At 35.0% G+C, this 144,179-nt stretch overlaps 2 protein-coding genes across 11 annotated transcripts in view; one reads left to right on the forward strand and one right to left on the reverse strand.

Annotated features, from left to right (window-relative positions):
* Positions 1-12,386: 12,386 nt before the first annotated feature.
* Positions 12,387-79,737, forward strand: LOC126810687 (FMRFamide receptor). Of its 10 annotated transcripts, none has more exons than XM_056098962.1 (3): positions 12,387-12,405; positions 56,555-56,653; positions 77,592-79,737. In XM_056098962.1, the coding sequence occupies exon 3, from the start codon at positions 77,653-77,655 to the stop codon at positions 78,784-78,786; it is 1,134 nt and encodes a 377-aa protein (XP_055954937.1). In that variant the 5' UTR covers positions 12,387-12,405; positions 56,555-56,653; positions 77,592-77,652; the 3' UTR covers positions 78,787-79,737. The 10 variants fall into 10 exon arrangements, with proteins under 10 accessions (XP_055954937.1, XP_050391822.1, XP_050391825.1 ...); XM_050535865.2 differs by lacking the exon at positions 12,387-12,405 and adding an exon at positions 12,879-13,238; XM_050535868.2 differs by lacking the exon at positions 12,387-12,405 and adding an exon at positions 40,492-40,515.
* A 49,626-nt stretch (positions 79,738-129,363) lies between these two features.
* Positions 129,364-144,179, reverse strand: part of LOC126812611 (E3 ubiquitin-protein ligase MGRN1) — an 18,587-nt gene continuing 3,771 nt past the window's right edge. The window contains exons 7-14 of the mRNA XM_050539078.2: positions 143,410-143,570; positions 141,355-141,570; positions 140,251-140,365; positions 139,994-140,066; positions 139,316-139,522; positions 136,481-136,577; positions 135,135-135,339; positions 129,364-131,536 (exon numbers count right to left, since the gene is read on the reverse strand). Coding sequence (XP_050395035.1) covers positions 131,337-131,536; positions 135,135-135,339; positions 136,481-136,577; positions 139,316-139,522; positions 139,994-140,066; positions 140,251-140,365; positions 141,355-141,570; positions 143,410-143,570 — 1,274 coding nt within the window. The 3' untranslated portion in view covers positions 129,364-131,336. The remainder of the gene's footprint in view (positions 131,537-135,134; positions 135,340-136,480; positions 136,578-139,315; positions 139,523-139,993; positions 140,067-140,250; positions 140,366-141,354; positions 141,571-143,409; positions 143,571-144,179) is intronic.

The raw sequence follows: 144,179 nt of genomic DNA on the forward strand, positions 1-144,179 counted from the left end.
CAACAAAATTAATTATTGTATTGGAAATGTTATTAAAGGAATATGCTTCGTTACATAATTTTATGGTAATATCGACATAATGTTTGATAGAGATACTAACGTGTAGTGTAGTGTAGTGTAGTGTGACAATACGTGACAATACCACGAAACAAATTATCAAGAATGTTTTGTGATTATAAATAGTCAAACAAAATTTTTGATTGGCTTCGCTCAGTACTGGCAACCCCTATTATTGCGATATCTGACAATAATAATATGTCACTTCGTCAACTGGCAAATAGTATTCGAATTATCTGTATGCGGTTTGATTTATAGAAGTTTCCGTTAACCCTTGTTGACTTGAGGCTGAACTTGTATTACTATCTGTATTGAACATAAGCCCCTTTTCTGATTTTGATACCGATTCAAACATTAATGAAATATAGAACAATAACGGATTATTAGCAAAACAGTTTTTATACTTTTGCCGAGTCCTTTCATAATATTATTTATCGTTATGTAGTTTTATACAATTTATCTGTATTTGATTTTTCTTAATTATCCAGGGCCCTGTTTCACAAAAACTTAAACTAAAATCACTAAAATATATTTTAACTAAAATCAAAATGAAATGCCTGTGCTAAGTTAAAATTGATTTTAGTTAAAATTGTCCCCAAAATCGTTTTGTGAAACGCCACTATTTTAAAGTTGCAATTTCATATTTTTAAGTTATATTTTTGAAAAATCATTAAAATAAAGCCTTAAAATAGATGGTATCTATAAACAGTCATACTTTGTTAAAGAATAATCCTGTTAATCCTATAATTCACTATTGTCAGTTGAGAAATTGGCAAAAATATCATTTTCAACTTCAAATTCAAACGTTTTAAGATAGCTATTCCATGATGGGAATAGAAAAACAAGGGAGGTAATTGTGTTATTATTTCCGGGGTCAAAGTGGAAGAATAATACCTATGATCGTATAATAGTGAGTTGACAACCTACTGAGCAAAAGACATAGAAATAATTATGTTTTGACCTTCTTAGAAAATATGAAATTATCGCTTTAAGTTAAGATAAAATTTTAACTTTATTATTTTAGTGGATTTTATCTAAAATGCTGAAAATGGTTTTGTGAAACGCATCTGTCTTAAGCGAATATGTTGAAAATTTCAGTCAAATTACTTCACTCTGAGCCGAGAAATCCTCATTTTAATAACACTGTAGCCTCGATTGTCATTGTTACCGTTGTTACGATAATAAAAAAAATCTCGATTATCCATTTTTACAGTTAATCATCAACCGTCGTTGAACCGTAGATCAGATTTAAATCAGTTTAAAATCGAACACATCAGGTGGCATCGAGGGTTGATTATGGAAGATTATATTAAAGGACTGGCAGTTTTCACTATAATAGTTATAACATACAAGGAATATGCTAAAATTTTCTGTCAAATTACTTCATTCTTGGCCTAGAAATCCCCATTTTAATAACACTGTAGCACCAATTGTCATTGTTACCGTTGTTACGATAATAAACAAAATTTAGATTATCTATTTTTACGGTTAATCATCAAGAGCCGCTGAACCGCAGATTGTATTCAAATCTGTTTAAAATCTGACCAATCAGGTGGCATCGATAGTTGATTATGGTCTTGTCGTGTTAATAAATGTCTTAATTAACAGTTTTTATAACATTTAACAGGCATACAAAGGTATACAGGCTTTTAAACAACATCAAGAACACTGTTAACCTTCTAGGAACAATACACCAAACCATTTTAGATTCATCTGTTTACTGAAGAGTTGGGTTCAAATTGTTTTTATATGAATGTGCATAGACATATAAAATAACATAGATTTAAATTAATTATGGATGTCGTCTTTGTATATATGTCAATCAAATTATCAGTTGATAAGTGTGTCTTTCCTTCCTCTTCAAAGCTATTGTATATTTTCTATTGTTATGTTAAAATGGGCCATGTTTCAAGCTGTAGGCCTATCAATAGTATAATGTAGAGTAAAGATCTTATATAGCCCAGTTGAAATATGGGTAATTAGTCATTCTCAACAAGTCAACTCATCTATATTGCATTTAGCTTTGACCTGAGGCGAACATCGTTTATTATTGCAATGAAAGTTGATTAAACAAAACCTATAGCTTCGGGATCTACAATATCTAATGTTACCAATGTAAATTTATTGAAAAATGAATCAAGAAGCCTTTTTTTAGACCTATGAAGAATGACACAATATTAGTCTACAATATATTTTGTCAGTTGCTTGTTTAAGCCATTACCAATTTCAAGGAATGTCAGACATGGTCATTCCTGTCTGTTGTTCAAGTATAAACTATAATCTTACTCGTATGACGTCTATTGTTGTAAATATAAATACAAGAAATGTTTAATACAAAAAAAAACCCATTCTATTTGAAAGAATACATATGGGTTTCCGCGATATATATCGTCAAAATATTACGATATGGGCCTTTTTTATATCATTTTAAATTTGAAGCTTTCTATCAAGACCTATTTGTGAGCTCAGAAGGGGCACATTATCGTGGGTGTTGATTTTGGGAACTCGCATGCTATTATCTTCCTTTGTTGTTATATGAAAGCTAGTAAAGTTAAGATATGGTTTGTTAAATAAAATCTTGCGGCACATGTTTTGCACTGGAAGAATTGTGCATTTTAGCAGGGTGCTCACTGATATATGCCAAATAATAGTTTGATTCACATACCTATCAAGTAGCTAAGTCTCTAACTCAGTATCATCCAAAGTCTTCGACATTGAAAACACGAATTATTTGTCAATTTAAATCAACAGTGATGTTGTGATCTTACCGTATTTAAGACAAAATACCATTTTATGACTGGTACACGAATCGTGTACCATAATGCGTTTCAGCGCCATTTGTAACAAGGGAGTCGAAAAACGAGGCTAGACATATTCCACAAGTCATGTCAAACGGTGACGTCATATTCTTATCTAGAGAACATGCGCAATAAATACTATCGGTGTAGACTGGAATAACCAGACGCTAGAGATTGCCATTCGACTGAGATTTCTGGCGTATTTCACTGAATATAACTGATTAGAATTTACAGTAAAAACAGAAACGATTGAATGTAAATCAGTTTATATACATTCATATTACGCGTTGCGACCCTTTTGTGTCAATTTCTAGGTCCCAAATATTAGCGATTTAGCTCCTTTAAACATAAGGGGGGGGGGGGTGGCCGAATGGTTAGCACGCGCGTGCTGTATCATACGGTCTGTCATTGAGTCAACTGGCAGGGTTTCGATTCCCCGGTTGTACGTGACAAGGAGTAGGATCGCCTGTCCAACCTCGTGGGTTTTCTCCGGGTCCTCCGGTTTCCTCCCACTGCTAAAGACCCCTACGCGCAAGCGAATTATTGAAATAAAATTAAACCATATGTTAGTCCCGAAATGACCTAGTTTGTGTCGAGTGGACGTTAAACCCCATTTCTCCCTCTCTCTCTCAGAAGTTCCTGATCAAGCTTATCACTGTATTTTTTGTGTAAACAATATTTTATTTCAAATGGATGAAGCAGGATCGGGGAACAGGCAAAGCTTATATCACCCCTGGTCACTGTGATATAATAATATTGTAGTCGTTCAATTATTCTATCCGACACACAACTCGTGCAGGTTTTGAATAAATCTAACCAGTTAAGTGATATCTAGTGTTAACAGTTAGCTGTCATCAACAGTCATTTGCAATTACTGAAAACAACTTATCTGGTTCCATATTCTTCTCTCTCTTGTTTACAAGTATTTCAACTTTGTGACCTCATCAGAGAAATCCTATTTTGATAATCGTGTATTGTCAAGTTTCGGTAGCAATCTGATTATGTCGTGTTGACAGTCATAGAGATCTTTCTGAAACCCAACTTGTGTATGTTTTCTGACTGTTATGTATTGTGAGATGTGTGGCAAATAGTTAGATATTTATTCATTGGCGTAGATAGTCAAAATATTGCCAAGTGGTGGTGCTCGGGATTGTTTGACGATGGCAGAAATAGAGCACCGAATATTAGAGTAATGTTTGAAGTAAATCAAGTATGTACCTTTTTAGAAATACCGGTGCCGAGTGGGGTGGGGCCGGGTCGGGGGTGTTATTGCCATCAATCATTATTCAAGATATTCAAATCAAATCAAAACAGAAACCTTTACACAAGTGACTATTTCTAGAATGAACTAATAGTAACATAAAGCATGTGATTGAAATGCGGTTATTTTGACATACACGTATCTCTTGGATACCCCGACTTCCAATAAGAACAAAATGGCCATATACTGCATGTATTGTACGAAGTCAACGACATAGAATTATTTTAATCAAATTAAATGCAGTCAAGCTGGAATGGCTCAGCAAATAAAGGCAAATATAGAAAACTACAAAAGTAAACTATGGATCGTCATTGATGATAAAAATAATATTAATGTTTGAATACATCAACAAAATTAATTATTGTATTGGAAATGTTATTAAAGGAATATGCTTCGTTACATAATTTTATGGTAATATCGACATAATGTTTGATAGAGATACTAACGTGTAGTGTAGTGTAGTGTGACAATACGTGACAATACCACGAAACAAATTATCAAGAATGTTTTGTGATTATAAATAGTCAAACAAAATTTTTGATTGGCTTCGCTCAGTACTGGCAACCCCTATTATTGCGAAATCTGACAATAATAATATGTCACTTCGTCAACTGGCAAATAGTATTCGAATTATCTGTATGCGGTTTGATTTATAGAAGTTTCCGTTAACCCTTGTTGACTTGAGGCTGAACTTGTATTACTATCTGTATTGAACATAAGCCCCTTTTCTGATTTTGATACCGATTCAAACATTAATGAAATATAGAACAATAACGGATTATTAGCAAAACAGTTTTTATACTTTTGCCGAGTCCTTTCATAATATTATTTATCGTTATGTAGTTTTATACAATTTATCTGTATTTGATTTTTCTTAATTACCCAGGGCCCTGTTTCACAAAAACTTAAACTAAAATCACTAAAATATATTTTAACTAAAATCAAAATGAAATGCCTGTGCTAAGTTAAAATTGATTTTAGTTAAAATTGTCCCCAAAATCGTTTTGTGAAACGCCACTATTTTAAAGTTGCAATTTCATATTTTTAAGTTATATTTTTGAAAAATCATTAAAATAAAGCCTTAAAATAGATGGTATCTATAAACAGTCATACTTTGTTAAAGAATAATCCTGTTAATCCTATAATTCACTATTGTCAGTTGAGAAATTGGCAAAAATATCATTTTCAACTTCAAATTCAAACGTTTTAAGATAGCTATTCCATGATGGGAATAGAAAAACAAGGGAGGTAATTGTGTTATTATTTCCGGGGTCAAAGTGGAAGAATAATACCTATGATCGTATAATAGTGAGTTGACAACCTATTGAGCAAAAGACATAGAAATAATTATGTTTTGACCTTCTTAGAAAATATGAAATTATCGCTTTAAGTTAAGATAAAATTTTAACTTTAATATTTTAGTGGATTTTATCTAAAATGCTGAAAATGGTTTTGTGAAACGCATCTGTCTTAAGCGAATATGTTGAAAATTTCAGTCAAATTACTTCACTCTGAGCCGAGAAATCCTCATTTTAATAACACTGTAGCCTCGATTGTCATTGTTACCGTTGTTACGATAATAAACAAAATCTCGATTATCCATTTTTACAATTAATCATCAACCGTCGTTGAACCGTAGATCAGATTTAAATCAGTTTAAAATCGAACACATCAGGTGGCATCGAGGGTTGATTATGGAAGACTATATTAAAGGACTGGCAGTTTTCACTATAATAGTTATAACATACAAGGAATATGCTAAAATTTTCAGTCAAATTACTTCATTCTTGGCCTAGAAATCCCCATTTTAATAACACTGTAGCACCAATTGTCATTGTTACCGTTGTTACGATAATAAACAAAATTTAGATTATCCATTTTTACGGTTAATCATCAAGAGCCGCTGAACCGCAGATTGTATTCAAATCTGTTTAAAATCTGACCAATCAGGTGGCATCGATAGTTGATTATGGTCTTGTCGTGTTAATAAATGTCTTAATTAACAGTTTTTATAACATTTAACAGGCATACAAAGGTATACAGGCTTTTAAACAACATCAAGAACACTGTTAACCTTCTAGGAACAATACACCAAACCATTTTAGATTCATCTGTTTACTGAAGAGTTGGGTTCAAATTGTTTTTATATGAATGTGCATAGACATATAAAATAACATAGATTTAAATTAATTATGGATGTCGTCTTTGTATATATGTCAATCAAATTATCAGTTGATAAGTGTGTCTTTCCTTCCTCTTCAAAGCTATTGTATATTTTCTATTGTTATATTAAAATGGGCCATGTTTCAAGCTGTAGGCCTATCAATAGTATAATGTAGAGTAAAGATCTTATATAGCCCAGTTGAAATATGGGTAATTAGTCATTCTCAACAAGTCAACTCATCTATATTGCATTTAGCTTTGACCTGAGGCGAACATCGTTTATTATTGCAATGAAAGTTGATTAAACAAAACCTATAGCTTCGGGATCTACAATATCTAATGTTACCAATGTAAATTTATTGAAAAATGAATCAAGAAGCCTTTTTTTAGACCTATGAAGAATGACACAATATTAGTCTACAATATATATTTGTCAGTTGCTTGTTTAAGCCATTACCAATTTCAAGGAATGTCAGACATGGTCATTCCTGTCTGTTGTTCAAGTATAAACTATAATCTTACTCGTATGACGTCTATTGTTGTAAATATAAATACAAGAAATGTTTAATACAAAAAAAACCCCATTCTATTTGAAAGAATACATATGGGTTTCCGCGATATATATCGTCAAAATATTACGATATGGGCCTTTTTTATATCATTTTAAATTTGAAGCTTTCTATCAAGACCTATTTGTGAGCTCAGAAGGGGCACATTATCGTGGGTGTTGATTTTGGGAACTCGCATGCTATTATCTTCCTTTGTTGTTATATGAAAGCTAGTAAAGTTAAGATATGGTTTGTTAAATAAAATCTTGCGGCACATGTTTTGCACTGGAAGAATTGTGCATTTTAGCAGGGTGCTCACTGATATATGCCAAATAATAGTTTGATTCACATACCTATCAAGTAGCTAAGTCTCTAACTCAGTATCATCCAAAGTCTTCGACATTGAAAACACGAATTATTTGTCAATTTAAATCAACAGTGATGTTGTGATCTTACCGTATTTAAGACAAAATACCATTTTATGACTGGTACACGAATCGTGTACCATAATGCGTTTCAGCGCCATTTGTAACAAGGGAGTCGAAAAACGAGGCTAGACATATTCCACAAGTCATGTCAAACGGTGACGTCATATTCTTATCTAGAGAACATGCGCAATAAATACTATCGGTGTAGACTGGAATAACCAGACGCTAGAGATTGCCATTCGACTGAGATTTCTGGCGTATTTCACTGAATATAACTGATTAGAATTTACAGTAAAAACGGAAACGATTGAATGTAAATCAGTTTATATACATTCATATTACGCGTTGCGACCCTTTTGTGTCAATTTCTAGGTCCCAAATATTAGCGATTTAGCTCCTTTAAACATAAGGGGGGGGGGGGGTGGCCGAATGGTTAGCACGCGCGTGCTGTATCATACGGTCTGTCATTGAGTCAACTGGCAGGGTTTCGATTCCCCGGTTGTACGTGACAAGGAGTAGGATCGCCTGTCCAACCTCGTGGGTTTTCTCCGGGTCCTCCGGTTTCCTCCCACTGCTAAAGACCCCTACGCGCAAGCGAATTATTGAAATAAAAAACTTAAACCATATGTTAGTCCCGAAATGACCTAGTTTGTGTCGAGTGGACGTTAAACCCTATTTCTCTCTCTCTCTCTCCCTTTAAACATAACTAGGCTAGACATATTCCACAAGTCATGTCAAACGGTAACGCCATATTCTTATCTGAAAAGCATGCGCAATAAATACTATCGGTGTAGACTGGAATAACCAGACGCTAGAGATTGTCATTCGATTGAGACTTCTGGCGTATTTCGCCGAATATAACCGATTAGAATTTACAGTAAAAACAGAAACGATTGAATGTAAATCAGTTTATATACATTCATATTACATTATTATATGCGTTGCGACCCATTTGTGTCAATTTCTAGGTCCCAAGTATTAGCGATTTAGCTCCTTTAAACATAAATGTTCCGGAAATCTACATTTTGTAATCTCTATCATAAAGACAGACTATAATGAACAACGCTGCGCCAGGGACGAGGCCAACCAAAAAAACCGGCACCGCTCTTGGCGAACCATCAAAACCGTTCTCATACTTTACTAATTACGAAGTTGAAGTACTCATCAAGTACTACGACCGTGTGCTAATATGAGCCGCTTCATTTGAGAGAAGCAGGGGTGTTGACCAATTTTATTCTCCTCCAAGCAGTTTGCATCAAAACCTGGAAGTGTTCTGAGGCATATAGCCAAGCAACGGTATGAGATCGGTAAATGTTCAAACTATTCAAATTGCAGTTCTTATGACGGACTACAAGGTCTTATTATTATGTCTAACATAAGTAGCAGGAGAAAACACGGGATTTTTCAATTCAAATTCATCATTATTTTTACCGAGGGAACAAAACTTTCTGTAGCTCCACGGTGTCAGCTATGACACTGATAACACTTTCGTGAGTCAGTCTCCACATCAGTTCAGCCTGGCATGCCAGAATCATTTATGGTGCGATAGATTCTCCGAAGCAAATCTGCCGACCAGTCAGTCCTTTATCATTTTTAGCCACGAGCTTTTGGGAAGATGAAGATCAGCCTTCGTACCGAAGTTGAATTGTAACGTGTAGAGGTTAATACTGAGGCAGAAAGAATGAAACATTTTCCTGGTCAAACACCCGCCGCGCCAATGAAAAAAATGTTAAATCCGAAAATGTCTTCTTGTCATTCTTTTAAAACACACAAAGGTAACCTGGTCATGATAGTCGTGTACTTTATAATGTCAGATTATTTAACTTAGGGTTATCATCCAGGAATTAACAGTAGATATTCTTATGTTCATTTCGGCAGTTTTTAATTTGCATGTTTGGTTAAAAGAAAGCTCTTTATAGAGTCTATTTAAATGTAGAAATGATATGAATACGATTTCAAAAACACAGTTCAACATCATTAAAGGATCTAACCGGAATCCCCAATGTCCGCTTCGTCTCTGCATAGATTCCGTTATGGGTTATCAGGCACACGAATCAAATTTTCTAGTTCGTGCGTTGTTCTTATATATATACATATATACTTATGTCTATAAATTATCCATTACATCCTATTTTACTTGTCCAGAGGGTTCGAAAATATTTTTAAATCGAAGTTTCATTTGAAAAGGTTTACGTTAGACGTTTCAAACCATTATGTTGAATTTTTCAAAATTTTTAAATAAGGTGTGTTAAGATGAAATTTGTATCATCAATTAATTGAAATATTCTAAAATAGTACAATTTGTTGACCAGAATAAAGATTAGGACATATTATTCAGTTACGACAAGAGTGGTATTGAGCCTTTAAGACTAACTCAATAACTTAATTGATATAACATATTTCTACGCGGGAATTTCTGTAAAATGCCCAGCAGCTCTATTGTCCTAAAATTAATTCTTACTCGAAATACTATGAGTGAAACGATTTTGTTGGTAGTATATTTTTAATCAACGCCTATTCGTGTTCTTATAGGGTGGCCGTTCTCAAGAAGACCATTGGTTTGGTGAAGATTCTACGAAACGCATAATATTGTCGCATCTTCGCTGTGACTGTCGATTTGTTTTAACAAAAGCGAAGATGTAAAGACGTTTCTAAATTAAAACGAAGATATTAAAATCGTAAGGCGAAGATTAGAAGGTTAACCTCTCATCCTCATTAGTGTAATAATTTTATAAAATAATTTTGCTTGAAAATCATTTTCCAACGACCAGCTGTGATGTTAAATTTCTGAAGAAATTCCTTAATTTCAGTAAATTTTAACATGAGTTGAATTTTATAATTATGATCACGCAATCGGTCCATGCGATCTTTTTCCATGACATTATGATGTTAGTTTGATGCCAAAATGATTATAGACAATGTAGATTGCACACCTGTCAATAATGACTTTGTCCTACATAACACTTGGTTTGATATCTACACTATCAAACATCAAAATCGTTTTTTACATAATACAAAACACCAAACACAGGTAAGTATTTTCAAATTTGAACACAATAACACTTTAAGACTGAAGCTGATCTTCCAAAACTACATGTAAACAGATAGCGGAATCATTAGGGTATCCGAGCTATAGGTTCTTTTAGTATGTTAATTCAAGGCCTATGGACAATAAACTCGTATGGAACTACGAAGAAGATCAAAATACGTTAATAAGTCCTTAGTACTTGTAAATAACAAATTTGAACAAATTTGGTCGAAGCTTTTATTTTATTATTCTGATGTCATATAACTTTGTCCTTAATAAAAGGCAGTATTCACCTCGTTTAAAGCACTATAGAGTATACTTTTTAAAAACGGGACTTGAAAAGCGGCCTGGTTTTGGGACTATTTTCTGGGTTATTTGAACTAAAAATAAAGATTTCATTTAGTAATTATATAATTACTGATAGTGACACAGATATCCTCGTGTACAATGAATAATAGTCTGAACTACGTTCAGTATTTATGTCGTAACGAGTTGTTCGCACATCATAGTTCGCGCAATGAACAATGCATTCTGCAAATACAAGGCGAAGGCCTATTTTTGTTCTCAATCAACCATAAAACATACGAGACTCTCCATACGACTTTTGACAGTATACAAATTTAGCGCCTTTTTGTCAAGATTATATCTGTTGTAGTCAAAGTGAGGACAATATAGATTGGAACGAATTGTGCATATATATCTCCCATTATCGGTATTTCATGTACAGCGAACAAGGTCTGGAGTTTAGAGTTAGATGCAGTATGCAGATGTTTTAGAACACATAAACAGACGAATTCTGAAATCATTTCAATTGTTGAACCATTATATAATCGGAAAAAGGGCGGGAATGATTCTGGTAATGTACTAGTTACTTTAGTAACGTAAATTGTATCAGCTTTGCTCTCTACTACGTTACTGTCAGCTCCTAATGACAACTATATAGTATGAAAATAAGGCTTTTCCCCTATCTCGGTTCTAAGGCAATTTTGGAATCCTTACCGTCTATTTTTCACCGCGATTCTTCTTTGGTCGCTAAAAGGAACCATTTTTTGCCACATCCGACACAAATTTATAAAAATCCAACTTTATTTTAATGTAGAATTGTGCGATACGGTTTAGATTATTGGCTGAGCGTTAGTTTGAACATGGCGGCCCAATTCTAATGAAAGTTGTTTATGTTTTTGTATCACGTAATTCTACATCAAAATAGTGTTGGATTTTTATAAATTCGTGTTGGATGTGACAAGAAATGATTCCTTTTGGCGACCAAAGAAGAATCACAGTGAAAAATAGACGGTGTAAGGGTTCCAAAATAGTCTTAGAACCGAGATGGGGAAAAGGCTTATTTTCATATTAGTTGTCATTAGGAGCTGATAGTGATAGTAACGTAGTAGAGAGCAGATCCGATACATTTTACGTTACTAAAGTAACTAGTGATGTACATGATTCTCTGACTAGGAATGTTCTCAAAGTCGCTCTGTTTTTAAATGTCAACTGGTTTCCGAAGATGATCATTCTTATTCTACCGTAACAACCTATATGTACTGAATGCTGAGCATCAATTCATCTTCATTAAACAAAATACAAGTGACTAATTTTATATTCCATGTTAATAGTCGTTATAATTAGCAATTACCACAAATTATATTCGTCATTATGCAATACAGGGCAATTACATGATATTTAAATATGCAAATCTATGGTATGTTTTTAACTTACGAAATGTTACTCTTTTAGGTAATGGTTATAATAATAATTAAGTGCCCCCCCCCCTCCAACTCTCAAAATATTGAATAATCAATGGGGAACAAAAGGTGATTAACAAGTTTTAATAGCATATACCTAATTTATCTAAACGCATAAATATGATATATATAATATTATATTCTGCGATGAAGGGTGCTAAATTTAACAATTAGAAAACGCCATGAGTAATTTCACCCATTTTGTTTATAAGCTATTTGTTATGAAATATAATTATAATACATTGCTTAACTTAATCGTCGGTAGATGGAATATAAAACTATGGGAATTAATTCCAAACAAAACTTTATCTAAATATCGCATTATATCAAAGATATGCCCAGTCATAATATTATATAAAGGGAGCCATTGTGACTTGGTAAGTATGGCGTTGGCTCACTAACCAGGAGGTCCCTGATTCGATCCCGGTGTTGACCGAAAAAATTCCTCGGGATTTTCCAGTCTGGCAGGCCCTTATCAGCGGTTCATGCCTGGGTAGGGGGGCTGGCAAGGAAAGTGTCTAGTTGCTCGGATGGTACGAAGGACCGGGGAAATGGAAATAAGAGTAGCGCGTAGAAAAGTCCGCCTCCTATAGCCAGGTCTTTGCAGAAAAGCAAGACGTTATAAAACCCCCATTTAATTTCTGATATATATGTCAGTTAGTTAAAATCCGTAATGGAGCTGGGTATACGTTTTTCTATCGACGAACTTATAATGTAAACTGGAGAGAAGGGAAGGGGACAATATTCGTTACAGATGTTAAATCGTTATAGCATGGCCGTTTATGGTTGACATGACCGAATAATGTGCTCAGCTATTGGTTTATCATTTACTTACATCCCTACAAGTGGTGACACGGTCGATGAAACGCTTTGCTATAAATTTTAAGTTAACTAGAGATATACTATAGTAAAGTTTCATGTATCGTATTAGTTAGTTTTGTAGGGTTCACTATCATCACGTATCATCATATATGCTGACTCGGGATACATCGATACGTTAACAGACCGTTATTTAGACCGGTATTTGGATTCGTTCACTTTATGAAGTTTAACATCTACAGCCAGCAAGCAGATCACTGAAGTATAACCGCTGTAATATTTAACTTGCATGTCAAGCTCTGATTAGACTTCGCAACTTAAACTGGGTCATTCTAGATCAGTGTTTAAACGTAATCGTTTAATTAGCAAATTAATTGGACTTATACAAAAGGTAAGCTTTATTTGAATTTTATCAAACTTTTTACTAAACTCTTTGTATGTGTATAAACTATGAATATGTTTTCGACGATAGGCTTATATCACAGTTATTTTTGCTTTGTTCCGATAATACTAATCATGATCACGAATGTTAATTTCCAGATGCAGTACTCACGCTGTGTGTTTTTTGGCGAATGATTTAATTCATACAATTCTAGTGTGAAAATAGACTAATTTAACGAAAATTCTTTATATTAAAGACTCAATATTTCAGACTATGTGGAAAATATAGACTTACTGTCAAATGAGTTCATGAGTTCATGACGTCCTGATTTTTTTTCTTGGAATGTCAGTCAACTGTTAAGGAATTACTAACCTATCGATCTCAAAATCACATCGTTTTGAATATTTTATCGTATAGGTTACTATTTATAAAAACAGCCTTTATTTTTGTTAAATTTAAATATTTAAAATAACTATTTAATATAGAAGCTGAAGTAAAAAAAAATCAAAATATTAAGTTTTAAAAACATTTCCGCTTGATTAAAAATCATGATGGGATGTAGCAAACTACAAGTTATACATTAGATAATATGTGCTTAAATGAGATAACATATCAAACAAAAGACCATTTTGAACCCAAACCATTTTATATGTTGAAGATAACATTTGCATTTATAGAAATACGTGCACTTTTCAATTGTGTGTTATGTCGGACATGAAATTGTTACAGTGCTGCCGCCATGGTACCACATCACTGTAATGATTACAATGGACACGGATTGTGTTTTTATTTCTATGTTTTAACACATAAACGTACATATAATTTTGAGTCAGTTGTATGGTGTACAAAATAAATTGATGTAATGCCACAGCCTGGTTAAACCCCCGATCAAGTTAATGCTATCAGATTAATGCTTTTATACATCACGTATCGAAATGAAGGCGTGTATTCATTCGTCCGAGGCCAAAAATAAATAGATGACTAAAAATTGTTTAAATATGAATTATAGTTACGTTGTATCTCAGACAAAATGGTAGATTAACCCCAGGACAGAAATTTTATATCTGTGGTATATTTCTTTTTAAAAAAAAATTATCCTCTACACAAGTGTTTATATGACAACAAATTTCATTTTTGCATCGTAAATAATTTGTAACAATGGGCTATGAATTATTACAAGCATATCAAATTTTATTAGATATATGCAAATTTTATATCTCGTAAACACGCCATTGAAAACAAACTAAGTGCAGCAATATAAATTCAACAACAAAACCTATTAAACGTGAATTCCATTTCATATTAAAGTGCAACAAATCAGTTTCACGTACTGTACTGGCGTAATGTTGCATGTATCAAATGTATCAAAGCTGATATTCTGTAAGCATCTATTAATAGATATGCAATGCAAATTATGAAAACTATAAAACACTGACTCCATTTCACATTAAAACGTGATATATTACAATGTTCATATACGATAAAACAGTTTCCATGGCTTGGTTCGCTTTATCGCTTTTGCAGTTTTTAGAATAATCATACATTCTGTAAATACTTTAAATCTACCGGTACGTAATTAAAGATCTGATAAGTACTAAAAACTGGGTACGTGCTTCTAAAGTAACTTACGAATAATGTGGGAGTCAGGTGAGCTGTGTGTTTTTGAATTGTTGTGGACACGTGTTTTCTTTTATCGCCACACTTTCAAACCGAAGCCTCTCTTGAATCAGTTCTTATGGTAATGTAAATAAGATGTGACAGGCCAAGAGAAGATTACATGATATATAGGATCAGTAAAGTGAACCATTCAAATAAAGTATATGATCATAAGATAAACATTCGTTTAAGAGCCATTCTATTGAATTCGTACAGTTCAACAATAATGCAGGGGTACGAAATGAACACTCTAATACTTAAAGCATGATGCCTGGGAAACACTTGGAAATAGGTCACAATATCTGCTCTGTGTAGCCTTGACCGAACAATTTAAGTTTTTCAACAAATATCTCCAATTTCTTGAAACCATAAAAGCAGTAACCAATCGTGTCTGTTGAAAATCGTCAAAGAGAGATTACATATCAACCAATACTGAAGACTTTATTACCACCATGATTTAACATTATTTCTATATTCAGTTTACGTTGACTTCTATTGATTTCACTCTACCATCTTTGGTAATAAAGTAATCATAAGTCTGTTATCTTTTAGTACAATCCGGACAATTCTTCATAAAGGTTTTTTAACACCCACATGACCTTAATTTCAATACTAATAATGAAATACATGCAAACTATTTTGTAACCAATAATATTATAAAGAAGAATTCTTGAAATAAATTATGTATTGGTAACCTTTCCTTTATGTTATACACAATGTTCCCAGAAAAAGATGTAACATGGAAGCTAGCTATTATCATGCTTAAATCCGTGGGTTTACTGTCCCTTTAAAAAGATAATTATCATATAACACCTCACTTGATTAATGAATAATATATCATTACTTGAACATTTAAAAAATAAATGATTTTATTAAACGACCGAACTCTTAATGTCTTCATTACTGGTCATTAAACGTAAGTCTGTAGCTTCCTGTCTGATCTTGTCATAGATGTGGCCGGACTATGAACTACCGTGTTGATAATCAGTAATAGATCTGTAGTGTATATCCTCTACTTATCCTTCACTGATAAAGGTATCGGTCATTGTCAGATTATATAGTACTTTACTTACAGTTTATCTATTGTTATTAATAGTATATTATTGAGAGAGTGAGTTTGGAGAAATTATTACAGATATTATTGTAGACATTATAACGCTGGTTATCGTTACAGCGAGGAACTTGCTTATAATGAATTTAATATCATTTTTCGGAGTAAAGGTTAATGTTCTGACAAAAAGATTACTCCAATTGAATATTTAAGTCGTTACCTGGTCTGTTCATAGCATAATGAGATTTTGCCTTGAGAGTAGACAATGTATTTTTTGCCATGTTTTATCTTTACTCTAGGTTAACTTTCCTTGTTAACCCGTAATTACCATTGATAAGTGCAAAAATGGTTCAACTGATGTCAAATTTAGGAATCACCATGCTGAATAAGACAAATAAATGCCGAGAGAAGAAATAGCATTGGCCAATTTAGCAGTATAGCAATGACAATTCTAATTCATGGGAGCGTATAGACTACATTTGTGATTAAAAGTTTATAGTTCCCAAAGGCCAACTTTCCTGAAATATAGGATTGGAAACTACGGGTTTAGGTAGTTGCGATCGTAAAATCTATTTATAGCGTTACTTTATCTGGAATTGAATACCTTCAGCATCCCAAAAGCAAATATAATATCATTTTCAATTTAATAATAATAAAACAGAAACCCTTCAATTTGTGGACAGAAGAAAACGAAATCTTATAATATTTTAACCAAAGCTGCTGATCGTCAATTGAGCGATTTTGAATCCCTTGTAAACTGCTATATTGTGAGTCTCTAAAGGGATTGTCAGTCCAAATGTGATTCAGTTCCATGCAATATTTACCGCGAGGTTGGACAGGCAACCCTAGTCCTTCTCACGAACAAGCGGGAAATCGAAGTGACACCACTTGACTTAATGACAGATCTTCTGATCTAACGCGCTCGCCACATGTATTAACCATTTGACCACCCAATCCCTTCCAGGTTAATGAAGACGGTTATACGCTATGAGGGATATTTTGCCCGGCTACTTTTCGTCAAATTCCAACTGCCAATGGTTCTTTTACATGCGGGCAATCATGAACACTCGGCCTGTTTCCTTCGTCCCATCCGAACCACTAAACACTGTTCCTAGCCAGGCCATCCGTTCTTGACCACTGCTAAGGGGAAACTACACGGAAAAATCCAGGGAAGCTGTTTGGGCTAGACCGTGATCGAACCCCGAGTCCTCCTATTTAGTGAACTTCGTGACTAAGCCACCTACCAATGTTCAATGAAATCTTTTTATCTGACAATCCATTATTTGATATTTCGGTTTCCTTTTTCTTATATGTTAAATTTAATTAATTTGAGTTTAGCGTGTAAAATTCTCGATCGCTATTGCCGACTTGAAGATATAAATTCCAATGACATTACGACACATAAAGGAAGTTGAGACATCATAAAAGTCATTTTCATTGACAAATAAACACGCCTGTCACCCCATCCATCACTTACACTTTTAGTGTCAAATTTGTCCTAATCTCAAGAAATTTTTCCGTGTGTGAAGCAAATTTGGGGTGTAGTTTCGTTTGAAGTCAGGAATTAGACTATCATTTACGCAAAGTCAATCAAATGGAAACTGGTTTTGGTTTAATGATAAGCGCCCTGAAGGGTCTAACGGTCCTCGTAAAGATTATATGAGTAAAAGAATCTAACTTTACCACATTGCGACCATAATGTTTTCAATTTATCTTGGATTATTACACATCGATGGTTTATAGAATATAGTCATTTAAGTCATGATGTGAAAAATTCAACTCAGATTATAAATATTAGGTAAAAAACATAGCCCCACTTCCTAGTTTGCAAGCTACTCAGATGTTCATGAACAAAACGGTAAGTCCGATAATTTTGCTACAGTTCTCGCCTTATTCCATTGACTTTTGAAAAATATTTTTCTTAACTGGTTAATATCAATTGGCTTTAGTTTTGTCTGAATCGTAATTATATTCCTGATTCCGATCTGTATTTTAGTCTCATTTTCTGCTAAAAAGGTGGGGCTAGGTGACTGAGGGTCTAACGTGCACTTTATATCATAAGGTCTGTCAGTGAGTCAAGTGGCTTAGTTTCGACGCATGTACGTGACAAGGGATAGGGTCGTCTGCCTAACCCCATGGGTTCTCTCCGGGTACTCCGGTTTCCTCCCACTGCTGAAGACTTCATATTATTTGAAACCCGAAATAACCAAAAGTATGTTGAGTGGACGTTAAAGCCCGTGTCCTCTGGTTTCTGTCCAATGATCATGCCCCCTACGACCTCTCTCTCTCTCTCTCTCTCTTCCACGTATATACCAATCGTGTATCTGGATGATATTACAGATTAATAATTTAACAACTCGATGAGCTGATTGATATCTTCTATCCAATACTAAACCAAAGCGAATCTGGTCTAAAAATAGCCATTCGTTAACACTGGATTGCAAACTGGTTAATCTAACACAATAAATCGGAGTACTTAATGCAAGACAGTGGAAGAATAACTTTGTCTGAACAGACAAGAATCTGTCTTTGTTCTTCTTTATTTGTGTCTTTGTTCTTCGTATTTGACTTACAAACAATTTATACTCAAAAATCAAATTTATGATTAACATTCAATAATGGTCTCATTTGAGAGTATTGATTTTTTGACGACTTTTTGTGAGAAAATAAATATACTTTATCGCTATATCAACATGCATATTATCTCGTTTAGTGTTAAATTAGATAAAAATAATGATATATTAAAATATAAGAGCAGTGTCGAGTGTTTTGCCTGAAAGCATGATATCCGCATGTTTAAAATTATTTGTACATGTGCATATTAATATGTTTATGTAGTTGATATTATGTAGTTAATACTGTTTACTGCAGTATTAATGAGATAGTTGGTGGGGTGATGTCTCCGCCGGTTGGTAAAAAATCATTTTGGCTATGACTTTATATTTCCATCATTGATATTCAGTTATATATATTTAAAGTACATTTATACGTCGTCCACATTTTTATAGTAATTTTCAAGTCGTTTAACGAACGTTCGTGAAAAATGCTTTATAAATAAATAGGTGTCTCGAAGGTTATTTCATGTACGATATTCATAATTAATATGATTTTATTTTTCTTGGTGAGACCCATAATGTCTCTTTTATAACATTTGAATGAGTTTTATTTTTTTGACAGGGTTAACAATAGTCTTTATCAATTACTCAAACTAATTGTGAAACACAAAGCTAAAATTTTATTCAAGTTTCGTACCTTTCTTGTGTGTCACTCGCCAACTTTCTATTATTTCGGTGTACCCCTTTAAAACACCTCGAATTTTAGTTATGTTACTGCAGAACCCCATTTCATTTCAATTAATTTGAAGAAACGATTAAACATTAATATAGATATCACCACCATGCTATATATTTATAAACAAGGGATCCATTATTGTTATTCATTTGTGTGTAATTTATAAGTAAGTATATATAAATCTGTTTTTGGCGAGTAAGATTATATCGGGCTTAAAGAATAAACTATATACAGGGCGATTTGTTTGTCCGTGTAGGAAGACTTAATCCTCAATACTTTATCTCATGGATATAATATCATCAGTTAATATATGTTTATCAAAGATCATTTGTAATAGCCAATTTCAAAAGTTAGAAAATGACATTAACTTAATTTGACCATGTGAACTTAACTCATCCGATACCACAATCATCAAATGTTCATCTGTGTTTTTCCAAAGTTCTTTAATTTAAAAGCAAGGAACAAACTATGCCACCACTCTTGCTTGGATTGTTTGCAATGCACATTGCGTAACAAAAGAAGGGACTTGAAATAGCGTTACCTAATTGGGAATGAGAGTTTATACTACTATTGCTAATATATATGTTCAAATTGAGTCTTAGATTTGTGTACAGACTAAAACGCTTTAGTTTGCTTGCGGTAAATGTTAGGGTAGTGCGCTAGATTCACTTGAATCCTGGAGTTATTTTCAATATCAGTTCCCAAAAGGAATAACGCGATCGCGGCTTTCGTTATTCAAGAATGAAGAATACCCTGTTTCTTTAATTTGCTTCCGGTAATTGTTAGCTTAGGGCGATAGATTTACTTGAATCCTGGAGGTATTTTCAAAATCTGTTCTCACTTCCCCGAAATAACGCCTTTGCGGCTGAAGATTTGTGTACAGACTAAAACAAAATATAATAGGTGTTACTGATACAATGAACCAGTAAGTAACTAAATTATGATAAATGATCAATATATCTAAAAAATTGTTTAGGCATTTTTGTCATATTCTTCCATGACATCGAATTAATTAGGCAGGAAAAGATTAGTTAGATTGTGATTTAAATTATTGTCGACTGGGCTTTGTCAGTTCCTTTAGTTTGCTTGCGGTAAATGTTAGGGTAGTGCGCTAGATTCACTTGAATCCTGGAGGTATTTTCAATATCAGTTCCCAAAAAGAATAACGCGATCGCGGCTTTCGTTATTCAAGAATGAAGAATACCCTGTTTCTTTAATTTGCTTCCGGTAATTGTTAGCTTAGGGCGATAGATTTACTTGAATAATGGAGGTATTTTCAAAATCTGTTCTCACTTCCCCGAAATAACGCCTTTGCGGCTGAAGATAGTATATTTTCTTAATGAAGAATACCCGGTTTCTCTTTAAAGATCTACCGGCAACTGAAATACGACGAGATAGGAAGAAAGAGGAATTTGTCTCTATCCAATAGATATAGCTGAACAGATAAGAGTGTTCAGATCCAGGAATATTTTGTTCAAATTCTCTACCGTCTGCAGTTTATTGAGAAAGACTACAGAGAACTCGTAAAATACTTTTATAGCTTTTAGTTCCATGTTTTATTAGTTTAGATGTCATTTTGTGTAGAATGATCCAATTGATGTACTTAAAAGTGTTTTTTTAGCAATTGGCCCATTCGGAACAAGAACAAACATATCTGTTTAATTAACTGGCGATTGAACCATTTACACTATTAGGGTAAATGATATTGCGTATATAATATAAGGATGTTAAAGAACGTGTCGTCACAATCATAATCGTCATCGTCACCATTGATCTATTCAATAGCAAAGAGAAAGATGATGGCTTCAAGCATGGATGCGTCTTGAAAGGTTTGAACCCCGGGCATGTTTGGCTACACCGTACTAATTATCACATTTATACAGTGACTTGCAAATATTAGACTAACTCTAATTACAGTAATTAACTACTATACGTCATGGTTTATAATACTGACATTATTATCAATATTATTGAAGCTTGCGTTGACACCTACATCAACATCTTAATGTCATGCGTGATTTCTCGCAATAGTAGAATGGCGGAAGGCAGCCAGTAGTGTCACAAACGCAAGGTCTTTGAATACAGAATTACGAGGGTTGGTGGAAAACGCCCTTTGGCTTGTTAATTGCGAGTCAAAGATGCGGGCCAATGAAGTTTTAGGGTTAGAGTTGGCGGGCCAGAGGCGTTTGAGAAGAATGGTGGAAGGCAGCTATAATGGTATTACAAACGCAAGGCCTTTGGATATACAATCCCCTTTCTAATAATTGCGAGTCAAAGCTGCGGACCAGTGAAGTTTAAGGGTTAGGGTAGGTGGACCCTTTATGTTTCTGGTTAGAAAAGGTTAACTAATAAAGTATCAGTGGTGGGGAGGGGGCAATAACGTTTTAGGGTTAGGGTATAGGCGGACCAATAATAAAGTTTCAGGGTTAGGGGGCCATATGATCATTATCAAGTCTCAGGTGGACAGATGACTTTTAGAGAGCATCAGTTTTAATTAAAACATTTTACATGTAACTTTCAAAACAAGAAATGTACATACAATGCATGAATGGAATAGATTTCGTATCGAATATTGCAGATATAGGTCAAAATAGAACGCATAAAGTGTGTTTACCAACCAATTCGACAGGCTAACCTATTGTCAAGATTGATAAAGTTTAAACACGCTTAACAATTGAAATCTAATATCCAATCTCAAAGTATTTATTTTTTTTACAGCCAGCCTTTTTTTTCTTTTTTTAACAACTAAATGATTCTGGGTACTGTGCATTTTAACTGTATAGATTATTTATTTTGCACTTCCAAAGTTCATTGTATTTTAAAGTTCAAGGCGTACACATTCCACGGTCATTCTTCCATGAATTAAAACTAAATTGAAATTCCAGATTTAGAACCCCAAAAAGTGTATTGTATTTAAACGGACATGGCATAGAATGATACAGTGGGGGTGGGGGTAAATTGATCATTACAAGTATATTGATTGAATACCATTATTTTCCGACATGGCTTATCTTTGAACTTTAATAATTTACTTCACATGATTGGAAAATAAACATCAAAGAGAGTACAGATGTCACCAAAGAGAGAATAGGTTTAGGATGAAATGGTTATCACGTTCTGTTATCTTGGTTTAAACTATTTAAATGGGGATAAAAGAAGCACCTTAAGATAACCTGGTTCGGTTTTATGTGTTTAGAAATATGTAGCTTTATAAATTTATTGTCATGACTGACCTAATTTAACAATGATTTACACGGGTCAATAGATGTAGAATATCCATGCCACCAATATAGCTCTCTACTAGATACTATTTTTGAATGAATTGATGAAATATTTAAAAGGGTTTCAATCATGACCGTTCTGTGCTATTATCCCAGTTAGGCCATTTTCCTGGGGGATATATCGTTTGTCTTAAGCCCATTGGGACAAACAGCCCAAAGAGTCTTATTTCCGTCGCTCCTTCGCCTGTCCGTTAACTTTTAACCATTTCTTTTTTTTTTCATTTGAACTTGTTAGGTGTGCTGCTTATTCAGAAAAATTACAATGAAGTTTATTGGCTGGGTTACCTAAAAGAGAATAATTTGGGACATTTCCTCTTCCCCTGAACAGGGACTTTTTGGGGTCGAGTGGGCTGAGAATATTAGTGAACGGTTGGGCTATTAGGTTTTGGGGTTTATTTGCTTACTTTTGTTTGCTGATGTTTTTATTATTTAGATTTGAAATATATCTTAATTTCGATTCACTACCAGATAAAGTTTTATTACTCTAAAATCTTCCAAGAGAAAACAAAGACATTGCTGTTGAATGGTTAAACGAATAATTCAGACACATTATCAATCATTTTAATGTATTCCGGCATGTAGAGTAGAACTTGCGTTTAGATAGCTGTATCTTCGAATATATTTACTTTCTGATTGATCATGATTTTCTTTTAAAAATATTTGAAATAACTTGCACGCCTAACATCTGTCATTGATATAGTAATGCTTCAGAAAGTCTCACATTTAACAAAAACAGTCATTTGAATAAACTGAAATCAGAAGAACGTGTTGGACCTTTGGGGCTTAAACAATTAACTGGCTATGATCTGATAATTGATGTAGTTGAATTCGTTTTATATGCTCTTCCAAAAAGTAAGGGATATTCAGAAACAATACAAAACTGCGGAAATGCACTGCTGTTTTTATTAGAGTTAACCAGTGTATGTTAATAACAGGCCAATTGCCTACACATGAACATAAACATTTCATATGAGCGGCTTAACTGACGGCCCCATTTCACTCGCAAAGAGATACACTGTCAAAAGTGAAAATGGACGTTTTTGGTTTTTGTCTTAATAATGAGTAATTGCTCCACCAATACTCAGACATTCAGCAATTCGTCGTAGCATGCTCCTAATCAACCGTCCAATCACGATTTGGGGCAATCTGACCCACTCCTCTAGCAGTGCCACGGCCAATTCTTGCAGTGTTAACGTTGACGTCGACGAACACGTCTCCCGATCATGTCCCAGACATGCTCTAAAGGGGGAAGCTCAGGACGGGCATTATCATCTTGAAAGATGAAACGTCGACCTGCACGTTGAGCAAAGGGCAGAACTACCAGTGCCAGGATGTCGTCACGGTAGTACACACCAGTGACCCCTCCTTGAACAATATGCAAGTCCGTTCTGCCAGTCATGGTGATTCCTCCCCACACATTAACAGACCCACGCCCGAATCTGTCATGCTGTCTGACGTTAACGTTAGCATGACGCTCATTTACACGCCTCTAAACGCGAGCATACCTATCGGTGAAATCCAGAGTAAATCTGGACTCATCTGAGAACATTACAAGCGCCCATCGACAATTAACCAAATTTCCACGCTGCCTACACCATTGACGCCTGTTTGCCATATGCTGGCGAGTTAATAGAGGCACAACACGCGGTCGTCGCGCATGCAAATGGGCTGCATGTAGCCGATTTCATATCGTTTGGGGTGTACCTCGAATTCCTGTAACTTGGTACAAGTTTACAGAAAGCTGATTGATCCTTTGTCCTCGATTTCGCATGACCTGTGTACGAATGTATCGCTCCTGGGCTTGTGTAGTGGCTCTAGGACGACCTGAACGAGGTCTATCATCAACATTGTGTCTTTGTTGGTACCGGTTCCACAGTCTGTTGATCACGGACTGTGACACATTAAGTATGTTGGCTACTGCTCGCTGTGTAGAACGCATTTGAAGCATGTCAATAGCATGTAGACGTCCATTATGTTGAAGACGTCTCATTGCAAATTAAACGTAACACACTAAAGCAAAGATACGCTAAACAGTAAATCTTATGCAAGAACCGATAGGAAAGCAAACATGGATAGGGTAAACCAGCACGCGGCAGTTTTTATCAACCCTTCCTTGAAGTGTCAAATTTGACCATGAACCCCTCCCACGTGTATGGCGCTATTGCGTGTCACACGTACAGCTCAGTGGTTCTGTTGGGTCTTCATCTGTGAACATACTCTCAAAGCATGTCAAGTGTCCATGACTAGTTATCATATCACAGCCTGGATAGGTATATAAGAGTATATAATCCATACAGCAAAAACTAATGGTTGTCTGTTTTTATACTTTCCAAGAAATATGATTAGGTATGGGCTGTAAAAGAAAGAGTTGGTAATTGATGATGAAAGTAAATAAACACTGAGCGCTATATTTTGCTTCATGTAAATGGTAATTTGGACAATGCTCGTTTGCATCAACTGAATGTTACGGCGGGTTAATTGGGAGTCTCGTGTCAAATGGCCCCCAGAAGCTTCACTTGAGAAGCAGTAAATATTTGGTTGTATTATATTACATACAGGCGCAAATGGCACCCCTCCCCATTATAAATTCTGTAACACATTCTGGCAGATATTTGGTATGGAACAGATTCTAACGGCTAATCAAAGACAAAAGAGTCCATTAAACGAAAGCTAATTTTGAGTATAGAAACTATTAAAATGGCACCCGATAGTGACGTATTATCAATATCAGGTGTCCAAAGAAGAACCCATCCTCGTTTGCCCAGTCGGGGCAGAACATTTGGACGTCAAGTCTCATTTTATTCCATTTTCATTTCCAATGAAGAACAATCACACTCTAATCCGCGAAGATGAATTATACAGAATAATAATTAAGAGGATGCATTTTAGGATTACATAAAGGAAGTAAGGCCATTCACCTTAATCTGACGCTTGTGAGTTATACATGTGTACAAAAATAGAGTTATGTACATCACCCTTTATAGTTTCTCAACACACCATGAAATTGTATTCACTTTCCATAAATCTACATTCAAATGAAGTTATGCGGGATAGAAAGTCCTATAGTAAAAGGCAGTTTTAACTAATAAAAAAACTCATTTGATTTTTATAAATAGAGGTTGGATAGCACTGACTATATTGTCTTCATTCTCTTACTTGGAAAATATAAATCGGATTAAAACTATAAACATCGAGAAAATTTACTGCCGATTTTTATGAATTATGATAACGCATTGACCTATAGAAGGCGCTGTGATCTTTTAAAGCCAATTCTCTCTATATTTTCATCTTTTGTGATTTTTATTTTTATTTTTGCCGAAATGGATATAAATATAAAATACTTTCCCTTTTGATGATTTCAAAAGGTCAGAATGACGGAAATATCATTAGTTTACAATTCTAAGATAACCTATTAAATTCTTTTTTTTACACATTACTAATATAATAATACACGTAAACCTATCATAAATCCGATAAAGCAATTATTTCACATGAACACGAGCGTATTAAACCCAGCAGGGTAATTCAGCTAACAAACTTTCAATTAGTTAAAGATTATATTTGACATTATACGTTTATATGGCCTGTGCTTGTGGATGTGTTCCATGTTTGGTCGTTTGTAGTTTCCAAAGCCTTGAAATAAATACTTTTGCTTATAACGCTGGTTTACTCTATCAACATAATATCAGAATAATATGGGATTCATATGGCCCGTGTTACTGCTAGTGGATGTGTTCCATGTTTGGTCGTTTATACTTTCCAAACCCTTGAAATAAATACTTTGGCGTAGGAGCTTAGGACGTTGGTTTACAATATCAACATAATATGAGAAGGCTCCACCATAATATATACTATAAGTTTATATGGTCCGCGGTAGGGAGTAGGGTGTTCGATGATTTATCGTCAATGTTGCCAAACCCCAAAAGTAATATTTTGACCCAGAACGCTAATGCTTTGTTTTACTTTTATCAACATAAAATGAAAATATGCCCTACCATAATATGCACACGTTAAATGGGTAAACGGTGATATATTGCTGCAGGTAAATGCATGCCAATGTAATTTCAACACAAATATGAAGAAATCATTAAGAAAAGCAACACAAACATTGTCCAAACAGTATTATAATAAATGAAAGATTAAAGATAATTTGAAGTCAGCATGCTTATAACACAAGAATCTACTTTATATGCATGAGTAAATACACCTGTTGTTGTCTCATCTTATCTAGATAATAGATATCGAGGACAAGGCTTGTTTATATCTAGTCATTACTTGAAGAGATTGTCATATGTCAGGTGAGTGGTTCAAATCTCAGTTTTATTTTTAATTATTTTTTAACGGTTTAACTCGGCCTATATTATCATTTTGTTCTGATCTGCATTACCTAAATTGTTCCGAATAGTTGCAGTGGCAAAATGTTTTTGCCCTATGACAAAGTTATGTTTGAGGCGAAACCATTGTCTTTCCAACTGTTTCTAAACACTGCATCTAAGCCGATGGTTTATATTTTATTATAGCCCTTATAGACTGTAGAGCTTTCTCTAATGTCCCTTGGAAGTCGATTCCAAAAATAATAATAATAATAATGTCTTGCACTTTATTAAAGAAATAAAATAGGTTGAGGATGGAATATTAGGTATGGTATTTCCCGCGTTAAGGAAATAGTGGATGTGTAAACATTAGACCTAGGTTTATATTCCATAGACAAAATAAAAATCTTCTGGGGTTTTTTATAGATAAAACAAAAAAAACTGGAACAAATTCGTATGCAATAATATTTATTGCAAATTGCGTTATCGTGTGATTCTGACGACGACGTAAGAACTACATTATAAAGTTGAGTGGCTTTAAACATACGTATATATGTATTCACCTATTAAAATCCCATTTAGCGATTGAGTTTATTCACCTTCTACAATCTCATAAATTATGCTATTCACCTGCATATTATCACAGTAAATTATAATATTTATTACGTACATCGCATATTCGAATGGTTTCAATGGCCTTAACCTTTAAAATTGTATTTTCTAGTTTGCTATAAATGCCATTAGACTTTACTTAAAGGGTGTATGGCTCTATTCTTTGGAATCTTAAAATAAAAGAAAATGGGTCTAAAAGCACAATCAATTAAATATGAATGTATATAAAGTGATTAATATTCGATTTTTAAAAACAGTTATAGTAATTTCTAATGAAATATTTGAACAGTAAACATTGAACGAAGTCATTCTTCACGTTTTATTATTATTGTTTTGTCGTTTGTGAATCAGCCATTACTATTACTTCCGCATTGTCTTCTAGGATATGTGTTTCTTGGCGCCCAAAGCCAAGATTATAAAATGTTAATTGTGGCTAGCACTTATTTTAGTTAAACGTTCTTGTACTAACATATTGAACTTTGGGAAATTATTTATGTTTATTAATGTTCTAAGATAATCATCTGTTAGTTTAGGATAACTTTGGACACAAGCTTAATATTCGAGATAGGGATCAGCCCGCAATATTACATATCAAACGAAGCCTGCGTAGCATAAAAATCCCTGTAGCATATTTTTGTTGGCTGTAATTGGTTTGAATTGCAACTGGTCGCAACTAGAAAGTGAGGAGTATAACACGAGCATATGTAGCGTCAGCACGTGGAAATTTACTTCAAAGAGTTACTAAAAAATTCATTTCAGGAAGGGGGAGACTGATTTTGTGAGCAAACCCCCCACCCCCTTCCTTATCAATTCCAGGTTACAACACTAAACCACAACTAAACAGCAAAACTAGTTCATAATGTTAACCTTGACCCACGACATGGTACGATGTCTAATGTCATCTTAACCGGAAATGGACTTCTTTAATTTCACGCCATAGTTCATTTGTCTGAAGTGTCAGTCACTTTGTCCCCCAAATTATACCTCCATAAAACAACATGATTAATATGCCTTTCTAATTATTACATATTTTGTCATGTAATACGTCTCGTTATACACATAAAATGATAATTACTAGACATGCCTGACACTGAAATGCCAGTTTATTAAGAATTTCCCTTAATAACCAACCCCAAAAAGTATCTAATTTCGATGTCGATATATCAAAACCATTCCTACGTGCCATACTGTCATAGCGTTATGGATTGACGTTGGTGCTTCAATATCATACATTAGATTAGCTAAAAAAAAAATGGTTTGGTGGATCTATAATATTACAAAAGTGTATTAGCCATGTGAACTTCTCAAATGGGAAGGGGTCTTTGGTGTTTTAGAAAGAGTAAACATACGGTGTCTTGAGCATGACATCCATCAGAACTCATAGCTAACAGGAGCAATGGTTGGGTTTGGATTTCAGAAGCCTAAGGCTACTGAATAGAAAGTAATTTTAGGGCAATGACCAACAGCAGAATCAACTGTCATATTGTTTAAACAAAAGGTATTCTTCCCCATGTATGACAGGCCAATTCAACTAGGCCTATTAATATGTAACAAGACAGACGGCGGCTTGAAAACAGTAAACTGTAAAAACTAAAGTATTGTAGTATGATTAAATAGGTGTAAGATATTTAATATTGTTACACAGTAGCTTCCTCATATCTATAAGGATCGAATGATATACAATTTATCTGAAAATACAATATCGATATAGTAGTCAGATTTATAATTAGCCATATTTGTGGGAAACAATATCAGAATCAACGTAATGTTAAAGATAATAAAGGCATTTGAAGTTTACATGGGAGCCCCTGTGGCTCAATGGGTAAGACACTAGTTGGCTAGCCAACCGGCCTTAGGTTCTTTCCCCGTGTTGGCCGCGAAAATTCCTCGGGTTTTCCGGTGTGGTTCTGCCTTGTCAGCAGGGCAGTATGAGGTGCCAGGCAAGGAATTGTTGGAATTTGAAAATTTCGCTCATCAGCCCGGACGGGGAATAAAAGTAGGACGTTAAACCCCATTTCAATTTTGAATTTAATATTGAAGTCAGTGGGTAAATAAACTGTGATACGACTTCTTCGTGGACTTACAAGAGATGAGATTACCGCCTATAACAAGTAGCCGCGGCTTCTAAAATCCAAGTCGAAATTATTACTCCATTAAGATATAGGTTGTCTAGGAAGTCGTGTAATAAAATTCCGCATCTTATCCACGTAACACATAAAAACCTAGTTACTGAACTCTACGCGATGAAAAAAAAAACCTGTTGAAAATAGTTTTAAATAAACTTAGCATATAAATCGTATAATAACACACACAAGCTCGCAATAAAACATTCTGTCAATTTACCGTTATTTATTTTCACTATAAATTGTTATTATTATCAATATAGCACGACATTTCAATTATATTAAACATGATTTATCAATGGGTTAGAGTGCAAAATCATTATCAAAATATAAATGGATGATTGTTTAAACATAAATGTCACATGTGATGTGCTGAGAGAAATGGCAGTTAATTGCGTCCGTGCACCCTTCATCTATACAGGATCAAGAATAATTTAAATACGCTAGAATGAGGATGGTATCAGGTGTTCTTGAAAGAGTAAGCTTGATCTTTGCACCAGATGTAGAATAGGTGGTTGATAAGTTGATATTTAGGAATTATTTTTTTAATTAGAATCTGGATAAATTAAAATATGTTCTCGGTCACCTTGTCAACGAGCACATCAGGAAATTGTCTTTGTTACAATAAGTGAGTAAATTTGTTGACCAACTTAAACATTACGCGACCCAGTGCACCCAACTATTAATTGCGAGACATGTTGACAGACGATGAGTTGGACAGGTTTTGCAGTTTGTGTCACTTTCTTTTACTGCCGTCTCGTATTTTGACAGAACATGACAAAACGTTAGTTAAGTATGTTAGCAAGGTTTACTAAAACAAACTTTTCATTCATCTTTTGTAATGGATATAACTAGCACACGCGTATATCAGTTCGGACACCCGTGAAATGTATACACATATGGGTTCTAGTACCATGATCAGCAGGGGTGGACTGGGACCGGAGGCTGCTGACCTTAACCCATGAGGGTCTCCCACTTTAAGGGGGTGGATTGTAAATGGTACTTTCTAGAGTACATCCTGATTACCAAACCTCCACAGACTGCAAACCATCAACTAGATAATAGATCAAATCTTACCAATGGATCAAACACGATAAGACTAATTAGGGAGCCCTGAGCCTACCATATTCGCAGCCTGTTCTCGGTCCATCCCCCAGTTTAACATAAGTTCTCACGAGGGCTACTAAGGGTTATATTTTCAATCTACTTCACATTCATTCATTTGTGGATTAGAACATTGAACTCTGGTCATGGCACTACAACCCAGGTGTGTATTAATAGACATGTCGACATTGTTAAAACTATTTATGCCGTGTCTACTGATGCTTAATATGATTACAGTTCCTGAAAATAGCGCTTCCATCGATCTTTCATAATTCATTAATTAGACAATGACGTGTTACTAGGAGTTGTGTGCATTTAATATGTTTTTATAGGAAACTCGGTGACTCCACATGACACCTCAATTATGGTCTGTTAAACTCCAATTTTTAGACTAGTTATTTATTTCCGTTCTATACACACGTTATTTATTATATATTATTACGTTTTTACTATTAAATATCTATTAATCTTTTTAATTATCGCTGAATGATTTCCCGCTCTCTGTCAGTCCACTGTGAGGATTTTTAAAGCTAGATTTGTCTTTCTTACTATGAATGAATAAAATATGTCATCTACATAGTGGTATCGTCGTAGGCGGAGGTGTCCATTACTCAACTAATAGCTGGTAACGTTTTAGACATTGCTACGCGAACTGGAAGTTTAATTCAATGTTTCGCGATTTCCCAACCGCTCATTACATGCGAAATGTAGCCGATGTGTTGGTAGTGCTCTATTTCCGTAGACTATGATCGATGCATATGTGATTGAATTAGTTTATATTTTTGCTTTCCAGTCTACTACACGGTTTTGCTACGCGTTTGTCTTTTTTTTTTATGAAAACAGACAAATTTACAAAGAAAGTCTACTAATGTAATATGGAAGAAGTTGGTCTGTAGCTTATTTCTGTTACCCAATCTTATCCCACAAAACGTCTGCTGAAAAAAATTCAATTCTTTCGCATCAAGTCTTTAATTTGTCAACGAAAGTTAAGAAATGGATAATGAATGAACGAATCTTAACTGCTTTTAAAACTATTTTATCTACATTGAGCGAAGTCTCGTGCGAGTAACCATTAACGATGCTTGAGTATTTTGGGAATAAAGAGCTATTTCCGTCGACAGTTTGCCGGAATCGTTCATTTGTACGACACTGATTTTTTTATCTATTGAATTACAATGTATTAACACAGAGAACCCACCAACGCCAATTAAGTGCAGTTTATGATAAGTCGAGCCAGTTCTATAACATTCTGGAACTGGTCTGGCGTATTTGAAGATCTGACAGACATCAATATGGTCAATCAGCCAAAAGATCTAGGGATAGCACCATTAGTTCAATTTGATTAGTCGGAGGGGAATCGATAGCATGCCGACGCTGGACTAATAAACCAACACCATAATATTAATATGAACTCCCTTGCTTCTCTAGTTGTGCATGTAGATAAAACATAACTGTATCAAAGGTGTAATATATCAATAACAAGACTATATGAACAGTTCCAGACGATGATAAATATAGATATGACAACAGGACAAGGGGTGTTAAAAATTATAGGAATTGAAAGATTCACAAGCACCCAATACCTTTTTATGTGCATAAAAAAGCAAAAAATAAGTAACTAATAGAGGGGTGCTAATATTTCAACATCCGAATTGTTTATGTAGATTTTTGGGGGAAATTTTCGACATTTTTTCTTCAACATTCACTTCAAAAGAATTTGCTCAAGCTTACAAGGGCAGGTCAAAATTCGAAATTGGCTTATTACCACTTGAATAAATTTATGTTGGAAAGCTGACTTTAAGCCGCAGAACTGTTAAATTAATATATCAAAAGACAGACCCAGCATGCTGGATTAAGCAGTTTACGTGATATCTTGTACTATGTGCGATCGTCTGAACAATTACATGTCATTACATGTTATTTAACACTTTCCTGATCTTGTCGGTATAATAAACAATCATTCCCCCGAATTCTTGCATCTAAAAGGTTGATATGGTAACTCTATAAATCGACAAACGGTAGAAAATAGGCCTTAAAAATAGTTCGTTGCAAAATCGTAATAATTTTAACAGTTAATAATAATGTGATGTCACCTTTTCACTCTTTGAAGGTCGTCAGGATCAAAATTACACCAATATTTCAAAAGCAGATTCGTTATTTTTTGTTACAGCAGTCAGCAGGCTCTGTTATGGCTTGTTATTGAAAACACTGTCATAATTTAATGACACATTTCGATTAGTTTACGCCACTATAGAGAGCACTTATATCTCCAAGTTCCCAATTGTGCTGTTTGTTAAAACTACAATTCGCTTCCAGATCCCTTGGAATTTATAAAGACATGTTTATTAGCTCTAATCTTCCATGCTGGAGTTTCACAATTCATGATCGTTGATATGATCGAGTAATATTGTCAAGTTTTACTAGTCCGTCGGTCTCTGGCGTAAACACACTCATTCAAATGTCGTATTCTCAGACATAATTTCTTGTAGAAAGGCTAATTGCATATTTTATCAACATGGCTATTGACCCGGGAAATCCACCCCTTTTACCAATTTCAGTATTTTTTACCCCCAATTTAACAGATAACATACCCTCAAACTGTACAGACAATATTTCCCAATTTGTTTTGCAAGTCAATAATTAAAGTTTGCTCATAACAGGATATTCAGTTTCTTATCGTTATTTTTTAAGTGAGACATATACTGGCTTCAGTGGTACTCGAGCTGTTAAATAACAATAAATTTAAACATTCCATAAAATAACTTGTTTGATTTTATGTTTGTTTTTCTAAAATATATTCATATTATCTTGTATATCATGAGGTTAATTGTTATTCCGATTTATTATCTCAGATTGCATAGGTTATCCGTGGGTTTAATTATGCCAGCTAATCACAAAAATCTACAAATATAGCCCTAATGCCTTTTCAGAAAGTTTGTTTAACGGGACTACTTAACCCTTTAAAGCAATTTCATTGTATTACAAATGTGTGACGGACTTGATAGTCGCTGAGATAGCTTAACAATTAAATGACGGCAAATATATGGATATGATTATCAAGATACGATAAAGCATGTAATATTTGAGCTTAAAGTTTTACACACCTTAACTAGGATAAACATTAGAATAGTCATTCACACAGTTTGTATTATTCACTGAAATATATACCTGAGACTGCCCCTTCAAGGTGTTGACATACATAAATTGTTTTGATATATGTATATATTCATTAAATCAATACCTGGACTAAGTTTGATGATGAGTAAGTTCTGATTAGGCGATAAGCGATTTGATTGGTCAAAGCTTCGGATCACTTTAATAATTGAGATATAATGTTCAACCTTTGGGTACCGGTAGGTGAATTTCTTGACGGAGTTCGATGATTAACATTTTCCGCTAAATCTAAGCATAGATAAGCAGTTTGGTTGGTCGGTCCTTTGTGATACGATGACTATAATTCTAACAGTGGGAGAGGTATGAAACTTGGTGTATAGTTTCATTACATCAAAGCATTGACTAAGTTCGATCGTGACCACTTCCTGCGTAATTACTAAATATAGATACGCAGTTTGATAGTTCACTGTTGTGTAAAAAGATAGATGCGGAAATATTTAATGGGTCATCTATTTATTTTGGAATGGCTCGCTAACCTAGAGGTCACGTGTTCTACCCCTGTGTTGACCGAGAAAGTTCATCAGTATTTCCGATGGAGTTGTTCTTGTTCGGATGGGACGAACGAAAAAATGTGGTTCCGTGTACACATTAGCGTGCGCGTAAAAGAACCCTTGACAGTTGGAATTCGACATAAGAGTAGGCCGTGGTGCCGCTGCCCGGGCCAAATTTTCCTTATAGCACACAGTATGGAGTATACACGTCTTCATTAGCGCAGTCGAATTAGAACAGCAAGACGTTAAACCCCACCCATTTCATTTCATTTTATTACTGTGTTATGGTTGAGTTGACATGAATCTAGTATAGTATAAGAAGTTGGCGTTTATGGTTGTGATTAAACGTAAAATGAATTCAGGTATAAGGCTATAATTTATAATAGTATTTAAACTAAGTCAAGATGAAAGCAGAATTTGGCTAACTCCCTCGATAAGTCAATCATATATTATGAAAGATCAATAATAATCTGCGTTTATAAATGACTTTTTAATGACACCTCATTGAAAACTATGAATATCTGGGTTAAAAGAGACATGATAATCTAGACGACTACTTCATGTCTAAGACGTAAACAATATTTAATATAATCGATAATTATAGCCCAGGTTAATTTGTATACTGACATCATCAAGGCCAGAAACTATCGTGGTGTCAAAATGTCAGATTGTTATCTTTTCTGTCGACAAAATATCAGCTGTGTATTCTGAATAGACAATGCATAGAGAACTGTATTACAAGTGATAGACAAAACAAATAATACAATAGAATGGTACAAGCAATAATATATTCAAAGAGAAGATGTGCAATATATAAAATTTGACTCAGAGCTTTCGATTTCATCAATACGGTTACCTTCGACCGCTGCGTCGTATATTGTGCTTTATGGGAGTCCAATAAAATGCTGAACCCGACCAATTATCATAAGAATATAGCCTGTTTTGGCAGATGTGGCAACCGTACAACACGCACTAATCCGGGTCCCTTTCCCTGGTTATTCTTGAGGGGATAAGTTTTTAGCTTTTTTAACAGTTTTGATAATTATGTTTTTAATTATTTGGGTTGTTAGTCTCATCAGCAGTTTCAGTCAAATCGGTGGTGCGTTTTCATTGCATCTTCGTATTTATTTGGAATTATTTGGAAATTTACATATAACGAGCACAGAAAAGGTCAGCCAAGGCTTACTCGTTTTAAACGTCCTGTAACTGTTCAACATTTACTAATTATCATAAACAATTATGGTAAACTAAAGCTCGTTATAATTAGTGACTAATAACTATTATATTATTAATACGACAGACGTACTACATGCAGGTGGTACACTTATGCAATGTCCGTAACACTATTGCAATGTGCAGGGACATTTTTAATGGCTAATCAGTTACTTTTACAATTATCAAATTTATAAAGTGTATAGGATGAGGTCGCATTAAATTTTTGAAAAACGTTCAGGATGTTGTAACTCCCGGAAAACTATTAATAAAAAGAGAGACACACCCCTTCAGGATTACTGATGCAATTAACGTTCATAAATATATTGATAAACACACCTTAATCGCTGCGTTGGACACCGACATTAAAAATCAACCAAATGAAATAAAATCCGGGTATTTTGGATAACTATTAGGCCGTATTCTCGGGGTGAAAATCTTGTCACCTTCGCTCCCGCTAAACCGGTCTACAAATCGGACTATCAATAATCGTGCAATCAATATGTCAACAAAGTTCTCCAATAAAATTTGCCAATTTAATAGTTCAAGCTCGAAATAGGCTATAAATCGATGACTTATTTCTTTATAGTGCGGAGCCATATTTGCGTAGATGTGAGTTGGATCCTGCGCATCTATTTAAAATTTGGCCAATCAGCGGTCTCGCTTGCGTGGTTGCGGTCAAAAATTCTGGGGTCAAGTGCCAGGTCATAGCATTTGTAAACAAAGCCATGCGAACGATTTACCATGCAAATCGCTCGCGGTTGGGACGAACAGAGATCAAATGAACCCCAAAAACGCCCCATCCGTGTAGAGAAGTGGTGTATGAGAGCCACAAAAGGATTTTGATCACACTGACATAAAATGTGGCAGTCAGTCAGGTTTTTTCGACACTGATTAAGGATATTGGACCGGTCTATTTCACTAGAAAAATGCCTTAATATCAAGGGAGATTACAGAGAATGCAACAAGGTCACTGCTTCTATAAGTGTAATTCTAATAAAATCCTTCATTTTACATAACAAAATACTTAAAACCTGTCTACCCTGCTGTCTTGATAATGGTCATGGATAGGCTAGTGTATAGCTAAGATTAAGAATGAAAAAACATATTTTGAAATAAAGGTTGAAAACTTAAAAAGTTGCAGAAATATTAAGAAGAAATGCTTAAATAATTTGAACTAGCTCAGAATTGTCAGGGAAAAGCCCATATGGACAAAATAAAATTTTGGATTTACAATGTATAAGCTTACAATAGATATATGAATTCAAAATGGGTTTTGTCTGCAATTGCGAATGAACCAGATGCCCCACTTTTAGTTTTTAAATTTGTTGAAGTACTAGGCCTAGTAGTAGGGGTTATGGACATAAAGGCCCTAAACCAAAATGGCTCAAGTATTTGGTGATAACGGTCAAACATTTTGGTCAAAACATTAGGGTCATAATGGCCAAAAAGAACATTTGAATTTTGATATATTATGTATCAAATGATATTTATTAATATAAATATTGCATAATATAAATACCAATATTTCTTAATAGATAATATTTTCATATACATTTCTTTTATACATAAATTTAAAAACACTGTAGACATTTAATACTTAATACACTGTATAACTATAACATACATAATTTACAAAGACATCTATTTAATATAGAGGGTGGGTGGCGAATGGTTTAACATGTACACATGAAATCATAAGGTCTGTCATTGCGTCAATGACTTAGTTTCAATTATCTGCTTGTACGTGACAACGACTAGGGTCATTTGTTCAACCTTGTGAGTTTTCTCCGAGTCCCCCAGTTTCCTCCCTCTGCTACAGACCCTTACATGCAAGCAAATTATTTAAATAAAAAGGAACCGTGTCGACTGGACATTAATGTTCAGCTCATGTTACTTTATCAGTGGGGTGTGAAAGACTTAATTAGGGATTATCAAAAACTTTGATTAATTAGTATTCCCCTCTTTCCTTTGAATCACAGCATGCAATGTTCTGGGTTGACTTGGATGGTTATATTCAATTCTTTCATTCACAAATTTTTCTGGACTTATGGTCTGTAGCCTATACATGATGCACCTTTATTTATTACATTTATTTATTACTTCTACTAGTTGAAATAGAAGTGGTCATATCTTGTTGAAGGTTTGGTGAAACCGTGTTTAAAATATTATGTTATGAGTGAATTGCTATTTTTGTCGAATGATTAATATTCTAATAGTAAGTTGTTAAATAATGTTTGGTAAAATATATTATGACCACATCACAGTAATACTAATACTAATAGTCTGTATGTCGTGACAGTTTAGTTTCGGTTGGACTGAATGTAGACTGCCTTATCACTGAGTCACTCTCTTTCTTTCTCGCATCATTTAACTGTTTTGTTCTTAAAACATCTATAAAACGTTGGATGAAATCCAAAACCACTGCCGACTGTATCTTCAATATAATATCCTTCGTAATAAAATATCCATTTGTATCGAAAAATGCTGCAATGGATTGGTCATTTCCATCCAATTGAAACCAGTCTATAGCTACCTCACGACATTTATCTCACCTTGTGTTTGTAAAGGGTTCTGCACTTCCCTTATTAACACTGTCTAAGTGAACGATACAAGTTAATTGAGCCTTTGTCGCCATTTCGTGTAGCTTCTACATGTATAACAGAAATAACTGCAATGTGTTCCTCGTGAAGCACGCCATTTTGTGTTTACCAACAACACACGCGATTGTAGACAATAACGTGATTGGTCGATTGTGGAAAAAACGATCACGTGACGCGGCGAACAACGCTGAATTCTGTCCAGTGACCTCGCGAACTATGAATTTTACAATCAATAAATAGTCCGGATTTCAACGAAGAATATCACCGAAGAACTATGGAATTTTTTGGAGAACATTACAACAAACGAATATCTCTATATGAACTATACACTGACAAAATTTCTTCTAGACCGGATTTGTAGGAACGAAAATATTTTTGCAACGACAATTTGTGCCCATGGAATGCGGCCTATATATGGTTACCAAACATATGGTCGTTTACGAAACTAACTATTGCATATAAAGGTAGAATAATAATTGTTAGCAGTATGGGCTTTACAGATCAATGTACAAAATGTGTTATATGTTTAGTAATCATAATTATATACTTAACCAACAATTAGCCAACAGTTAAGGTGTGTTTATGAATATGCCAAAACACAAGGTTACGGTTCGATCCAGATTACCATTTGTGTCAAGCTCTCAAAAATGCAAACCGGTTAAATTATTAAAGATGCATTTTACATTAGAGCTAAATATGCCTAGTATGGGTCTTATTTCTGACTTAAAATAGAAATCTTTTTTAGACAGTTATTCACATGACAAGCCCATTATCAACTCTCTAGTCCTCGGGTGACTGAGATATTAAGTGGATTAGACAATGTCTGCCATATCTTCATGAAACAGGAAAATCATCGCGACTTAGTTTATTATCGTAGCAATGGTACTTAATTTGACAATAATTGTGACTATTTACGCTAATTTTTGGCAAAACTTCAAATAATATTAATATCGCTCAGAATAATATAATTTGTACTGAAATTTTATTATCTATTTTAAAACTATTATAGCAAGAACGATCAGTCCTTTATCTAAACCTTACATAATGCATCTTCATTCAATCTGTTCATCATACAGTGCGAAATTGTTACCCAAGAGCCTCCTCTAATTCATTATGAATGTGGGTTTTTTATGTAAATTATAAAATAATGCCCCCTTCAGTCTCTCATTACTTTATGTGAATTTAAATATGCAGTCAAATTGCCCGGCAAAATATAGAGAAAATATAAGCGAGACACGTTTGCCTTTAATATAATGATGTTATGATTATTTTAAAGTCATTGCTTGGAAATCTGAATGTGAAATAATGTTGTCACTGCTCACGGAGAGCCCCGAGTTGGTGGACGAAATCTTGCGATCGATAACTGTAGAGGCAACTCCCTGAAAGAACAGTTGACAACTCTCGCAAAGAAATCTTTTGTTCTTTTTTTAACTAGATGTTGTAGAACATTTTCTGGTACATAATCAACGAACCGGGGGTAGGTAACGCCTTTTAATTGAAATCTCACAACTGGTAAAATTCTCAGATTTTTACAACTGGTTTTTGATAACTTACACAGATATTGCCTTTGTTTAGTCCCAGTACAGTAGTGGGAAGAAATCTTAGACACATAAATTTTCTTTATGATTTATTCAAAAAAAATATCTAAATCAGCCATGCATCGCACTGTCATTAGGTTATGTGTCATAAACATAGTAGTCTTCTATTCGTAATACATGTGTCATGAAATCATATTTTGCAGCTATTCGTTGCCATCGATCTGGTTTGATACAATAAGTTTTGAGCATCCCATGGGTTATGATATATGGGTATATTTATTGACTATATATGTATTAAGTTTGTTCGTTAAATCGTCACACTGATTTGGTTGGACTCCAGAACTCGTATAATACAGCTGTTTCGTTTTTCGCTGGTTTTTGTTAACTTACACAGATATTGCCTTTGTTTAGTCCCAGTACAGTAGTGGGAAGAAATCTTAGACACATAAATTTTCTTTATGAGGGATTCAAAAAAAATATCTAAATCAGCCATGCATCGCACTGTCATTAGGTTATGTGTCATATACATAGTAGTCTTCTATTCGTAATACATGTGTCATGAAATCATATTTTGCAGCTATTCGTTGCCATCGATCTGGTTTGATACAATAAGTTTTGAGCATCCCATGGGTTATGATATATGGGTATATTTATTGACTATATATGTATTAAGTTTGTTCGTTAAATCGTCACACTGATTTGGTTGGACTCTAGAACTCGTATAATACAGCTGTTTCGTTTTTCGCTGTATCACCATAGTTCATATATTGATTAGTGGATGTAATTCAGTAAATATGGGATAGCACACACAGATTTCAGAGATCAAAGACACGAAAGGTAATAAACTACATTTTTAATCAATCAAATTATCATTAATTAATTAAAATATAAATATGTCAGCTTTGTATATTCAATAACTTGAGATGCCTTTGTGTCGTATATATTACCGGTCCGTCGGAACCAGTTTGCAAATCTTTGTTCCTCAGTTTAAAATGTCCCCATTTTGATTCGCTACGCTGGCATGTCACGGACACTTGGTACTCTTCTTTGTTGTTGTTTTTTTATCAGTACAAAAACCAGACTTTTTAATTAAAGGATCGACACATTAACTGTATTCTTCATTGTAATATTTTACAGAAGTTTTAAAGATACATTCCCGGGTACAAACTGGGTGATTTGATGATATATTTGGACTAAAAACATATTCAAACTAATTAATTTATCATAATTTTACTTCAAATCCTTCTCAAAACATTGCAATTGTCGGGGAATACCCTGGCTGAAAAAAATCGACCAGAAGAGGTCATGTTTGTATCACTTGACTTACCTCTCTCAGTACCTAGCAACGCAAGTGAAGTCGGGGGAGAATTCATTGCATACACAAGACGATGTTGTCTTTAATCGCTGACTATTTATTACAAATTTTCGGATTATCCACTGCCCCCGTCTTTTTCCGTGATTTTTATCTCAGAAAGTGTTGTACGTCTAATTCTTCATAAAGTTTATCAAAATGTACATCAAGCGCTCAATCTCCGCGTGCAACCTTCGACGTCACACGTACAGACACTCCTAATCGTCGGGCTGTCGATTAGGGAAACCCTTACATTTTTGTCCTGTATGCGCCCCATGAGTGCTTTTTCAGGGAATCCAGTATTTTCTAGTAAGACTGGATATTTCTACTTTCCATATATACCAAAATTGCCATACTTTTATTGGAAATAACCACCCGATATATACTTTTCTGGGAACGCAGCTTTAAAGAAGCTAGAAATTGTCACAAATTGGTGGCGGCGCATATAATAATGTAATATGAATGTAGTATATAAACTGATTTGCATTCAATCGTTTCTGTTTTTACTTTAATTTTAAATCAGTTATGTTTGGCGAAATACACCAGAAGTCTCAATCGAATGGCAATCTCTAGCGTCTGGTTATTCCAGTCTACACCGTGGATATTTATTGCACATGCTCTCCAGATAAGAATATGCCGTCACCGTTTGACATGACTTGTGGAATATGTCTAGCCTCGTTCTTCCAGTCCCTTGTTACAAATAGCGCTGAAACGCATTATGGTACACAATCGTCTACCAATGGTAAAATGTATATTTTGTCTTAAATATTGGATATCAGAAGCCCATCTTTTCCCGGTAAGATCACAACATCAATGTGGATTTAAATTGACAAATAATTCGTGTTTTCAATGTCGAAGACTTTAGACGATATTGAGTTAGACACTTCAAAGCTTAGAAAAGTCTAAGCTTGAACAATCATATGTTTGGTTCGAGATCTTGAATGAGGGAGAAGCATTTGACGATTTTCGGCGACAATATACCATTTATTACATACCTAGGTGCCAGTACTTATATAGCTTTACTACAATAATAAAATCAGTGTATTTGGACTATATAATAATAATTGCAGGGCTTAATGTATAATTATTGAACCCAGGGAACTAGATTGTAGACCGCTGATTGAAGCATGTATTAATAACGATTATGATCATACTAAAAACCAAATATGACTATGTATAGTCATGAAAGGAAAACATCATTATTATAGATAAAAGCATGGATTGTGTATAAAACTGATTGCTGTCAGCTCTAGATATAATATTATATATTGTTGTTTTGATTAACCGTTATTTCAAGATAGCGTGTCCACTGTTTGACCAGTATTGGTCATTTCTTTCCAAGGTCACTAATTAATAGTTTTGAAACAGGAAAGGCTGATTATTAGGAACTCTAGTCAGAACATCGTCTTTCTTAATTACACTTACTCTCGTGTCACATTTCGCACGCATTTCACAGATGTGGAACTGCTAAATGGTAGTCAAATGGATAATTTGTTTAGAATGATGGTTACCTATTGTGGGTATCGCTGGTTGTTTAGAGTTACAGGTTGATTATTTGACATACTCGAGTTTCCTGCCGATTTGTATGAAAGTGGTTGTAACAAAATAAAACGGTGTTGCCTTGGGCATTACCACTGGGAAAGGTAAATAAATTAATATTTATAACATCATTTTGTATTCTCAGATCTATAGAAAAGTAATACGCATTTATTCACGGGTAAGTGATACACGATGGGAGTATAATCGGACGTGCACGTAAAAATTACTTGACAATCGGAATTCGAAATGCCCGTCGTTTTTATTGCCCCGTTGTAGTAGAAAATAGGAACGTTCAACCTCAATATATTATGGTGAACTGTCGGTTTACAATATGTAGTTAACATTCTCACAAAGAAAAAAAACTTTGTTATTAAGTTTAATGTAATATTTAAATAACCTATTTAATCCAAGCACAAGGAATAGTGTATTTTTCACGAGCGCCCATTAAACTCTCTGAAAACGTTTCTACAAGATCGTAAAAAGAAAGATTAAACATCTATATCTTAGCGTTGGCTTGGTAGATCTGTATTTTAACTTTATTTGGTACTATATATATAACCGACGAAGTCCACCAAAGCGCCTTTAATTCACCTTTAGCCATTGGAGATAATTTTTACATAAAATAAAGCGGTTGTATTAAATTAATTCACATCGTGCTTGATTATACTAGTATTATCTAGTATTATATTCAATATTACTTTAGAAAGTATAATCAACTTTCTCTAAATCAAATTTATTAACCATAAAATTTATAAATATGCTTCACGGTTTAATGTTCTGGTAATCTCTTTTTTATGGCTCTCGATGTATAGATATGCTTTATCATGTCAATTAACCTGGTAATTACTTGTCTTTCTCTGTAAAAAAAAGGGGGTGATACACGTATCTTGAAATTTGGGAATACAGTTGGACACCAAAAATTGTTGGTTAGGTCAACATCCTAAATGTATGCGACAATGCATGGTATTCTAACAAAGAACACATGCCTTTCTGCACACCCCCGCATACCATACAGATCTGCACGTTTAAAAGCACTATAGCAAACGCCATGAGAAGCAGAAACCGATAGCCATTACCTTAGCGGCTAAAGTTGTCAGCCGATTGAATTGATAATTGTCCTTATCATAATTATCATGTTACGTAGGCGCCTATTCATTTATTGCCCTTGATCACCAACAGACATTGTCCACATTTTGTTTCAATATTTATCAGTTATTTTTATAACGTTGTCATGCGTTTGTTACTCGCATGTTATATTTGCAAAAGAATGTTGAAATGACTTCTGTCAGATATTACAGCTGTGTGTGAAATTAAGGCTGAACCGATTACTTAAGCAATATTTATTAATTCTTTTGACAATAACTTTTGAAATATTTAATATTTCATTTTGAAATCATATTTACCGAGCAATGCTACGTACTCGTGATGATTATTATCGTTGTAAGGTAGAATTTGAATTCGGGAGTTCCCCTTTAAACTTTAATCCTCTAAGTTTTAAAGAGTAGTCCAGAACATCACTGGTAAAGTTTTCCATAATAACGTACAGATTAATTTTATCACGTTTACCATTATTACCACAAAGCCAAATATTATCACATGAGATTAAAATCCCCACTGAAGGGATAAATACTAAATAAAATATCAAATCTCGTCACCATTTTAGTTTTCCCTTATTTTCTTTCTAAACTAGCAAAAAAAAGTTTTTAGAAATAAAAAAACACCAATTACTCTATTTGAGAAAAGCTGAGAAATTTAATCTATTACCTCGAGGAAATTGTGCATGGGCAGGTTATGGGGTCATATGGCTGCACTACTATGAGAATAAAAACAAGGAAATTAAAGAACTGTAGCGTAATTGCCTCTGAGATTCTTCAAGGCACACAGAACAGTTCTAATTTGTAATATCAACTCAGTTTTTCTGTAAAAAAATTTCATAATAAAAATGATGTTGATTTTTTTCTTATTCATTGCTTTTTCCTTATTCATTGCGGCAGTTGTCTGGAGGCACGAGATGCAGTTCAGCTAATGACTGGCCCGAGGATGTACAATGCTTGAGATTATATTTCTTCCTGGCTCCAGTCTTCATGATTATATTCATACTCAGATATTGTGGACATTGATTAACTTGAAGATGATGAATTTATGATAGTTTTTTAGGGCAGTAATTCTAAACAGTTGCATGACAGGTTATTTAAACTCATGCATCATTTGGCAAATCTTGTCCCAAAATAGTCCGGCTACTCGTTTATTTCTACTTTCGAATTGATCAAATGTTAAATACATAATAATGTTGCATTGCACATTATCTGGCTGCTCTTTGAACACGATTCCAAGGCGATAAGGCTGACCAGCTTATATTGTTAATGTTAGTTCTCAGATAACAGTCTTTCGCGAAATGCCCATTTTCATGATACTGAGGGGTCGTGGATTTTTTTATCTTTTCTGGAAGTTCCACTAATGTACATTCGCATTTCGTAATATAAGTGTATTTTTGTTATCAAAAAAGTTATTAGTTATGGAATGTTTACCACTGTGTTAATGGTATATACTTATAGTACGTGCATTCCAATACTCAAAACTCGTCATTAACCTTTTTAACTAACCAAACGTGTATGCTATAACCGTAAAGGCGTGGGAAAACTTTTGCTGGACTGCATTTTGAAAGGAATTATGAATTAAACAAGTAACCTCGTGTTACAATATAAGGTACACGAACAATATTCCGTATAAATACTTCCATAGAGAGCATTTCATGTTGATGAACATTGACATACATTGCCCCAAGCTAACTTGCTTCATTAAGAAATCTCTCTTTGTTGGTAAATTGACAGTTATTGGTTTCTGTGGTTTACTTGAGGGCTTTCACCATCAATATGTAAAGCTATAATTCAATAAGTAGTAACATTATTAAATAACTATTAACATCTGAATACAACAATTACAACCCTCCTCTAAATACTGTTAGCTTTATGTCATTCCACTTCCTGGTTAATCTCTTTCCAATTTACAGTCCTATGACGAATAACCGTCGACTGCAAATGTAGCACTGTCAAATATACCGTTAATCACGGCAAATCATCGGAGATCAAATGAATTCCCCAATGACGTTTTGACTAGGCTTCTCTAATCTTTATTAATTGGCCTACTTAAGTAAGTACGTTTCAAAACACTCATTTTAGAACTTAGATGGTTTGTTCAGACATATTACGTTTGCTACAAAAGAAACGGGGTAGGTCTTTAGATCAGTGAATTTAAACAGTACTTAATCGATCCATGCCGTGTACACGCCCATCGATATTTAGGATGCGAAATATAAATTATGTATACTTTCAAAGATCTGAAAACTGGTTTGCTTTCGTTTCTTTATCGATGAATTGTTGACGAGGAGATATCGGTTTGGTATGTGTTGCGTGGCAGATTAATACAAATCCGAACGAATAATCGTTTTGTGATGTTAACACTTGATTGATAAAAATATCGAATTAATCATTTAATAAATATGCAATGCCAGTTGATATGCATAGCGCATATTTATTTACTTGATTGATAGAAATCGGTTTGCACCTGATGCATCCAGACAATTAGTTTTCACACTTCCGCTTCAAAAATATATACAGATAGCTTGATGCCACATGTGACAAACGCAAACCGGTCATATCTGCAGAACTGCCACGAGACGCCATTTTCTGGCAATAAAGATAAGTAATGGGGCTTTTATTGTCCCCTCTGGTCAAATAGATATTACTCTATGACGTCAATTCTGTTTTTTTAATTCAATTTGACAGACTTTTTAAGCCCATGTTTTTTTAACTCAAATTTCTTATGATTGACAATAGGAAATGGCCTGAAGGACGATATGAATGACATGGGGTTCTGAAATACATTGTAGAATTTTCCAAATGAATTCCCTGTGACGTAATGACATCCAAATATAGTGTCGCCTAGCGTGATATTCGTTTAATTGGCTGTGCATGACTTCTAATAAATTTATTTCCCTCAAGATACTTTTCAAAAAACTTTGATTTCGACCTTCATTGTACGCGGTATTACAAAGCATATATGAGTGCAGCTTTCATAAATTAAATATGTATTTAGTACCAATGAAATGCATGATTGCTGTTCGAATGCATTTTAACTTAGACCCCCCCTAAAAGTCAAAATAGTCTTAAATATTGCAATAAAAGTAAACTTGTTTTTAAATATGCATTATGCAAGAGATAAATCTGTCTATTGCAGGTCTTTTTCTTGTTTCAAATGTTGTATAAATTACTATTTATACATCTATTCACATGCCAAGCCAGTAATCAAATCTCTAGTGCATCGCATGGCTGAGATATTGTTTATTACCGTAGCAATGATACTTGACAATCGAGACTATCTAAGCTAAATCTTGTGAACCACTCATAACGCTCATAATAAAATAATTTGACTGATATTTTCAATATATTCATTTATAATGATCTGTTTTTAAATTATTATATCAAGACCGTTTAGCTCTTTATCTAAATCTTACATAATGCATCTTTAAAAGACATAAGTTATCATAAGATCGATTTTGGACAACCCAACTGCTAAGGATGTCAATACGTTTGATTCAGATAGGCGTGGGTTAATGGACTGACGTCAGTTAGAGTGACGTGTAATAAGATTCTGCAGGCTAGTGTAACATCGACATATCTCCTAAAAAAGGCTCCGAATATCTACTATTGTACTAACTTCCCATGTTACATAAATATCAACTAGTCAAACAACGCTTAAATTTTATTAGTTTGGGTTTTCTCCGGTTTCCTAGGCGCAAGCGAATTATTGGAATAAAATTGTACCATATATTACTTCAGAAATGACCTAGTTTGTGTCGAGTGGTTTTAAACCCCATTTCTCTCTTTCTCTTTACGAGAAAAAGAATGCAGTTATTTAACTCATTATAATTAAATTGTTTCAATGGCATTTAGTAATTGAACAGGAATATACAGGTCATTATCAAACAATGATAAAATATAAAATATAACGTGACAATATATACATGTAAAAAAAACAACACCTGGTTAATGCTGACCAACCAGAGACACAATTCTAATTACCTTAAAGGAAACCCAACTTAATTAAAGTAATGTAATTATGAAAGTAATTAATAGACGGGACATCATGACTAGGCCGTATTCTCGGGGTGAAAATCTTGTCACCTTCGCTCCCGCTAAACCGGTCTACAAATCGGACTATCAATAATCGTGCAATTAATATGTCAACAAAGTTCTCCAATAAAATCTGCCAATTTAATAGTTCAAGCTCGAAATAGGCTATAAATCGATGACTTATTTTTTTATAGTGCGGAGCCATATTTGCGTAGATGTGAGTTGGATCCTGCGCATCTATTTAAAATTTGGCCAATCAGCTGTCTCGCTTGCGGGGTTGCGGTCAAAAATTCTGGGGTCAAGTGCCAGGTCATAGCATTTGTAAACAAAGCCATGCGAACGATTTACCTTGCAAGTCGCTCGCGGTTGGGACGAACAGAGATCAAATGAACCCCCAAAACGTCTCATCCGTGTAGAGAAGTGGTGTATGAGAGCCACAAAAGATATTTTGATCACACTGACATAAAATGTGGCAGTCAGTCAGGTTTTTTCGACACTGATTAAGGATATTGGACCGGTCTATTTCACTAGAAAAATGCCTTAATATCAAGGGAGATTACAGAGAATGCAACAAGGTCACTGCTTCTATAAGTGTAATTCTAATAAAATCATTCATTTAACATAACAAAATACTTAAAACCTGTCTAGCCTGCTGTCTTGATAATGATCATGGATAGGCTAGTGTATAGCTAAGATTAAGAATGAAAAAACATATTTTGAAATAAAGGTTGAAAACTTAAAAAGTTGCAGAAATATTAAGAAGAATTGCTTAAATAATTTGAACTAGCTCAGAATTGTCAGGGAAAAGCCCATATGGACAAAATAAAATTTTGCATTTACAATGTATAAGCTTACAATAGATATATGAATTCAAAATGGGTTTTATCTGCAATTGCGAATGAACCAGATGCCCCCCCCCCCCCATCAATATGGGGCTCACCTACGACATAGTTTACATGTAATCATCGATAAAAGTGCCAAACACACTTTCAATGTTGGAATCTTGCTTCTGATTAATAAATATTCTGATTTTTTTAAACAATTATAACAGATACTGTACATGTAGTCGATCAAATCCAAAACTAATTACCTTTGATTTGAAAAATATTTTTGATCACCTAAGATAAATAAAATACAATTTAATGGAGGATTTACACTAAGAGTAAGACACTAACTCATTTAGTAGTTAGAATAAGGCTACCGGTATTTGTTTCACTGGACTTATCAAAACAGCAAAAGTGTTATTGGTGCTTTAAATAAAATAATAAAAATGCTGTTTTTATTTCGCACTGGACTAAATTGTCCCTCTTTTGTATGGCCCCCGCTCGAACATACTTGGATTTTTTCTTGCAAATTATAGAGCTCTCTGATAAAACTGACTTCTTTAACTCTGATGAAGTAGTAACAAGTACTGCACCATGATGTGATTCCTTTGGTGATATTAATGAAGGAGTAGGGGTGAATGAGACACACTTTTAGTTTTTAAATTTGTTGAAGTACTAGGCCTAGTAGTAGGGGTTATGGACATAAAGGCCCTAAACCAAAATGGCTCACGTATTTGGTCATAACGGTCAAACATTTTGGTCAAAACTACATAACGGTCAAAACATTAGGGTCATAATGGCCAAAAAGAACATTTGAATTTTGATATATTATGTATCAAATGATATTTATTAATATAAATATTGCATAATATAAATACCAATATTTCTTAATAGATAATATTTTCATATACATTTCTTTAATACATAAATTTAAAAACACCGTAGACATTTAATACTTAATACACTGTATAACTATAACATACATAATTTACAAAGACATCTATTTAATATGGAGGGTGGGTGGCGAATGGTTTAACATGTACACATGGAATCATAAGGTCTGTCATTGCGTCAATGACTTAATTTCAATTCTCTGCTTGTACGTGACAAGGACTAGGGTCACTTGTTCAACCTTGTGAGTTTTCTCCGAGTCCCCCAGTTTCCTTCCTCTGCTACAGACCCTTACATGCAAGCAAATTATTTAAATAAAAAGGAACCGTGTCGACTGGACATTAATGTTCAGCTCATGTTACTTTATCAGTGGGGTGTGAAAGACTTAATTAGGGATCACAGCATGCAATGTTCTGGGTTGACTTGGATGGTTATATTCAATTCTTTCATTCACAAATTTTTCTGGACTTATGGTCTGTAGCCTATATATGATGCACCTTTATTTATTACATTTATTTATTACTTCTACTAGTTGGAATAGAAGTGGTCATATCTTGTTGAAGGTTTGGTGAAACCGTGTTTAAAATATTATGTTATGAGTGAATTGCTATTTTTGTCGAATGATTAATATACTAATAGTAAGTTGTTAAATAATGTTTGGTAAAATATATTATGACCACATCACAGTAATACTAATACTAATAGTCTGTATGTATGTCGTGACAGTTTAGTTTCGGTTGGACTGAATGTAGACGCTGCCTTATCACTGAGTCACTCTCTTTCTTTCTCGCATCATTTAACTGTTTTGTTCTTAAAACATCTATAAAACGTTGGATGAAATCCAAAACCACTGCCGACTGTATCTTCAATATAATATCCTTCGTAATAAAATATCCATTTGTATCGAAAAATGCTGCAATGGATTGGTCATTTCCATCCAATTGAAACCAGTCTATAGCTACCTCACGACATTTATCTCACCTTGTGTTTGTAAAGGGTTCTGCACTTCCCTTATTAACACTGTCTAAGTGAACAATACAAGTTAATTGAGCCTTTGTCGCCATTTAGTGTAGCTTCTACATGTATAATTGCAATGTGTTCCTCGTGAAGCACGCCATTTTGTGTTTACCAACAACACACGCGAATGTAGACAATAACGTGATTGGTCGATTGTGGAAAAAACGATCACGTGACGCGGCGAACAACGCTGAATTCTGTCCAGTGACCTCGCGCACTATGAATTTTACTATCAATAAATAGTCCGGATTTCAACGAAGAATATCACCGAAGAACTATGGAATTTTTTGGGGAACATTACAACAAACGAATATCTCTATATGAACTATACACTGACAAAATTTCTTCTAGACCGGATTTGTAGGAACGAAAATATTTTTGCAACGACAATTTGTGCCCATGGAATGCGGCCTAGACAGTAAAAGATCTGTGTGGATGTTTATACCAAAAGCAAGAATTTTAAAGCAATACTATTACTAAGTAAAAGATGTCGACTTTTTCTAAGTAAACCATTTGTTACATATTTAACGATAAAAACCAATTAGGTACTAACCACCTTGTTCAAATGATTTAAGGGTAGATTGTCGCCTAACATTCCAATAGGATTAATAGACAACCAATTCTCTTAATTCTAGATGATTATTCGCTGACCCAAGCGTGATAACACTAGTCCAGTATCCTCAAACCCACGAAAATATTCTATTAAGAGAGTAATATGGTTTAGTCCTTGCATATCATGGCTACAATTACTAGTAATTAAGATAAGCGTCTTGAAATGACCAAGTGCCTTAGCATGCAATGATGCCTCTTTCTATTTAAATGTCATCAATCAAGTATAGTTAAAGATTTTTGAGAGTAGATGAGCCTATTAAACTGACAGCCGACCGGCGCCGTATGAATGTCGTTTGTTTTTAATTTACGTATATTTTTAACTCTACCTAGCCTGAAATAGCCTCCGATTCCGACCAGTCTACTTTATATCCGATTATTTAATTTCCAATTTCTTGCAATCTGGCAAGACGATGAATGTAGATGGCAGCAATCCTATCTTTGGTAAAATTACCAAATTTATACGTGGCTCACTTAATCTATAATGTATACAGTACATCAACCTTCTGACTGTCCCGAGGAAATGTCAGAAGCTTACGAAGGGTGGCTAGATCCCTCTATTGATTAATTTTGATTGGCTATTAATGGAATTTACATGTAGACAATCTACATTAACACCTGTTTAAAAATAGGACTAACAGAGTTTCGCTTAATAACATTCAATAACTGTAATCGAATTAGCATAGGCTGGTGTTAGACCATGCATATGGTCTATACTGGTTGTTGAGTTTGGGGTTAACTCGATTTAACAGTTCTCGAAACAATCTGGAACTGATGTTGGCCCTCGTTCACCCATCTTTAAATCTACTTCAACAACAGAGCAAGATGAAACAGTAGACGTTGTATTTTTATCTCAATTATGCCTGGTGTTGATATAGTTAGATCATATAGCGTGACAGGAAAATATTTATGTGCACGAGAGTGATCTTCAATAATATATAGAGAGCGTGTGGCATGTGTCGATTACCACTTGTCATTGATTTTTATAAAAGAGTAATCTGATCGACTTAATCAACTACTTCTGGCTTTTTTTTTTACATGACATCGGTTTTATCAGGAACTTTCGCCTCATTAAATTAATACCTTTAGAAAGGAAATAATAATTATCAGTTAAATTTCGTATCAAAATTCCGGGGTTATTATCCGTATATTACACTTATGGTGTAGACATAGTATGTTGTTAGTATTTACGCATAGTCTTAGAAACTGTCAACATCATTTCCTGGCTTTTACCGCTTTTCAGCATGTCTCGCACCTACTTGTCGTGTGAATAGACATTGGTTTGCGCTTTGCTCACAGATATTTGGCTTGTATAAATCTACTTGTAAACGAAGAAACCAAGATTTACAGAAACCATCACGTCCACTTCACGTAAATCCACATGCGTTGTAAAAGTCAAGTAGATCTTATTAGATTTATGTTATTGCAACTCGGGCTCTAAAATCAAATAAAGCAATTCATTTGCAGGATGTTTCTTGTCCCTAATCAGTAGTTGTTAGGCGGAAATGAACAATAACTTGTCAGTTATGTTGCACATAACACTAACACGCTATTTATGGCAACCTGGAATTACATCTTGGGAAAGATTATTTGTTTCATTCAGTAACTTGGTATGGTCTACAATAAAATTAGAACCCCCCGCAAAATGGCTCCCATTACGTTCACCTTTATTGGGTTGATTTTCACTTTCATTCAATAAAGAAACATCTTTTCAAAGTGATCATCAAGTAGCAATCGAATTTGTCACCAAAGCGTTAAATGCGCAGGCCAAATGTACAATTATATATGCCCTATACTTTAAGATCAATACGAAGTAATACAACTCGGAAAGACATTACAGCGGAAATGTTTTTTTTTTTTTTTAGTTATTCTAAAATTTCATTCAATAAAATCTGTGTTAAAAGTATTCATGGTGTGTCACTCAACAACGTCATCAAATTCTAAAAACCACCAGTTCTACAAGCAATATTTTTAGAGTTGGCATGATTCCGATATATGAGTTTATGTAGAAATCACAAGCCAATACGGGATTTTTAAAAATAAATTATCGCCACCGTCCTTGGCAAAAGTTTCAACAGTTAAATTTATACAGATTGTTTAACTGCTTTGAAACAAAGTACGTTGATTTTTAGCGATTTCCGATAATTACTGTCGGAGTTATCGCTCTTGATCAATTTGAAAAATCTTGTGGACCTCTCGGGGCTTGAAATGTATCCACAGTGTTTGGTCACGAGACGAAGAATCCTATTAATTTCTCATAAATGTATCATTTGATTACTGGTACATGGTTTGTATAATAAATGTAAACACGGGTAAAACTAGAAGTCAGATAAATTTTTAATGAATTCGGATATTTACTGAATAGGTTGTTAACTTTGGCCAGTGTTTTGTATTCTATTGTTCCTATTACCTCCAACAGAATAAATATGTGACAACCTTTGTGGATTGCTCCAAAGATTTAGCAGATGTGGCCGGATATTTCGTTGCCTAACAAACTATCTTTTAATCTCAACGCACATGGACTTGTAAATTTCTCTCCCGAAATCGCCCACCAAGTATCAATATATTAAAACAAAATTGTGCAAGTAAGCTATTATAATGAAATTTTCTGAAATGAATTCGAAACAAAGCTTTTTAAAATATCTTCGAAAGTGGTAGAAATTTTATTCTTCGCCGATTTCAAATTTCTTTTATTACATTAGTGTGCAGTCGTTTGTCTTCTATGAAAGAGCATTCATTTCGCCAATCAGTTTGAACAACCATTTATTATTTAAAGGAGTTACTCCTAGAGTTATTTCTGAAAGCGGTTATTGATTTTGGAAAATATATATTAATGTATTTGTCTCAATGTCATCTGGGGTATACAATATAAGTATGGATATTCTGTCTGTTTTATTAAAAAAACAAAATTGAATGCCATAAAATCGTTGAGCATAATAGTCAGTTTTGAAAAGAAGTTACTCTATATTTCATTAATTTGATTAATGAAAATTTTCAATATACAGACGTTATAACAGACTCGATGTTGGGTGTAGGCGAGTAAAGGATTATTAGCGAAATACAACCGTGCCTATAAAACCGATTTTTGAAAGTTCTTTTCTTCAAGATGCTCGAATCTTGTATTTACCTGTAATTTCAACTTTACGACTTGCAAATAACTCACATATCATGTTTTCTATTTGTAATATACCGAAACTAACATAATTTAAAAGTAAAAGATTTGACTTGTGATTTGGTGTCAGTAATTATCGTAAATACGACATGATTCGACTGGTACTTTGTCATGATGAGGGTTTCTAATGAGTTTGGTTATTTGTGTTTGGAAAAATGTACGTTTCTGTAGCCGACGTTACGGCCACTTGTGTTTTTAAAACTAACCCTCGTCCTAACTCTAACCATGTATCCCAAATTAGCAACAGTTGGGACCTATTTCTGTGTAGCTCCAGTTATTACATAAAGCTAATGTCACGGAATTAGCATGCCCTTTTCTGCAGATATTCCCTAGAAAAGTGAAATATATATATCCCTTATTCATAAACGTGTTTGAAATAAAAATACACTAGACCGACAGGATGATGTATCCTGGCGGCAGCCATACAACATCTTAACAAAATTGTTTCAATAGCATTTAGTAATTGGACTGGAATATACAGGTCACAATTCTATGGAATACAATTACTGCTTATTAATGAGCGACGTAATAAGCAGTAGAATTGTGACCTGTATAATATAATCTTAACCAAACTTGTGGAATGGAACTATCTGCCTTAATTCTATTACATTCTCCATGAAGGTATAAGCGTAATGAGGTGGTTGTAATCATGTACCTATTTCAATTTTCCCGTATAGAAGACTGGATCTGGGTTTTATTTAATCACTTTAAGCTTATTTATGATTTAAACTTGTAACATGAACACTATATATATTATTGGGAATTAAATCAAGGGTAAGACTTAAGTCCGTTCGATCGTTACTGGTATTTAATTAGACCATGTAGTGTCACGTAATCCTCATTTAATGAGGGTTCAGTTATTATGTATCTGAAAGATGTACATAATCCTTGACAATATCAATTTCTTCATATCTTACGAGCAAATACAATACAGATCTCTCTCTCTCTCTCTCTCTGTAAATTTAAGATCATTTTTGTATAGCTGTAGGACCACTATCAGATACTTGTTTGTGTCCGAGACTTACCGTCTATGCCGAGATCAAAATGACCCATTTAAACTACCCCACACTACCTTTGCGGAGTTTATTTCATCATTTCTTGTGGTGTCGAGTTTATATTCATCAGTCGTTTGAAATTGAACCCCTAGACCTCGCAATTTATTTCCAGAAAAGCCCCAATGAAATAAAATTCAATCTCCTTTTTTCTTTGGTGTATTTGTTTCTGAATTGATTATTTCTTAAATTTCAAAGGGGGATTCTGAATGCTACGTTCATTAATTTAAAATCAGTTTCTAAGAGGTGTCACCAACTTTAAGAAATACGAAACTAAAAAACCTGAATTAAAATCAATAGGGTGATTAATCCTAGTTTATCTGAATGGCAGCAGTGCCAATATTTTCTAGAGGGAAGATTAAATTCCAATCAATATGTTCGTTGCACCTTCTGTTGCAATCATTATATTAAAAAGCAACGAACCCAATGGAGCCATCGAGAAGATTGGAACTAATAAACTGCATTATTATAACACAACTTCTGTAGGGAGTGAAAAAGAGTTGTTATCCCCCCTAACAAGCAGGTCTGTTTTTGGACAACACTGACGTCAGAAAATATTGAAAAAAGAAATTCATTATAATGCGGACTCTCTTTAGACGCATAATTCATAATACAAACAGTTCTTGTTCATCTTGACACGAAAAGTTTTAATCATGGGTGGAAGTGAACACTAAACCCAAATTCTACCCTATCGTTACGAATTTCTTATAATGAAATCGACATCAAATGTTAACATTAAGTGGAAACCAGAAACAGTTAGCTGTTATTGGCCTCGTGAGAAAGCAGTTTGCTGAAGTTTTGGAGGAGGAAAACGTTTTAAATTGTTGGCGAGTGGGATTCAAACAGCAGGACTATTTTTACTATTAGAATGTTAGTTGTATTGGCAATTTTTCACTTGGAAAGCCCTTATACGCGTTAGTTGATTTCATTTTTATTGACCAGCTTTTGTCATGTGCTCAAGCTATGTAACAGATTATAGCCTGACTCTAAGATTGTAGTTTAGCATTCTTTTATGATGTCGGTCAATAGGGTTGATGTAAGAAATGTTACGTTTTGTTTTGTATATATTATTGATTTCTTCAACCAATCAAGTTTGTTAACACACCAGTCTGCATGCTAATTAATTAAAGGCATTCCTTAAAATAGCAGTATGAAAGGAATTCATCCAGTGACTGGACCTTGGTGCCAATCAAACTGACATTTACACAGATACATCTAATTGTAATAATAGACGTTAGATTCAACAGAGTAGACTGTTAAACCTACATTGTCTTTTTCTTTCTTTTCAGGAAGCGACTATTCTGTCAAAAGGTTGGAAGGGTAATCTGTTAGGATATATATTTTGAAAATGCCGTTTTAAAGAATATGGCTGTAATAATCAAAGAAAGGTAAGTTTTATTTTTGAAATATTTTTTGTGGTTAATATTTCCTACAACACATTGTTCAACTTCTCATTTCTCTTGGTCGTTTACAATTTTGCAACATCTTTTATACGCGTCCATTGTAGTGTGATTGTATTATCGTCACACCCTTGTCTGTGGTTTCTGTCGTTTGTAATTTCTTATGCACAATCTAGAGACTACACTTATAACATACGATTGATTTGATTGTGTTTCCTTTTCTGCTCTGTAGAATAATTTGATTAACATTCAGTCTACTTTAAAAATCATGTAATAACATCGAATTTCAATAATCTCCGATAACTTCTTCTAGAGTTTTTCCCAAGGCTGTATACCTTTCTATCTCCAACAATCTCCTTACCCCGTAATTATCGCGGTCCAGTATGTGTTTGTCTGCACTTTCTAAAACACTGCATTGCAATTCTAGGAAACATGGGAAGTTCATATATATAACAATTTTTTTGCAAATCAAACTTCTTAATTTCATTGTAATTTTGAATTTGTTCGATAAATATACGTCTTCCTTAGCCCATTTCATTTCAGTGGAAATAGTTTTATAAAGGCGACCGTGATTGATTTTTTTATTCGGTCATTTTACGAATATTTATATGTTTTATTGGCTGTCACGATATTTTTTCTTGAGTTCTATGCTTATCAATAAATTGAATAAGAGGTTGTAATGCTAAAGTCGATATGTTATTATTTACGTCTTATAAAGGTATAAAACCATATGTTACATTATTCTACTTTTACAAAATTCTATTTATACTATCATTACGGTTCTATAACTATATCTAATACCACATCCTATTTAGGTGGAAAGTTGCTGAAATCCCGGACATAGAGCATCGTTTGTATATAAAGCAGAAAACAAAAGACACACGTCATTGTGTGTAAATAGAATAAAACATGGCCGGATATATCCTGGGGTTTTAAATAGGTCTGTTAAAGTAACACATATCATATCCAACCCAACCAAACCGGTATATACATAATTACATGGTTGATAAACTCGTCTGACACAATACACCCATATATCATATTATTTCGGTACATGTTCAAATTCTAGTAAAAATTGACAAGATTTACGACAAAAAGCAAATTCGGAAAGAAAATTTATCATGGTTTTTAAATTGTCGGGGGAATATTTAAGGAAAGACGTAGTGATTATCTACATTATTTAGTGTACTGTGTCATGCAATCTCTTGAAGCTATCACCAACTGCAAACATTTATTTTGTGTTAAATTGCTCATTAAGCGCGAAACTCTTGTAACAGTTCTTTGGCTGTCTGTTTCAATTAGGGGTACAGATTACTTTTTTAATTTCATTCATTGGAAAGGAATAGGGAATACAATATATACTGATTTATCATGATGTACAAATTCTCAGAACATGCTCTTCGTTTATATCAAATTCCATATTTTATCATTAGATGCAACAAAAAGTCGTGAGTGTGCAATAAAACAATAAAATAAGAACAATACAACACGGTTTGTAATGAATTAATTCCAACTGCAAGGTCCCTTGAACCTCGGCGGGTTTTACTACTGAGGGGTAATGCGTGAGGAGCTAACATGTGTTGTTGTAGCACAGAGGCGAGTAGAGGTTATGTGGGGGTGGGGTGGAGGGAGTTGGTAGCAGGCGGCACATTAATTGCAGGGGTGGGGTATCCAAACAAGGAAAGAAATTAAAGGTTGTTTTTTTTTTTAAATTGAAATTATCGCTGTTAACTTTCAATTTAAAAGGTATATAGGACACAATGCTTCCTCTTGATCCATTATGCTTGATTAATTGTTGAAACAATATGCGGATCGGCCTTCCGTGTAGAACAGCAAACTCTTTGATTAAGCAGTATCCGCTCTTTATACGCATGATAAAGCACCACAGCAAGTGTTTGGATAGCCACGATTGACAGGGAGTACATTTGCTAGAGTTTGGGTTGAAGCGTGTTGTAATAAACCTGAATCTCAGTTTCACATTCTACCGACGATATGATTATGCGCATTCACGAAAATCAAACTCTTTGACGAAGCACCTTTCCATGAACACCCGCTCATTAACATATCATGGCGTTAGAAACTTGACCTGCAAATAGGTGACATTTATTTAATTACCACTGTCTACATCTTGTGCTAGTCGATCAGGACTGACCTGTCGAACCGTGGTCAGCGTTTATCCACATGAAACGTTAATCTTGTTAGACTAACTTGATCTGTGGTGACCAGACAGATAACGACTGTTTCATCCCACAATTAGCTACATCATCATATTACAAATATTTATAGATGATATTATAATGTTATATTATCTTCGCCTCAATCCGTCAGAATTTGTGTCATCTAATCTCTTCCCTGTTGTACATTACGAGAGTTAAAGATGCATTATGTAAGATTTAGATACAGAGCTGGCTGTTTTTGCTATACTAGTTCACAAATAGATAATGAAAAATGAATGTATTAAAAATTTCATTTAAATTAATTTATTCTGAGCGAAGTTGCCCGTGTTTGAAGTTTTGAGAAGATGTAACATACTGTAAATTGTTTATTAATCTATTAAAATCTCGGCGATCCGATATTCCAGAGAGTTGATTATAGGCTTGTTATGTCAATAAATGTAACATTCGAAGCCAAAATAAAGACCTGCAATAGGAAAATTTAGCTCTTACATAAAACATCTTGATACATTACAGATTTATATGCCAGATAAAGTCAGTATTCGTTTTAAATCTGAATACTTCGTATTTTTATCGGGTGTATATGTCGTATTTCTGAAATGAAACGAAATTTAATCTCACTTTTTTGCACCAAGCGGTATGATACACATTTAGTGGATTGCGAGGAAAATATGTGCACTAACCGCGACGCTAAGACCTATAAACTCTTATTTTAATGTGCAACTGTCAGGAGATCTTTAGGGTGTTGTCAATGACATAGTCGAGGGCCTAGGGGACTTTTCCTTTCCAGTCCTTCCGGCATGCGACTCTTACAAGGAGAAAGCTGGGTGGAAAATCCAGGACCTTTCCAGGCCAACACCACGATCGAATAATTGAACTTCCTTACTGAGCCAGCGCCACGCCTGTCTCATTTCTGGCACGAGTAACTGGTCGGGGCCACAGATCACGATCCAAAACCTAAATGTTTATACGACAAGCTTTCTCATTTCAGTTGTATTAAATAAATTTTGTTGAGTCTGGTGGAAAAATGTGTCGAAACGAAAACAATTTATTCGGGGCCACCTCGAGCGTAGGCATAAATAAACAACCTTCATTTATAAAGCGTCTACTCGGAAATAGCTTTATCAACTGCGATGGTCTGCTGCTATAGTGTGCAGCACGTAAGACCGACAATACAAAAGTTGTATTACACCATCACGTACGATATTTGAGGATGAGGTAATCAAAACTGGATTAGTTATTGCGTCTCTTCGCATCTTTGCCATAAAAGATTTGAATTTCTCAACCAAACGTTTATTTGCGCGAGTGGTATTGATGGCTTGTATTTATACGATTAAAACTGGCGGCGATAAGTCAAGAAGGTTTTAAGCGTTAAGAATAAACCGTCTGGCTTGTTGACGGTTTTATACATCTTTTAAAACAGTATAAAATATTAGTGTGATGAAACATTGACCTGTAGAGATGAATTAAGAGCCAAGTAGCTGCCCTTCTTTCAACTCTAGGGAGCCATGGTGGGTAAGGCACTGGCTCGCTAGCCTGGAGGTCGCGGATTCGCTTCTGTTGTTGACCGATAAAGTTCATCGGGATTTTTCGGCGTGGTTTCCCCTTGTCAGTGGTGCAGGGGAAATTCGATATAAGCGTATGCCGCTGTCAAGGCAAAGATTCCCTCATGTACACTGTATATGGCACAATAGACGTCTTCGTTAGCCCAGTCGGAGCAGAACAGTAGGACGTTAAACCCCATTTCATTTCATTTCTTTCAACTGTGTTATATAAACTTTTAGCTTCAGTTACTCAAACAACAGCCATCACTACATTGCGATAAAATATGGGGAATTGAATACTGGTTCACAGCGTAGCATGATCTGAACTCCTTGAAGAAAATGGAATGTGGTTTAACGTCACGTCAACACAATACTTCGGCCATTTTCAGACTACTAAACAGTATTTTTCTTTGAATGGTTATGTGTGCAATGTGGGATTGGGGGCGGGCGGGACGGTGGAGGACTGACAATTGTTTTGTACGCCCACTCTTCTTCGATGACAAGGAATCTTTACGATGACGCCAATGTAATCACAAGGATGGGGGATCAGTACTTGTCGATGTAGAACACCTGGTTTGTCAAAAGTTTCATCCTAATATATAAGTTTAAGCATTGGTATAAGTTACATGTTTAAGTAAAGTAAGTTACAATATCCAGAGTGCAAATATCCCCATCATTCGCTTCATGGAACGTCTTTATCATCCATAAACTAAGTCAATAACGACGCTATTATAAACGCACAGAAAATATTCAGATCATTCCAACAGATTCCAAAATGTGATGAAATTCACAGTTTGATATTGAAACGTTCAGAAATGATGGGAAAAAATCATAACTGGAGTACTCTACGCCGATATAGATTTTTCTCCATTTTTTAAACCGTGCCACTTCTCTTCAAATAATCTTGTTTGAGGAGTTGAAGTTCATGCAATTACTAGAAGACTCCAGTTTTTTTGGTCATCTAGATAGTTGCTGTTAATAGTGACTACATTTATAGATATAGTTAGATCAATATTTCAAGGATGTAACAAGAACAAATTCTATATCGCTTTAAGATGATGTATTTCCGCATCAATTACAGTGGCACGCCAATCACGACCTTCTTGATTTATCTATATTTTTTATGCAACTTCTGAGTGTTAAAAGTGAGCTAATTTTAGATTATTTGTGTAGAAATTTCTCATGTGTATCATTTTATCTACTAAAGTAGGATGGTTTAAGTTTTCTAACATAACGAGTTGTTCGTCGCTGTAGTAAGTAATGTAATATGACTATAAATACCAGGGAGCCACGGTGGCTAAGCGGGTAAGACGCAGGTCGCTAACTTGGAGGTCGCGTGTTCGATCCCTGCATTAAACGAGAAAGTATATCGCGATTTTCCGGCATGGGTTTCCCTTGTCAGTGGTGCCGAAAGGAGGGTCTGACAAGGACAGCTGTCTAGTCATTCGGATGATACGGAAAACCGAGGACCCCGTGTATATTGGCGTTGCACGCAAAAAATCCCTTGGCAGTTGGAATTCGATATAAGAGTAGGCCATAGTGCCGCTGCCCGGGCAAAATTTCCTCATAGCACACTGTATGGCGTATGCCCGTCTTCATGAGCCCAGTAGGCAGTAGCACGTTAAACCCCCATTTCATTTCATTTCTATAAATACCACTAGCTGTTCATTTTGGTATCGGGGGATTTTTTTTTTTGAAGGATAACCCCATTAAAGGTTAGCAGACCCTGTTCTGTCGATAAAAAAGATCATAGCGACGTTTCGTTTGAAGTGTGCAACTCGCGAGTTGCTACTTCAATAAGAATAGTGTCTGTAATTTTGGCGATGTCATTGACATTGCCATAAGACTGTTACATTAGCATTACTTTAATTATTAGTCGAGACATTCTAAACACACTAGACCATCGTGGAATAAGCAATAGGCTATTGGACAATAATTTGTATTCGGTGGGTTTATTATGTTACCTTACTGACGACATCGCTAATCCCCCCAGAACGTTTAACTCAATATATGTTCTATATTTTAGAATAGAAGATGGTTTCATGTTCAAGGTAACATATTTCATGATTTAAAATACTATTATAATTGTGTTAGTAGTACAATGGTGTCTGCTCATGAGGGATATATGTCTATCATTATGAGATCTATCATTTACAAGATCAACTGTTTGTATCTTCTCGTCTAGCGTTTCAATGACTGGTCACGACTCGTCGACCTCCCAGGACATTTACAATTATGAAGATGAATTAATTATACATGATATAACAACACCAGTACACAAAACTGTTATCATTCTTCATAATTTACGACATGGGGACGTCTTATAAAACTTTCAAGGGGTCTGTTCTGGGTTTCACAATAGGTTGATACAGTGGGAGTCGCATTGGCTCAGTGAGTAGGGTTCTGGCTGACTAACCAGGCGGGGTTGGATGGCCGAATGGTTAGCACGTGCGCGCTGTATCATAAGACATGCCATTGAGTCAACTGGCGTGGTTTCGAATCCCCGGTTGTACGTGACAAGGAGTAGGGTCGCCTGTCCAACCTTGTGGGTTTTCTCCGAGTCTTCCGGTTTCCTCCCACTGCTAAAGGCCCCTACGCGCAAGCAAATTATTAAAATACAATTAAACCATGTGTTAGTCCCGAAATGACCTGGTTTGTGTCGAGTGGACGTCAAACCCCATTTCTCTCTCTCTCTCTCTCTCTCTCTCTCTCATAAACCAAGCCTGGAGTTTGATCATGGTGAAGGCCGAGAGAGTATCTAGAGCTTTCCCAGCGTGTTTTCATCTTGTCAGTCGGAAGGCCTGGCTAGGGAAAGTGTCTAGTCGTTCGGATGGGACGACCAACCAAAGTCCTGCGTACACGTTAGTGGGCCGTAGCGACACTATCCGCAAAAAATACCCCTTATAGCATACAGCTTGGCGTACGCCAGCCTTCATTATCCCGGTTGGTGCAGAACAGTAGGACGTTAAACCCATATCATTATTAGACCCTGAGGCTTAGTGCGGGGGGGGGGGCATCAAATACGATGCCGGGTGGTAATCAGTCCGTCGTTGGGGCGTTTTCGCGATATTCGGGGTCAAATGTCAAATGAGGTCATTTGCACTGAAAGTGAATGCGCAGCCATTCTTATATATCATGAAAACATGCTGAAAATGATCAAAAGTAATCACTCTTTCAATAAAAATGTAAACTTGCTAAATTCATCTTTGTTTTTTGTGACCCCGGAGGTCAAAAGTTCCAATTTTTCGTTTTTGCACTCAGAAGATTTAAAGCAATTTTAATGTCAGTGCAAAATATAAAAACTAAAGCGAAATTTGTTCTAATTAATAATAGTAACATTGAAAACGTATCTTTAGTTGGTCTTAGCACCGAACTTTTACTTTAGAACGTCGAAAAAGATCTTGCATAATAGAGTCCAACCATGAAACTATTCAATTGTTTTCCGACAACTAGTTTCATTATGTATAACAATCGTTGTTAAACGAAATCGGGGAGATTTCGGCATCGTATTCAACGCAAAATTTTACTCTAGAAAAGTTGGGTCTGGTTTTGTGCCCATTTGATGGACACCCCCCCCCCCCCGCACTGAGCCTCCAGACTATATGTTTATGTTTAAACATACAATTCAAACGCCAAAATTCAAGCTTAAAATACTGATTCCTTCGGTACTGTTTTGGATAATTGATTACTTAACTCCATTTTTCTTCAGGGTGCCATTAACCTGTTTTTTTTTCTTAAATATATATCATGCACGGTTCATTTAAAACAACTGGGCGATTCATGTCTAATTTTTAGGCTATTAAGATGGTACAACCTGCTGAGATATATCATTCATTAAAACTTTAGTCCCCAATATTCAAATTACGAAGTTCACATTGCCAATATTTATGTTGCATATTTTTGTATCCATATACATGGAAATGTACAACTAAAGTATTTTAGCTATGTGAACTTGTACTATTCTACACGAGAGACCCCCTTTAATTAATTTTCTTGGTCCTGGGAGTTGTTGAAACATTCGTTCAGCTATCTATAGACATGTACCAGAAATCGGTTGTATATTGATTAGATATGTATTCATAAGAATAACGTATTCATAAATATATAACACGTTTCATTATGAGGTAGGTTGCCGGTTGAAAAGAGATGTATCCAGTAACAAGGTAAGGGTAATTTGTAAAACCTTTCTGGTACTTATAGCTGAAAATATTCGGTACTTATTTCATTTTATTTAATCAACACATGAAATCTGTAGTAAAACCGAATTGTTTTGGGTATTTAACTTGATTTAGAAATTAACTCGTTTGTTGTTTCGGGTACTAAACGCATTGGGTAATTAAGTCATTGCAGATTACAAATTAACTTGTTTGTTTTTCATTTATTTTATTGGATTAACATGTGAAGATAATATTATGTTGTAAAACCGATTAACTTAAATTAACTCGTTTGATATTACGTTATTATAATACAAATTAAAAACGATTCAGAACTCTTAAATTAAGAGCCCAAGCAAATTTTTTGTCGTTATGAAGCATATAAAAATCAAAAAAATATGTGATGGAAAACGGAGACATCTTGTTCATTCCGCACCCAAACCATAATTCTCACTGAAATAAATCGACATTTCCACAAAATATTTAATAAACAATTAAGACAAATAGGAAATTAACTACAAGACATTGATGCTTTGATGAAACCTAAAACAATAACTGGGTGGCAAAGAGTTTGGTAAATGGTCGATTGTTGAACCCTCAATAGCCAGATTCCAATGCACTGCGTAAATTGTAAACTAACGTAATTGATTCTACCCAGGGGAAGATTGCCATTCGATCTACAAAGAGGTTTGATGTCAGTGTCTGTTTAATTTATTAATTATCTGGTGGGGATTTAATTATGCAAATAAAATAGATTTGAAATACATGGCAAAGAGATATTTACAAAGTGGTAACGTAAGATAGAAGGCATAACTTATCTTCGTCATACAGCCCTAGGCACTGTACTAAAATGCAAATTTCGTTATGTTGGTGTGCTGATCTCATTTGGTATTTCTTCTTTATTATTTAATTAGTTAAACTTCGTTATTATGAACATGGCAATCACGATGACACGGGTATGTCGAGGTTCCAGCAACTTCTCTAGCAACGACTCAATGGTGAATCGAGGGGAGGGGCGGTGGCTGTCATGAATAGGCGGTTGGTCCTGAATATACCATTGGCATAACGTTAAAGATACCTGATAGTTGTAAATAAAAATAAGAATTGGTCGCAAACTTCCCCCCTATACGCCCGTCATAAGTCATGTTCGTGTAGAAAACAAGACGTTTAACTCATTTGATTCATTCATTGTCTATTAAAATGAACCAATTTGCTTAAAATTATATTATATCCTTAGTAAAATAAAATTAATATATTTTCTTCGTTGTAGGTAGAAGGTAACTATTTATTTGTCTTTTTTCAAGTGGGTTGGGGTTACATTATTGCTAACCATTTCTATTACACATTTGTTAACTTACATAAATACTGTTTCCCTATTTGACAACTTCTAAAAACTTTCTTCTTTAGAATTTACAAATTATTTCAAGCAAATTCACTAATTAAGCTAAGAGGCCATTAGTGAATAATTACGAAATGGGTGAGATATAATTCAATTTTAAAGAAAACATAACTGCTTCTTTCTGGATAATGGACGTATTAGTACTTTCACACTGTACGCTCAGTTACATGCAATGTTTGTTTTTATATGTAATACGTACCATGGGGATTATAAAATGTCAAAACGTCAGAATGACTCATTTCATAATGTACATGTATTACTTCAAGACTGAATCGGGTATATTTGATTGCCTTCAAACATCAACGACAGGAACAGAATGGGCGCGTTTATTATGGTACATTTGTAACTAATAAGATATCACTGTTGTATTTGTTATTTATTAACAATATCTTATTAGCGGTCGTTACGGGGGGGGGGGGGGGGGTTTAGTCAAACTTGTCCCTTTAAAAACGACCATGATATCATAGTCGAAATGGCCCCAAGATGTGATGAAAATAGTTCAAGATAGTGGTCAAAATGATTCCGGATAATGATCAAAATATTCCCAAGCATTGGTCAAATTGACCATGACAAAAAATACTCAAATTATTAGAATTATATCTTCTCAAATTTACATTAAGGGGTTTTGCCATGGGGTCGTTTTAATTATATTCAAGTGAGGAAATATGGCTGGTTGTTCGAGTGGGATGAAAAGGGTTATCCTGTACACATAAAGTCTGTTGCAATATTTGCCTAGTCTTCACCGCGCTCAAACCATAGACAATAAAATGATGATATTGGTCTTAAAAATGAAGTAAAGTATTTTCGAACCAGAAACCAAACTAGTATGATTTTCTCGGAAGCAATCTATGAATAATATCGGATTACATAGTTCAGCACTGAGAATGGTGCCAGTAACCCTTAACGAATTGTAACAAACAACGTAAAAAGTTTGCTATGTGGGCGTATATATATATATATATATATATATATATATATATATATATATATATATATATATATATATATGTAAAGTGGCGTTGTTTGGTTGAGATACAACAATTAAATTGATTGATTGATATTATTATTACAAACAATCTTTGATTTCCCTCGTGTTTTCTTTAAGATATGTTACGTCGTCTCTTTATTCATAATACATATATATTGTGTACACTTATACTGCTTTAGGGAATGCTCTGACTTAATTTTGTAATATTTGTATACAGATGGTTGAACAGAGCATACAATTTGTTATCGAAACATCTGGGGAACAATGTAACGTTATACTCCATTGAGAATGAAATATTTTTTGTGATGGGTTGTAAAGATCCAGAAAAAACTGCTTTTCCAAAAATAAATTTTACAAAGAGACATTTTCATACTGCTAAAACTGTATAAAAGGATGATTTCTAATACAGTTGGGTCCTTAACAAACGGATACATATATGGAGTATGATATTTCGTTTATTATAATCCAAAGATTCTACTGAATTGACTATGGATTAAAACATTTTGTCTGGAGCTACACATGTACACTGCTTTGTGCGCCATTTTTCGGGCATTGATTATTATTTGTGAAAGCAGCTCCAACAGTCTGATTGGATGATTTGAATTCAGGTCGGCATAGAGTGTGATTTCGGCCGCAAAACCAATGGACAACTTTGAAGTTGCTTCACTCACGGGTTAGAATAGCAGAAAAACGCATCTGCGATGAAAGATTAAATTTTCTTGGTGGAGGGGTGGAAGGTGTCCGCATACCCCGCGACGACCGGCGCTTCGTAGACTAAACGATGGATTGGTTGTTTGGAATTCTGGTCAGCAACCTACGTTAGGCTATATTGCATCACATTGTAGTTGCTGTATTCATGAGCTGGCGTCGTCGTCTGTAAAGGAGAACATTTATTTTCGGACATTTCAGACCTGCTCCCCTAACATCCATCGGCCCGGCCGTACGCCTATGAATTCAAATAGATCCTTCGGGCGTTGAATGCTAATTAACATTCATTTCAATAAAACCGGGGTCCTAACTTTTGAATGACTATTTTATTCTGATCAGCCCAAATTGTCTCCCCATTGTATCACTGCAGTCGAAGCTGTGGCTGTTTGATGCACTATAACCGCCTATACTTTATCGAATTCCAACTGTCAAGTGTTCTTTTACGGACAAATCGAGTTCATGGGTGGACTCAGTTCTCCGTCCCATTTGAACGACTAGACGTGTTTCGGTGCCAGACTCCCCACCCTACATTACTGTCAAGGGGAAACCAGGCTGGACATTTCCGAGGAACGTTCACGACCAACAAAACAGGACTCCCTTGTTAGTGAGCCTTTGCCATACTCACAGAGCCACTTGACAATTAAGAGTTGGCCCGATCGAAACGAAACCTATTCTATGTCATTCGAGGATAAACGGACATATTCTAAAATGATACATGTGATATAGACTCCGTGCGATACACAGAATATGTGCGTGACTAAAAATACATTTACAGTTTCTGTCAATTAGTCTTACTTGTCTAGTGTCTATGAGGCCATTGTATCTGGACTCGAGATGAACTTGAAGTAATAAATGAATAAAGGATTATCAAGTGAGCAATTTCAGTTCTTTAAAATTTAGCTTTAAGAAATCTAGACTCGGCATATTTTCTTAAAACTTGAACAATTATTGATGGATCGCCAAAGACAAAATTACAGCCCAAGGTTATTTGTAATATTTATATCCTTCAATTGCAACGTATGTTTTCATGAAATAAAAGCGTAGCCCTGTTCCTTCACGGCTAAATATCATCAATTTGAATATGTACCCCGAAGAGGTGTTTAATATAGGCTGCGTGTTCCCCAATCCCTATTCAGATACAAATCTAAATATTTTTTAAAAGAACTGTATGGAAGATTAGATAATGAGCTGACAGTTTTCGCTATAATAGTTTTAAAAAAAAATAGATAACGTAAAGAGAATATGCTGAAAAGTTCATTAAATTTACTTCACCCTGAGCCGAGAAAACCGAATGTTAAAATACTGTAGCCTCGATTGCCATTGTTACCGTTGTCACGATGATTAAAAAAGTCTCGATTATCTACATCTGACCCATCAGATGTCATCGAGAGTTGATTATGGTCTTGTCATGTTAATAAATTTAATGTAGTGTATAAACAATTAAGGCCTAAAGAAAGACTTGTAATAGGCAGATTTAGCCCGGATGTATGATGTGATTATCAACTAGTGTAGTAGGAGTGTTCTTGATACGAGTAAACTGTTCCGTAGATTGTTGAATTAGCTGATCAACTTCTACATCAATCCTTGTTCTAATACATCGGCAATGCGACCCACAATCACTGAAATATACAAAACAAAATCATAAAATAAATAATAAAATATATTTACCTGGAGGAGAGGAGAGAGAAAGGGAGAGGGAGAGAGAGAGAGCGAGAGAGAGAGAGCGAGAGAGAGAGAGAGAGAAATGGGGTTTAAAGTCCACTCGACACAAAATAGCTTATTTCGGGACTAACATATGACTCAATTTTATTTCAATAATTCGCTTGTGCGTAGGGGGTCCTTAGCAGTGGGAGGAAACCGGAGGACCCGGAGAAAACCCATGAGGTTGGAAAGGCGACCCTACTCCTTGTCACGTACAATCGTGGAATCGAAACCACGCCAGGCCAGGCCTTTTGATATAGCGCGCTCGCACTACCCATTCAGCTATCCACCCCCCCTTTAAATCTTGAATAATGTACATTGATATCTTTAATAAAAAAATAAAAAAGGTTTTCCTAAATATAAGTAAAAATACTTAATTTTTCTACTTAACTAAGCGTGTTACCTGAAATCGGTATTTAAAGGCTGAATTTTACATATTCCATGGCTATGTGAAAAACTTAACTGCACACGTAAATTATGTAATACCCAAATTCGCCAAAAAACATACATTTTTAACTTATATGGAATAACTTCTACTGCCAAAAATCACGAACTTCTAACATTGCACGCAAGTTATGTCACCGTAAGAACACTACTGTACTCTTTTAAAATCTTAGTTTGTCGAAATATATTGTAACGCATGAAAATAGCATGACTTGTTTGATGCTCAGTGCGGGTGTGGGGGCATCAAATGGGCACAAAACCACACCCAACTTTTCTATAGTAAAATTTTGCGGAGTAAAATTTTGGGCGTTTTCCAGATATTCGGGGTCTAAGGTCAAATGAGTTCATTTGCGCTGAAAGTGAATGCGCAGCCATTCTTGTATCATGGAGATACGCTGAAAATGATCGAAAGTAATCACCGTTTCAATAAAAATGTAAACTTGTTAAATTCACCTTTGTTCTTTGTGACCCCGGGGGTCAAAAGGTCAAACTTTCCGTTTTTGCACTAGAAAGATTTAAAGCAATGAAATGCCAGCGTAAAATATAAAAACTAAAGCGAAATCTGTTCTAATTAATAGCAGGAACATTTAAACTTATCTTTAGGTGGTCTTAGCACCGTACATTTACTTTGGAACGTCGAAAAAGATCTTGCATAACAGAAGCAAAACACTTCGAAACCTTTTTTAAAAATACGAAAAAACTGGCAAATCAAAATCTCTCCTAATTAGTTTTACAACGAATGCTATACATAATGATACTAGTTGTCTGAAAAAACAATTGAATAGTTCCATGGCTGGACTCCAGCCTGCAGGCGCGTCACGAAACCTGCCAAACTTTCCCCCAGTAACATTTACCAATCTGACAATTATATCCCGTGAGCTATTATGTACAATGCATCCGTCGGTTTTATCTATTACCATGTTACGGCGAAATTCATGAAAACTCATAAAAAATTTGCAAAGTTTTAATCACGTCGTCAGATTCGTGTTTTCCGGTCACAGATTAACGTCTGTTTTCCCAGATTGGGATTCCCGAAAATCCACGCGGCCTGCAGGCTGGAATCCAATCATGAAACTATTCAATTGTTTTTCGGACAACTAGTTTCATTATGTATAACAATCGCTGTTAAACTAAATCGGGGAGATCAGCATATTTTCATGACACAAGAATGGCTGCGCTTTCACTTTCAGTGCAAATGACCCAACGGCGGACTGATTACCACTCGGCGTTGTATTCTACGTAAAATTTTACTATAGAAATAATAAATTGAGTCATTGTCAAACACTTTAGAATCCCAAAGGGCTGGCGTTGACGGTACATTGCGTGTGCGGAAGATGCAGGTGGCGTTATTTTCTGCCCGAATAAATACTTTAAAACGCAATAGATAACACAAGACTTTAATTGGAAATCATTGGTGGCACGCTTCGATCAGAAGTCATCATCATATACATGTATTTGTAAATTTATATACAAACGAAGACAGGAACATGTTGCAATCAGTGCTATTGACCCTCCGCAGCTAACTTCAGATATGGGAATGAGTTGTCAAAAAATAAATCATACCTTGCGTCTCGCGGTAGTATAAATATTTGCTGAAACCTACACTGGGGTGTCATTTCAATGTCAAATTTTACAGATGAATTTAACACATCAAACTTTATTGTATGACAATCGTGGAACACACGATTTAGCAATACGAACATGATAAATGATCGGGGAAAAAAATATCCTTGGCAATCTTGGTGGTAGTAACCTTATACACTATTGTGGCACTACAACATCCAAACTGATAATGAAAAAAAGTTTGAGGCCAACTACACTACGCTCGGCGACATTGTCTTTGTTTTAATCTCAATCCCCTAACTTTGAAAATCCCCATTAAAACCCCCGTCGGACTGGGGTGGCGTCCTTACTGCGACGGAAAATGGTCGCAGCGCGCGTCAAGATAACCATAAGCGCAGTAAAAGCGTGGTGGAAACGCCAGATATCGTGTTGTGGTCTCCATGGTCGTGAATGATCGCCTAGTCACCGCGTTCGTTCAAAACAAACGCCAAGGCCCTGCGATCTAACCGGGGTGGCGTCCTTACCGCGCGATATCTGGCGTTTCCACCACGCTTTTACCACGCTTATGGCGATCTTGACGCGCTCTGGGCCATTTTCCGTCGCCGTAGCAGTGCAGTAAAGGCGCCACCCCGGTCTGACGGGGTAAAGAACGTGATTTTTTTTCAAGTTTGTAAATTTTTGGGGATATTTTCTCGCGTTGTGTTTACGTTTGCCGCCGACCTTGTGCATTTTAGAGTCACTGTACGGTCGCAGCAGCGCAGTGAGGACGCCACCCGGTCAGACTGGGGCATAAGGGCCTGCTACAACATTGTTAAAAGAAGTCATTATAATCCCACTTAACTTTAAGGGTCACTTAAAGTTAATGGATTTTCCTCACTTAAACTGGCCTTTGAATACCACTAAAAGACTAAACACTTACAAGTTAAGGCAGCTTAACTTTAAGGGAAAATTTGATACTTAACAATGCATTTGAATACCACTTACCCTTCACTTACAGAATGTTACGTATATTTAAGTAAAATCTAGTAGTTAAGTGACTATCTTAGTCTTAAGATATCATTTGAATAAGGGCCCCAGTTGTGTGTATATATGGCAAAAGATATTTTCATCCTAAGTAAGCTCATGTTCCCGATTAACATATTTAACGAATGGGTTAAAATGATCGTTTATGTGTGCAATTGTGCCCAAGTTTCAGGAAAGAGAGCTGAATGGATTGAAAATCATAGTGACAAAGAAACATCATAAATATTTATACACGTTAGCCAATAGTAATGGCTTGATTAGCGAATATATAAATAATAATTATATAATTATGTTCATAATATCTAATTTATTTAAGGGTGCGCTTGTCCAAAATGACTAATGTCGTTTTAATGGTGCTGGTTTAACAGCGTGAATATAATTGTGTCAGTCTATAAAATTTTGACAGGTTCTATGAAGGATTTTGAGTTATATCAGTAACATCTGTTAATGTCAATGATTCGTTTCCATTTTATTGTGTAAGTACAGAACTATATGTTTATCGCATTTCAAGACTTTTCAGATGTTTATGGATTTTTAGTATAGTAGATTATGTAAATAATAATAGCAAAATATGTTGAGAAGCAGAGCAGCTGTAACTGTCATTCAATTTCACTGCATTTCAGCAATAATTTATCAATTTTTAGATGAACTAAATATAAAATGTTTTTCATATTGGTACCATATAAAATATAAAATCTGTTGAACAAAATTTACATGTAAATTTTAGTGCATGCTTTATCTCAAGAAATCGATGATATGGGTTGAATTATATGGCGACATATTTATTCAAAATTATTTATTTGTAAGTATATTACTAACTTCTAAATTCTATTAATGTAATTTATATATTTGTTCAGCGTAAACGGAGCTTCAAATTTTTATTACATGTTATTTTTATTATATTGTTATCAAAATGAACATCGAACAAATGTAGGGTTATTGAGACGTAATATGCGTAATTTATTGGATGAGCACCAGATCGCAAACATGGGCTTACGTTCATATAAGCGACTCGTGCATTCAGAGTTCTTCGTCTGACTGAATGTTTGGAGGGAGTGTTAAAATTGTAAACAATATAAAAAGACTACATTTATCATCATATCTGATATTAACATTATTAACAGGAAGAATCCTGTTGAAATTTAGTGATTTGTAATAAGAACTTCCAGAGTTATAGCCCTCGTTCACTTCGTAAAATCTTTCGAAGGCGCCATTATGCATTTTTTTTTAAATAATGAAACCAGATGCCTATTGATTTTGAACACTTTCCTTTAAATATGACTATTGTCCTCGATTAGCTTGATATTTAGTGAAACGATTTTCATTAATTACTGTTAGAGTTATGGCCCTTGATCACTTCGGAAAATATGGTGAACGTTCTAACAACAAAAGTTGTTTGTCCGATCTGCGTTAAATTCATACACGTTATTAAATTTAATGAAACAGAATCCCATGACCCTTATTGACCTTGTTAAATCTTATGGATGGTTTAAAAGGGATGGTTATAACTTATAACTTAATACACAGTGTTCAGATTAGTGGCATGAAGAAGCCTATCAAAGCTCAACAATGCCCGTTAATGATTTCTACAATATTATGACATTTGCTCACTTTAAGTAACTTGTGAATGCTTTATCCTCAAAAGTCATTATCTAAGCTACTTTAAATGTATGTGCCGTGAACAAATAAAGAAATTTGATTACACATCATCTTAATTTATACGTTAGAAAATATAAATTAGAAGTTAGCATGATACTAACAAATAAAGAAATGTTAGTCTAATATGCCTCCATATAATTATTGTCAATATGATTGGCATATATTTTAATATCAATCGTAATAATCATTTGATTGATTTGCGTTTGGTCTGCAATATTGTTCTCAAACCTTCTGTAGTAGACAGTTAAAGGGGCATTCGGTATTCAACTAATCTTTGGAAATAAAATATAACAGTGTAACTAATACATAAATAAATAATCCATGAATTAATTAGAGTTATTAGATAGTAATCTAAACGATTAAATAAAATAACTTGGGATAGATGGCACTTTGATCTTGGTGTTCATGGAAAGAAGTGACATATTCAGTAGGTGAGAAGCAGATTTAGTAAAAAACGAAACTAAAAGTAGTAAAAACGAAACAAAAATTGGATCGTATACAACTTACCCTATAACTAGTCAACAAAATACAATTATTTTATATACTTTAAAGGGGTATTAGCGCTTTGGGTGATTTTTGTTGTTAAATAGTTTGCATCATGCATGTTCAAATTAGATCGTATGCAAAAATTTACATAAATTTGTCTGGTTATCGCTGAGATATAAATGGTGTTTTTTGAGATTTTCAAACATTTTATTGAAGGCTCTCGTCCAATACCTCACTCGTCGTTGGCGCTTTTGGGGGATTTTGGTTGTTAAAAAATCTACATCATGTATTGTCTGTTTTTAGTGGTTTTCAAACATTTTAATGAAGACTCGCACCCAATCTTTTAGTCGTAGTTGGTAATTAGATCGATTCCATGTAATTAGTAGAATCTGAGAATATTTGAATATGGTATAATTCAAACTTAATTATATTTATTTCTATTGGTGAGAGTGGTACTGTAACTTGTCAGTACAACATGCTGACATGAATTTTTTGTATTGATTAATATTAACAATGAACGTATGTAGATATAAATATAGATGTTTTATGTCGATATGTTTATAGGCGTATTTTATGTGTCATTATGTGTAGGCAAGTGAATAAAACAGAGTGAAATTATTACAAAATAGTTAATGTATAATTTTGTAGGATATAGTGTACATGAATACTAAGGTAATAATAATACATCAATTAATATGTGCATGTTTAATTATGTTAGTCAGGAATGAGATACATGTATCAATCGTACCCAGTTCATGTACGAACATACATCCAGTCGACGTTAATGTGATTGACAGGCTTAACAAATTTTTGATTAGAGAAGTAGGCATGATTTTTAGATGCGTGCTGATGTTACTTTATGTTGATGGAAATGACAAAGTTTTGCTATATTAATTTAGTTTTGATGGGTATATTATTCTGCTAACATTTGGTTTGTGATTCATTTAAAAACAAGCTTTGCGGAATTAACCAGTTTTATGTGGCTGAATGCGCATTTTTTGTGCGAATGTCTATGGCTTAGTCTGCCACTGTCTTAGCTTTATTATGGGACTGGCTAAGTTTTGGTGTGCTACTGATAAAACCGAAGTGCGTGACTAAGTTTTGATGTGCGACTAAAACTGATTAAACCTAAATGCGAGACTATATTTTGGTGTGCGACAGAGGCTAATTAAACCTTGGTATGGGATTCACTATGTTTTGGGTTTGATTGAACTTTGTGTGTAAATGACTAAGCTTTGAAAGTTCAGTATATAAACTGTATACTTCATCATACGCCAGACTATGCTGACTGGACTTAGGTATTTCAGTGACCTAAGATTTGGGATGTGTGATACTGACTATATTTTGATAGTTTCCTGCCAGTCAAAATAGAATAAATTAAACGTCCTGGTTAATGAAGACGGGCATGTACGCCATGTAGTGTGCTGTGCGAGAAATGGTGCTCGGATAGCGGCGTTTCCGCTATTGGATTAACGTCCCAGTGTTCTGCGCTATGAGGTAAATTTTGCCCAGACAGCGGCGCTACGGCCGACTCTTGTATCGAATTCCAATGGATCTTTAAAATGCTCGCTAATGTGTACACGGGGCCTCGGTTTTTCGTCCCATTCGACCGACTATACGTTGTTCCTTGCCAGGCCCTCGGTCCTGCACCACTGACAAGAAGGAACCACGCCGAAAAATTCCCGATGAACTTTCTTAGCCAACGAGGGATCGAAGACGGGACCTGCAGGTTAGCAACCCAACGTCTTACCCACTAAGCCACACTAAAATTGGAACCCTAGACCCCCTTGTTAGTGAGCCAAAATGAAACATAATTCAGTTTCATTTCATTAACAACATGAGTTTAATTTACATCTTGCTTGGGTCAATTTACTTCAGTTTAGTCAACACGTTTTGGGCCATTCTCTAAGGTTTAACTGTTTTGTCGTGACCAAAGTAGACGAAACACTGAGATTCGAACTTAAGAAGTTGAGCAAATTTGATTTACATTATATTTGTTCTTCTTTAGTCGTGTACTATATAAAAAAGTTGAATTTTTGTTAAATTACATTTTTATGCGTCGATTATTTTCGAGAATGCATCTAGCTTACATAATAAATGTAGAATAATGACCTCCGTTCATAAATATATCATGCCACTGGTGTCATGTCAAAACAACACTTGTCACTGAGATAAAACTCTAGTCAGAATTTAAAATTAATTAAATAGTCGAGACGAAGAAAGATAATTTGACCTGTCTGGTTATGTATGGTATCCTTGTCAACATATTAAAATGAAATAAACAAATTGATTTAAATGCACAGACATTTTGGTTAATACTGTCGATTAGAAAGAAAGGGTGGGAAACTATATAATAATTGACATTTTACACCAATACCGTAAGGAGATGCGTTTTGATAGTCACAATATATTGTCACAGTATATCAATGTGGTTGAATTTGTATCTCTTGTTAATCCCCTCATCTTCCAGTATCTGGTTTCAATCGACTGGTCACGTCATTAGTTTTACGTGCAAGATTTCAATCATTATCGAAAATCCCGCACCAGACGAGAGACAGGGGAGGGGGGGGGGCAATGTTCACTTGACACAAATTAGGTCATTTCGAGACTAACATATGGTTCAATTTTATTTCAATAATTCGCTTGCCCGTAGGGGTCTTTAACAGTGGGGGGAAACCCACGAGGTTGGACAGGCGACCTTACTCGTTGTCACGTACAAGCGGGGAATAACACCACGCCACTTGACTCAATGACATACCTTATGATAAAATGCGCACGCTTTAACCATTCAGCCACCCAACCGTCCAAATAAGGAGTGAAAGTGTAGTCTAAACTTAATTAGACTGTATGTATATGCCTTTTAGCTACCGTTATCATTGTCTGTAATATAAGATGACAATATATACATTAAATCGTGAATAAATTGATGTTTTTGCTTTCTGAATGCTACTATCACAAGTTCGCCATTACAGTTCTCCGCTGTCTATTTGCTAGACAGAAACTGTCAACCAGACTACAGTGTTTATTATTATAAGGCTTTTATATTTTAACAAGAACTTATTTCAATTTTCTGTATTTTTCAGTTAAATAGTAGAAGTGATGAAATTTAAAGGCATGGTCTAACACCGTCCAGGAATCAAGAACATGGGAGAAATCAACTTCAAAGTTAACCTCACATATGGTGGGGGCCATATGCAAGATGAAGAAGGTGCCAACCAAAGCGCCTTCTTTGTTCAGTTTGTGTTTTGGGGCATCATTCTCCCACTAGTCGTTGCCATCGGTCTGGTAGGAAATGTGCTGACTATTATTGTCTTGTGGCGACGTGAGATGCAGTCACCGACCATCTTTTACCTACGAGGACTCGTAATAACGGATACCGGGATATTAATAATGTCGGTAATTGTACTTACACCTTACAGCATGAGTAATTACCTCACTACAGCACCGCCACTTATTTATTATAAACAAATGGTTTATCCCGTCTTACATACTCCCATGAACTTCATCATCATGGCGCTTCAGACTTCTAACGTGTGGATTACCGTGGCCGTCAGCGTGGAGCGATACATCGCCATTTGCCATCCGTTTCGAGCCGCACGAATTTGTACAAAACAAAAAGCATTGATTGTGATTATTGTGATCGGCGTGATTTCTGTGGGCTATAATATTCCTCGATTGTTCGCCACCCACGTTCGCGATTGTAAAGAAGAGGAAAAAGAACACGGACAAGAGTGCTTCGCCTTGGCAGACACTGCATTCGGAACAACTTATTATTATAAAACAGTGTACAGTAATATTATGTACTGTATTATTATTTATGTGATACCTCTGGCGGTTCTCTTTGTGCTAAATGTGTTTATTTTAAAGGAATTAATGCGCATGCAGAAACGGCGTTCTGGCTCCAATATTCACGAGGAGAATGAAGCCAATCTGAGTTTAGTTTTAGTACTTATTGTTGTTGTGTTCATATTTTGCCAAACGCCCGGATTAGTTGCACAATTCGATATTTTTACCCTGCCAACGTTTCTCAAGTGGTTAGCAGTCAGCAATACACTATTTGTTTTGAATTCGGCTGTCAATTTCCTTATTTACACAGCTTTTGGTAGAAGATTCCGACAAGTTTTACTGCGTGTGTTCCGTAAAATTGTAAAATCTACTCGCTCGTTAAGTCTTTCTCCAACTCGTGCGATCACCATCAATGGTTACGAACTTACAGCAATAAATGACATGAACGATACACCATCAACGATTGAGACATATTGTCCTGAAAAAGTATGATTCCTATTTCTACAAAATGATAACCGGAACGGATTAAGCGAATATTGAAGTTGAAACTATAAAACTGTCTTGAACATGTCTTTCTATTTTTCTTCTTTTTTGTGTTTGTGCATTCTTTTTTATGTGTTGTTTTAATGTATTAAATTGAACACTCCAATCTAAGTGTGATAATTTGAATCAATCACACAGTTACGTTTTTGTGCTTATCGTTAAATCATTAATGTTGCGTAACTGTCCACCATGTTACAAAAATGTGATAATTTTCCCGTATTCGTGAGATTTTGCAAATATAAAAGCTCGGCTTTAATTATTGTACAGTCTACTCATAATGGAATTTCTAGTCGAATTCTGCTTTTTCAGGGGAGACGAAATCTGTTGATATGATATTTATGTATACCGGTTCATGTCACATGTAAGAAACTTCATTGTAACATTAAAGATGCATTATGTAAGATCTAGATAAGGAGCTAGCCGATTTTACTATAATCGATCAAAAATAGATGATGAAAAGTGAATATATTGAAAATCAAATTACTTTTTTCGGAGCGAAGTTATGGATGTTTGAAGTTTTAACAAGATATGGCAGAAATAGTCTCGAGTGTCAAGTAGCATTGCTACGGAATAAACAAAGTTTCGATTATCCATATATGGCACAGATGTTCTGATCCATTCAATATATCTTTCATTTGATGGTCTAGAGAGTTGATTATGGGCTTTTCATGTGGATAAATGTCTAAATGATAATTTATATAACATTTGAAGTCAGAATAAATACCCTGCATTAGAAAGATTTAACTCCTACATAATGCATCTTTAAGTATATATATCTTATAAATTATGTGAACGCATGCATTTATTTCTAGTTTAAGAAAGAGACTTGCATGTCACTGTGTACAGGTTACATTGGTGTATAACCGACACCCAACCAAATATAACATGTAATTCATCTTATACTCATTGTTTTCTTATATATTTATAAGTGAAATGAAAATTAGGTGTTGAGTTTTGTGAGAAGTTCGTGTGACTGCGGTCATTGTGCCTAATTCGCTGTACATTAAACACTACAGCTCTTAAACGTGAACACGTTCGTGAACATGTTAAAGTGGCGTGCATATTGTATTTTCGTTTATAGTTTTATATACGCCAACATCGTCACCTCCGTCAGTCGTCCCAGAGTCTATACATTAAACACTGCAGCGGTAAAATGTAGTAAATTATTTATTTTCGTTTATAATTTTTACACGCCCACATTTTGTGTTCGAATATGGTCGCCATCCCCACCAGACCGTCGTGTACGATTGCGTGTGGTCGCCCGTGAATCATCGATACATTAAACACTGCAACAAGTAAAACATGAACACGTTAAAATGTCGTAAATTATGTTTTTATATACGTTTATAATTTTTATACACCCATACTGTGAGAAAAGTGGTCGTATATTGTTGTCACCCCCGTCAGTCCGTCGTGCGCAATTGCTTGTGGTCGTTCAAGATACTAATGTTATTATACGAATGGCTTGAAATTTATACACCGTGTTTATGCTCATGTGACGAAGAAGCAATTTCTAATAATTACTGTCAGAGTTATGGCCATTAATCAATTTGCAAAATCTTGTGGACGCTCCAACTATATAGACAGAAACTATTATCCGATTGACTTGATGTTTCTACACAGTAATTAAGTTCACGAGACGAAGAAGCCAATTTTCAACAGTTTCTGTCATTATTATTACATAAGAACACAAAACGCCATGTGATAATTAGATGACTTATAATATTTCACCGTGAAGTCTACGTCAAATAAGTATTCACTATTCATTAAACTATAAACTAAGTGAAATTTTGAAGTTTTAAAATGGTAGACATACGTCAGAAAAAACACCCTGTTCGTTAACACTAGCCTTTAAACGATTTTAACCTGCTAATTCCTAAAATTGACGGGGAAGGTGATAATATTGATATCAATGATAATATAATTAGTAAAAACATCAATTTGTTGCACTAAATAAGGGTATATGATGCACCCATGGCCTCTTTTTCGCTTTGCGGGTAGGGTGCAATGCCAATGGTGACCGTGAAGGTCGGGAGGGGGTTCAAAAAATGTAGGGGATATTGAAATGCAAATACCTATGCAGGTTGTGATATGATAAATAGTCATGGACACTTGACATGCTTTGAGAATATGTTCACAGATGAAGAACCACTGAGCTGCACATGCGACACACAATAGCGCCATACACGTGGGAGGGGTTCATTGTCAAATTTCACACTTCAAGGAAGGGTTGATGAAAACAGCCGCGTGCTGGTTTATCTATCCATGTTTGCTTTCCTATCGGTTCTTGCATAAGATTTAATGTTTAGCGTATCTTTGCTTTAGTGTGTTACGTTTAATTTGATCGAGAGACGTGTTCGTCGACGTCAACGTCAACCGACTACACTGCAAGAATTGGCCGTGGCACTGCAAGAGGAGTGGGTCAGATTGCCCCAAATCGTGATTGGACGGTTGATTAGGAGCATGCCACGACGAATTGCTGAATGTCTGAGGATTGGTGGAGCAATTACTCATTATTAAGACCAAAAAATCAAAAACGTCTATTTTCACTTTTGACGGTGTATCTCTTTGCGAGTGAAATGGGGCCGTCAGATAAGCCGCCCATACGAACTGTTTATGTTCATGTGTAGGCAATTGGCCTGTTATTAACATACACTGGTTACCTCTAATAAAAACAGCAGGGCATTTCCGCAATTTTGTATTGTTTCTGATAATCCCCTACTTTTTTGAAGAGTATATATATTTTTAGGGACAAAAACCACGTGGTTCGAAATTGGTCTTAATGATGATCTTATAGATTAGTAAAACATTCATTTCTATCACCATGGATATCTAAAATGGATATATAGGATGCCCTTGGACAACTGGTTTGCTTTATGGGGGTTGTGTGTGTGAGAGGGAAGAGGGGGCAATGATGATCTTCTTATAGATTAGTAATTCATTGATTTTTAGCATCGCACATACATGTAGATGTCTACATAAGTGTATAGGTTGCCGTTTGGACGACTTTATAGCCTTGCGGGTTAAGGACCTAAAATGTAATAATTTTGATACATTATGATCATCTTATAGATTCCTAAAGCGATGTACAATTCTAAATGGGTGTATATGATGCCACTTGTATTTTTGGGGACAAAAACATCTTTCACAACCTTTTCTACAACACGATTGTATTGAATTCTTTCTTATCAAGGGATTCATTAAAATTATCTTTTGAATTCAAATAAGCCTTCAAATTTGATAAGAAATAAATGACCCTTTAAACGAAACGAAAATAAGCACCCTTACAACATTTATGTTCATTTAAGTATATTGAAAATTAGAGCAGAATACCATTTGTAAAGACCAATTTCGAACCCCACGTTTTCAGTTCCGCCCCCCCCCCCCCCCCAACACGCCATCAACATTCCCCGCAAAGCAAGACATCCTATTCAGCACAGTACTAGAAACTTATGCTTTACTTGCCTACAAAATGACCATTGTCATATATTTCGCCAATTCTAGGCATTGTCACCCCGCCCCTTTAGCAAACCCACCTATACACAGTACCTCCACCGCCCTCGAAAAGCAAATCGGTTGTCCATCTGTACCCTATACACTTGTTTTTAGAGATGTACAGAGCTAGAAATTAATGTTTTGCTAATCTAACTAATCTATAAGAAGGACATTATTTGAACATTATCAAATTCCCCCACCCACAAAGCAAAATAAAATGAATGACGACGATGAGCTATTATAGCTAACCCATACAATAAAGTTTACACATGGTGACAAAGTATTCTCTTGTGTAGCAACCAAGACAGACTAATGTACCATAAAGATCATATCATATCCCACAATGATACATATAATAGTTCTTTTTTTTCCATTTTGATCAATAAGGCATTAAAAACATTCACCCAGTTTCTTTCTCCCAAGATGTTTCCCCTAGCAGTTTGCACTAGCCAATCGTGTAGAAGGACCTAGTTTATATAGATGGTTAAATATAGGACATTTATAAAAAAAAAAAAAAAACACATAACGTACATCTAATATAAAAAAAACACATTTTGATCCACAAATATTTCAAATCAATCAATCAAACAATCAGGTTTAGCCGTTTAAAGTTTATATTAGTTTCACACCATGCCATCTGTATCTCCACGTCCTGCCTTCATTATCCCAGTCGGTGCAGAAAAGTAGGATGATAAACCCAATATCATTTTATGTGCACGAGATAAATGAAATAATAACAATACTGGTATTCATTTCGTACAGAAAATCATATTCTTTTTGACGATTGTCACATATACTCGGTTTTACTTAATCACATAATAACAACAGACTTTACATTAAAGATGCATTATGTAAGAACTAATCTGCCTATTGCATATCTTTCTTTTGGCCTCAAAATTTTATATAAATCATTGATTAGACATTTATGACGAGGCCATAATCAATTCTCTAGGACATCGGATGGCCGTGATTTTGATCGGATTTAAACGCGATCGCCATTTAATAAGTTAACCGAGACTTTGTTTATCATCGGTACCAATGAAAATCGAGACTACACTATTTGTCAAAGAGTCATAACGTCGCTCAGAATGAAGTAAATTGAATTAAATTTTCAATATATTCATTTTTATACGCCCACAGATCCGCGTCTCTCTTTATAACTCATTTAGACCCATTTTCATATGCTTCCATTCAATATTCATCCATAGTGTTATTCCCTGCGTCCGATATCGGTCAGTCCGTCCAATTTTTTTTTTGACAACTCTACGGGATGGATATGTTTTTAAATTTGCAAATGACGAAATCCGCCTACCCTACCCCAGTTCCTTTCGACCACCCATTTACTTTATATTACATGTATAGATTGAATGGTTCCATTCGAACGACTAACTTGGAAAGCTCCTGCCTCAATTTGCTCTATATATCCATAAGGTGTTGTTTCATTGATAGCACATTTTGCGGCAATACTATATACCGGAAAACTACTGGAAAACACCATTTTATACTGAATACCGGAAAACACCGGAAAACACTAAATACCGGAAAACACACTAAATACCGGAAAACACACTAAATGGGTAACCCGGAGAATGGTACCCTAAATAGGTAACCCGGAGCCTGGTCCTCTGTGTGCCTGGTTCTCTGTGTGCCTGGGTTAGGGTTAGGGTTAGTTTCCGGTTTATAGTATAGCCCTTCTCCGGGTTACCTATTTAGGGTGTTTCCGGTATTTAGTGTGTTTTCCGGTATTTAGTGTTTTTCCGGTGTTTTCCGGTATTCAGTATAACATGGTGTTTTCCGGCAGTTTTCCGGTTGTTTTCCGGTGTTTTCCGGTGTTTTCCGGTATATAGTATAGCCCCACATTTTGTTGTACTTTTGTATTTAAAGGAGGCAAGTTGCTAACTCAGTATCATCTACAATCTTTTACATTGCAAGCACGACGTATTGGTCAATTTAAATCAACATTGAAGTAGTTATCTTACCGTGAAAAGATGGGCTTCGGCAGATCATTCAATATCTAAGACAAAATGAAAATTGTAAAATTGGCACACGAATCGCGTGTCACAGTAATTTCGAGTGCCATTTGTCATGAAGAGATTCGATGAACAAGGCTAAACATATACCACAGGAGAATATTACCGGTGTAGACTGGAATAACCAGACGTCAAAGACTGTCATTGAATTTGGACTTTCCGCCTGTTTAGCAATTACAGTACAAACAGAAACGATTGAATGTAAATCAGTTTATATACATTAATAATACATTATTATATGCGTTGCTACCCATTTGTGTCCATTTCTAGGTTCCAAGCAAAGGCTAATATTAAGCACCACATTCGTGTCACAACGTCCAGAACCCATAGATAAAAGTTATAAAATATAATTTACCAAAGGAATTTTGTGAATCCATCTTTTAAATAAAAATAAAATCTACATTGTGCATTGTCTGGTTAAATAAGAAAGGTGCACTTAAAGATATAAAACCTGTTAAATTAACCTGTTAGACATCAACAGACTGTCTTTTATATAAATGTGTCTACTGTTCTCTATGTAAATCATGACAATGAGACATTTTGAGTGTAATTTTTACATTTTTTCGATATTTATTGTCACGACTTGGGAAACGTGTGTCATTTATTTTATTATATAGAAACCGTACCAACAAGCCACAAAACAAATATTGGCAAACTATATGAGCTATCAAAATGTCAAGGCTGTATCACTCTTTATCTGTTATTGAACTTCAATATCCGGAATCGAACAACAATGTTGCGTATCACTATCACTCTTGGAAAATTAGAAGTAATTGTCTTTGAGAAGTTGCGTAAATTGGACACTCCATTATATTTGTTTTCGTCCTCGTCTGACTATACATTTTCAATCTTCATCAAAGCGATGTTGAAATCTTGTCAAATGATATATGTTCCTGGACATAAAATAAATCACAAGGTAAATATAGAGATGTCACGCCAGAATTGACAGTAGCATTCTGTAATTAACACCCTTCGTCTTAATTTAGATGATCATTAGCCCAGTGTGATGTAAGTCCACCGTGTTGTGATTCTATATGTAAAGATGGCACTTGGCGATACGCTATTTTTACGATCACGGCTGACTATTTCTGAAAGGTCAATAATAGCCTTTAGAGACAACATTTGAAAGAAGCCAGCTAACATTGAGACCAGGTATATTTGTATATATTCATCGGGATTTCACAATAGAAAATGGTTTGTTTACAACGAAAATCAATCTGTGACTAGTTCATTATTACGCTTTTGGCATGGGTACACAACCTGCACCAAGTGCTTTTATTTTCATGCGGGGCCTGTAGTCTAATATCTTTATATATCCTTAGAAGTAGAGCAATAACAATAAAAACACAACATTACAGATTTACTACTAGTTTATTTGATGCAACTATTCAGTACTGTTACATGCCTCTTTGTCAAGCTTCCGTTTGGTGATCTCTTTCAAACCCCATGTTTTTACTTTAATTTTAGATCCACATCATGACACATATCGCCAGAATCTTATACAAGAGTAATCTATTAATATTTCACCAATGAACTAGGTGTTGACTCCCGCTGCTTAGACTATTAAATATTACCCATAAATAAAGTTTTCTCTTGTAATATCCATTATTTCTATAGAGAATGTAAACATCCCAGTAAACCACCTGATTTACATACTGATGACACCATTTTAAGATCCCTGCTACAAATCAGATTGAATTCGTCTACGACAGGAATACTGGGATGTTTACAATCACTTAGAAGAAAATTATGGATATTACAACAGAGAAGACCCATTCTTTAACTTTGCAGTGCTTCAGGCTTAAACCACTATAACCATCTGTTATGTCTTTCGCCATATCTTCTCAAATTGTCCACACCAAGCCCATTTTTTATATTTCAATTTCTGCTGCATACCATTATGTTTACTTTGGTCCCCACCACATCTCTTTGAAATTCTTGTATTGCTGATTTGTTTTCTCTCCTCAAAATATTGATAGTTATCGTGCCATCTTGACACACGAAAGCAGAATTGATTAAAAATATCCCTATGGCGGCTATTGACATCCATGGTTGTCCAGATTGTACTCATTAGGAGAGCGAGAGCGAGAAATGGGGTTTAACGTCCACTCGACATAAACTAGGTAATTTCGGGACTAACATATGGTTTAATTTTATTTCAATAATTCGATAGCAGTGGGAGGAAACCGGAGGACCCGGAGAAAACCCACGAGGTTGGACAGGCGCCCCTAATCTTTGTCATGTACAACCGGGTGTTCGAAACCACGCCAGTTGACTCAATGACAGGCCTTATGATACAGCGCGCACGTGCTAACCATTCGGCCATCCACCCCCCCCCCCCCGCACTCATTAGGCATTACCATAATATAACATATGTAATGTCCTTTGTCTTGTAAAGCAATCTGTACTGAACGTTTAGTCTGGTATATGATGCAATATAGCCAGCTGCATAATCTCTTCGATTATCCTTTGTCTAGAAAGCGTTTAAAAGCAGGAATCAAAAGTAAGTTGGTTGGAATGGTGACTACGCCGGTCTCGAATCCAGGAACCTGAAAACTAAATATTATTTAAGAAATATTCTACATGATATTTTTAAAGAAGAATAAAATTATTATATGAAGTCTAAATCCAGACCGATTCAAGGAACCTAAAAGTGTAACACCTTTTCTTCTTGATATCAGCTTTAATATCGCTATGATTAGCAATTTTGTAAAAGCAAACATTCGAAATTCTTTGTAGACAGTTATTTTAGAACACAATGACAGTTTATATTTATATGGAATAACAATTACGTTTCAACGATGGTACTCTCATCTTTATCAAGCAAATGATGTTATTTTAGAAGGTTGCTAATTTGTTATGGTCTGACAGTGTTCCTTCCAACTCCTACACCGTACCAGTAAAAACACATTTTACATTACCATCAGCTTTCTTTCTTGATGACAAGGGGGCTAGATTTCCAAAGATTTTTCAGTTGACAGCGGGTTCCTTTAGCTTTGCCCATTTTGCTAATAAGATTGCAGTCCCAGATTTCGCATGTCATAACAAATAAGAATGGGGTATAGTGTGCAATTTAAATGCCAACGCGTAACACACTTTCTACGGACGTTTCAAAATATTCAGCTGTTCGGAAATGACAATCTGATTAAAATACAGATCTACATTTCGTCTCATTTTTTTTATACTTTCGATGGCCTACACTACATGAAGATCTGACCGGTTGTAGCGATAGATCGCGTCAGAGGTCATACAAGCGGCTTTTGACCTACGATGTCAGACATTTGATTAACCAATCAGCATTGATGTTACTAGTGGATTACCCACAGTTCCGTGCAAAACAGGCCTAAAGCTCGCCGTAACAGACCGTTTCACTGGCTAATACATGTACCTCACACCATCCAGAACACGTCAATGATAACAACTCTTCCAGATCCAAGTGTATTAAAGACAAGTAAAACAAAATTTTGAACTACAAAAAACGAAACAAAATTTTGAACTATAAAAAACGAAACGAAATAGGATCTGTGTTTCAATCAGATTGCCGAAATGAAAGCTAGATTTCTTTAACGGCCTTAGGCCTAGCGTAGTTCGGGCTAATTGCGACTGAAACAGCTGGAAAAGATCGGTTTACGTACTCCTACGACTAACTGTTCTTTTTTTCGGGTGATATCTGAGTCCAGTTTTCCCTTTTTGCTCGGTGTTGCGACTGATCAAAATCAAATTGACTACCATGATATTAGCTATTTGCCCCCCCCCCCCCATATACATCAGAGGCGTGCAAGGCCTCTTGGATTCAAGCAAGTTGCCAATAAACCAGAAGTCATTGGGGTATAATTGATCAAATGGTGTTTAGCCCCCCCCCCCCCTCCTTTTTTTATTTCATACCTTAATCATTCTCATATTGTATCTGGTGTTGAAATGAAGAAAAGAAATTAAATAAATATTTAATGGAACTGAAGGAGATAGTGACTAATCATATAACTCTCCCAATAAATTAATACAGAACTAATCAGACTTAATCATAATTTACATCTGATATTAATATCAAATTCACCAAAATATCTTTAACATTTTACATTTATATGATACTTTATTATATTAAATTCCGATAAACTAATTGCATACCGCCGATTGCAGAGATAACATAATTTGTCAAGAAAAAAAGGATACAACCAGATTTTAGAATTGTAATTTAACCTCTCATGATTGTGTAAATTTTACGACGTGCCTTTTATACCCGACATACAATGTTCGATTATAAAGGTTATTAATAAGTTTTAACTTTGTGTAGGAATATAATGGCAGTGGTGATTGGATTACATGTAATATACTCTTTGGAATGCACATCCATGTTTATACATACTAAGGTAAATCTTAAGCACAGGTGAACTTATCAGCAAATAATGATTGATCGCCTTAATACAAACGTTTAACCCGAGAACCAAAATTGCTGACAATCATAATAGTCTTTGTTTATTCAAATTTCACAGTAAATTAATGTATTCTTGTTTAACGACATGTTGTTAAATTGTAATTGGATTTACGAGGCGTGAATTGTCAGAGATTAAAGTATTATCTTTGAATACATTTTAAATTATAATACGGCAATAAACTGTTTGGTTTATGTTAGACCAACGCAGGTTCAATAAGATTAACAATACATAAAAGGAACAAAACCTTTTATAATTTAGGCCAAAAATAAATCGTTCACTTGGGTTAGAATAGTGTGTTATAATGGATGAAAGATTGGGGTGGATGGCCGAATTGTTATCGAGTCAAATGGCGTGGTTTCGATTCCTCGGTTGTACTTGACAAGGAGTAGGGTCGCCTGTCCAGCCTCGTCAGTTTTTTCCGGGTCTTACGGTTTCCTCCCACTGCTTAAGACCCCTACGCGCAAGCGAATTATTAATATAAAATTGAACCATATGTTAGTCCCGAAATGACCTAGTTTGTGTCGAGTGGACGTCTCTCTCTCTCTCTCTCTCCCTCCCTCTCTCTCTCTCGTTAAATCGTGAAGGAAAGTTATGCAGTAAATCGGCTCATAATCCACTAAAGTTCGCAGGCTAGCGATGCCATCTAGAGTTGATTATGGTCTGGTAGGTTTATTAATGTCTAATTAATAATTTAGATAACATTTCAGGCCTAAAGAAAGACCTTCAATAGACAGATTTAGCTTTTGCATAATGTATGTTTAATCAATATATACGACAAATGTCGCTGATTTATGAAACATAACATTTAAACACAACGCGAAGATAAGCAAGGTCCACACTGTTGCCCAGGAGAACTTCGGTAACAAAACTACCACACTAACTATTTATGGAATATTAATTACTGGTTATTATCATGCAACATTTCGACAATGATTATCTCGTCTTCATCAATTAAATGAATAATAACAAATAACGAAACTACACAATACATTATGATAATCAAATTCTATTTTCATTGTGTGGTTTTAATTTAAATATGTATTGTACCAATGAATAATATACAATATAGGTTAATATATTTCCATATTTAAATTATCACAAGGATTGGCATGGTTTCGGGTCAAACGACTAGATTAAAGTCAAACAGGCAAAACAATGTTAATGTGAAAGTATATTAAAGGAGCCAAACCTCTAGCTCAATATTATATATACAATTAGAAATTAAAAACACGAATTAAAATTCTATATTGATCTATTTTAAACAATATTGATGTTCTTATCTTGCCGTGAAAATATGGGATCCCATTATTCAATATTTAAGACATAGTGAATATTTTAAAATCAGTACACGAGTCGTGTATTTCTATGGTTTCGGGCGTCATTTGTAATGAACAAAGAAAAACATCTCTAACAAGACAATGCAGAAGTAATTAGTAATGGCTGATTCATACGTCATACGACTTTTAATATGAGACCCTCGTTATATATACTCAGAGAAATGAATATGGCAACATCAGAATGATTATGCGCTCGAGAGAAATTAAATGCTTAAATATTTTTTTTTTTTTTTTTTTTAAATATTTTATCTTTTTTTTTAAAAAATATTTTATCCAACTTATATAAACGTGAAAGCTGCCAGAGCAGAGTAACAGACCTACGGCGCAAGAAACGCATGCACCCCTTGCGTCATGTTTGGAAAACGGTCATTTAAGGACTAAGATGTGGTAATTCTTTTTTTCGGGAAGTCGCTTAGCTCTTCAGCTGTTGGCGATAATCTGTTAGTCGACCATATTTCTAGATGTGTTATCAGATTCATGGCAGACCCAGATAACTAGCTATAGGTCATATAATCCGCAAATTAAATGGAATGGAACGCAAGTTGTGACAGAAAATTAAACTTCGCGATCCTTATATTTCTAATTATAGTATTCAGATTCAAATCCAGGTGATTACATATTATGTTATATTTTATGACCACACCATCTATGTCAGTAGCGTAAAATACTATCAATCCAAATAACCAAAGGTAATTACTATACTTCCTGAATCCTGTCATTAATAAATCTAGGTATTACACTGTTTTATAGGCAATTAATCAGAATCTATCAATCTAGTCTTTTAAAGTCGGAATATATGACTTCGATTACATCATATTTATTACCAATGTTTCCCAGGCTGGTGTCGAAATAAAGCCAAACTTTATTATGCTTTCCTTTACTGTGATGCATTAGGCAATTTCTTAGCAATTCATCGTAAACATCCACTTTGTCTTACTATAGAGACATTTGTCAACAACTCTATGGTTGATGATACGGCCGCCCAGATGGAAACAAAATGCACCGTTCCATTGTGCCACGACAGTCAAGTTGAGATAAAAAAAAAAACAAACAAAATCACTGCATCATCATTAAAGCTGAGATGACTAATTGTTATCCAATTTTAAGAACACGTGCAAACCTATTTCTTTCTGATATCATGCAATATGAATTGGGACAGAACTCAATAGTTTATTGGTTTTAAAAGGTCCTAACAGTATGTTTTTATTTTTATGAGAGTTTCAATGTTATTCACATCAACAAAAGGAACAGCAAATGGACCAGTATTGTTATAATTATAACCTTTTCAAACCCTATGACGATCAATAATCTCTTCAAAATCGCACGTTTTGTTCTGATTAAGATTACAAATTAGAAGTGATCTATGAAGTTATTAGTATTCTATATTGTTTTACGTGTCACATATAATATGTGTAATCAGTTATGGCACGTCGCGTGTAGTCTGAAATAGTGACGTACATGTATGACACTAAACTTGTTACCCTAACATGAGTGACACCATGCTATAGATGATTTACCAATAATAATTTAGATCATACATACGTTCAGTCATTAAAGATACCTTCACTCGTACAAACTGGGTGATTTGATGATTTATTTGGACTAAAAACATATTCAAACTAAATAATCTATCAATAATTTGCTCCAAATCCCTCCCAAAACATTGATTTCGCGAGGAAATACACCAATAAATAAAATATCTATTTTTAGAAGCCAAGTTTATCATTCAACTTGATTGAGGGAGGGCCCGTTATCACAATTATTTGTCGTTACTTACTGTCCATTTGCCATACATATTGAAGCCAAAGTAAATTCTTGGATTATTTTCTGCCAACTTCTTTTTCCGCCGTTTAATTGCGGGGTCTATTGAACGCTTAAACCGACCAATGTTCCCAAACCCGCCTAAACATTCAATCAAGAAATAACAACCACTCCCTAAGTTAAGCTGGCAGGCAATAAGCCGTCTGGTTGCCAGTTAGTGATACCCGGACATTTTTTTCCTGTGTTCTCCTCATGGTTGTTTTTAAGGTATCTGGAATTTTTCTAGTAAGATTGGGCGTCTCTACTTCCATTTATACCAAATTTGCCATACATTTAGTATTGTCTATCATATCAATCCGAGGGAGAGAAGGTTTATATCCGACATATACAACGACATAGTTTTAATCCTTCTTAAATTTAATGGACTCTTCCATTAAAAGTCAACAATGATTGGATAATTGCTCAATAGTTTCCGCCAAATAACGAAAATTACCGAAGTAATCACGCGAATGTACGTGCATGTTATTGTTTATACGTCGCCATTTTGTAGTAACTATAGGTTCAATTGAATTGAAAGCAAAAACAAAATGGATAGCAATACGTTACCAGACGAATAATCAATCCTTTCTAGCCAACAGATTGGCGATGGAATGGATGTGAATGCAAATTCCGACGAGGTTTTATCAAAAGGCTGAAGAAACTTTGGATCAAAAGGCAATCTTTTCCGATAATTCCGACAGTTACCCTTGAAGGTTTTCCGTATGCTCAGGGAAGGATTTGGCCGACTGTGTTAAGCTGGTTGTACCTAGAAATAGTTTATAAAGGAACTCTTGGGCTATAAGTCTTGGAGCATGTGCAGAAATAATTGAAATGTGGACGAAAAGAAAATTCCGAAAGACATCTTAGACATATGCATATAACCGATCTAAATATGCCGATAAGTACGCCGTCTATTTCTGTGCTGAATGCTACAAACTGCACCGTAATTTTTTTTAATTGTCAAAAGAATAAAAATTGATTTCTGTGTTCTTTGTATTATTTCGATCATCAACGTCATCAGCGGTTGATATGAACCGAATGTATCAACCTATGATGACGTCATGACAGGTTGATATCAAAGAAAAAACTACCGCCCGTTGTATATTTGGAAATAACTACCCTATAAATACTTTCGTGCGAATGTATCTTTAACGTAAATGGTCGCCTGCCCAACCTGATTTGATAAGGAACTCTCGGTTTCCTCCCACGGCTAATGACCGGCGAATTTTTTAAAATAAAACTCTACCAAATGTTAGTCCCGAAAGATTTGTTTCTTTGTTTTCTGCGTGGTGAGGGGGCGGGGCGTTTTTATAATTTCTTTTTAATTATTTTTTGTGATCAACTCAGATTGAGATTATTTTCAAAATCATATTATATTTGTCTTATTGGGGAAAGGAATAATGGCTTGTTTCGTTTTGTACAGATGTTCACCAGGGGAACGATTTGTTCTAGAATATAAATAGCGTTCTTAATTTGTGGAAAATGTCACTTCCAGTATTGAAAATACCCGAATAGTTTTCAAATTTGTATTGCTTAGGGGCGGATCCAGAGTGAGTGTTTGGGGTCCCTCCCCCCTCCCTGCTCAGCTACATAAAACGTGTCACGGTCGTGTGCTTTATCCTTTATCATCAAATGGTTGGATGGGATGGGCATTCAAAGCGCAAGATAATGATATAGACAATGTGATCCATCCTATTAAATTGTGATTAAAAATGCTCAGTGTATATGTATGCCTACCTAATTTGAAGACGATGATGGCATCATGCATTGTCAACTGTCAGATTCCCTTAACAGGAACCTGGCAAAACCCCTCCCACAAAAATTCCAGGATTCGCCCCTGATGCTAACTGCTTCAGCTTTTACATCCCTAAAAACTTCAATAATTTTGTAGGAAAGTAAAACATGCAAAGAAAACATTTTCAGAAGCTTTGGACAATATTTAGAAACCGGAAATTACAAATCAATAGCATTATACCTAATTTTAGAGAATTTAGTTGAAATTGGTAATGCACACGTATATTATATAACATGTCAATCTGCAAACGAAACTAAGGAAATGAAATGATATGGGGTTTAACGTCATACTGTTCTGAACCACCCGGGCTAGTGAGGACGGGAGTCTCAAAAAGGAGGGGGTGAAACACCTCCAGTTTGATACATAAATGTAAATTCACTTCGTACTTAAAATGCAATAAAGCCAATGTATTGATTTGTTTCCTTTCGCAATACACGCGTTGACAATTGGGTTGTGTGGTCCATGAACATGTATATGTATTTGAACAACACTGCTGTCATTTCAGAACCCGATCTCGGTTTGTTTTTATAAAGTTTATGATTTGTAAAGCAAAAAGGGCGATAATTCCGTGAATGTATATGTAACATTTCCAATACGGTTCTGCGGTATGGTTCTATAAACTATCTCTCTACGTTTTGTTTTGCTAACATTTTCAATGCCGTTCTGCGTTATGGTTCAATGAACTATCTCTGTATAGAGCGGGAGCCCAGTGGTTAACCTAGCTGAAAAGTGTACCAATTTTCTCCTATATGGTATCAATGCATGTATATCTGGTATCATCAGAATCTAAGTCTGCCGGGTTTCTGGTGGTGGGTGTGGTATTCCACGCCCAAAATGCCATACCCCCCAACTAGGCTAGATTAGCTCAAAAGTGTACCACATGAAAATCGTACAACTCCAAAGCTGTTTTAGGTGGTACAGATTTCAGCTAATCTAGCCTAGCTGTGGACTGGAAATTAGATAACTCTTGTCAGGGATACTCTACCACTACAGATGTCTGACAATTACATAGCTCTGTCAGGGGTAACCCACCACTAGAAATGTCTGTTAGAGTGTTTTTGTAACATCTGAAGATGTACGGTACACTGCTGTACGATTTTCATGTGTTACACCTTTGAGTTAATCTAGCCTAGTTGGGGTGCATGACATTTTGGGCGTGGAATACCACACCCACCACCGGAAACCCGGCAGACTTATATTCTGATGATACCAGATATACATGCATTGATAACATATAGAAAAAAATTTGTACACTTTTCAGCTAGGTTTTCCCCCTTGGGCTCCTGGTCTAGTACGTTTTGTTTTGAAAAAAATACCAAAGTGTAGAAGGTTTACAAACAAATTGGGGCGAGCCGGTGGATATTAATAGTGTGCACAAGGATGACATAATACACTGATTGTGTTGCATCGCTATAGAATTAACCTTGTGATTATAAAATGACACGTGCTTGCCACATTCTAACAATTTACCTAATCAACGACCCACAACTTGTGACATTACATGTAAAAACTTTCTACTTTAATTATGATTCCTGATGTTGTTTCAATATATTTAATGTGGTGTGTTAAGGAATCACAGCAGCCGGGGGCCCAAGGTGGAGAGAAAGTCAAGTTTGGCATGAGATCTGGGGGATTACCCAAAAATTTCTTAAAACAAGAAGCTCTGAGACAATAGAGACTTTTGGCAAGTGGAATTTCTCCCATGCGTATCCGTATCGTCACGTGATATGTTGCGTCAATGTGGTTTAGAGTTTTGGCAGATTTTCGCGCCGCGTACCTATAGGTAGCTGAGCTGAACTTAGTTCTATTACAGCACAATGGCAGCTATCTACCAAGATCAACATCAGTACTAGTCAAGTGCCTAGCCTACAAATTCCTGAAGGAAGTAAAGTCGCTCGACAGTCGCTGAGTTATTCGATTTCGACTCGACAACATTTGTTGCTTTCACTAATGTATCATTTCAGAAAGTATATACCTCTTTTACAGATTTGCAAGGTCCCACCCCCTAAATTTAGCACGTACATGTAGATCAACCAGCATGCAGACAGACAGACAGACAGGGAAAATATGAAAATTCCGCGAAAAGCTCATCAAAAGTAATGACTAAATTCCAGTCTTTATCATGGTTAATATCACATCAAATATACACTTTCGTGTTCTATGATACACATAGATTAATAAAAACGCTACGGCACAACATTTTAGCGTCTAAAATTAACAAAAAAGACGTATGCGAAATACACACGCATCGATACGGATACGCGATACGGACCAGGAATTTAAGTTTGCCAAATGTCTCTAAAAGGTCTCCTCATTTACGTGTATACGTATGTATAGGAATAAGGTGGAGCGAGGCCAAATCGACCGCGATTCTTCACACGTTTGCTTGTTCCACGTGATTTCGATGAATGTAGAAGAAATATTCTCTGCTCGAGCAACCGAGGGTCCGGAACCCCCTCTGGACACGCGTCCGATTCAGTCTAGGTGTTACGTTAAATATAAAAATAATTGAGATAAATCTTGTGACAGAACTTGTTTAAAACCTATGCGATGTCTGTCTGTTATTGACTGTGTGTCTTGTAGAGGTGTCAGTATATATCAGACTAACTGGAATATCTGTAACATCAGGTCTAGACTACTTGTAAAGCGGATATGAAATAAAGTTTAGACTTCAGATGGTTTAGATATTGTCAGAAGTCTATAGAATGACACTAGTGACACGTGGTCTTGTACCAGGACCGTATTCAATTAACCGCGTTCAACAGAAATCGACTTTTAATGTTGCAATGCCTCCTTACATCAAAAGGTAAATACAGGACACCCGCACTACATGCAAAACAAAATCGATAAGACAAACCTGCGGACAAGACACCCCACACTTACACTGCAACAAATAAATAACAATTAATATCAAATCAAGTGAATGGATCTGGGGCCAGTCCGTAAGCGTCCAAGGAAGGAATGAGAAACAATCCTTAAACATTACCGAGATTTAAATTGAGAGAAGCGTCGAATAGAACTGCTAGGAGGTTGGGGGGGGGGGGGGTCAACCTTTAACTTAATGTACAGTTATGAGATGTTGAAATATTTGTTGGAAGAAATATTGTTACAGATTATAGGTATAGGCGGATACCCCATGGCCACCCGTATCCGGGCGCCCAAGGCTTTTATTTTATTTATATTGTAATTAAATTTTCGCTTGTATGATTTGATATCATTTGAATTAAACCTGCGTTCTACTATGACGTAGGAGATGATGAACAATTTGGCATTGTTGAACAATGAACGTGACTTTACTCAGGAATTTGACTTTTCGGACATACTTTATTTCTTTAGTGCAGTGCCGGCACAAGTAATTTGATTGAAGTTTAATGAACAACAAATTATTTTCATACATTGCTAACCATTGATTTGACATAGTGCCCCAATCTTAAATAGGCTAGGGGCCCCAGGCGTCTTAATATAGTACTGTGTATGCGGTGCCAGGATTTTATCTGTAAGGAGTGGGGGTGGGATACGAGATTTAAAGTCGGTCAATTCGGTCACTGTCAGCCTCTATTTATCATCTGCATAACATGGTATGATTTCGTAGATTCTGGTATTTCAATTATCAAATTGAATAGACCATTTAAATTGTTTGTTTTTGTTCATATCCTTGATTACTTGCGGTCTTTTATAACGCTAAAAATATTGCTTTGAGAAGTCAAGGCAACCCGAGAAAATCAAAACGGTTGAAATATTTCTTTCAATTTCTCCACAAGTTTTGTCACGATCATCGACTGGCGTGTAGCTGTCAAAGGTAATGGATGCTTGCCTGATGACGGGGCTGTTCTCATTCGGAACACAAGAAAATATATGTTATCAAAATTAGATGGAGGGTTATATTATAGCTTCTATTCTAGTCACGAGACCAATTTCTGAAATTCTAATAAAAATTGATACAATTTTGTACTGTGCTTTTAGAGCATTCTATATTTGTTCCTGTGGTGGTAATTTGGAAATTGTTGACTCAATCACCGGGGTAGCCTTGGCGTATCCAGGACGTCCCGGGCATGATGGGAATATAGTCTTCTAATTATCTAAATTGATATCAAGTGGCGTATTGGGGTCGTAGCCCGGTGCCAACTAAATATGTCACCGTGGGGTATGTTGGATTATATTTCCCGGAAGACATAATAACTGATTTGTACGCTTTAGATTTGGGATCTGTATCACAACGTGTTTAGTAAAATGTTCGATTACGTGAATTATGGGAATTTAAAAAAAAAATAAGGCCTGTACGTCGAACATGCGTGAATTAACACCCGATTAGATTTTATTACATACTTCGAGAAGGTATTTGTTGAGTAATAAAACCTTCTAGTAGTTTATCGAGGGCTGGCCGTCCTTACCGCAGAACTCATACCAAAATGGCCGCTTTATACAAATGAGTATTTAGGGGAATACTAACCCGAACCCTAACCCTAACCCTTTTAAGAGAAGTAAAAACTATATAAGACCCAAGTTCAGTCTTTTAAAAAGGGTTAGGGTTAGGGTTCGGGTTAGTTATCCCGAAAATTCTCATTTATATAAAGCGGCCATTTTGGACTCCGGAAGCACCCGAACCTCGATAAACTACTAGAATGTTTTATTTGTACCGTGGGGTAAGGACGGCCAGCCCTCGATAAACTACTAGAAGGGTTTATTACTCAACAAATACCTTCTCAAAGTATGTAATAAAATCTAATCGGGTGGAATTAAATGACAAAAATATCACTTTAATAGAATAATTGCTCTCATATTGTACAATGCGTGGTTAACGAGAATAACACATAGCTTTAAAATCAAACAGGCCTATGTTACATGTTTTTGATAATTTAATTTAACAACAATTGATTTTGAAAACTATCATTGTAATTGAATAAATCAAACTTTAATTAAGTTCATGCTATAAGAAACATTTAGTTTAAATAATGACTAGAAATAATGTAGGCAAATTTAATAAATTGAATCAAAACATTCAACAGCAAAAGAGATTTAAATATAATGGAGTTGGAGATCTAACGTTTTACATTTCTGCACAAAAATGGTATATAATGAAAACGGGCATATGTCGTGCACTTATCTACGATATCACCCTTGGTGGAAGTGGACGTAAAACTCCAGGAACAAAAGAAAATGTCGTGCACATTGCTACCAGGAAATTGTTTCCAGAAGCCTACTCCTAATTCCATTTACAGCTGCCATGAGATCTCAAATAGACTGCCAATGATATACAAGAGACATTGGTTTTTCTCCCATCCGAACAACTGGACACTTTTCTTTTCCTGGCACCCCGTCCGCCAACATTAAAACTGAGTGACAAGGAAAACCAGGCTGAAAATTCCTGGGGAACTTTCTTGGCCAACCACGGGAACGAAGCTCGGACCTTCTGGTTAGTCACCAAGTCACCTTGACTCCATTTAACAGTTATGCAATTACTGATAGTTTAATATTCTTTAAATTCAATGAAAGTTGTATCAACTTGGCTAAATAGTTCATTTACGGTTAAAAGATAGTTCCTTTGGCTGGCTGCAACCAGAATAATGTAAAATTTGATAGTGCTGTGATATTGGGGAATATTGGACATCTCTTTTAGAACGAAAAGGCAATTCATTTTCATAGTTATTCTAATTAAATATAAACTATCCCATATATCTATAGAAGCATATATATCCTACTCACGGGTTGTTGTGGCGGTTTGACTCAGTAACCGGTTTGGTGACAAATGGCTACCCCTGCCTTGGCACATCTGTGAGTAATTATAGGCACACATAACATACATATGGCAATCAACACTTTGTAAAAATCTTTTAAAAAATATGTATATAAATCAGTGAAACTAATATTATCCCTGATCACCAGATTCAGCAAAACATACTTGAGCATAGTTTAATAAGGAGAATAAGATCATTAGTCATTTTTGTTGTTAAAAGATAATTAGTAATACAAATAAGCAAATTAAAATTGACCTCGATGTAAACCTGTGGAAAGAAGGTTTCTTGAAATGGAACGTCTGTCCCATCCAGAGGTATAATCATACGACGCTCGTTATGGGTAGCCTGTTTTCTGCATCAGTTTCTCGTAATACTAGGTTCATTTATACCTCCGTATTTTTTGCCAATATTATAGGTTAGATCTATTTGATTAGGCCAACTTCATCCCAAGGCTAACCCTAACCCTGGACCTAGCCCCAAATGCTCAACCTCTCCCCCATATTCTTAAACCTAACCTACAATCTCGCCAACAATCACGTGCCCTAAGACATTAATTAGAACAGTAATAAAAGACGTATCGTGACGTTTGTTATTTACCATAAACCAAAAATATACATAATTGGGAGATCATTATTTGAATAAGATTACAGTGTAGATTATACTTCATAATTACTACACAAATTACTCGTCCTAACTATTCCCATGTCGCTGAATAATGCATCACAAATGACAGTGTATCAGTTGTTTTTATTTGTTCCCGGCGTATCAGTTTCTGTGTTCATGAAAACAATCAGGATGATGTCACCTGTCATCAATTAACGAAAATCAAATGATATATCTACCGATGCAAATAGCCTTAAGGTGTTGGTTTCGAACTGGAAAATACATTAACTGTCGGTTCCTCTCTAAAAGGTATACCAATTCCTTAAATTGACAGAAAGTTTCATTATGTCATCAGGAGAAAGCCAATTTGCATCAATTAGTGAAAACTATATGATATATCTACGGATACAAATAGCCATAGGGTGTTGGCATCCAACTGGAAGACACATTGTCACAGACAACTTTCACTTTCTATTTATCTCTAAAAGGTATGGTTTTTATTTAAAAAATACCGTAAATGAAAAGAAAGGTACAGTTCATCAAACTATCAGAGCAGATTCAACTTTCCCTTAACTCTAAAAGTTCTAGTTTTTATTTAAAGTACTAAACTACTGCCTGTGGCAAATTTTAATATTACCATACCCAAGGATAAATATAACGATGTTGCACACATTTATAAACAACAATATTATGTTTCCCCGGTTATGTTAATATTATTTAAGTATCTTCTTCCTCGTTCACAATCAGCGGTAACCATTCCCCTGGTCCTATAGCATAAGATGTCATCAATTTTAAAAGACAGTCACGACAAAAGATGGCCAAAGACAGTAGCTTATCTAAACGGAAAACTTGGATGTTCACATGCTAATCCGGAAAAAATAATATATATCTCGAACAAAGTCCTAAAAAGTGTACATCCTATGCCAATGCTTCACAACAAATTTGAATATCAATAGAGTTCAAACCTCCGACTGAAAATCAATAAGGTTCAAACATTCACAGTAGTCCATGCATTTTAACTCAATTTCGCACCATTCCGGACAGTTGCTGCAACAGAAGTGCCGACCACGGTTTATGGTCGGTCTAGACGTATATTATCGCCCAAAAAAGTCCCAGTCCGAAATCCGTGCAGTTTTGACTGGAAAATGCAAATTTTTATCCAATTATCATAATTTGATCGAGTTTCGTATCAAAATATATACTTTCGGGGTAGCTTGAGTACTTTTCTTGAGTATTTATGGTAACTCGATATTCGAGGGCACATTTTCGAAAGGGAAGGCACATAGCCCCCCCCCCCCCTCCACACACACACACACACCCACACGCATACACACAACTACCCAGGTCAGAAATCTCATCGGATTCGAGCGTTATCAACCATTTCCAGTTTCTGTTGATTTTGCATTTATTAAGGCAGGTAAGCGATTGACTGCAATGAGAAGTTTTGCTTAGGTTACACAGAGTGATGAACAATTTCTATGCTAGATGCTTTATAAATATGTTAGATATGCAAGTAATTAATGAGTGCCATCTCTTTAGGGACACCAGTCGCAATGTTGATTTGTAAAATACAACTAGATTGATGTCCAATCGTCAATTGTCTTGTTTTGGCATTTTCAAAAAATAGGTCTTGTAACAGCTGTCATCGATTATATATCTGCTGTAATGGGCCGTCTGCTAGTCTTTCCAAAAGACCATGTAAGAGATGGATTTTGGTACCACGGACCGTCTAGACCTTGACACAGGCTCCTCCACTTCAATAGCGTTACAGCATTGTGCAATAGTGAAAGTTGCGACATTCCACATGTTATTTTTCACCGAGTATAAAATCACGACCATAATTTCTCAGCGTAGTTGCCTTATTAAAGCCTCCAATAACCGTTATTTTCGGAATAACGGTGGGCTGGTCATTATCAAATGGTTCACTGCATATTTGACAAACAGGCGATACTGTATCCATCTGTGTCTCAACATTTGAATCATTCTGTGAATTAAATTCGCCACGTGCTTCAACAGGCATCATGATCAGCTTCCGCAGTGACCTGGGAGTGGCCCCACTCGACATACCCCTACCGCAGTGAAACATTCCAAATGAAATTAAGCTAATACTAGATGAATGTCATTGTATTAGGTCTAAGGTGGGAGTATCATTAATCTCCAATTCCTAATCGGAAATTTTAAATCCCTAATTGGAATTTCTTCTATATTGACACAGGGGAATCACTTTACAATACTAGAATATGTACAAAAATGGATTCAGCTACCTCGGAAACGTATATTTTGACACCAAACTTGATCCTTATGTAAACTTCGAATTTTACCGCCAAAACTGACCGCCACCTTGAGCCCTCAATATTGACTCAGCGGTAATACTTATCACAAAAGTGTGCATGGAAATGGATTCAGTGATAATTGAGTGGAAAGTGGAATTTACAAGTCAATACCTGCGGCCATTTTGGATTTTGGCCAATTTGACCCATTTGGGCACGGATTTCGGACTGGGAAGTTTTTGGGGGTGATAATATACGTCTAGACCGACCATAAAGCGTGGTCTATTGCAGCTACTGTCCACACTTATGCTATCTTGCCTGGACTACAGTCCTAATCCTTCACACAGTAGCATCTACTGTTTTCACACTACAATTGCTGACAAATGGGCCGACGGACGTTCAGGGGCGACGACATAAATACGCATAAATAGTTAAAACATATAATAGAGCCCCTGTTGTCCAACAGTATGGCGGATGCGTCACCCCAACATTCACCAATGCCGTTTATTGTTTTCTTATCGTTGTTCAACGCATCGCATTGGGCGCTTGTTGATATCAATATTCTTCAAAAATTTTCCTGGAGACGAGCCCGAATCTTCCTTCCTTAATCCCTCCCTGCCTGGTGTGTAACCCAAGTTTTCCGACTCTGCATTGTCTCGGATAAGGTACGTTGTGCCTTTTGTAAGATACACGATATTATAGAATGTTTGCGATAAGAATGCCCGTTCACTTACAGGGGTTGCTTTGCTGCAAATACAGGCCTGATTCATTAAATCTTAGTCAATGGGTTTTAATTCATAGTGAAATTAACCGTACTTCACAGAAATTATATATCAAAGTCTGCATTCATTGAAGATGGTGGGATTTCAAATGAATCGGTTTATATCCAGTAATCAGATTAAGTAAGTTTAATAGAAAATTATAGACCTCAGTCTGGGGGCATTCTATGTAATTAAAACTTCGACTGGTCATGGATTATTAGAGTAGAAGGCTCAGACATTAATTTGGCTAAAGTTATACCTTATGAAAACATTAAAGGTCAAATTGTATAATGAAGCTTAGAGAGAGAGACTTTAGCAGTGGGAGGACCCGGAGAAAACCCACGAAGCTGGACAAGCGACCCTACTCATTGTCACGTACAACCGTATGATACAGACCGTATGATACGTGCTTACCATTCGGTCATCCAACCCCCCATGATGAAGCTTAAATGCAGATTGAAAATGACAGATAACAATAACTGAATGACATTTTAAAATATACTTAAGATACAATGAAGATTGTAAATCTAGTTTGAGAGATACACTTTAATCTTGCAATTCCTACAGATCAATTCTCTCAAACACAAACAAATTGAATTCAGTAGACAAGGAATGTTGTGGTGCAGACATGGGGTATTAAATGTGAGTTTTAAATAGCTACGGGCAGTACAACTCCTACTGACGCAACGATATGTCAATGTTGACCTGAACTTCGAGGGCGCATCATAGCCATTTAAAGCAGCATTGCAACGGGGTCGATACGGAATCCGATTTAACAAGCAGCCATTCAAAGGCTTATCTCCTTCATGTGGAGACGTCGCACTAAGTGTGTGACTCCCTTTCGAGCAAACTGAATCATTGCCCCATCTGGCTAGGGGCTTTAGTAATGCCCGATACAATTTCCAGCATTAAGAATAATGCATTACTGGTATGAGAAGACAACTATGTCGTTTCATTTAGGTATATTTTTTTTTGCACTAATTACACGCGCGTCAATAATTTTCTATGCTTTTAGAGTTTCGAAGCATGCTTGTTTTTAGAAATTACCAATATTATAATCTGTTCAACCACTTTACTGCGTTCTGAAGTGGGTTAAACTGTTCTGTTGATGACTCTCCATGAAACACTTCGAGAATATTGGGAGCTAGCCGTCGCTCTCTCTACATAACAGCGACTTCTTGAAATACTTCTTAAATGTCCTTTAACGTGCCAATAGCAATGTTTCATTTCTTTTTTAAAAATCAAGAAGAATGCAAAATTTCCAGTTATACTTTAGAAATTCACAGTGAAAATCGCAGAAAATTCCATCCTGTCATTAAGACGCCATATTACCATCTTACTCTGTAATTGATTTCGATTTAGTCTAATGATTGTGCCCGAATTGTTTCCGATTCGGATACAGTTTTCAATACTGATATAAGAGTATACTCCTTTTATACGAAATGGTTCGTGAGAAAACACACACGCGCAAAGAAACATTAAAGAAGTTATGTCTCTAACTCTGTATCACCCAAAATCTTCGACATTGAAAACGCGAATTATTTGTCAATTTAAATCAACAGTGATTTCGTGATCTTACCGGGAATAGATGGGCTTCTGATATCCAATATTTAAATCAAAATAAACATTTTACCATTGATACACCAATCGTGTACCATAATGCGTTTCAGCGCCATTTGGAACAAGGGACTCGAAGAACGAACCAAGACATATTCCACAAGTCACGTCAAACGGTGACATCAAATTCTTATTTGGGGAACATGCGCAATACATACTATCGTTGTAGACTGAAATAACCAGACGCTAGAGACTGCATTCTGTTGAGAATTATGGAGAATTTCGCCGAATATGACTGATTTGAAATTAAATTTAAAACGGAAGGACTAAATGTAAATCAGTTTATATACGTTTATATTACATATATGCGTTGCGGCCCATTTGTGTCAAATTCTAGGTCCCAAATATTACCGATATGGCGCCTTTAATATGTTCCCTGCTTTACATCCGTTTTAAAAACAAAAATAACATTTTAAAACAACATAACAAAATATTTACTAAAAAAGATGTCAGGGAGATTGGGAAATGGTATTTATCTGCTGGGTTATTAACTGGGGGCATAGACAGGAGTCATTACCTCATGTAAGGAAATGGGGGATGGGGCAATGATCAATCTACACGTATTTATTATTAACATAGCTTTATTTAATTTATTATGGCGAGAATGTTAAAAAGACATATTTTAACGTGTGATAAGTAGCCATTTATAGATGTTATATCAATATATCTCAGATTAGAATAAAGAATTACAATAATTAATTATCCTATTTTTTCACCTTCATCACTCTAACAACTATATATTGATGGTCTTTTGACGATAAGTTTCTGGTGGCGATCTCATCACTTTATAAAGCAATATATAAAGTTACAAGCAGTAATCGAATATTTGACATAAATGTACACTAGAGTTGTTAGTTACTGAATGGGGCTGAGAAATGTGCGTCGATTATTTACAAGTAATTCATCAAGATGGCAGTCAAATTAATGACGCCTCCATTAAAGTTGTCCATCTTGAAGAAGGATGCCAAATATTGACTATATCAATGTTATGATATTAGAATGTGTTCAAGACTACATCAAGATCTTTTATAAACGATTTTACTAGCGATCAATATTATCTTATAGGGGCGGAGGGTGTTATTCAATTATCGGTATATGTTTGAAACATGACAAAAACATCAACGGATTGTGTAGGCTGTAAAATGGTAAACAACCAAAACAAAATATGATTAATTGTTTTGTAATATTATTTAACGAATGGATGTGAGGGGTGGGGGTTGAAGGTTTATGGTATTGTTTGTAATTAGTCCCCAGCCAGTCTTTAAAACAGTGAAAATAAATAGACGTGATTCCTACAGGTCCTACGTGATTTTTACTTGTAATCGCTTAAACGTTCCATTGGGTAATACTGTTATACAACCTGTATTTTGATGGAAATTTTAGACAAATCTTCATAGTCGGTACTTGTAATAGAATAGTTTAGAATTTGGAGAAATCGTATTATATACTCTTCAAAATGCGGATACCTATGCAGGTTGTGATATGATAAATAGTCATGGACACTTGCCATGCTTTGAGAGTATGTTCACAGATGAAGAACTTATCGGCCAAACAGAACCACTGAGCTGCACATGCGACACGCAATAGCGCCATACACGTGGGAGGGGTTCATTGTCAAATTTGACACTTCAAGGAAGGGTTGATGAAAACTTGTTTGCTGGTTTATCCTATCCATGTTTGCTTTCCTATCGGTTATTGCATAAGATTTACTGTTTAGTGTATCTTTGATTTAGTGTGTTACGTTTAATTGGATCGGGAGACGTGTTTCTCGACGTCAACGTCAATCGAAAACACTGCAAGAAGTGGCCGTGGCCCTGCAAGAGGAGTGGGTCAGATTGTCCCAAATCGTGATTGGACGGTTCATTAGGAGCATGCAACGACGAACTGCTGAATGTCTGAGGATTGGTGGAGCAAGACAAAAATCAAAAACGTCAATTTTCACTTTTGACAGTGTATCTCTTTGCGAGTGAAATGGGGCCGTCAGATAAGCTGCCCATATGAACTGTTTATGTTCATGTGTAGGCAATTGGCCTATTATTAACATACACTGGTTACCTCTAATAAAAACAGCAGTATTGTATTGTTTCTGAATATCCCCTACTTTTTTTAACAGTATATATAGAAATTAATGGTGTTCGATGGAATAAAAAGGTTAATTGTTATGATTCAGTTAGATAAATAAATTAATAAAAATTATGCTATCTCTTTCGTACTGCAGCGCAGATATGTCGCTTGCCTTACATTCGTCTTATAAGATAAACAGCAAACAAGAAAAAAAATTATACCCGAGTGTGCTTAATTACGTTACGAACAACTGTCTTGTCACTAAAACAGAATATATTGTTTACCTCTGAAACGATAAGGCTTCTATAATTCGCAATTATATATATAAAAAAAAAATAACTACACGCATTGGTGATATCTCACTTTCATGCCTGTACGCATATAGCAGTTGTTTTCAATAATTCTACAGTTTAAAAACAATTTTGAAAAATCAATATATTAATCACTAGTCCATGTCAAATATTTATATAATCTATATAAATATACTGTAAACCCGTAAAGAATCGAGATTTAATTTCATTCTTAAGAAAGCTTAAAGGGGCCATTCTCGATATGTTTTCATTAATCAAGCAGGCTACTTCTTAATGCAAGACCCTTAGAAATATAATTGATATCAGCTCTATTCGAGGCTCTGTGCTATAATTGCAGAAATACAAACTTTCTGTTTCCATATTGGCTTGGTAACAGGTTCTTAACTTTAACTCTTCCCCAACTTGCTGTATACATAATTGTTATAGTCTTTGTGGTACTTGATCGCCCGGAGTACCAATAAAATAAAACCAAGTACGAACAATCCAAACCATAAGACAGAATTCGAAGTCCTAAAAAACGTTATTGGCAAAGTAGTGTATTCGAGCTAAATAGTGTAATCAGCAAATGGACTGCTCCTCGTGTACAAAATACACGACAAACAGTGGTAACAGGTGTCCGGAAGAGTAAGCTTACCCTGCCTGGCGCCACACCCGCCATAGCTGCATCCAAACTATTAGGCGAAATGTCGGTAAAATAGCGTGATTGGCCAATGAACTATCGGTATGCAAAATGCACGCGATGAAATGTGTTAACGGTGTAGTAGACATTATCAGGGAGATAGTAATAGTATACGTGTCAATTAAATATATCTAGAATAATAGCCGAGAGAGACACGTTATATTTACCAATCAAATCAATATGACGGCCATAAAACTTTTTAAAGGTTTTAATAAGTTTAGTGCGCAAGTATCCTTGTAGTTGAAGCTTAGATGACAAATGCCTCGATCTACTTAAAAAATCAGAATAAAAGGAACAAGCTCTCGCGTAACGAATTAGCTGAGATACAAACACTCCATAAGCTGGTGATATTGGAATGTTACTACTAATAAATGGAAAGTTAACAATCGGAAAGTCAAAGTCATCACGTTTATCGTACAATTTAACACTCATTTTATGGCAATTGTCAAAATCGAGACACAGATCCAAGTAGGAAGCGTAATTGTCACTGTCAGTGGTGTTTTTAATTTCGAGCTCATCAGGATATATGAATTCTACATAATCACTAAATTTAGGATTATTAAGTGATAAAACGTCATCGATATATCGATAAGTGAAATTAAAAAGTCTGACTGATCGTTTATTAGTTTTTACGAGCGTCTGTATGTAATCGGCTTCGTACGAATAGAGAAACAGATCAGCAAGCAAAGGTGCACAGTTGGTGCCCATGGGAATGCCAACCACTTGCTGATATATTTCCCCTCCAAATTCAACAAAGATGTTATCAATTAAAAAATCCAACATCTGAATTATCTTGATTGCCGTGAATTTGTTTTTGGAATCACTGTGATTCTTAATAAAATATGTGGAATTGTAATTTACAACTAAATATTGATATCTAGCAGTACCTGATTTAGACGAAAAGACACTGAGAATAATGTCTTTCAACCGGGCTTTTAATTTACTATGGGGAATTTTAGTGTACAAAGTAGAAAAGTCAAACGTTTGAATAGATGAGACTGAAGCAAGGGATCTAGATTGCAAACCATCAAGTAATTCTTTGGAATTTTTCAATATCCACATTTGGGATATACCACTACGAGAGTATATTTTGTCACAGTATTTTTGAATACTCTAACCCTAACCCAATACCAAGTCACCCAAACACTTTAAGGATAGAAAACCTTAAATGGGCCACGTAAAATTATTCAATATTTGAAGTTAAAGTTTTCAGACAAGCTATTTAAGCTGGTTCTTCACATTGTGATGTTTAATTTCTATACTTAAACACACGTTTATCAACGGATAACCTGTAACACCTGGGATTGCTCCTTCAAAGAGGAACTGATGAAATAAACAGTAAATCTTTTGTATTTTTAGGGAATTAAGAGGGAGAAAATAGACTGACGTTTGGTGAGGCTAGATTGATCAAAACATAATGAAGTGTTGATGATGGTGGTGTTAATTAATCACGGAAGTCCAGTAGAAATGACGTTTGTATGAAAATTGGGGGTTAATTGTAATTTAAGAGAACAATACAGGTTTGTTTTAATTGGTCAAGTTCTTGTATCTGACCAGTAGTATGGTCAGGGTCGATAAGATAACTGTGGTCAGTAACTAGTGATCAATAAGAAGTATAGTTGAAGATCAATCAAAATGTGTTTAGTTTAGAGCTCTAGCTGTTTACAAATCTCTTTGATGATCAACTATGATAAATAGCTTAGGGTTAGGAGATAGATGAGTGAATGGAAAAACAAATCCAACTTTTCTGCCAAAATTATGATATTCACTGAGAGTGTCCTCTCTCCGATCAAATGCTGGATTTGTGAAAAGTTTATCATGTGTAAAACTGTTCATAAGATAGACAATTGTCAATAAGTTTTTAATCACACTGTATATAATTATATCGCAGTACATATAGTTATGCCCATACTACATATCCATTCACAAGACTGGTGCGGGAACAACCTTATAACTAAATAAATTCCATATCCATTTCAAATCAAAGTTGAACTTACTTCTGTGACGCACAGGCTCTTGTAACATGGAAAATCTGTTTTCAAACATAACATAAGCTAAGTATTATGTCTAAAGTTTACGGCTTACTCTTATATTGAATTCCAACTGTAAAGGGATTTTTTTACGTGCACGCCGTACCACCCGAACGACTAGACAGCTGTCATTGTCAGGCCCTCCGTCCTACACCAATGACAAGGCGAAACTACGCTGGAAAATCTCGATGAACTTTCTCGGCCAACACCGTAAGCGAACCCGCGACCTTCTGCCTAGCGAGCCAGCGTCTTACTCACTTAACCACCGTGGATCCTTAAAAATATGTGATCCAAATATCCAATATTTTAGACACAATAAAATATTTATAATCAGTACACGTGCCACGTATATTCTATGGTTTCGGGTGCCATTTGTAATGACGAAAGAAAAAAACCAACATAATCTACAAGACAAGGCGAAAGTAATTAGCATTGGAGCATTCACAAACGACAAAATGATAATTGAAAAACGTGTGGAATGGACTAAACAAGCAGAAACGACTGTCGCTCAATTTAGTCTGTTCGCGTATTACACCGAACATAATTATTTACAATAACTTTTTTTTTCTTAAATTGAATATAAATCAATTTTATTTATATACATCCATATTCCGTTAATATGTACTTTTAGACCCATTTTCGTCTATTTTGAGGTTCCAAAGCAAGTCCATATCTACAAATAAAATGGCTTGATCGATAAGACGTATTTTTGCATAGTTTTAGACCAGAACACTAAAATAGACATATTATACTGCGATAATAATGATAAAGTGATAAAAATGAACTGGATATTGAGAATATCTGCTAAAAATGGATTTGTTTGAAAAAATCAAATGATTTTATTTAAAAACAACGGCCCTTGTCCACCTTATTGCACTGGCATCCTCAATTAAAATTCAAGATTTTTGATGTTATAATGACGAATTCATCAGGTTGACATTTCACTGCAAACTGAAAAAATATTTCAAAAACATATAATGATTATAAAAGAGATTTCTGTAGACAATATTTTGATATAAATAAATGTTTTATGAAAAAGAAATAGGTGGGTGTTTGCTCATCATCATCATGCAACATTCATTGAGTAATCTCGCCACTTGCCCAATATGCAGTTTTGGAATTGACTTTTAAAAAAAAACATCCACATCCTAATCAACCAAAGGTCCTCTTACACCATTTTCTTTGCATTAAAGGATGATGACGACGACGCCGAGGATGGGAAATTTTACTGTTACTGAAATTTAAAAGATGAATCTTGAGTTCAGATTTTTATGCGAGCTGTCCATGTTTCGTATAAAATAGAATCGATCACCCAGACTCGTTTTATTCATTTAAAGAAAAGTTTATTTGGTTAAACCCATAAAAATGATACTTTAATTAAAATTCTCAGGTGGACTTTATTACGACATGCTTTGGAAATCAAGCAGTTGTATTATCAGAAATCGAAAAAAAAAAATAGTCTACCTTTAGCTCGTAATTATTTTAACATACCTTAATTTCGCAGCGTGTATTAAGTTTTTCTTTCATACAGGAAGATAATAATAGACATTAGTTAGTGTGCCAGTACTTTACTTACTTAGTGACAAGGCATGCGATTAATGTTTTGGGATAATTCATGCGGGAATTTTCTGAAATCAAGTTTTTAGCATACCTATGAAAGGTTCTGTTACGCAATAAATCAAGTTCCTGCCGACCATACAACCTCCTACTAGATTATTTATTTTCATAATCTGGTCGAATTTTGTATTTATCTACTTTTTATCTTGAAACCTACCATATTTATTACACATTCAGTTTATTTTAGTACAGACTTCACACCATATCATGACAAGTAGATCATTATTTTTGTTGAAAAATGTATATCATCCAAATTTATTTAAAATATTTTATAATCTGCTGTAATTATATGTAAAATGTGATACTTTTTCTTTTCACGACGCATCTGTTCCCAAATAAATAATAATAATCTAAGAGTTATGATTTTTCAAATGAGGATAATGTGAATGCAATATTGTTCATATAAAAGTGTTCTGTTTATATACACTTTACAACTATTTCTTTTAAATCAATCCATATTTAACAGAAAAATGAAATACCACGGTGTGCTATGGTGGAAAGCATGTCGCCTTCTCTACGGTTAATCCAACTGTCTTAGGTTCATTTAATGACATTATGTGTACAAGGACCCTCGGTTTTTCATACCATCCGAACGACTAGACATTGTTTTTTGCTGGGCCTGCCATCCACTGATAAGGGTAACCACACAGAAAACACCCGACGAACTTCTAATTGGACAACATCGTGACTGAACCTGTTACCTCATGCCTAGTGAAAAAGAGTCCGACTCACTGAGCCACCGTGTTTCCCATGTACAGAATAAAATATATGTAAATATATGTTGATATTTTGGCATTATTTAAAGCAGTCAGATTAAGGAATGGGGCGATTACATCGGGGATTGATGTGCGATGGAGCATGCTCGCTTTTTTGGCACATTTTCGAAGAGCGAAAAGTTGGATGAGGAGTCGTTCACGCCCTTTCTTTTTAACCCAGTCCATCCGTTTGGCTACGCCGCTACCAGAAAGTATAGAAATCCCGTTGAAGCTTGTCCACAAATAACATAATTATTTACATAGTTTTAAAAATATGTTTCATTCAAAATTACAACATCATGAAATATACAGACGTCTAGATTACCTCCTTTATGCAAGGTCTCTTGATCAAAACATGTTTTCTGAATTGAAATATAGCCAGTGTTAACTTATTTGTATTCTGTTAAACGGACAAGTCTAGCCTTTTAATGGGACACCAAATAACTGTTTGACATTCCACGATGAATTTATCAAAATGAATCAACGGAAATAGAGAAGACAATTTAGTTACAATATTTTCTTGTTTGAATACAAATAGTTCATAGCAAGACAATTAAACAACTTGTTCCTGTTGGTTGTCAGAAATAATTGGTTGCCAATACAAATAAATAACATAAAAATGTTACTTTTATTTTTGTACAGTACCTCCCTAGAAGTCTGGAAAGAACTTCAGATAAAGCACATTGTTAGACTATACAATAGCTTGAACACCTGTTCTAAAATCTTTATATAGGCTCCCAACTCCGACTTCCATCAACTTTAAGGTCATGTGTCTCATATACCGATGACTGCAAACACTCTTGTCGTTCCAGAGTCGAAATTGAAACATTTAGTTGTCAATCATTTCAGTGTGAACTGATTTACCCCTGAAAGTCCGAAACTGTGAAACTTTCACTACTTTCAAACTGATGAATAACTTACGGGGGTTCGCTGAAAAGCTCTAAGCCTCTGAAAGACATTTATTTTTCTACATAGTCCCCTTCGAGGTGTACACACTTTTGCCAACGACGTTGCAAGGCCTGGATCCCGGTCAGGAAGAAGCTTTCTTCAGCCACCCTAAAAGTCGTTCACAGCTGACAAAATGTCATCATTACTAGGAAAATGACGAACGGCTAGTTCCTTTGTCATTTTTGGAAACAGGTCTCATCCATGGTACAAATCTGACCAAAAAATTATCAGGATCGACATGTTTATGATCCGCAGTCGAGAGCTTTGGCACCTATCTTGCAGAAACTTTTGTCATTGTTGGCGATGATGTGCTCAACCCTCGCATAAGAGATGCCCACAACACTGACAATAAGTCGAGTGGTCAATCGTCGACGAGCCATCACCATGCCATGCACCCAGGTAATGTTTTCTTGAATGGTTGATGTTGATGGCATTCCGGGGCGCGGGTCATCATCAAGGCTGTCTCTGCTATGCTTTACTGTGGAAAAGAAAGGAGCTTCATCCGCTAAAGTGTAGACTATATCGGCATGTAACTGTGTTGGGGTTAGTCCCTTCAGTTGCGGGTACTTGGTGACTGTCCTGGAGCCACTTTGTTCATTTCTGGTGATTTCAAGGGGTAGATTCAGAAGTTGGTCTGGTACGAAGACAATAATAAGATACAATTGCAGTTCTTATGTTTATGATTCATACAATGATTGTACTTGTACTGGCAAAAGTTTGTTTCAACCCTATTCATCTATCCTATTCAAGCTTAGAACTTTTCACACAGACCTCGTATTTCGGGCATGCTATAAGAATTAGACTTTCCACTCTGTATATAACTATTTTCTCATTGCGCTTTGAACATGCTTTTGGGTGGATTAGGCGCTCTACAGATGTGCATTATTATGTTCAACAGAAATGATAAAAAGAACACGATGTCGGAAAACTTGGTTTGGAAACATTGATTTAAATGAACGTTAAACTAGTTATAAAAGTAAATGATGCATAATAACATTTCTCGGGTGGTCTTCGATGTCTAAAATTAAAGAAAACTTCTTGGATATGTTTTCTATAGTCTAGCCTTGCAATATTCGCCTGTAATGAAATAACAACAAATTACATCAAACATCCATGTAAAATAATTTGATAATAACCACCACAGCATTGAGAACTGCATACTTATTTTTTTAAAGATATGATTCCCTATTATTAGTTGGTTAGTTAGTCAGATGCAGTACTGAGAAATATTATCAAGTGTTCCAGAGAGAGAGAGAGAGAGATAGAGAGAGACCCGTCTATCATTCCATGTCATTAAATCCAACAGCCTTCAATTTAATCAACCATTCCCCGACGATAAAGTATGAATACAAAATATCAAGCGGTGGACCTTCAATCTATTAAGATGGCATACTCCTCTCAGTGTTTGGTTCGGCAGGACGATTTACTCAATACAACCCAATTTCACCCAATAGTAACTAAATACTACCAAATACATGTACCACCACATAGATAGTTTGCTACACAACGAAACATACACCCACAGCAGATAAGTCGCCAGACAGAATATTTACAAGGCAATAATCAAAGGTAATAACCCATAAAGTAAGTATCATAAAATCGAATAGGCTTTTCGGTTTCCTGGAGCGGTAATCAGATCATAACTTTATCAGGAATTGTTGAAAACAGGCTTTTCGTCTTATGACCAGAAAACCTGTGTTTAAATTCCGTGTCAATTAGATGACTTTTGCTTCTGGCACAAGCAACTGTGGACGACTGACAGACGGACAGGGGTGACGACAATATACAACCACGTTCAAAGCAAACCATGTAGTCGTTTAAATAGCGATCAAAGACTTGCTTAGATAGAAGAATATTGTTGATTTTCTCAAGGCATTAAATTAGGCTTTTAGTAATCTGCGGTAAATATTTTACCCAGAAATAGCTATCTATACCGCCCTATATACCGTTTAATACAAAATTCATCTACTAGAATGATTGTAAGAGTACAGATTATATCTATATTTATTTCCACATTGATATATTGTTCTCTAAACATATTAATAACTAAAACTTATCTATAATACATTATCTTTTACCAAACCTCAGAGAAAATAAAGAAGTAATTGATTATGGTAAACGTAAAAACCGGTATAAATAAAACAAATGATATATTACTACCAACTAGTGTGAAATTAGAAAAAACTGCTGATATTTGCTTTAAGCTATTTTAATAATTACATAACATGTTTGTGATCAAAACGATCAATAATATCGTTTATAAATATGTTAAAATGTAATTATTTATATAAAAAATGTAACTCATCCAGATGCGCTTTAGATAAGTGCACTTCTCCGACCCGGTTAATACTTATTTCATATGGAAGTATAATATTGCCAAGTCTGGAGGCAACGTTTGAAAATATATTTTTCAATGTTTCAAAATACTGATGACGACCTTATACGTTCTGTGACTTTTCAAAGTAAAAATCATACCCTATATGGAACGGTCACGTGATCATCTACTTACGGGAAAAGAAAGGGAAATCATCCCCTAAAGTGTAGACTATGCCGGTATGTAACTGTGTTGGGGTTAGTCCTTTCAGTTGCAGGTACTTGATGACTGTCCTGTAGCCAGTTTTGCCCATTTCTGGTGATTTCAATGGGTAGGTTCTGAAGATGGTCTGGTACGAAGATAATAATAACATACAATATTATTGCAGTTCTTATGTTTATGATTCATACAATGATTGTACTTGTACTGTCAAAAGTTTGTTTCAGCCCTATTCATCTATTCTAATCAAGCTTGGAACTTTCCAACCAGACCTCGTATTTAGGGCATGCTATAAGAATTAGATAACTGTTTTCTCATTGCGCTTTGAACAGGCTTTTGCGTGGATTTGGCGCTCTACAAATGTGCATTATTATGTTCAACAGAAGTGATACTAAGAACACAATGTCTAAAATCTTTCTTAATTGAGATAATTTGCACAATGTTCCAATAAGAATTTCTACATAAACTATGTATTTATTAATTCAATAGTGTCTTCAAGTTGTTGTTGAGTTTCCTTTGGACTCTAAAAATATCTCTAAAGCTGGTTTGTTGCAAGTGTATTGCAAGATACACGGTATGCGCATGCTCTTTCTAGAATACCTAATACCATTACTCATTTGAACTGTAAACCAATCTTTGTTTGTGACGATGGGGTTCAATAAGTACAGCTTCAGCTTTTTATTTCAAAATCCAAACTATATCCCCCATTAGTGATCAATACAAGGTATGTATATTCTTCCTAGAACACTTAATATCACATTCAATCTGATTAAAATACAGATCTAACCGGTTGTAGTGGAAGGTCGCGTCAGGGCTCATACTGGCGACATTTGGCCCAATGACGTCAAATATTTGATTAACCAATCAGCGTTGATGTTTCTAGTGGGTTACCATAGTTCCGTGCACCCAACGCCAAAAACTCGCCGTAAAAGACAGTTTCATAGGTTAATCTCTGGCATCACGAAGAACGCGAGTTATATAACAACTCTTCGAAATCCTAGTGTAGTAAAGACGAGATTTTGAACTATAAAAAGACAAAACGAAATAGGATCTGTGTTTTAATCATAATGTATAATATCACATTGATTAATTCACATAACTTTCATACTTTTTATACAATTTTTTAATAGTTCTGTAAATTTTGTATTCTGTACAGCATTTGACGTTTTTCTATATAATTCAATCAAGATTAAAACTACGGTTACAGTGACTTAGTTGAATACCATTGACGAGTATTTTATGTACTCGGTAAACTGTATCGAATAAGGATGAAAGGTAACTTTATCACTATCCTTTTTGAACTAATTCTCTGAAAGGCTATCTCTTTCACTAACTTAATAATTCATATGCCAATTGAGCTGCCAGTACCGAAACAACTTTTATTGTACTCATTCAACGTCAAATATGCCTTTGGTTTTTTTTATTTCCTAGACTCACGAGGAACAACCTAACTATACTTCCATCATTACGTGTGAGAATTCCCATCTAATCTCTAACACTGTCCATAGAGAGATTATTTATAACCGTAATAAAAGACGTATCGTGACGTATGCTATTACACAATTAACAAACTAATAAAGAATTCAAGAACTGGGCGATTTTTTTTCAGAATTAGATTACAAAGTAGATATTAATACACAAATCATATTATGACTCGTCTGTACGCGATGGGCTGAAACCAGTCCTTGCAATTCCCAGATCGTTGAATAATGTGTCTACAATTGACAGAGTATCGCTTGTTTTTATTCCGATTCATTGTCCAAAAAATAAATAATCATATCAAAGCCAAAATATATAATCACATCAAAGCCAAGTATTTATAATATACATCACCCATTAGCACAATCCTAATGATGCATCTGTTGATGTAAATCAAGATAAGGCCAATTATTTGTTCATATTATTGAGTTATTATATTTGTTAGCAATTAAATACGAAACAGGGTGGGTTGGTTTTCACAATAAAGTGATATAGCAGATTTAAGAACCAACGTTACGCATCTTATAATTATTATTCATATCAGTGCAACATTTTGTGCTATATATTCCAAATGATCTCATTAAGTTTGAGGAAATGTAGGATATAACTTGACTTGATGGTTACCAAAATAGCGTTTTGTTGCAATGATTGCCGTTATAGCCAGGTATAATGGACATTATTCAATAGGCATATTTAAGAATTAAATCAATATGCATATTCAACATTTAAATTCAACAATTAAATCAATATCAATATGCATATTAAACAATTAAATCAATATGCATATTAAACAATTAAATCAATATGCATATTCAAAAATTAAATCAATATGCATATTCAACAATTAAATCAATATGCATATTCAACAATTAAATCAATATATGCATATTCGACATTTAAATTCAACAATTAAATCAATATCAATATGCGTATTCAACAATTAAATCAATACGCATATTCAACAATTATATCAATATGCATATTCAACAATTAAACAAATATGCGTATTCAACAATTAAATCAATATGCATATTCAACAATAAATATGATTAAAAGCTGATTACTGACAACAAATAATTCTGGCTTGCGTAGGCTTGTTTTCCCAAAAAATGTCTTAAGTGAATTGGCATGATATTTAACGTTTCGGTGTTAGAAGTATAAAGATATCCACAATACAGCGATATTTATGAAGAAACACAGATTGTCAAACTTTTTTCATATAGTACTCTTCTTGGGTGGCCGAATGGTTATCGATACCTCCCAGATTCGGTGAACCGTCCATTTTTCGGGCAATGTATTTCCGTTTTTCGGACACAAACATCAGAGAATGGGGAACATTAAGTTGTTTTTTGCTTAACATAATATAAATTTTATTTCATTGTGTAATTGTGCTATTAATTAAGAATACACCACCATTAAAGCTTTGTGGAATATTCCTTTTAGTTGATGTCTGTTTCGTCTGAATATTTAGATGACAAAGAAAATTGGCGCCCTATGCCTATAAGACCCTTACTAGCAAGCGAATTATTGAACCCTATGTTAGTCCCGAAATGTCATAGTTTGTATCGAGTGGACGTTAAACCCTGTCTCCCTTAAGACTTCCTAAATCGGTTAAAACTTACGAACTTCACTTTGTATTTGAAATGTGCCGAATGCATTGTAAATCAATATATCCCATAATAAAACGTTGTCTGAACTGTATACGCGAACGGCTAGACGGTCAGTTACCATACACGCAATGGTTGATATTTTATCCAAACTAATATTGGTTGCAGTAGAAACGGAGACAATACAGGCTACATTGATCGAGATAAGAAATTTAAGGAATTAAATTGAAATATAAAAGTACTTAATAGTTAGGTTTCAGATGAATAGTTTTAAATTAGAAAATCGGATTAACAGAACTTCTAGAAATTAGATCTGGGATTATTCTATGTAATTAATTGCTTTTAAGATTGCCTGTGCAATAAATTAGGTCAACACTCCATAACGATTGGTACTAGGTAGTGTACATATAGGGATAGACCAAGAGAACCACTCCCCACGAAGGCCGGGAGCCACGGTGGCTAAGTGAGTAAGATGCTGGCTCGCTAGCTAGTCTGGGGGTCGCGGGGTTGCTCCCGGTGTTGGCCGAGAAAGTTCATCTGGATTTTCCGACGCGGTTTCCCCTTGTCAATGGTCGGAGGGTCTGACAAGGACAGTTGTCTAGTTGTGTGGATGGAATAAAAAATCGAGATCCCGTGTACACATTGGCGTGTAAGTAAAAGATCCCCCGGCAGTTGGAATTCGATAGAAGAACGGGTCTTCGCGCCGCTGTCCGGGCAAAATTGCACTCATAGCACACTGTATGGCGTATGTCCGTCTTAATTTGACCGGTCGGAGCAGAATAGTATAGGACGTTAAACCCCATTTCATTTCATTTCACTCCCCACGACACCACACTACTACGTTCACTAAAACCATTGGAGTAGTGTCGTTGTTTGGGAACATTTTACCACATATCACACACTTCATGGCGTATGTCCGTATCCATTATTCCGGTTAGTGCAGAAAAGTAATCTCATTTCAATTCATTTATTTACAAGGTGTCGTAAAAGCTTATTGGGTTATATCCGGATACCAATCACTTAAAACCCTAGTGCAGATGTTTTCTGTTTATGCAATAAAGCTGATAATTTGCAAGCTAATGAATACCCGACCTAGTTTATATGATAATTTCAATAAGTATATTGTTTGGTCAGTTGCCTTACAAACGTCTTCTTTTATTGATGACGTGAAAACATGGCAATAGAGAGGGTCAATATTGATAAACTTATAGTATCAGAAATCTAATTCTGAAACCTTCTTGACATTTAGACTCAACGACTTTTAACCAATATAAGAAATTGAAATGGACATGGCTATAAATATGATAGATATTGACATGTATTGTGTTGATGATGTGTCCGTCTCAATCGACTGAATGGCAACCACTCTGAACATACTGACACTAGTGACACATTACATTGCAGAATGTACTTTTATAATAATTTGAAGCAGTTCATATACATGATATATTGGATTTGTGTCAGTATTATTTTTCGTTGATGACACTATAAATTTCTACAATTATGAACAAGTTGATTTGTCAACAGGTTTCTCGCTCGACATAATTTGATCTATTTATTATGAAATTGGGCTATCTGTTTCGACTCAGATGTTATACTAAATATGGAAGCCATGGTTCGATCCCGTGGTCACTCACCCAGAGCTTTCCCCTTGTGTAAGTAGTGCAGGATAGAGGGTCTTACGACAAAAACGTCTAAAACGAGGTCCCGCGTCTTTCATTGGCCACACGTTAAAGATCCCCTAATTGTTCGAAATCGAAATAAGAGTAGGCGGTAACGCTGGCGCACCCCTCTCTTCATTCGTTTTTCTTTCTTTTATTTGGAAACTATCGATCTTTATAAAACACTTGAACATAGAATAATAAAATAAAAGGTGGTATTTAATTGATGTCGTATTCTAAAGACCTTGAATTTTATAGCCACGATGCGTTTGAACACTAATTAATAATACCATGGTAAAATTTTAACAAACATAAGGAATGAAAATGGTTCCAAGGACAGAAATGAGTTATCCGTCATCCGTCAACCGGTCAATATTATTAGAGCAAAGAAGTAAGTATCGTGAAATTAATTGATACTTATGTTAGCTTTAGATTATTACATTGACGATAACATACATAACGATTATCGATTTTGATCATTTTCGGATTAATATTCCTTCTAATAAAACTATTTCTTGTTTGGAAAGTATCTTCAAGGATACCGTGATTCCGCATTAAAGAGATAAAAAATACATCCCAACACAGAAAATTCAGATAAGAGCAAGCCACCATTTAAATCCAACTATTCAAGCCGATCGAAATGTGAATAATATATCAGTTACACGAGAATATGGCGGAGTGGTGTTTCAATTGATATGTTTCTACATTACTGATGACATAGATGCCAAAATTTCCCTGTAATTTAGAGTTGGGAAACATGTTTGCTGTTGGAAATTACTAATTTACTGCGATCCGAAGTTGTTAAGCCTCGTTCTGTCGATAGCTCTTCGTGAGCCACTTAGGAAAAATCAGGAACTAGCCATAGCAGTATCTTGAATTATACTTAATAGCTATTTAGCTTGCAGCTGGCAATAGTTTTTTTTTAAGGGAAAAAAATGCACAGAAAAGTTATAATTCTACTCTACAGGTTCAGCAACCGCGTTCCGGATTATATTATGAAGGAGTGAATCCAGCCCCCAAGTTGCGAGTATACACGAGCAAGCTGTAACATGAACCCCGGTTTGTATTGTGAATTCGTATTTCTTCGTATGCATTCGGACCCAGTCCTAAGCTTTAATAACGGCGCTGGCTGATTGTAGTCCCGGTTTCGGTCCCGGTGTTAGTCCAGAAATTTCATCGGGATTTGTCGGCGTGGTTTGCCCTTGTCAGTGGTGCTGGGCGGAGGGGTCTGACAACGAACCGACTGTGTCTAGTCGGTCGGATGGGAGGAAAATTGACATCCCGTGTACACGTTGGCGTACACGTTAAAGACCCCTTGACATTTGGAATTTGATGAAAAGTAGACGGAAACGCCGCTGTCCGGGCAAAATTTGTTCATATTGTCATTTGAAAAAAGATCCAGACAAGAAAGAGGAAGGGAATAGCAAGCAGGATTTATTTCTGGATGTTTCGTAATACATGACAGAATCAAAAACAACAAAGAGGGTCATGACATGAACATGTTTTCAATTAGCAAATTATAATTAATTATTTCAAACAGATTGACAACCAAAAATATTAAGGACTAGAAATAAACACAATAATATTTACCGTTAATGCAGACATGATAACCTTGCTCTAAATAGCTTAACATAAAACAGCACCGACTATCATTGCAAGTTTACCCATATTATGTGTTTTGAAAGAATACCCGTTTAAACATCATAAAGGCACATTGATTTCCCCTCCCCTTTCGAATCCGTGCCCCGAGATGTCGTCGTGCTACTGCTACCTTCATCGCTATAACAACTATGTATGGATAGTCTTTTGATGAGAATTTTCTGGTGGCGATCCGATCGCTTAGAAAAGCAATATATAAAGTTACTAGCAGTAATCGAAGATTTGACATAAATGTACACTAGAGTTGTTGGTTACTGAATTGGGTTGAGAAATGTGCGTCAATTATTTACAAGTAATTCATCAAGATGGCAGTCAAATGACGCCTCCATTAATGTTGTCCATCTTGAAGAAGGAGGCCAAATATTGACTATATCAATGTTATGATATTAGAATGTGTTCTAGACTACATCATGATCTTATATAAACGATACACCCTCACCGCCATTCAATTATAGATTTCTACTAGCAAGCAATTTTATCTTATAGAAGAGTGGTACGCAATTACGCAATGATATATTTCATGAAATTTAATAATCGCATCTTAAAGATACATTATGGGAGATTCGATAACGAGTTGGCAGTTCTCACTATAATAGTTAAAAGCTAGATAATGTAAAGGCAATTTGCTGCAAATTTCATTCAAATTGATCCACTATGAACCGAGAACTAAGAGATTGAAATTTCCGCCTAGCCTCGATCATCATTACTAAAGTCAGTACGGTAAACAGCATAGTCTCGAGTATCCATTTAATCGTTAAATCGTGAAGGAAAGTTATGCAGTAAACGGCTCATAATCCACTAAAGATCGCAGGCTAGCGATGCCATCTGGAGTTGATTATGGTCTGGAGATGTTAATTAATGTCTAATTAATAATTTAGATAACATTTCAAGCCTAAAGAAAGACCTACAATAGACAGATTTAGCTCTTGCATAATGTATGTTTAAGGAAAGACACTTTTTATTCATGTTCTTGTTTTAAAAACGTGGTGGATCTGAGGGTTGTTTGGTATTGTATTTTTCCAGGAAATAGTTCTCCCATTTTTAAAATAGCGGAAAAATAGATCAGACCTTATTCTTACATTTGGCTTAGAATGTGTAAATATCTTATCTGTTTATCACTTAAAAGCACCATTGATTTGGAATTCCTTTAAGACGTTTTACTGGCATTCTGATGAATATCAACAGCTATCTTATGAGTCAAACAGTTGACATAACAAATATGCAAGGAAATTATCTATAGAAAGTATGGAATTCATGTTTATTTGTATTTTGTTTTATAAATGTAAATGCATGCCGTTTTAAATCTTAGTTCCTTATAATATTATTCGAACTTTTAAATATACAACAACTGTCAAATAAATTATAAATATTCAGTACATTAATCATCGTTTGTATGAAAAATGCGGGTTAACTGTAATTTAAGAGAACAGACACGTGGTTGTTTTAAATGGTCAGTTCTTGTATCTGATCCTGATTTAGTTTGATCAGTGTCGACAAGAAACTTCTGGTATACAACTGATCTTAATCAGTATAGTTTAACATGGCAGCTGTTTATCAATAGACAGTATTTACCAATTGTGGATATAGGAATTTCCAATAGCGTGGTGCAGAGTAAAATCTTGACGAGCGTAGTAGTGATTTAAAAGGGGGTTTGATCTTTCTGGTGATTTCTACGAGAATAAAACATGGCAACGTCGATTTAAAAGTGCAATTTGTTTACATTAAAACAGTTTGTGACATATATCGGTTTCCTATTTTCGGCTTGACATTATATCGGTTTCCTCTTCCCGGCTTGGCAAATACCTTATTTTTTTCCTTTTATATGGTAAAGGGTGTACGAGTACTTACTCTACTTTTTAAGGTTTTTCAGTATTTATAAAATACTGGTTACTCGACAGTACGAAAATAACACAGTATGTCCAAAAGTTAGAACAGTAAATAAATGACAGTTGAACTTCTTTTAAGCTTTCGGTGCAGAAAAGCAGGACGTTAAATCCCATTTCATTCGAAATACATTTATTCTATGTTTATATGTAGAAATGACCTGTCGAGCAAATTTCTTAAAATATTACATTTTAATCTTTCAATAACCCGAGGAACCTGTTACAAATGTCACATTGGTCAGAAATAATTCACATGGATCAAATTCTCCAATGTAGCCTTGATGATGCAAATGAAGATAACGGCGACCCCTCTATAAAATGTTAACATGACTTCGTAACTCAAGAGAAGTAACTCTGTTACTAATTAGCGAAAATCGTTCGAAATCGATAGGAGTCTTCATTTCAGTAAGCTAAAAACAAAACTGATGGACAGGTTGACATCATTATTTGGCCACATTAAAATGTGGGCGTATAAAAATAATATAGGTCTATAAACAATTTATATCTTAAATATACATGCAGAGAGAGAGAGAGAGAGAGAGAGAGAGACTCGATACAAACTAGGCCGTTTCGGGACTAACATATGGTTCTATTTTATTTCAATAACCCCTAACATGTCTGATCTTAATCTGAATAATTAAGTTATGAAACCCGAACATTGGCCACTTTAATATGTAAAATTAAATTATGAAACAAATGTGAATGCAGGCACGTAGCTAGCCCCAAAATGTTGGTGGGGCGCAAGTTCTTCTGGGGCTGCCGATGGGGTTTCTGGGGCGCCGATGGGGTTTCTGGGAGCGCCGATGTACCTACACTTGACACGTTTCTTTGGAAAAGGGTCTAGGGTGCTCTCTCCCCAAAAAAATTTGAAATATAGGGTTTGCATCTGAGGAGAGGAACTATGAAAATGATGGAAAATTTCAATTTTGAGGCTGAATTTGCGATATTGGCATATTATGATATTAATATTATAAAAATTTGAAGGAAGGAATACGACTTTAGCGTACAAATAATAACTTATGAGAACAACGAGTTAGAGTGCGACTTGTTCGAATTGTGAAGATTATCGCGCCGTTTTGGGCGCCCCGCCAATTATATTATGGGCACCCATGATCTCGTCGTGGGCGGCCAACAATCTCAGCAATATGGACGCCCCTCCGGGACGAGGCACACCACCAACCATGCCGTTTTGAGCGCCCCACTGATCGAGTCGCCATGGGCGCCCAACCAATCTCATTGTGCATTATGTACGTCCCGACAATCATTTTTCAACTGAGTTATGGTTATGATACAAACTGTTACAGTATCCCAATCTCGATGTTGCTAGGGAATACACTAATTTTTCTGTTGTCTCTTGACTTAACAAGCGTCTAATCCGACCGTTCTTGAATAGTGCAAAAGAGACACTCTGACAAGTTTGCTTTTTAAAACTTTCTACTGAACAGTCGGAATCGAAAACTTGCTTATAGGGTAGAAGAATATTGTTGATTTAAATTAGGCGTTTAGTAATCTGCGGTAAATATTTTACCCAGGAATAGCTATTTATACCGCCCTATATATCGTTTATACAAAATTCATCTACTAGAATGATTGTAAGAGTACAGATTATATCTACATTTATTTCCACATTGATATATTGTTCTCTATAAACATATTAATAACTTAAACTTATCTATAATACATTATCTTTTACCAAACCTCAGAGAAAATAAAGACGTAATTGATTATGGTAAACGTAAAAACCGGTATAAATAAAACAAATGATATATTACTACCAACTAGTATGAAATAGAAAAAAAACGCTGATATTTGCTTTAAGCTAGTTTAATAATTACATAACATGTTTGTGATCAATACGATCAATAATATCGTTTATAAATATGTCAAAATGTAATTATTTATATAACAAAAATGTAACTCATCCAGATGCGCTGTAGATAATTGCGATGTTTCGACCGGGATAATACTTATTTCATATGGATGTATAACACTGCCATAGGCAACGTTTGAAAATATATTTTCAATGTTTCAAAATACTAATGGCATGGTGTAAAGATGCAAAGTACACTTTTCAAAATATAAAGTACAATTGTATGCTTTACATTCTAAAATTCATGAAGCATGAAACTGAAACAAAACTTTGAATTAGCTACTTTATATTACTCTTTACACATTGCATTATTCACTTTACTTGATAATCAATATTATTTCTTGATACAACCTTAAACATTCATAACTTGGCTCAGAATACAGAAACTTGACCAACTTTTCAATATATTGATTTTTTATTATTTATTTCTAAACTATTAGAGCAAGAACGGTCACCACCAAAGAAAAGGGTATTTTCCAATTAATCATGTTACCTTCAAAACGAGACCTATTGTGTTGTTGATTGCCATAACCTGACAGTCGATTCAAATCTGAATCTGGTGTCTCTTCAAGCCTGCCGTATTGATAAAACTTTCGGTTTATTTTGGGACAGACTTGTCACTACATCATTATTTTTGTTCAGTAATATACACCATCAAAATAAATGTCAAAATATATATAAAAAAATTGAGCAATAAACGATTGATTGTTGGTTAAAATTAAATCTTACTAATTAATTAATTTTCCTGGAATGTCACGATTTTAGTGAGTGATCCATCTATAGCTACACAAACTTCGAAGAAAACTTCAATTATATTAGTCCAGTTGCCAAACCCCATTTTAAGCCTTAATGTGGAAATTTAGTCCACCTAATGTTTTTTTGGTAGATTATATATCTTCATTATATGTAGATTCAGAATCCGGATGGTGCCATCCTGTCACCCTTGGGGAAATTTAAATATTCAAGATTGCCGCCATGAGGCATTTTCTGGTAATTTAGTGGGGTAAAATATGTGACAGATTCTCTCGGACCTCGGTTTGAAGATGGCTTTTTTAAGAATACGACCCGCTGAATCCAGTGAGTTTGGGTATTCCTTCTAAAATGTGATGGCTAATTCCGCTAGGGGGCCAAATTCAAAATGGTGGCTTATTTTGGCAGGAAACTTTACGTTTTCTAAAAAGATGTGTAATATATTGAAATATAGGTTTTCGGTGTAATATATATCTTCGATTTGTGTAGTTTCAGAAACCGGATGATGCCACCTTGGCATCCTTGGGGAAATTAAAATATCCGAGATGGCCGTCATGAGACATTTTCTGGTCTCCTAGCGGAATTGGCCATCACGTTTCAAATTAGGATGAATACCCAAGCTCATTGAATTCAGCGGGTCGAATTCTTATAGAAACCATCTTCAAACCGACGTCCGAGAGAATATGTCATATATTTTACCCCTCATGGTGACCGTCTTGAATATTTAAATTTCCCCAAAGGTGCCAGGATGGCATCATCCGGATTCTGAATCTACATCAAAAAGCATTAGGTGGACTATATTTTCAGGTTTGTCGACCTGCTGCCAGACTATATACCGTATGGGATTGACGATATATTCAATATGATATAATTTAACCCGTGAACTTGTGACGTCAGGGTTAATGGTTATCTCATCCTCGCGCCAATTCATCTATAAATATTACAATTTTAGATGAAATGAAATGAAATGAAATGGGGTTTAACGTCCTACTGTTCTGCTCCTAAACTGGGCTAATGAAGACGGGCATACGCCAAACAGTGTGCTATGAGGGAAATTTTGCCCGGGCAGCGGCACTATCGCCTACTCTTATATCGAATTCCAACTGCCAAGGGATCTTTTACGTGCATTCCAATGTATACACGGGACCTCGGTTTTTCGTCTCATCCAAAGGACTAGACAGCTGTCCTTGTCAGGCCCTCCGTTCTGCACCACTGACACGGGGAAACCACGCCGGAAAATCGGGATGAACTTTCTCGGCCAATGCATACAATTTTAGAAGTCAAATATTTGCAAGTCTTTTTTCGTGACATAGAGTTTCCAGGCAACAAACAAGTCCGCCAGGACATTTTTAAAAAGTGGCTTCCAAGTGACATCGGTGCGAGTTATGAGCTCACAATATTAACTGTTTTCCTTCTGCACATTAAATCCTCAATCATTTTTTTTTTTTTTTTTTTGAACTATTAGAAAAATAAATAAAGGTGTTTGAAGTATATATCGATAAAATATATTAGGCTATCTATTTAGTGTAAATAGGTATATCAAATAGTACACGAGGGCGTAAAATGAGTAAAGGGCACCATTCTGCCCAGACCAGGCACGTTACTCCGTCCTATGTAAACAATGATCGGCGCCGTGTTATGTGACGTCATACATAGAATGCATGTGAACCTATAAAGGTCGGTCATCTTACACAGAGTTAGAAGAAGGCTTTCGCAATACAGATTGGCCTGGTAGTTGATCCGATATGTATAAAGCCTAGGTAACAACCCGCGTTCGTGTTTTGGTCGCTAGCTAACCATCCCCAATAAACCGGGTGAAAATGTTGTATGTGCAGGACCAAAAGTCTCTACGTCCAGTATGCGATCTTCTACGGTGCCGAGCACACACAAATTTCTCGCACGGGTTTACTAAATATTTACCCCGTAGACTGCCCGTACGGTGGGTTGTGGGCTTCGGGTAGTTGCGCATGCTAAATTAGAATAAATGTTGACAAGAGTGGTTTAGCTAGATGTAACCAGTTTTATTTACCAAACTTATCTGGGACTCCTATAAATTGGCTACAATACATTGTACACTAAGTTTATATTCAGAAGCAAATAATGAACCCTTTAAATATAAATTCCATTGACGTCATATACTATGTTATTATTACATGAGCTTGAATTAGAATAGTCTATGTCCATCAGACTATACCCTTGTGGGTGCCAGTTCGTTGGGTTGTGCATATAAATATTCATTGTTGAATACGCTTTTGAAGATAGAATGTCTCTATGCTAGAGACAATCTCTGTAAGTACACTCGTGACAATTTCCACATAATTAGCTAAGCATGGGGTTTAACCTCCACTCGACACAAACTAAGCCATTTCGAGCTAACATATGGTTCAACTTTATTTTAATAATTCACTTGCGCATAGGGGTCTTTAGCAATGGGAGGAAACAGTAGGACCCGGAGAAAACTTACAATGTTGGACAGGGAATATAAACCACGCTACTTGACTCAATGACAAAACTGATGATCGAACGCGCATGCGTTAAACCATTCGGCCACCCAACCTCCCAATGTATTACAGATACAGAATTATATAACGATGGTGACAATGTGAAGGAGTTTTACATAATGTTGTTATATATATTTTCCTTATATTTCATACAAGGACGGCTCCTTCAAGAGTTCACTGATTGTTCCGAAATAACATGAAAGTGTTTAATGCACTACTTTTCTGCTCTATTGGTCTAATGAAGACAGGAGATGATTATTCTGAAGTTGGCAAATAAACCCACAAAGACAATCAACACTTAAAAAAATTAAGAAACCAATAATTTTTTATAACTATACATATATTATTATAGACAATCACATTATTTATTACAACCACATTATGTACAAAATAAATACAAATATATACACAAACAATAAACTTTACAATAGTTAATAATGTCTGTTAAACAGTGCATTGATTATTCAGGTATTCATATCTGCATGAGAATTTTTTAAGACAGATTGATGAATAAAAAATAATTTGTAAATTTAGTGAAGCTTAAAGATACATTTCCTCAATAGTCGGCCCTGAAGACATAAACATTGATTGGAAAATATATTCAAACAGAGATAGTGATAGAGAATTAGGGTTTGACATCCACTCAACACAACTAGGTCATATGGTTAGATTTTATTTCAATAATATTCTTGCATGTAGTAGCTTTAGAAGTGGGAGGAAACTGTAGACTGTAGGGCCAGGAGAAAACTCATGAAGTTGGACACAATACCCTTACTCCTTGTCACATACAAGCTGGGAATTGTAACCACCCCACTTGCCTCAATATGAACATCCTCACTTTCTGTCTACACTTTTATATATCTAGATCAGTCTTCTTCAATATTATCAATTGGAGTTACTGTGTTCCAAAAAGAGTCGCAGATTTTAATAGTCTCTGCTTAAAAACGGGGGACAATACGTTTCCAGGGTGAACTAGATGGTCTGAATTAACTTTGTGGGGAACATAATATCTTTAATTATTAACATGAGAAGCTATTATAATCACATGATTTAAGCCAGGGCTTCCACTTCAAAATTTTCACTGTCAGTTATTTATGATAATACACAAAAACTTTTCATAATAAATTCATATTTCATGTTTTATTATTTATGATAGGGTATCATAAATTCATGTGTCTATACCACTTTGTCAACATGGTGTACACAAAAAATCATATATTATACTAAAAAAATGAAATATTAGTGGGGCTTATAATAATTATTCATAAATGAAATATTCCCTTTTGGCTATTTAAATAGCTTTTATTATCAAAATATTAAGCAACAGTGGTCCTGCAGAGCCATAATCACAACATGAACAATAGTTTACAGGCATATTATCTATTTTATAGTGTATACAGATAAAGCTATAAAGATAAATAAATTCTGATATTTTGATTAATTATAATATTTGTCATTCACTATTTCAGCTCAAAAGGTAAATGTACATGTATATAAGAAAATCTAAATTATTTAATATACTCATTACAAAATATTGCACTATTTTATAATTTTTAAATTTATATAAGCAGTCTAGTATTTGACATTGCTAAAGCTTACATCAAAGATAAGTACATGTATAAAAAGGACATCCTGGTTCTATTTATAGAAAAAGCTTGTATATAGATGTAAATAACCAGTGTCACATGTATACAATAGTGAAGAATAAGAATAATATAAAAGTCAATGTTCATTATGAATCAAACTAGATGTTAAATTTAAACATACAGGCTCAGATCCATTTATACCAGGCATATGTATTGACACTTGATTGTTTAAGGCATATAGAATAATGACTTATTAATATGATACATGAACAAACTAATTCAGTGACGTGACATAGTTTGATTGTACGCCCCCAAGACTCGAGTATAGTGCCTAGTACTCAAAAATGTGAAAACTGAAGATATTTCACATATGTGAAGACAGATGAAATAAATTTTTTATTCAAATTAAGTAGGAAGTTAAAAAAAAGTAAACAGAGATAATTTCAAATTCAAAAAAACTTAATTTTAATTTCACGCTTTCATTGGATGCCCCCCTGAAATGGATACCCAGCACAATCGCCCTGTCAAGACTTTCTGCAAGCAACTGAATAAATTACATATTTAAAATATTTTTCTATTAATTTTGATGATTCAATTTCTTTTTTGTTGTTTTTTTTTTAATTCTAAATACTTCAATGAAAAGTTAACAATAGCTCTGAAAACTTCACTTTGTCAATAAATATCATAGCATTATACATCTTGTAATTTATTCAATGATTTGTCTTCTTCTGGGTTTTCAGTGTGTGCAAGTAAAGCTACAGTAGAACTATTACTACCATAACTAGAGGCCTCGGTACTGCTTCCTGCTGTTTCAGTATCTGCTAATGATAATGGTTGATAGTTACTGTCTTCTGCTAATACTTTATCAGTCTTCTCTTCTTCATATGATTCTATAATAAGGTAGATAACTCTAGTTTAACTTTTCAATCATTAAAGGAGGCAGCATAGTGATATTTATTGAACAAAAATAGTTAATTAACTTGTCAAACAACCCCAGTAAGTTTGAACAAAATTGACCTACAGAGAATACAAAGTTTTGGTAATAAGGGGCTATGACATTAGATAGGGTTAATAATAACAATTTTTAACCCTATGATTACAATCAGGATGCTCGATTGTGAGTCTGGAACGATCCGAATTGACAGAATTGCAATCAGTTGATGCAGAATTCAATCATATCACAATTCTGTCAGTTCAGACAACTGAGGTGGATAAGTAGAATCGTGATATAATTAAGCACAACAAATATGTTTCAGCTGTCACGGTTGATTGGGACGTTTTCATGGGCAGTCAGCACATGTGTTGTAACCCCAATTCCCCATTTTCACTTGATTGTTACTATTTCTGTGATTGAGAGAATTTAATTCCAGAATGGTAAATCAAGTATCCCAAATGTTTATCAACTATACACAAAGTTTCATCAAACTCTATTAGATAGAATCAAAGTCAAAGAAATTGCTTGGTTCTGCTTAGCTTTAGCAGGAAATGTTAATCATTGAACTCAGTCAAGACATTCACCTAATGAACATCAACATTAAACAACATTCTACCTCAATCAAAAGCAGAGTTGTTATGTTCCAAAGTCTTGACCAATCAAATTGTTTATCGCTCCTTAGCCTAAGCAGAAAATTCTCATCAAACTTAGTCAAGGTAATGGTATAATGAATCTATACTCAGAGATTCATAGCTCTCACTTAATTATAACCCAAGTTATCATGCCCAAAAGCATCAACCAATCAAAATGCTTATCTCTGCTTACTGTAACCAGACAATGTTCATCATCAAATTCCATGAAGGCATTCACACAATGAACGCCTACACCAAGTTTGAACATTCTACCTAACATTGCTTATTACTCTGCTTACCATCGGCAGAAAATATTCATTATCGAACTTAGTCAAGGTATTGATGTAATGAAATTATACACCAGGTTTGATCGCTCTCACTTAAAGCTGAACTACAGAAATAATCAAATAAAAAAAATTAGCGCCCTAAATAATAACCATACTTGTTTTCAAGTGGTAGAACAATCATGACGATTGTACCGCGTTCAAAAACAGAGGCAGGCCACGCCCACATCCAGTTCACGCCTTGTCAATCACACTGTCCACATCCGGCTAGCAATATTTCAGTTACCAATTACCTCCTGACTGATTGATGTTTTTTCACTAACAGTTTTTCTCATATTCTTAGAGCAAAAGTACGCCGTGGTTGACTTATTTCGTCTAATTAGTAAAATAATATGTACCTGATCAGACATAATAATTGTGTAGCAATAATATTTTCAGTAAACTGATAGTGAAAAAACATCAATCAGTCAGCTGAAATATTGCTAGCCGGATGTGGACAGTGTGGTTGACAAGGTATGAACTGGATGTGGGCGTGGCCTGCCTCTGTTTTTGTACGCCATACAAGTATGGTGATTATTTAGGGCGTTAATTTTTTTTATTTAATTATTTCTGTAGTTTTGTAATCGGAGTTCAGCTTTAATCAGAACTAAAGTTATCGTGTCCCAAAGCATCAACCAATAAGATTGCTTATCTCTGCTTACCCGGAACAGAAAATGCTCATCTTTGAACTCCATCAAAGCATCGACCTAATAAACAACTACACCCAGTTTGAAAATTCTAGCTCAATTAGAAGGAGAGTTATTGTGTCCCAAAAAGCGTGACAGGCAGACAGATGTACCGACGGACAGACAGACGAACCCGTTTTAATAGTCTCCTGCTTTCTTCGAAAGTCAGGGTACAAATATAAACCAGAACATCAATGGTGACATAAGTTTTAAACTTTGAGCATAGGGAATATAAACTAGTTATTTAGGAAGACAAATACCGTATGTTACAATCCTAAAATGGGTCTACATGTTTCCTGATCAGTAGAGAATCGCCTACTAGTGTATTTCTTTATATCAAACCAGCGGCTGCCAGGCAGGATACGCCCACATTTTGCAAGAGATGGATAGAGAACAAGCTAAAAACAAACAGGGTTTTTTGTACAATCAGGGGCAATAATCCAGAAAGTTATGGTCTGAAATGTGCAAATATCAAAAGGAACTGAGATTTTTGGGATATAAAGATATGTTTTAAGTTTCATCAAAATCGGATAAATATTGTGACCTCTAGAGGGTCCACAACCTTCGTATTGCATATTTTTACACAATTTGTCAAGCAGTTTCATTTCGATTTTCCAGAAATTCAAATTCAACCTTCATTATGGTGGAATGGTGATATATTTAAACGTTTTTAAAAATCTGAACTCAATCAAAATTATGGTGTAACGGTGATATATTCAATTCGAACGTTTTTTTAAATTGAATAATAATAATTGTGACCTAGACTAAAGGGATCACAATCTAAAAACGTGATTTTTCGTACAATCAGGGGCTATAATTCAGGAAAGGAACCAATATCTTTGGGTTATAAACATGTATTTCAAGTTTCATCAAAATCAGAAGAAAACTGTGACCTCTAGAGGGTCCACAACAATGATATACCATATTTTTACGCTACTTGGGTACATGAGGCGGCCATTTTGTCTGTCAGTTTTGGTCAGATTTTTACGAAATTTGACCTCAACCATCCTTAGGATGTAAAGGTGATATATTCAAACGTTTTTTTAAATCGAATAATAATTGTGACCTCTAGAGGTTACTCAAGCTAAAAACATGATTTTTCGTACAATCTGGGGGCATAATTCAGTAAGTTACGATCCGATATGCACGAATATCGAAAGGAACCAAGAACTTTGGGTTATAAACTTACATTTCAAGTTTCATCAAAATCAGAAGAAAATTTTGTCTGTCAGTTTTGGGACGATTTTTATGAAATTCGCATTCAACCATCCTTAGGGTGTCACGGTGATATATTCGAACAGATGTTTAAATCGGATAAAAATTTTGACCTCTATAGGGTCCACAAGCCAGGAAAATGTGGGCGTATAAAAATCTCAAGACAAGTCGATAAAGTAAAAAAAAAATGAGGCTTTGCCGAGTTTTTTGTACTTTATCAATGAGTGTTGATATTTTTTTATATCAAAAAAGACAAGTAGTATATTTTATTTATCACACAATCCTTTCTTACATGCACAAATAAATAAATATAATTCTTTGCTATAAATTTCATAGAACTGATTACATTACGGTGTAGTGATACATCATTTTTAGACAGCAATTCAACCATTGCAAAGTCCTTTATATTAACCCAGTGTTTCCATCAAGGTCAATTAAGTAAAAACAGTTCCTTTTTAGTAAAGACATTTAATAAAAAATTAATTTTTCTTTGAAAATAAAAAAAAGTAGTTCCTTTTTAATTGACCAATCAAATTCATGTAGATTATGAAATTTATCACACAAGCGATATCTACTGTAGAATGTGTTATTGTGTGATAATAAAAAACATAGTGCATATGCGTCTCATTTAGCCAGAGCTGGTTACAAACAATCTCTTGACAGTTTCTTAGCTTAACAAATATGATGAATCCACTCACCATCTCTTTCATCATCATAATCCGGTTCAGGTTCAGCTTCAGATGTATCTTCTTCTTCATCATCAGCTATATTACCAGTTGATAAACCACAAGATAATGGTGTAGTTGTTACAACTTCTGATTCAGCCATCTTATATAGTTTTATAACTTCTTCTCTATCACTGACTGATTGAGGTCTTTTAGGTGGATCAGGACTGGTTGATCTCTAAGAAAATTGAGGAAACAATTGTTCTATATTGGATTATAAATATATATGTAGATTTGGGAAATAATTCTTTACTCATTATATCCTAATTAATATAAATTCACATGTAACTACATACATTCATATGCTTTAAATATGCCCTCCTACATACAAACTGTGATTTGATGTAGATTTGGACTAAAAACATATTCAAATTTATCATTCAAAAGTTTTTCTTCAAATCCCTCTTAAAACATCTTAATTACAATGGAAGGAACTACCCCAAGCCTTAAAAATCTATTTCAAACAGCCTTGTTTGTCACGTAACTTGATTGAGGGAGTGTCCAATTCATATTGTATTTGTCATTACTCACTGTCCATTTACCACAAATATCGAAACCTAATTAAATTCTTGGATTATCATTTGACCGGTTATTTTCCCACTGTTTAACTGCAGGGTCTGCAGGATGTTCAACTATATCACTGTTCTCACAACCTGGGGGGTTGGATGGCGGAATGGTTAGCACGTGCGCGCTGTATCGTAAAGCCTGTCATTGAGTCAACTGGCGTGGTTTCGAATCCCCGGTTGTACGTGAAAAGGATTAGGGTCGCCTGTCCAACCTCGTGGGTTTTCTCTGGGTCCTCCGGTTTCCTCCCACGCGCAAGCGAATTATTGAAATAAAATTAAACCATATGTTAGTCCCGATATGACCTAGTTTGTGTCGAGTGGATGTTAAACCCCATTTCTCTCTCTCTCTCTCTGTTCTCACAACCACTAGCCAATCGATTTACACATGTAAAGTGCACCTTACGTCACTCGAGCTGTAAGGTTGCCAGTTAGTGATGCCCTTATATTTTTGTCCTATCCCAAGAGGGTTGGCAAAATTTGGTATATTTAAACATTTTAAAGAGTTGGAAAATAATGTTTTCAATTCAATAATATTCAAGCAATTTAAGGCCCATGAGAACCTTGAACTGCTCCTTGCCACAATATACTGTTCTACCATTCTAATAATGAAATAGTCCTAACCAATTGCTAAGAATATACCTTCTCCAGTTTTCCACATCGGAAATCAATCATTATGAAATTATTGGTATAAACATCTACGCAGGCCTATTTTTGTAATTTGTCCAATCCTACATAATTCTAATACTAGTTTACCTCTCTAACTGAAATCTGATCTTCTTCAGTTTCATCTGTAGGATAATCTTCTTCTGGTTCACTTTCTACACATTCACCTTTATCATTCACCGGATATCTATAATATACAAAATACACATTCAGAACAGATCAACATAATATACAAAATATCTTATACACCTTTAGAATAGATCAAAATTATACACAAAATATTTCATACACATTCAAAATAGATCAAGATAGTACACAAAATATGTTATACATGTTCAAAATTGATCAACATAATATACAAAATACTTAATAGACATATCATCTATTATATACAAAAAAATTAATACACATTCAAAATAGATCAACATAATGTACAAAATACTTGCTTTCGGTTTATTACTTCATTTACCATATACATGTAGCAACAGAGCCAGCGATTTTTTTAAATGATCAAATTGTGATGAATATTTATTTGATATACAAGAAACATTGTGTTTGAATTACAACATATCCTGTGTGTGTTAATGGTCAAGCTACATTCATCTTCCTCAGTTAGAAGATAAACACTTCCTGATTCAAATATAGTGGGGGATTATTGTCCATTTAACCATGCTTGAATAATTAGAACACAAGAAGCGAGAGCGTTAAGTTGTTCTAATGGATGATTCAAGCATGGTTAAATGAACAACAAACCCAGGATAAATTCGAAACAGGAACGCGTTTATCAATATATTGTAGCTCAAATATTCAGGGATTTAGTTTGGAACTATTTAAGGATCATTTTTATACCCATTTTAAAAAGTGGTTATTTGGCCACGTGCTGCGATTAATTTTTCAAAAGATGGTCTCTTTATTCTTAATAGATTTAAGCCGTCCTCGCTTTCTTGCAAATTTTAAAATGCTGAGTCAGTGGTAGATGAATTAAAAAAGAAAATGTTATTCAGATTATGCCAATAAATTTTTTTAACATTTGAAGATTTTTTAAAAGAATAAGAAATTAGTCTTATTGCGGTGTTTTTGATTGGCAATGTCAGCCGTAAATGAAATAGTTTCGGCCCGCTAACCGAGACTAATAAAGAGGGGTAACTCTTGACAACAAAGATGTTTTGCTTTCACTTTCAGCAAAGTTATATGTAACATTGCTGAGTTTTTAACCATTATTTTATTTGCAGACCGTCAACACAATTTTGTTGCTAGTTCTTGTTCAGACAAGAGCAGCTCATGCTTACATCAACAAAAATTGCCTATAAAATTATGTGATGCCGAGTATTCTAGCAGTTGGTATGTATACTGTTCTGACGTGTTGTCAAATGAATCATTGTCAATTATTAGGCCTATTTAAGCTGCTATATTCGCATAATTTATTATATTTTTTCAAGCGATTTCTTGTGACTAATGACTATTTTTTAGGCAGATTATGGTAGTCAGAATTTGATAAACCGTGATTAAAAAAATTCCACTCTATTAAAAGGCGTATGGCTCTCTTTTCTTTGGGGGGGGGGGGGGAACCTTGAAATAGACGTAAATGGTTCTAAAAGCACATATTAATGTAATATGAATATATGTAAAGTGATTTATATTCAATATTTGAAAAAATATTGTAATTTCTAATCAATTATGTTCGGTGAAATATGTGAACAGTTCAAACTGAACGTTAATCGTTTACACCCGCCAAGTCCATTCAACACATTTTTTAAATTATTATTGGTCGTTTGTGAATCAGCCGTTAATAATTACTTCCACATTATGTTGTAGGATGTGTTTTTATTTGTTCTTTAAAAAATGGCACCCCAAACCACAGGATACACAACTCGTGTACAGATTATAAAATATTAATTGTGTCTTAAAGATACTTTCCCAAAAAAGTATTTATCGGGTGGTTCTTTCCAATAAGGTATGTCAAATTTGGTATATATGGAAAGTATAGACACCCAATCTTACTAGAAAAATACTGGATTACCCCAAAAACGCACATGGGGCAAGCACTGGGCAAAATTGTCAGGGTATCATTAACTGGCAACCCGACTGTTATCTGCCAGCTTATTGTATGCCAGCTTAAGTGAGGGAGCGATTGTTATTTCTTGATCAAATGGACCCTCCCACAATGAAGCTAAGTTGACAGACATTGCGTCTAACAACAGCTTACTCATGGCTATATGTACCCCCGGCCAATACAAAGTTTTGAGAGTGAATTGAAGCAAATTTTTGATAGATTGGTTACTTTGAATATGTTTTTAGTCCAAATATATCATCAAATCACAAAGTTTGTACACGGGAATGAATCTTTAAATATTTGATATTAGAATCCTGTAGTTTCACTGCAAGATAACAACGTCAATATTGATTGAAATTGACCAATATTGAATTCTAATTCATGTTTTTAATTTCAAATACTATGGAAAATATTGAGTTAGAGACTTAGCTCCTTTAAGTAAACATTGTTAAATGAAGCTAGCCAACAAAAAACCTAGTTACGAAAAATTCAGGATACCTGAAAAGGTTTTAATCAATTCATGACTGATTTTTCTACTGTTTTATTATTTCGGAGTTGTGTTTGGATAAAAGATTAAGTTTGAAAATAGCGTGAAGGTCATTTGTGCAGAATTTCTTGAAGATATTTGTTAATAAAGATCTGAGTTGTGGAAGATCATTGAGCACAAAAATGAAAAAAAAGTACATATTAATATTTATACGCAGATATTCACCTGGCTAAAATAGAGGGGGTTTATTGTCCATTCAATCACACTTTTCGACCAATCAGAATTGATGAAATTTCTGATTTGTGCTACAATTTATCTATACAATTTATCTATAACAACATATCGCAAAAATATCATGAACAGGCAGAAACCTAATCAAACATACTTATATTTAGGTAATGCTGGTCGTCTTGGTAAAGAGTCCCCTGATTTGTCAGGTGATGGAAGATCGTCACTCATGTTTACTTCAGGTATCCCCCTTCTCTCATCCTCCCCCTCCCCTGACGATGACTTATCTTTATCCAGTTTCGTATCACCAAGTTGATCTGCTGTCATCTCTTTCTGATATTCTATAGGCGTTGTGGCTAATACTCTAGAAAATAAATCCTTACATAAATACTAATTAAATTAGATTTTTATAAAGATTCTAGTGATCAAATCGTTTATCTATCTGCATAACCATAGCAGACAATGCTCATTATTGTATTTGGTCACGTTTCAATGCTTACCATCAATTTAAAGGAAATGTGTTCTAAAGTCTTGTGAAAAACTACACAAAGTTTGAACATTCTAGATCAAATAGAGTTATTGTGTCCAAAAAAATGTGACGGACCAACTAATCCATTTCAATAGTCCCCTGCTTACTTCAAAAGGCGTGGGCCAGTGTAAGTCTGGTAACTTCTGGCCCTGTTTATCAAAATACTATTTGACTTGCAAACAAAATAAATACAATTATATCAGTGAAATTGCAATTATTTCAGCAAAGAAATCCAGACGAAAATCCAGCTTTTACTCTGACGTTTCGTGACTATAATATCACTATGACTACAAAGTATAAACTTACTCTGATTTTTTCTGTCCTTTCTTACCATCTGAGGTAAATATTGTATTACATGGTGGTATGGTGGTTGGTATACCTATAAAAATTATTAAACATACAACTAAAAAATCTTCTTTCTTTTTAAAAGTAAGGACAAATGAAATGCAATGGGTTTCAGGTCCTACTTTTCTGCTCCATCCGGGCTAATGAAGCTAAAAGTAAAGACAAATTGTCACCCTAATAAATTATTAATATCAATACAACTGTTAGAATATTTTTACCATCAGTTAATCCTGGTTGTGGCAATATCTGACCATTTAATGCTTCTATTAAAGATACAGCTTCATAACCGGGTGGTACACCTTCCTGATTACAGGTATTCTCTTCATTATCACCCTATATTTAACAAATTTAAAATGTTTAAAAAAGTAGGTCTATGGAAAATATATACCCATGTAATATTATAAATATAATGGATCCTTGTTACCAATAAATTAATTACCCAACAATGATAGCAGCACTAGTTTAGGTAATCTCTATAATCATGCCCCCCATTTGATGACTCGTTCATGTCTAGGCTGTGACTAGCTACGAGAACGTAGCTAAAAACGTTGAGATATACTGATGTGTTTGTTTTTAGCTATGATTGGCAGCCTTCAGTTTGACGTGGCAAACTCATTTAGTACACGCCCTTTTTACCATATCCTGAGGTCTGCAATTTATTATCAGGTCCAAAATTGCCTTTTTGATTGGCTGTTATAAAAGCCTAATTTAGCCCTGCCTTCAAAATGACATATTATACAGTCTATATGCTGTTTAAAAAGATGGCGGTCTTAGTAACGGCTTAACGCCTCGATTTTAAATACGAAGATTTGTACCCGTTTCAGGTAGGATTATATGCTTAATTGTAGTTGGGTGTTGTAGAAATATTATAAATAATAATCAATCGTTGTTTTGATTAAAACTATTGTCAATTTTGTTTAAAAATGCCGGGTGTGAATCGCTCCCGGAGCTGCAACGTTATAGGTCATGGCCTCAGTTCTTAACTCGAAACACGGAGGGTTGAGAGATTAAGGTTTGTTATCTAGGCTGTGACATAATTCTTGAAAATGGCAACTGTCAAATTCAGCCAAATAGTAGCCTTGATGATCCAATGGAACTTTTTACAATTATTACCAAATCAAAATGCTTTTATTTATATATCTACGTGTAACGTCATCAATTGTTGGTGGAGGATACATAACTCACCAAGGAATCGTGAAGGACTAATTTAATCTGAAAGCATTCTGTCTAAAGAACCTACATATGCCTCCAACCAACATGAGAATTAAAACTGTTGGACTACGGTAATTATTTTAATCATTTAGGCATTAAAATATACTTACAATCCCTGTTCCTTTCTTTCTCATGGCGCGAATCTGTAACAAGGCTCTAAATTTAACACGGCATATAGGACACATGCTAGCCTGGTATCTTAGAGATTCAGCACACCCACTACATAGACAGAGATGTCTACAGGGTAATATCAGTGTATCTCTCATATCAGACATACATATAACACATTCAGCACCACTATCTTCTAACTCATCATCAGGATCTTCCTATCATAAAAAAATAACAACTATTTTAGTTAATTACTCTTATGAATAGGTTTATATTAACTTGATCTCTTCTAGATGAGGTAGAGCTGAAGACAATCATTCCACTATGCCAGATCTATAGAAATAGTCATCCTAAAACATACATTATGCAAGATCTAAATCTGCCTATTGCAAGTCTTTATTTAGGCTTCAGATGTTATAGAAATTATTAATTATAGCTTTATTTACACGACAAGCTCAAAATCTACTCTGTAGACCCGCGGATGGCTTGGATACAGTTTGGATTTAAACAGTCGTCCATTTAAAATTAAATCAATAAATGGCGGACCAAGCTAACGTTTACTGTTAGTCGCAGATGTCACTACGGAAACTGGTGATGAAAGGCCTGCTAAGCGAGGCTACCATAGCCATTGAACATGTTACTTGATAACTGAGGATATGTGGGTATAGTTATCGCACGATCGACAATTCTCATAGATGGCGCAGACACAATTGTTGCCTATTTCTAGTCCAAACTTCCAACGTTCAGAACAAAGTAATTTGACTGAAATTTTCAACATTTTCTTTTTATATCATCTTTTTTGAATTATTATAGCAAGAATGGCCAACTCTTTATAAAATTCTTTGACTAATCTATCTTAAACTACTACCGTACTATTACCTTGGTTGCTTAACATCTGTGTACACAAAAGTGCTATCCTTAATAAGGAATGGTACATATATTGTTAACGCCAGCGTAACACCCTAATTCTAATATATTCTACCCCAGAAGCCATATTGGCATCATATCTTTAAATGCTTAGATGATGAAGAAGATTTATTTTCCTACATATCAACAACAGCTCAATGATCATGAATCTGTTAGAATCAACTTATATTATATAAAGACAGATTAACTGATTTCAGTTGACAATGACCGCATATTCTTTATTTTATAGTTTGACATTAACAAAAATATCAATCAAAAGAGTGAACAACAACTCTCGCAAAAAATAAAATCAGACGTGATCCAACAATTCTGTTTGTCCAGACAATTTTCATGGCAATCCAAATGTGCAATTAACTAGTTCAGGGCTAGAAATTCACGAGAATCTCTGAATCTAATCCACACAAGGATTCTCACAAGAGAATTGTCGAGTCTGACTACTGAATGTCAGTCATAGTGTTTTGAATCAAACTTGTATGACCTACGGTACTTTATAAGAGTACTACATGTATAATAAAATAAAATATTTGTTGAGCTTTTGTTTTACTATTTACCTCAACTTATAATTTTGACAAGTTTCTGGCTGGCCATTGTCTTTTGCTTTTGTGTTTATGTTATGTAATGAATTGTGTGAAAAATTCCCCGATCACAACACAGCGTCTGGTAGAAGTAGAGCATTTATTTTAATTCATTTTAATTAATATTTAAAAGAAACTGCTTTAGCAGGCCAACCTTGAAACAAAATAATTTTTGGTTCCATTTATCCTTTCGAGCGATTTGATTCCGCAAGTTCCACGTCAATATAATGGAGTTAAATTGGGTCATTCCAATTCTATTCTGTCACTGTCAAGGTCAGCCACTTGTTTTTTTTTCACTTTCGTTTGTGTGGATATAAACTATATTGCTTTATTATAATACTTTGTGCAGTTAGCAATTGAATTTTTGGGACATTGACAATGTTTTATTTTGGTGTTTTAGATTAACACAATAAACACAATTTTGTTACTATTATTAAATAAGATTAGGAGGATTCCTGCAGATTGCATATATGAGAATCGTCTTAAGATTCTCGCAAAAAATGACGAATTTCTAGCCCTGAGGATCAGCTTTAGATGTGATAATTTTATTGTTACCTTAGATCTTTCAACATTTTTGTTTTCAATACCATAAATTTCTTGAAGTAAGTAGCACAGACCATCAACAAACTGTTTTTGTTTTAGAGGTTTAATAGTGTATCCTCCTTCCGAATTTTTATCCATCACAGCGTAAGTAATATGGGCATGACCAGCATTCTCTGAAATAGATCAAAAGATAATAAGAATAGTTCTAAAGAATTATGTTCAGAACAAGTCTATATTACTCAGGTGATCTATGTTTCATAGGCGTATTTCTTGGCCAGTCAATTATTATTGGCACATACACTGTAACCTGGGTATCATTTAATCTTGCGTATCTAGCACTAATTTCTTTCATATTCGTTTAATATCAAATCTATGTTTAAAAATTTGTAAAATTACCCAATATAATTTAATTTGTACTTGTGTCCAATTTACAAGTGTTTAATTTCTTCATTACTGTTCAAAAATTAATAATTACACATCAATAATCAATTTGGTTGTTTATCTTTTAACAGTGATCGAGAAATGAAATGCTTGTAAATTGGGCATTCATTATCAAAACTGAACGGTCAGCTTTAAACTGGACACAAATACAAATTTGATGATTTTGGGTGATGTTAAATGATTTTTACGAATTTTTAACAAAGATTTGATATTGAATGAATGTGAAAGAAATTAGTATGTATATGTAATACCAAACATTTAAAAAAAAGTGTTAGTATGGATAAAACCTTTTCCAATCACAGAAGAATATAGTCATTCAATAATTCCAATAACATCTCAAT

Source organism: Patella vulgata, chromosome 2, assembly GCF_932274485.2.
Source record: "Patella vulgata chromosome 2, xgPatVulg1.2, whole genome shotgun sequence".
NCBI classification, from domain to species: Eukaryota; Metazoa; Mollusca; class Gastropoda; family Patellidae; genus Patella; species Patella vulgata.

Bases quoted from the DNA above. Each gene is read 5' to 3' on its own strand.
- LOC126810687 (XM_056098962.1), top strand. From the start codon at position 77,653: ATGGGAGAAATCAACTTCAAAGTTAACCTCACATATGGTGGGGGCCAT.